The sequence below is a fragment of the Drosophila arizonae genome, chromosome X (genome assembly GCF_054131065.1).
Source record: "Drosophila arizonae isolate 15081-1271.41 chromosome X, UAZ_ARI_1.0, whole genome shotgun sequence".
Lineage (NCBI taxonomy): Eukaryota > Metazoa > Arthropoda > Insecta > Diptera > Drosophilidae > Drosophila > Drosophila arizonae.
This window is the reverse complement of record NC_142927.1, coordinates 34,193,231-34,337,409: the sequence shown is the minus strand read 5'-3', so window position 1 is coordinate 34,337,409 and position 144,179 is coordinate 34,193,231. Positions and strand designations below refer to the sequence as shown.

Genomic DNA, 144,179 nt, shown 5'->3' with positions numbered 1-144,179 from the left:
AAGAGACATCGATAGCTCAGAGGAAAACAAGTAAGAAAGCTCTAGTCGAGACTATTCGACTACGAGATCCCCTGAACCCTTGGAGCAATAGATATTTCAATAATTTCGCGTCTTTCAGCTTACACAAGAAACACGCACACACACACACGCACGTACGCACACACAGGCATACATACACATACACGCATACAGACACAAACGCATACACACACTGACATACACACACACATACACAAACACATACATACACATACACAAACACATACACACACATACACAAACACATACACACACAAGCACCCACGCATAAACACGCATGGGCTGCAGTGTGCGCTTACTATGAGAACTTAATTGTTTAATAACTTTTTTTATGGACGTACGATCTTCATGAAACTTTCAGATTATGATTATAACATGAATATGTATGTAATTGCCAAAGCACAAGTCTCTAGTATTTGAAATACGCTTTTTACAAAAGTGAGGGTGAGGGTGTGAATTTAAGGGTGGGGGTAAATTTTAACAAAAACCGAAATTGTATAAATTGCATATAAGCATACATTAAAAATTTGGAGACTAGCAATAAATGGGTAGAAGATATAATTTTATAACTGGTTTTCGATAAGGTTTTTTATCGATAAAAAATATCGGGATGAGTTATCGATTTTTAATGATAAACTTGATATGCGCGCTGTAACTACGGACATTTAAAAAAAAATTGAAGTCTCTAGCTCTTATATCTTCTCAAATCGACGCGTTCATACATACGGACAGACGGACAGACAGACGGACAGGGCCAAATCAACTCAGCTCGTCGCCCTGATCAAGAATATATATACTTTGTGGAGTCTGCCACGCCTCCTTCTGCCTGTTACATACATTTCAACAAAACCATTATACCCTGATTTCCCATTGAAAATGGGTTCAGGGTATAATGATCCTGCATTTGGATGATCAAGGAAAATTTTATTCATAAACCAGAGAGATAATAGAAAGAAACCGATTTTCTATTCGAAGCTACGTGCAGCGCTCCAAGGAAGCCCGCAATCTGCAAAGCTCATAAACATACAGGTCGCCTTAAGTTGTTGAACAGCCATGAATGCAGGAAAATCGTTCGAAAGGTGCATGTGAATCCCAAAATAACATCTACACAGATTTCTGCTGAAGTTACAAAAGAAATGGGGAACGATATGCACCCGATTACGATACGAAGAGTACTGCACATGGCCAAAGACAAAGTGCGTATGGCTAGACGAAAACCGTGCATCAAAGGTGCTTATAAAAAAAAGCGTTTGGAGTACGCAAAGGAAAATTTTAGCATGCCCTCTGATTATTGAAGTCAAGTCTTCTTCTGTGATGAGTGGAAATTCAATATATTTCGATCGGATGGGCATTAAACTGCTTAGAGAATGCCGAATACTTCGTTTTACAAAATCAAAATTACGGCAAGCCTTAAGCATGGTGGTTGTGGCGCGATGGTCTGGGGTTGCATATCTGCTGCAGGTGTGCCCGAATTGGTATTTGTAGACGGTATAATGGACAAACACTTGCATCTAAATATTTTGAGTGATAACCTTTAAAAAAATTCTGAAAAGCTACATGTGGTAGTTAGCTCGTTCACATTTCAACATGACAATGACCCCAAGCATTCTGCCCATATCGTCAAAATATGGCTACCGCCCATGTGTTACCGCACTCACCACTATCTCCAGACCTAAATAGAATTGAACGCTTGTGGAAAGAATTGGATAGGCGCATCTCAAATCGGGTAATAACAAAACAAGCCGACAAACAAGCTCTTATTGAGGAATGGCAAAAAAAATAGTGAAGACGTCACTCAAAAATATTTTTTTTCGATGCCAAACCTATTATTAGCCATTATTAAAGCTTAAAGGATACATACCCAATGTTAATTATAGTTATTATCAAATTTTTTCATAACATTTTTTATGTTTTTTATTATTTTTTTTTAGTGTGCCAATAATTTTGTTCAGCAAAATCGAGGTTTATTTTTGGTTATTGAATTTTTTTAAAAAGTGCGTTGAAGTTTTTCGCAATATTTTTACTGTATAATTTAATAAATACCCAATTCTATTTAGTAAATTTGTTGTTTCACTAAAAAAACGTTAAAAAACAATTACAAAATTGCTTTAAAATTTAAAAAGCTTGCTGTGCCAATAATTTAGTTCGTCACTGTATATGTTATATACTTTTATACAATTTCGGTTTTTGTTGAAATTTACCCCCGCCCCTATATCCACCCCCTCACTACTAAGTTTGTAAAAGGCGTATATCAAATACTAGAGACTTGTGCTTTAGCAAATGCATGCATATTCATGTTATAATCATAATCTATGAAAATCGTTCATCGACAAGAAAAGTTATTAAAGAATTAAGTTCCCATAGTAAACCACCACTGCACTATAGGAAACAAGTAAGAAAGCTCTAGTCGAGACTGCTCGACTACGAGATCCCCTGAACCCTTGGAGCAATAGATATTTCAATAATTTTTCGCGTCTTTCAGCTTACACAAGAAACACGCACACACACACACACAGGCACGTACGCACACACACGCATACAGACACACATACACACACACACACGCATACATACACAAACGCATACACACACACATACACATACACACACACATACACAAACACATACACACACAAGCACCCACGCATAAACACGCATGGGCTGCAGTGTGCGCTTACTATGAGAATTTAATTGTTTAATAACTTTTTTTATGGACGTACGATCTTCATAAAACTTTCAGATTATGATTATAACATGGATATGCATGTAATTGCCAAAGCACAAGTCTCTAGTATTTGAAATACGCTTTTTACAAAAGTGCGGGTGAGGGGGTGAATTTAAGGGTGGGGGGTAAATTTTAACAAAAACCGAAATTGTATAAATTGCATGTAAGCATACATTAAAAATTTGGAGACTAGCAATAAAGGTGTAGAAGATATAATTTTATAACTGGTTTTCGATAAGGTTTTTTATCGATAAAAAAAGATCGGGATGAGTTATCGAATTTTAATGATAAACTTGATATGCGCGCTGTAATTACGGACATTTAAAAAAAATTTGAAGTCTCTAGCTCTTATATCTTCTGAAATCGACGCGTTTATACATACGGACAGACGGACAGACGGACAGACAGACGGACAGGGCCAAATCAACTCAGCTCGTCACCCTGATCAAGAATATATATACTTTGTGGGGTCTGCCACGCCTCCTTCTCCCTGTTACATACATTTCAACAAAACCATTATACCCTGATTTCCCATTGAAAATGGGTTCAGGGTATAAAAAGCCCAAAATTTTGGCATCAATTCTAAAAATAGAGCTAGGAGGTTGAAATTTTACATACACCTAAGATACATTACTTTAGAATTTCGAATTTTTTTTCTCTACGATTAGACCACGCCTTCTTCCCGCCACCTTGTTACTTATTAATTCAATCATGAGTTCCTTAGACATAATTTTTACTAATATTCAACATAAAGCTTACAGCACATATTTTTAGATAAAAATTATTAAAATAAGTCATAATATAATACAAAAATGTAAAAGTGTATGACAATTCAGCTGTACCCTGTAAAATTCTTTTTTTTAAATGACCAAAAAAAAATTATTTTTTTTCTCACATAACATATTTAGAAAATTAACATCAATAATCCTAATATTGTTTACCTAATTCGATATTCAAATTGTCTAGATCATGTTTATCTTCGTCTTCCTTTTGAATTTCCGGTTTCGCTTATATCGTCCTATCTTTACTGAGGCGCGTTTGACGGACGCTCATGCAGAGCAACCAATCACTTCACTTAAAAATTTAATTATTTTGAAAAGATTTGCCTTTTTTGAAGACAAAGACAACAAGAGTTGATCAGATAAGTCTAATACCCTCTGAAAAACATCCGTAATGTTGTTTAATCTGCTGCTCTTTCGGACATGAAAACTTTTTAAATTTTATGCGTTTTCTTCAAGAATACTAGCAGCTATCCATCAACTGGTATCCAAGGATCAAAACTATATTCACAGTTGGGACATGGGATACGAAGCATAGTTATTCATGTATATTTCAATATTTAAGCACTTAACGCTCTAAATTTTTCCCTATTTATATAAGGCTAAGAAAAGATAGCAAATAGTGTGTTCCTCTTGTCTTGCAATATCAGAAGCAAATTTCATCTGCACTTGAGTGCCAGCTTCTTCATAATTAGCTTCCTTATGGAGAATTTAATTTCGCGAGGACCTCGGCTCTTTTAAGTTTCTCAATATTCTTCCCATGAATGACCTTTTTTGAATTTTTTGGCAAAATTTTTTAATAAAATCAATAAATTTGACAACTTGAGCAGAAATAATGTTTTCCATACTTTCGTTCATATTGTTATTCATTTTCTCAACGACACCAAATTTTGTTTAGCTCTACTTGGCGATTTTTGCTTGACCAAACGTCTACAAATTCCCAGCTTTGAAACTAATATTTTACTAGAAAATTGTTATTTTTTCGAAATGGAGCAAAAAGGAGTAAAAACGGTTAATACCCTCTAATAATAGAGGGTTCACACAATACGTGTACAATTAAACTTCATCACTACTTTCCTCTTTTTGTAACTTATACTCCACGAAACACGAACAATTTTTATTTTTTTTTTATTTTTTAGTTAAAATACACGACATTAAAACATAGAAAAATTAGACAATGAAACTAATATGCTCAAAAATTGAAATTGACAGTTTATAGTATATATTATTAGCAGAGCTTGCAAATGAGAGTTGAGCGTTTTTTCGTTTATTCTCTTTCTCGCATCATAACCAAAAAAAATTGTGCAGACACGTCTCTCTCTGAGCGTCACTCTCTGTTTTCTTTAGCATCTGTTTCGCTCAGACGCAATGCGATGACTCATTCGTGTGACGCTCTCACATGAGTGTCGCGTAAAACTAACACGATTTTCCCTCACACAAAGTAGAGCTGGAAAATCATCGATGTTTGTCGCCATCGATGTTTCCGATGTTTTTTGAAGAAAACATCGATGTTACATCGATGTTTTCGATGTTTGCGCGGAATATTCAAAATTGTTGCTTGGTGTGAAATTGTTTATATTCTTTCAGGATACAGAGCTTAATAAAATTAATAATAAACATTTTTGATTTATTTATAAACTTCATTTATATTCAACTTATCGTCTAATTAATAACAAAAACAGTACTTTCATTTCATTTAAAGCATTTAGGATACATAATACATAATAATTAAGTCTATTTGAGATCCATAAGTTTCATGTTTTTATTAAGGAACAATAATTTATTTACTATACTGGACTTCAAAGAACAGCGGCGATCGGATATAATTTGCCCAGCTTTACTAAAAGTCCGTTCCGACTCGCACGATGACGCCGGAACACACAAAAATTTCCTAGCCATATTTTTCATGGCGTTTGAATCGGTGGGACAGCCCTTAAAATTATTTTTTTTTAATTTTGAATTTTAGTAGTTTATCAACAAATTTCATCTTACCTTCCAATATTCCAGTGGATTGCATTCCTCTGGTGCAATAGAATTTTCCAAATGCTGCCTCAAGATGATTATGGCACTACTCTTTGAGGTCGACACTTTGCTTTGTAGCTTATTCTTCATAAACGAAAACCGTACCGGCTCTGGTGTTGTTGGAGTTGGTTGAGAAATTCGCGTTGCTTTGGACATTTCCAGCGACAGCTCATCTTCAAGGGCTTTTGAAGCCTGTTCAGCATTTGAGACAGACAAAAACCCTTCTTTTTTGAAACGAGGATCTATCATTGTTGCAATTCTCGGTATGGTGCGAGACTCATACGAGAAAAGGCGTGCAGGGAAACGTTCTTTCAAAAACTGTATAGCACTTTTAGCCTCTGGCTGATCCTTAATGTGTGAATGAAAAATATCGATAGTAGCAAGCGAACATCGATGTATTTCAAAAATACAAAAACATCGATGTATCGATAGTACAATCGATGTATTTTCCAGCTCTAACACAAAGCCTCTCAGCAAAAAACACTTTGGACTAACAAACTCAGCAGAAACTGTTTTTGCCTTCGTGTGCATGTAAATACACGCATACATACATACAAAAAGAACGCAGCAATCGCGCGTGATTACCCATACAAACGCAACTTACCGTTACTTTATTTAACTCAAGCAAACGATCAGTGTTTGACTTGAGGAAACGAAAACAGAAACAACTATCTCCCTCAGAGCGCGAGAGAGCTAAGCCAGACGCGACAAAAACAGTTTCTGTCTGAGTTTTTTTGACTGTGTCACTGAAAGACACTTTTTTGCAGACAACGAAAAAGTGTTAACAGTTATTTGCGAGCTATGATTATTAGTAATGTTTTCCATTTTTAAAATATAAAGTTTTCTTTTTATTTACCGCAACAATAAACTTGAAAGTTGCACAAATTTTCCTGCATTTTTTATTGCTTACAGAGTAACTCTGGGTCAGGTGACTTTCATAAATTCATAAACATTTTTACAAATACTTTCTACTTTAATTAATATGTTTATTATTGGAAATTAAAAAAAAATTATTAAATTAACACAAAAAAAATTTCATTTATGCCAAAATTTCGGGTTTAATCTTTCCTATAGTGCACTGCAGCCAATGCGTGTTTAGACGTGCGTGCGTATGCCTGTGCGTCTGCGTGTGTGTGTGAAAGCGCGAATAATTATTATACCATGAACACATTGAAAATGGGAAATCAGGGTATAATGGTTTTGTGAAAAGTATGTAACAGGCAGAAGGAATCATCGCAGACCCCATAAAGTATATATATTCTTGATCAGCACGACGAGCTGAGTCGATTTGGCCCTGTACGTCTGTCTGTCCGTCCGTCCGTCCGTAAGTATGAGTGCGTCAATCTCAGAAGATATAAGAAATTTGGCATGCATACTCGTGTGTACCATAGGCAGTACAAGTTTATTTTATTTTTTCGATAACTCGTCCGATCGAGAATATTGAATATCGAATTATCGAGAATAATCGAAAAATTGATTTTGTTTTTCAGCCTAATTTGAACACTTTTAAGCCTGGACTACTAGATCCCCTGAACCCTTGGAGTAATAGCTATTTCAATAATTTTTCGCGTCTTTCAGCTTACACAACACGCACACACACACACGCACCCACAAGCATACATACATACACACATACACACACACACACACACACACACACACATACACACACAAGCATAAACACGCATGGGCGGCAGTGTGCGCTAACTATGAGAACTTAATTTTTAATAACTTTTTTTGTGGACATACGATCTTCATGAAACTTTCAGATTATGATTATAACATGGATATGCATGTATTTTCTCTAGTATTTGAAATACGCCTTTTACAAATGTTAGGGTGTTAGGGGAGGAATATAGGGGTGGAGGGTAAATTTTAACAAAAACCGAAATTGTATAAATTGCATATAAGCATACATTAAAATAACATTAGAGACTCTAGCATTAAAGGTGTAGAAGATATAATTTTATAACTGGTTTTCGATAAGGTTTTTATCGATAAAAAGATCGGGATGAGTTATTTAATGATAAACTCGATATCCGCGCTGTAATTACGAACATTTTACAAATAATTTGGAGTCTCTAGCTCTTATATCTTCGGAAATCGACGCGTTCAAACATACGGACAGACGGACAGGGTCAAATCAACTCAGCTCGTCGCCCTGATCAAGAATATATATACGGTGGGTATATATATGGGGTTTGCCACGCCTCCTTCTCCCTGTTACATACATTTCAACAAAACCATTATACCCTGATTTCCCATTGAAAATGGGTTCAGGGTATAATTATATGTCTACGCCTATTAGGGACCTGAAGATATAGTGATTTTTTAAATTCTGCTATATTTTGGACACTATTGATGCTAGGGACCTCAATTTTTGTATATATACACGGGCTGACCACCCAAGACCAAAAGGCATCGGCGGATATATGTCCGTCCACAGGGGGCGTGGCAAACCGCAAAAGTTGATATCTCCTAAAGTATAATAGCTAGAAGCATCAAATTTGGATAGTTAAGTTACTAGTAACCTCCTCTATCCATGACCCAAATATAATTTTTGCGCCCTTTAGGGGCGTGGCATATCGAAAAATTCCCTGTAATTTTCACATTTTCTAAGCGTAAGCGTTCAAATTTGACCGTTAGCCTCATTCTATGAACTGACCAAAAATGATGTGTCTACGCCCAGTAGGGGCGTGGTAAATCGGGAAAAACTGAATTTTTTACAGTATTAGAGCGAAACTTAGCTACTAAATTGCTGATGGGATGTGAATGAGTATGTTCAATTGCTTGTGTGCTTATAGAGGGTGTGAGGTGAAAGCATAGGGAGACAGGAACATAGACAGAAAGGAATTTGGAACACATAGTCGGCCCTATTAACGATTTGAAAGCAGCTTTAACTGAAATTAAATTGAATTTAGGTTTGTGTACTTCACTTGTTATTCGATATGTTGTATATATACAGTGCTTAGCATATTTATAACCCACCCGGCACCTTAAACTTTGAACCAATTTTAACATTTTTAAGGTTTTTTAAAAAAAATTTTTACTGTTCTTTATTGACAAAAGCACGTTCAGTAAAATTTATCGAAATTTTTGTTCAATCTATAGAAAACTAAGAAAGAACCGTTAATTTTTGCTGTCTGCTCGCATCTTTGCTTGCATTTTTGGATTTATAGACAGTGTAATGTAGATAATTTTTAAGAAATGCCACTTGGAAATCAATTATCTGATTATGAAAAGGGCCGTATTTTTTCAATTTTTGAGTCAGAAGAGTCTTTTTCGAGTATTTTACGAAACTTGAAAAGAAGTCGACGTGTAATTAGAAATTTTGTGAAAACCCCGAAGAATATGGATTAATAAAACGAACTGGCCGAAAACCGATACTAAGTGCACACGATAAACGCAAAATTATTACCAATGCCAGCAACAGCTCAACCTCTTTGACCTCACATGTGTTTGGATCTGTGTCAGCGATGACTGTTTGGCAAGTAATTAAAAACTCAGGAATCATTAAGAGGTCTAAACTACAGATCTGCATGAATGTATTAATTTTCAGCACCATAGTGCTATACAGTAGCAAAGTGCTCTCAAAAAACTGTACTCATTTTATACTGTACAGTATATTCAACTGTCAAATTTTGTACATTTTACTGTACTCACTTAGAGAAACTGACAGTAATACCCAGTGGCGACGAGCTAAATGAGGTTGATCGAAATAATGCATTAAATACGAGACGTAAAATAATGCATTACCTTTGAGATTTTTTTCAGCGCATTTGTAATGGCCAAAATTAAAACGATTACTAGTACGAAAGAATCGAGCTGTTGTCAACTTCGTTTTTGTATGCTCCTTCTCCTCTAAGCAACCAACGATTTTCGTCTTCGTTTGGTTTCCTTGTCTATGCCTATTCCTTTTGTGCGTATAGTGTTAATGTGTGAAAATTGTATACATTGTGACAAGCCATTTTCAGATTTTATTATGCTGTGTGGACGGAATATTGAAGAAAGGATTTCGCAGTGAGTTCTAAATATAAATATATAGAGCATATGGTATGTATAAATCATCTTAATTTTATCTTTAATAACAAAAAATGAATAATGTTTAATTAACAGGGTTCAGAAAGGTCGGCTGACGAAGCAAAAATTTGACCACAAAACAATAAAACAATAAATTAATATGTAGTTATGTAAATATAGACTGAGTGAATTTACATTTTAAGAATGTACATAAACAAAATTTATCTAATACGACATAATAAATTATAATTATTATCAATTTGAATAAAAAATGCTACATTACTGAATCGTTTCTATATTTCCATTAGTAATCAATTATTTCTGCAATTACATTGCACAGATGTAATCCATATTATATAGTGGAAAAATTGGTTGCGGGTATATTGTGTTTTAATGTACGCACATACTAACCCATAAGCGATTTTGAAATTGAATAATGCGTTTTCTTCAGGCTGCGGAATTTCTGTATATTTAAAAAGTATACGCTTGGGTAATGGAGAACCCGAAGAAACTTCGTCACTTTATTACTTTCTGCATTACAAAATTCAATTATTTCATGCACGCGGTAGAAAACTCCATTTGTTAAGAAAGTTATGGAGCTTGTAATCGGTCTTTTCATGCACACAGGACAGAAGTAATCAGTGAGTATTGTACAAAATAATAGACATTTTCGCAACTGGGTAGTTGTACTCTTTCTAAATGAGTAAAATATCTGTCGCTTATTTACATGTTGTACACCATACATAATTTTCGGTGCAGAAGTCGATGTTCTGAATTGGTGGATAAGCTGCAAGCAACAATTTCCTCAACTTCTTAAGGCCTTTTCCTTTTGCTAAAAACCTAATGAATTATTAACGCTGTAAAATTGCAACCACAGATGATATGGTGAATAAGATAATGTTCTTGCACTCAAATATTGAAATTTTATATAATTTTTTTTTTTTTTTTTAATAAATTTATAATAATGAAATGTATATTCTTGCACATGACATTCGGATTTTTGTATGCCCCCCTTCATTATACCCTGAACCCATTTTCAATGGGGAAGTTTTATGAAGATCGTATGTTCACAAAAAAAGTTATTAAACAATTATGTATAATATTCAAATATCTCGTAATGTCGGCTGCATATACAGTGATGAGCAAAACTGTAACACGAATTCAATGTTGCAACTTCAAGGGTCTGTTTTTGCTTCTACTCTATGGATTTTTAAGATCCTAATTTGATTTGGTTAGTATTATATTTAGCTGTCTTAGCTGAAAATTTAAAATCATTCGGTTGGCTGGAATAATTATAAGAAATAAAAATGTAAAGAAAGTCAAATGTTACAGTTTTGCACTTTTTTTGCATTTTCCAAAAAATATATTTATTAATAATATTTTAATAATGAATTCATGGCCCTTTAGAATTTTGTAGATCATTAATGCCATTTGCCATAATTTTTGTGTACTGTCGCACCATTTCAGGAGGAATCACGCACCAAATATCCTTGTTCCTCTCCCATAACTCTATCATTCCACTTGAAACCACCGATAATTCGTAGGCTGCGATTTCACATGACTCCATATATTTTCAATGAAATTCATGTCTGATGATTGCTCGTGCTGCGTTAATCCATCAATTAAAACCAAGGTTCCAGCATAATCTTTGTTTGTGCTCCCCTAAACCATAAGAGTGCTGCCACCGCGCTTGACAGTTTGCCTTACTGGACTGTTACAGTCAACAGATTAGACTGAAGGATCTCTAAGCCAATGCTAGGATTGTCCATATGACTTGAAACGGTTAATACGGTGAGATGAAAGAATAACAATCATTTTGAGTCATATGGACAATCCTGGCATTGGCATAGACGCCTTAATAGATGCACACATATCTTCCTATTATATTATCACTGTTCAAGCATGAAAAGCATGGCTCTTGTCATTATTTTCGAGCATGATCACCTCTTCTTAACTCTTCACCGTAGACTTAATTGGAAGGCTTACATCAAGTCAGAGACGAGGAAGATGCATTGGCTTATCAGTCACAAATCGTAGCTTAGCACATCGAACAAGATACTGCCATACAAGTCTTTACTAAAGCCCGTATGAGCATATGGCATCAAATTGTAGGGTACAGCGTGTCACTCAACGTAAAAACTCTCCAAAGATTTCAAAATAAGTTTCTACTTAGATTGGTAGCTGTCCTATTCTATGTTCGAACTTCGAAACTCTCTGCTTCATAGAGACCTAAAAACCCCATCAGTCTGCAGACACCCCACCCGGCTGACGTAACAAATGAAAACTATCTTCGCAGGCTAAAAAGACTGCCCCGTATATTATTAATGCCTCGTATATTATACTTGTCCAAATGGACAGATTTTAAACACTAACAAGCAAGAAGCACACAAAAATATGCACGCATTGGCTGCAGTTGTGGCTTACTAAGGGAAATTGTTTAATAACTTTTCAATAACCTTCATGAAATTTTTAGATTATGAATAGATTTACATGTATTTGCCAAAGCAAATATGTGGGTGAGAGGTGAATGTAAGGGTGGGAGTAAATTTTGACAAACATCAAAATTCTGTAAAGTATATATTAATCTACATTTCAAATTTTGCGACTCTAGCTTTAAAGATGTAACAGATATAAATCTATTACTGGTTTTCGATAGTGATTTTAATCGATACCAAAATAACGGGGCAAGTTCTCAATTTTTAAAGCAAACTCGATATGCGCGTGCTATAAACGGGCCCAGGAAAAAGATTTCAAGTCTCTATCTCTTATATCTTCTGAAATCGACGCGTTCATACATACAGACGGATGGACAGAAGGACGGACGGACGGACAGAGCTAAATCGTCTCAGCTCGTCGCCCTGAGCAAAAATATATGTACTTTATGGGGTCTGCCACGCCTCCTTCTGTCTGTTACATACATTTCAACATTTCCCATTTTCAACGGGTTCAGGGTATAAAAATAAATTATTTAGAGTTAATATTTTAAACAAACGGCAAATATAGAGTAATTCAGTTTAGCTCTCTAACGACTACGGTCTGAAAGTTTTATAAAAATATATATAAAACAAGTAAGAAAATTCTAGTCGAGAGTGCTCGACTAGATACTACCCTGAACCCAACAAATAAAAATGCTCATTTAGTATGGCTGAAATTTCAATTTCGATGTATTTAAAAATATAAATCAAATACCAAACTCATTTAATAAAATATAAAAATATTTTGAAACAATTAAAAAAAATTAACATCAGTAGCATCGATCGGGATTCGAACCGCGACCTTTCGATCGAGCGTCATGCAGCTAACACACTAGGCCACCTCACTCCTGCTGGTGGCGCTGGCAAAACTCAAATAGATTCACTGCTGCTGCGCCATCTACCAAAACTAAACGAAACTAACAGCTGATGTGATTCAACGCATGTTTTTGTTGTAGCTGCTGCACGTGCGTTTGTTAATTGGCCAAATATTTGATTATTTTTTATTAATTTTTGACTGAACGGAATTTAATGAAACTTTCAGCATATGATCTACATATTATATTAAATATTTGAGAACTTAAAAAAAAAGGAAAATCATTCACAATTAGCTATAGAGGCATCTGATTTGAACTTGAATGTTTTTACTCGATAAAAACATAACGGGATGATTTATCCAATTTTAAAAGCAAACTCGACGTCCGCGCTGTATATACGGTCATTTTAAAAAAAAATTGAAGTCTCTAGCTCTTATATCTTCGGAAATCGACGCGTTCAAACATACGGACAGACGGACAGACGGACGGACGGACGGACGGACGGACGGACAGACGGACAGACAGACAGACGGACAGGGCCAAATCGACTCAGCTCGTCGCCCTGATCAAGAATATATATACTTTGTGGGGTCTGCCACGCCTCCTTCTGCCTGTTACATACATTTCAACAAAACCATTATACCCTGATTTCCCATTTTCAATGGGTTCAGGGTATAAAAAATGTACCATGCGTATGTGCATGTGCTGTTTCTTGTGTAAGCTGAAAAGAAGCGGAGAATTATTGAAATATCAGTTCCTCGAAGGGATCAGAGGGTCTCGTAGTTGAGCAGTCTCGATTAGAGCTTTCGTATTTGTATATGCTAAGATATAAATAATACGATTAATCAAATTAAACGTTATTTAACTAACCTGCCTTTATTGTTTAGGTGTGTGTTGAAGAAAAATGTCAGGAGGAAGTAGTTTTACTAGCAATTAACTACATGGATCGTTTTTTATCTAAGAAATCTGTGCGAAAAACTCATCTACAAATTTTAGCAGCAGCCTGTTTATTACTTGCTTCAAAACTGCGCGAGCCCAGCTGCCGAGCACTTTCGGCAGAACTACTTGTATTTTACACGGACAACAGCATATGTAAAGATGATCTAATAGTAAGTACTTCACTAATTTAAGATGTGTTAGTTACTAAACTATATTAGCTGTTAGTTTTTATATATGCATTTGCATTTCAAAGTAAGGAATTAAGTTTTGAAAGATAATTGACAATTGCGACTAAAACATGCCATACACACCATATAGATAGAATGCATTTTTTAACAAGTAAGAAAGCTCTAGTCGAGACTGCTCGACTACGAGATCCCCTGAACCCTTGGAGCAATAGCTATTTCAATCATTTTTCTCGTCTTTCTACTTACACAAGAAACACGCACGCACACACACACACACACGCACGCACACACAGGTATACATACACACACACGCATACACACCCACACACATACACACACACATACACATACACATACACCCACACATACACACTCTGCATCCGGAAAGGTGAAAAGCAGACGGCCCACTCAGCAGGCAGCTTCAAGTGCCCATCCCACCGCGAGGCTGCTCATAAAATGAAATGTTAAGGTTCCTTCAGCTTAAATCATTGTGTTGCTGCCCAAGATCTTCTAGAGCAGACCATAAGGGAAAAATGTATAGACGTAGCATTTCTCAGTGAGCCTCACCATGCCAGAGGTCGTATCTTACTGGAGATTTTCGCGACACTAGATGTTGCACTGCTCAATACTGGCCACGAGTTCACCTTCAGTCGGGCTGGATACGGATCTATAATTGACATTACTTTTGTCACTTCATCCCTCTTTCTTGGAGCAACATGGAGCCATTGCGATAGCTATACAGGCAGCGATCATACGGCACTTCTGTTCACAATAGGTGAGCCACCTGCCAGGGCATCAACCTTGTGGAGGGAATCGTACCGGCTGGATACTTTTGATTCCGCGGCTTTTTCAGAGGCCATTCAGTCTCTGGGCACAATTGGTAATGCTGAGGCCAGAGCATGCCAAATGATGGCCCAAATACAGAGTGCCTGCAATAGCAGCATGTTACGCCGCAAGCAGTTCACGCGACAACAAGAGCCTACGTATTGGTGGAATGCACAAATAGGTGACATTCGACGCAAATGCATCCAGGCGAGAAGAAGCTATCAACGGACTCGGGGTAGGTCTACGTTTTTCAAAAACCAATTAGCTTACCAGGCAGCCAGAAGACAGTTGAGGAAGGCCATTCGGGCAAGCGAAAGAGAATGCTTTTTTTAGAGTTGTGCGACTCAGCCGAATATGACCCTTGGGGCAGAGCATATAAGATAGTAGTTAAAAGACTATACGCATGTAAACAGGTGCAGCCGACGGATCGTCTGGAGCTTAAATCGATTGTGGAAACGCTCTTTCCAGAAAGATTAAGCTCCATTCATGCCCCGGAGTCCGAGTCTTCTAATCAGGGCTCAACGAGCACTCAAATTGCTTTAGTTACAGAAGAAATCCTAGTAGCTCTCAGAGGTCTTAGAACCAACACAGCTCCAGGGCCGGACGGGATCCCAAATCGTGCGCTAAAGATAGCCCTCGCCTTGCACCCTAGTACGTTCGCCGAATTATTCAACGAATGCTTACTACAAAAGACGTTCCCTGCAAAATGGAAGACCCAGAACCTGGTATTGCTACCCATGGCTGGCAAACCACCAGACAGATACAGACCGATCTGTCTCTTAGACATCATAGGAAAGGTGTTTGAGAAATTGATCTGCTCTAGACTGCAGACTGCTATTACTAGCGCCGGAGGCCTATCACCAAATCAATTTGGATTCCGGAAGGCCCGGTCAAAAACAGATGCTCTAGAAAAAGTTGTTGGCCTGGCAAATTCCGCCATCCAAGGCATTAGATGGAGGCACGGGACGAAGCAATACTGCATCATCGCGACCCTGGACGTTAAGAACGCCTTCAACACAGCTAGGTGGGATATGATACTGAATGCGCTGTCACAATATAATATCCCTAAATATCTAAAAGAGATAATAAAAAGCTACTTCAGAGGAAGAACACTGGTATACAACACGAGTGAGGGTCCCCAAACTCATACAGTGTCAGCTGGAGTATCCCAAGGCTCAGTGCTGGGGCCTCTCCTATGGAATATCATGTACGACGGCGTACTGCGCTTGGAACTTCCAGCAGGTTCGCACACCATTGACTTTGCTGATGATTTGGCCGTCGTCGCCATAGGCAAGGAACTTAAAGATACAGAGGATATGTGCAGCGAAAGTATCAATCGCATACGAAGCTGGGCTCGAGTTTGCGGCGCACAAGACGGAAGTTGTCCTAGTCAGCAGTCGCAAAAAAGTGGAGACTGCCAATATAAGGATAGGCAGCGTCAGCATTGCGTCAAAGAGGACGATTAAGTATCTTGGCGTCATGTTAGACACAAGATTAACTTTCCGCGAGCACTTAGAATATGTGCATAAAAAGGCAGCTGATTCTTGTAGAGCTCTCTCAAGAATTATGCTTAACACGCGGGGACTTAAACAGCAACGACGTCATTAGCGTCATTAAGTCTGTCATGCTCTATGCTGGTCAAGAGCGATGGCAACGCCGAGCTACAGCCGGGACATTTGCGCGATCTAGAGGCTGAGCGCAATCAGAGTCAGCTGCGCTTTCAGGACTATCTCCGATGATGCGGCGCTTGTCAAAGCCGGCATGGTGCTACTGGAGTACCTGGTCGCCAAAGCCGTGGAGCGGAATTCGCACGCGCCTGTGCGACACAACGCTATCAGGGCGAACAGCATTGCACGATGGCAAAGGAAGTGGAATAGCTCAGCTAAAGGGCGGTGGGCGTACAAGCTCATCCTGGAGCTCGATCCATGGGTTAACCGCAAACACGGCGAGGTAAACTTCTACTTTACGCAGATCCTCTCGGGACATGGATGCTTTCGGAGCTACTTGAAGCGCTTTGGCCACGAGGAATCTGACGAGTGTCCCTGGTGCGAGCGAGGGCATGTGGAAGACGCCAACCACATTCTTTTCGAATGTGGACGGTTCCTGGAGGAGAGGCGTCGTCTGGAAGAGGCAGTGGGCCGCTCCATCAGAGCGGACAACATTGTCAACGCCATGCTGGAATCGGAGGAAGCTTGGGAACTAACAAGCACCTTCGCGGCCACAGTAATGATGGAGCTGCGCAGAGTCGAGCGAATAAGAAGACGAGCTGTACCAGGCTAAGGTAGCGCATAGTGCTTGCGAAGCAATGCTTTACGGCCGTCCCGCAAGCATCGCGCACTATCCGAGCCACCACCACCACCACTTGTAGTATAAGATTGTAAATAAACGAATATAAAAAAAAAAACAAGTAAGAAAGCTCTAGTCGGGCACTCTCGACTACGAGATCCCCTGAACCCTTCGAGCAATAGCTTTTTCAATAATTTTTCGCGTCTTTCTGCTTACACAAGATACACACACGCACACACACACAGGCATACATACACACACACACAAACACATAAACATTTACACACACAAGCATAAACACGCATGGGCTGCAGTGTGCGCTTCCTATGAGAACTTAATTGTTTAATAACTTTTTTTGTGGACATACGATCTTTATGACTTTCAGATTATGATTATAACATAGATATGCATGTATTTGCCAAAGCACAAGTCTCTAGTATTTGAAATACGCTCTTTACAAAAATGATTGTGAGGTGGTGGATATAGAGGTGAGGGGGTAAATTTTAAGAAAATCCGAAATTGCATATAAGTATACATTAAAAATTAGGAGACTCTAGCAATAAAGGTGTAGGAAACATAATTTTATAACTGGTTTTCGATAAGGTTTTTATCGATAAAATAGATCGGTATGAGTTATCGATTTTTAATGATAAACTCGATTACCGCGCTGTAAATACGGACATTAAAAAAATTTCAAGTCTCTAGCTCTTATATCTTCTGAAATCGACGCGTTCATACATACGGGCAGACGGACGGACAGATTTGACGGGTCAAATCGACTCAGCTCGTCACCCTGCTCAAGAATATATATACTTTATGTCTGCCGCGGGTCTGCCACGCCTCCTTCTGCCTGTTACATACATTTCAACAGAACCATTATACCCTGATTTCCCATTGAAACTGGGTTCAGGGTATAAAAAGTAAACATGTATTGTTTAGTACATGAATATTATGTGTGAATGTGTTTATTCTGCCGCGGGTCTGCCACGCCTCCTTCTGCCTGTTACATACATTTCAACAGAACCATTATATCCTGATTTCCCATTGAAACTGGGTTCAGGGTATAAAAAGTAAACATGTATTGTTTAGTGCATGAATATTATGAGTGAATGTGTTTATTCCATGATTTGCAAATAACTGTTGACCGATTTTTCTTTACGCTCTGTTCGCAAACGCAATTGAAACAAGTAAGAAAACTCTAGTCGAGACTGCTCGACTGCAAAATCCCCTGAACCCTTCTAAGAACTGATATTTAAATAATTCTTCGCGTCTTTCTGCTTACACAAGAAGCATACGCACAGACACACATAGGCATAAACACGCAAGGACTGCAGTGTGGGCTTACTATGGGGGCGTGGTATCCAAAATCTGTAAATTAAAAAGTCTTTGTATTCATCAATAAGGGACGACAAAATCAGTGTACATGCATTTATAAACATGATTAGATATAATCTATATATAAAAAAGGGAGTTGTATAAAAGTGTTCCGAGACTTATAACTTGATATGTGCTGGACCAATTTTCATGGTTTGTTGGCTTTGTCTCCGCCACGAGTAGGATAGTAGATCTTAAAAATACTGAAAAAACTTTACGAATACTTGAAAAACGCGGGTTTTCCCTAAAGATTCAAATTTCCATTGATAACAGTGACAGTTTTCGGTCCTGCTCTCATATTATACAATAGTATAGAAGTAAATAAACAAATATAGTCAGTCAGTCTACGGCACAGCCTCAGGCAAACCTGACTATTCATAAAAAAAAAAACACATTTGATAAAAATAATACGCGTGCGTACAGAAGCTAAATATCTCGAAAGTTCAGGTATTTGTTTGTCTCAAACATAAATTTGTGTAAATTATTTATATATATATTTCTCGATTGTTTTATATGGTTTTGTGCGAGGGCATATTCAGTCTTACTATTGATAAAAATGCCGCGTCCTAGAAGATCTAATCTCTCCCGGCGGACCCATAATGCAATTAGGCATCGGAATATCGCGAGTCAATTATCTAACGAAGAACGAGAAATCGCCCGAAAAAGGCGCCGCGTTAGTAACCAGAAAAGAAGGGCCCTAATTCGTTCAAAGAGAGGCAGCCCGTGAAACGGCAATAAGATATGGTTCAAGGATTGATTTGAATCGAGCAGCGTTTCGATATGATTGCACCATTGACTATAGCTTGAATCGTTTAGTTTGCATTGGTCCAATGGACGTTGTTTACCAGCATTGTGGCGCAATAAAATTTGCTGGTGAAACGCCCCTGCCTTTGTTGTAAAGGGACATTACTATTAGTGGTCCCGCCACCAGAGCCATTGCGTTCCCTACTTTTCTAGCGAGGACTCAAAAATACAATGCCTGTTTCCAAATGACTTCATTTGGGGCGGAAATTATTGAAGAACACGGATATAATCCAACAATCGATGAAGTGGCAATCCTAATTGTTGGTGAAAACTTGAAAGCACGTGATATTGTGCTTACACGACGCAATACTGGGCAACTACAAAGAATATATGAAACGCACCGTTCATATGACGCGTTACAATACCCGCTGATGTTTTGGCAAGGAGACGATGGATATCACTCTTATATCAAAATGATTAATCTATTGAATGGTAAGATCAATATCATTGTTTTCATTTTAACAGAAGCCTAAATTAGTTCAGCTAAAAGTTAACACGACATTACTTACTGATTTTGATACAAAAATTTGACAGCTCCGAAATTAAAGAACTTTTAGGGAAAATAACGTATTTTTCAAGTATTCCTAAATTTTGCAGTAGATATATTCTGCTATTCGGGGCGGAGACAAATCCAACAAATCAAAAACCATGAAAATTGGTGCAGCAGATCTCGAATTATAAGTTTTGTAACAAACTCGACTTTGTTTTATATACATATATGGAGACTGTTAGGCGGTACGAAGTTCGCCGGGACAACTAGTAGTATATAAATGTACATATATAGTTTAAATGTATGTACATCTGCGTGAAGTGGATATAGCAGTCCGTAAGACAACCAACCAGCGGCAAGTTTTGGGTTTTACAACTTGCACAGGCAGCATGAGTTGCGCACAGCAATGCTCATGAAATTATGTGTATGCACGCTCGTCGCCAAAACATATTCTTTATGCGCCTCAACGCTTTCATTCGATTTCTAGAAATAATCATAAAAACGCTAACATTTTGTGAGCGTGGCAAACGCTTTTTAGATCTCGGTATACTGTATTAAAATTCAGCTTAATGTGTTTTCAAGAAAGCTCATCCAGTGTGTTTTGTAGCCGTTTAATGAATGAATTCTTAAATCTATTACAATTGTCAAGTACAGTAATTCGTTTGGCTGCGCTGCCAGTGACGCCGGCAGAGCAGCGGTCCGCTTATGTATATATGTATGTTGCCGACACAGCGGCATTCTGCTTATGTATAAATGTATATATCTATAAGTGTAGAAGTGTATGAGTGTATTAATGCATAAATGTATGTGCGTATATATGTGTATATGTAAATATGTGTATATGTAAATATATGAATATGTTTATATATGAATATGTTTATATATATGCCGCCGCAGCGGGTGAGTGAGGATATATCATATTATTGCGACAGAGTCTTGCGCTTGCAAGATCTGCCTACTCAGCAATGTACTCAAAAGGCTTTGCACTCGAATTTTATGTGCATAAATATTGTAACAAAGTGATACAATATATTAATAATACTTTAATGTGTTTAACTGCGTACAGTAATCACTTGATAATACAAAACATGTTACATCCCCCTCCTTAAGAAAAATAACGTAATTACATGGAGTTATTTTCTTAATATTATTATGTATATTTTGAAAAAAAATTTATTATTATTAATTATGTATGTATATTAAAATTTTTTTTTTCTATATATATATATATATATATATATATGATTATGAAATATAAATTTTTAATCTAGCTTATGACCTGTTTCGTTTTTTAGTAAGACATTATCTCCTACCTTTAATTCAAAATTAAGTAATTTCCTATCATAGTATTCTTTGTTTTTCTCCTTATGTTTTTCTAACATTTTTCTAGCGCGTGTATAGGCCTGTTCTAGTCTATATCTAGATTCCTTAGCATAGTCTTTTATATTGTAAAGTGGTTTTATATTATCTACGGTAATAAAGTGTTTTGGTAAGTTTGATGGTTACCAAATACTAGTTCATATAGACAATAGTCATGTGCCATAGTATTAAAACAATATGCGAAGTATTGTATCCATACGTCCCAATCTGTTTTATCAACTTATATATATGATCGTATGAACTCGTTAAGTGTTCTGTGGCTTCGCTCTACGGTACCTACTATCTGGTGATGATGTGCTGTAGAAGTTATGTTTTTGATGTTAAGGTTTTTACATAATTCTTCAATTATTGAATTTTTATATTCTGTTCCCATGTCCGTAATGAACGTCTTCATAGGACCGTACTTCAGAATAAAATCTTCAAATATCGCTTTTGACACTGTTTTTGCCTTTTTATCTTTAATTGGTATTGCTACCAAGTATTTTTTCAAATCGCAGATTAGTGTTACTGCGTATTCATTTCCTTGTTCTGATTTGGGTAAGGGACCGTTCGTATCGACGATTACTCTATCGAAAGCCAGTTGTGGCGTTTCAGTAATGGTTAATAGAGTTTTTGTATGTTTGGTTATTTTTTACTTTTGACATTTTTGGCATTTTCTTATATAGTTTGATATGTCTTTTGACATATTTTTCCAATAATAATGTTTTTTTATTTTTGCTAGTTCTCTAGCTATGCCTGTATGACCTCCTTGTATTGGATCGTCATTATACGTAAACAGTATTGCTTCTTTCTCTTTATTATTATCATTTGATGGTTGGGTCACCGGCTTGAGTAGCGCTACTCTTAAGGATTTCAATATTTTATTGCCCATTAATTTAAAAGATTCTATTGAGATGATCTCAAAGATCTTTTCGCTCGGTGCCACTTTGAGTTGGCTGATATAACGTAAACCGGCTTCTGTTTCAAGCCTTTGAAAGAACTGACCTACGTGTGCATTTCGTGGCAACGTGGCACCGGTCGCAGCGCACTGATATTGTCGCGCTTTATTTTCACTGCTTGAGCCTCAAAAGATCGAGCCGAGTAAATACGAAGTTGTCTGGTCTCTTCAAAACATTATTTTGTCGTTGAAAAGAATTGGACCACCACATGTCTAGTCTATGTGTTCTCTGGTTAGTGTACAAGTACTGAGTATGGTATACACGAGTATGCATGCCAAATTTCAGGTCAGTAGCTCTTATATCAACAGGCAGAATGAGCGGTGGCAGGCCCTATTAAGTGTTTTTGACAAGGGTGATGAGCTGAGTCGATATAGCCATGCCCAGGCGTTAGTCTTTTCGTATGTACGCCGAGATTTCAGAAGATATAAGATTGAGACACATTAATTTTTTTACCATACGCAGTACAAGTTTAACATATTCTTTCGATAACTCGTCTGATTTCTTTTTTATCGACAACAATCGATAAATTTATTTCGTTTTATAAGCGTAATTTGAATACAATTAGACCTAGAGACTTCACATTTACTGTGTATATATGTACATATGTTTTTGTAATTTTCAGATTTTGTAAAGCACATTGCATTCAAGTATAATAGAATTGTGCTTTGACAAATAGGTACGTACCTTTGGTGTGGATTTATTCAACCAATAAGCTCCTATAGTATTGCCCACACAGCAGCCCAGACGTAGTCTCGGCATACTACGCAATTAGCGTGCTTACGTCTGCCATGTGGATGCATGCGTATGTATATATATGTATATGCATGACTGTTTGTATGTGTGATTTGAATGTAAGCTCTTTGCTGGGTTCAACAGTCGAGTAGACTAGAGCATTCTTACTTGTTGTTGGTTAATAAACCACTTATTTGCGTTCTAATTAAAGATTTTAAAATTGTGTTATTTCATTCATTGTCAGAAGTGGGAGCTATACGTCTTGAGCAGTCTAGGCTGGGATTTATCATCCGTGACCCCCTTGGATTTTTTGGAGCTTTTTATCATTAAACTTTCTGTAAGATGTAAAGTTTTTTCTGGCTTAAACATCAACACAGTACGCAACAATGCTCAAACTTTTATATATCTTGCCGCTAAAGGTAAGTATAATAACATAAAAAGTACTATGTTTTTAACTTAATATATTTATTCATCTGTTCGTCTAATAGATCGTGTCAATCTCAGACCCTTAGTATAAAATAGGAATTTTTGAATATTATGCAATGCGTTATCTTGTTGACTTGTTGACCACATCTAATTTTTCAACTCATTAATGTCTGTTTTATTTTTCATCTAATTAGGAACTTGTTTATAAATTAAAAAGAAACTATAACACTATAAATATACGCGTATTATTCAAGTCGCATTCATTGTCAATCTTTCTCTCCGTCCGTATAAACGCAAAGTATTTCCCCTCTCTAATAAAACTAGCTGTTTAGTTTTCTCAAATCAGGGTATAATGGTTTTGTTGAAATGTAAGTAACAAGCAAAGGGAGGCGTGGCAGACCCCACAAAGTATATATATTCTTAATCAGGTCGACGAGCTGAGTCGATTTATCCCTGTGCGTCTGTCTGTCTGTCCGTATATTTGAACGCGCCGATCTCAGAAGATATAAGAGCTAGAGGCTTGAAATTTATTGTAAAAAGTTCGTATATATAGCGCGGATGTCAAAATCATCTTCAAACATCGATTATACATTCCGTTATTTTTTTTATCGATTAAAAATCGTATCGAAAGTCGCCGTGTGTGCCTATATGTGTCTGTGAGTATGAGACACGAAGAAATATCAGTTCCTCAAAGAGCTCGGAGGATCTCCTAGTCGAGCAGTGTCAACTAGAGCTTTCTTACTTGTTACACCTAGACTCATGCAGATTTCCATTCCTTATATATAGTGTACCTTTTGCGGATTTTATAAGACCGCGTTAGGCTATTGATTAGTCTAGGATAAGGTTCCGCGTTCATCTCTTACATATTCTTATCAGAGGCTTAGGTTCATAGTTCATCTGCCTATTTATGGTGTCCTCACCTTATCTTTTTATTTTACACGCTATTCGTTCAATGCATAGCAGGCATATTTACGATCTGTGTATATTTGTATGCTTTTGCCTGTTATCACATCGTCGTAAACACTATTTAATTTTGAGAATAATAATAGTGAAATATGTGAAAATAATAAACATATATTATGCTTCCATTTTAAATGATTATATAATTCGCAGAATATAGATTTTCCAAGTATGCGGCAAGCATAATTGCAGCGTCAAGTATTGTCGCATCAATGAATAACCTCAAATGGCAAATTTGTACGGATGATATCATACAGTTTCCTTTTAACTTTTTGACCGACTCGACAAGTGTAAAACAGGTTTGCCTAATATTAATGTATAAACCTACATATTGTGTTCATTATTTTTTTATATTTTATTGTAGGATCAGCTTCAGCAGTGCATACTGCAAATGAACGTCATATATAAAGAGCAGAGTCATAAGTTTTAACCGTTCTTTCTCGACGATTCTCACCGTAACCAATAAATGGATATTGTAATAGCTTATGAACCAATTCAGTGTCTTCAAAGCATATTATAATCACCTAGAAGCGCGAATCGCAGAAACAACCACAGAAGGATTTGCCATTTGATGAATACCATTTTAAAAATAAAATACAATTAAGTAATCATATGTTAGTGCTTTATTGAGAAAGCTTGGGATTCATTTTGGCTGATATTTTAAAAATGAGAAGCTCAGAAAATGGATTCTTTATTGAACCCTACATAAATTTGGTATGTCAATTATTCCGCGTCACATTTAGAAACCGTAAGTTATTGGCACCGGCTGTCAGTATTTTTGAAACTCCTATTGGCTAATCTGGTGTCTCATAGCTACTTCTTCCCCTCATGACTGCTTTCGTCTTTTCTAATATCATTAAGTAATAGTAGCTTACAATGTCGTCTTATTCAATGGTTCACGTTATCGCCATTCGAGTCTAAGCTTACAGAGGATGTAAGTGCTGGCGATGTTAATTTCTGGCTTATTAAAGAAGATGATTATAAAACTAAAATTAAATTATTTTATTATAAGACGACACTCGTTTGGTGTATTATTTGTACACGTTTAATATCCTAAAAAATAATAATACCATCTGTAATACTGTTAATGCCAGATCCCATTAACAGGAATAGCTCCTTCTGCACCATACTATGCCCTGTAGTACTGGAGGTGGCGATTGATCATAGTTGAACTACCTTCTCCACCAATCCTTACATGGGTATTTGACTGACCCTATGGTAAGCGTACGCCGAACCACCGAGCAACAAAGTACATGCATGAAACGGCAGGAAACATAAACGAAAAACAACGGTACTATCATCACATATATTTTTGGTGTTTTGCGAATAGCACATAGGTGAAGGAAATAAAACAATCTTCACTTCTGTCGCAGTTTCTTTCCTAATTTACAAAAATAATTGGTATGGAAGTACCGTTTCTTTTCGTGTATGCTTTCTGGTCTTCCTCGATGCTCGAAGGCTGCTGCGTTCGCCGGTTGAGCAAATACAAACAACCATTGTAAGTGAAGTTCTGAAGCGGCAACAATCGTAAATATTGCAACAAAATTTAAACAAATTAAAATGAAAACAATATGTATAGTGAAAGGCATTTAAGAATGCTGAAGCAGGAGCAGAAAGCAAAATATATAAACAAATTAAATTGTGCTAAACATTAGAAAACACGCCTGAAAAAAAATGTTGATGGCGTTCAAAGCAAAGCTGCCTTGAAAAACGAGAACACTTTTTATGAAGTATTAATTGGTAGGTATTATTTACTTCATTGCCGATTTAATTACAAAATATTATCTTCACATTTTTCCCCTAGATGCAATCCACTGCAATGGCAGTGGATCACTCGAAGAACAACTGCGAAAGGCCATACAGCTGCAGAAGTGTTTCTTTAAAAACAGTAGCGGGAAAAAAATAAAAAATTACACAGTCTCGCTATGAGCGGCTCTCTTTTATTTGTTTTGAATCGGTTTTGGTCAAGCGCCTCGCATTCAGTGTTGGGAAAAAAGTTCAGTCGGGAAAAAAGCTGATGTTTTTTGCTTTGATTTGATTGATATCACCACTGACCAGAGAACACATAGACTAGACATGTAGAACAAATTTTTCTACAGCAGAAAATGTTAAGTTGGTCGACCATTTTACTTCGTATTTGCTCGGCTCGGTCGCTGGCGGTTCGAGCAGTGAAAATATTGCACGACAAAGTCATTGCGCTGCAAGCGCTCAAACGAAATGGTCCCATTCTTCTATGAAGCACAGCTATGCGCTTTTGTCCTACTCTCTCTCTCTCTCTCTCTCTCTCTCTATCTCTCTCTATGGTCGCTCAAACACCGAACTCAGCAGCGCACAAAAATTGAAATTTGTTGGCGACGATCCCAGCTCTTTCCTTTTGAACGAAGGGTATACCTAAATCATAAAAGCGTTTGTCAGGCTCATGCAAACAAAATGTAGCGTTTCGATGGATATTCGTGGGAAGGGTATGAAAGCGTTGATACGCATAAAGAATATGAATTCGCGACGGGCAATCACACACACACTTGCAGTCTCTGGAAACATGTGTGAGCATTTGTGGCCTGCGTGCGTAACACTTGCTGCCTGAGCAAATATATAATACTTATATTGGTCATTGGTCGGTCTTACAGACTGTCATATCCACTTCATACAGATGTACATATGTACATACATACATATGTATATTATCATACAAATTCATGTTTATAAATGCATATATCGATGAAATACAGTAATTATATATAATTAAAATTAATTTGAACACATTTTCAACCGAAGAGATGATCGTAGATCAGTGCTGTCATAATTTTTCGAGCAAATAGAGCCAGATTGGCAAAAATAAGAAGCTAAAAGAAGCTAAATTCAAGAAAAAATAAGCCAAAATAAAAGCTGGGTTTAAAAAACACTATTTTCTTAATTAAATTCATTTATGATTATTCATTTGTTTTTAATTGTTTGATTCCTTCAACTATAGACAAGGAATCTCCACTTTCAAGAGAAATATTAAAATCAGGAACGTCGAAATCATCACTCCACTCTCAACAGAGACGTATTTAATAACGAGACCTAAAACCATTAACGTAGAAATTATAGATATATGTATATGCATATACATATATACAAATTATAAAGTATTCAATCTTTTAAAGAGAGATCAGGTGTTTAATAAATAATTGTTATTTACCGAGCCGCTTTGTCACTTGATTTGTCCAAAACCAAAATAAATTTAACGCTTCCAATCTTATTTCTAAGATCCTCCAGAAAATGAGGAGCCAACGAATGTTTAATTATACTGTACATTTAATACGGCGTAGTTTAAATCGCTAAACGCTCATGCTGTCGCATAATTTTTTTTTGGCGGAGAGTACCTAGGTTTTTGATGATGATGTGTGATTTGCCACATAGAGGAAATGTGCTGTTGGTTGTTGCTATGGTTTTTGTTGGAGTTTTCCCAAAATCAATTTTTCTTTCTGTGCCCATCCAATTCGTGCACGTTAGTGTTTTTTTGTTGACAAAGAAGACCTGTTGCTCATACCACGAAATGATTTCGATAGATTGTATGATATAAAATCATGTATCGATACTTGTATTCATGATTTTTAGTGTTGAGAAAGATAAAAAGCAAAATAAATCGTGAAAATTAAATAAAGCTAAAATAGAGCTAAATTAATTTTTTTAAAGCCAGAATTCCCGCAACCCGCCGTTTTCAAATTTTTCCCGCATTGGGACTTCAAATAAAGCCAGATTTGACGGGAAAAAAGCTAAAATGACACCCCTGTCGTAGATACTAATAAGTTTATTAAATGCTATGGTAACATTAAGGGGACATAGACATATCATACTAACTCAAGATGTACTCATTATTGCCAAAATTACTGATGTAAGTCATGAAGGCTCATTTGACAGTCACTCTACAATTGAAACCATACAAAATTGACAAACTAGTAAATCGTTAGACAATTATCATCCCATCTCATACATACATACACATACATATGTATACAAATGTATGTGATCACTCAAAGGCCAATCAACGGTAAATTTTGGGCATTACAATTTGCTCAGGCAGCAAGAGTTACGCACACAGGCCACAAATGCTCACACATGTTTCCAGAGACTGCAAGTGTGTGTGTGATTGCCCGTCGCGAATTCATATTCTTTATGCGTATCAACGCTTTCATACCCTTCCCACGAATATCCATCGAAACGCTACATTTTGTTTGCATGAGCCTGACAAACGCTTTTATGATTTAGGTATACCCTTCGTTCAAAAGGAAAGAGCTGGGATCGTCGCCAACAAATTTCAATTTTTGTGCGCTGCTGAGTTCGGTGATTTGAGCGACCATAGAGAGAGAGAGAGAGAGAGAGAGAGTAGGACAAAATCGCATAGATGTGCTTCATATAAGAATGGGACCATTTCGATTGAGCGCTTGCAGCGCAATGACTTTGTCATGCAATATTTTGACTGCTCGAACCGCCAACTTAACATTTTCTGCTGTAGAAAAATTTGTTCCACATGTCTAGTCAATGTGTTTTCTGGTCAGTGTTGATATTTAAATATATTTTCAACAACTTATAATCATGGCATCATTTCTTCAACCACCGCAAGCCGTATCTGTGAAGTTTTATAATATATATGTTTTACCTGATGCTTGAAATTGAGTTAAGCATCACAGTATTGATCTGACGAAAAATGTTACTCACTTGGGCATTGGCAAAGAAAGCAATGCAAAAGTGGCCAAGTTCCTAAATTTCTTATATTCTATCAAACCCTTAGAACACGCTTCTCAACTCAAATCTTTGTACGTTTTGAATAGTTTCCTACTGAATTGGGTGGATTTTCTTATATTGGGGTTCAATACTATCAATGTTCTCCAAAAATATATATGCATGAAAAGGAGTCAACATTTTTCACTATTTGAAAATTTGTCGGCAACTTTAAACACATAAATTCTTGTACTACACGCTATTAATAGAGTTGCATACATTTTTTAATCTTTTCGTTTCATTTACATAATCAAAAAGTTCGATATTGTTGTTCACAATAAGTTGTTCTGAATTAAATATAAATCATATCCTAGTTTAGTTAGTTCCATATTATTACCGCTTGGTTCGTTCATTGAAAATTGAATTACTGAACTATTTGGTTTTAATTTAACTACAATGAAGAAAACTTCATTCTTTATACGAATTATCCATACAAAATACGAAAATTTCTTCAATAAATAAAAAAAAGCGGAAATAAAGCAAATTATTCTTCAAAAAATCCAGAATTCCCGCTACCCGCTGTTTTGGAATTTTTCCCGCAATCGGCTTTTCAAAAAAGCCAGATTTGACGGGAAAAAAGCTGATTTGGCAACACTGGTCAGTGGTAACAGAAAACAATTTATGTAATCGGTATCAGCACGTCAATTTCTTACATCTCTAAAATTTAATACTACACATTTCTTAGATTATGTTTATTTTTTAAATGTTTAAGCAAACTTTTAAGCATTATAAAAAAAAATCCCCATTGTCTGATTTACATGGGGTCATTGACTTAGACACTTACCAAGAAAATGTAGGTAAATACATAATCTATCATCCTTTACAAACATACACATATATATTAATGTACGTACATACATACATACATATATACGCAATTATACTGGAAAGTGTAAGTTAATTTCTATATTTATGTGAACGGTAAAAAATATATTTTATTACTTGGACGCAATCCGTCTTGGTCAAGAACTTTGCAACTAAGTAAATCAATTATATCCCTATTTAAGCTGTGGTTCAGTCGACGGCGTTGGCAGCGGCGTCGCTCATGGCGTTGTTGAACCGTTGTGCAATTCTTAGAAATGCTGGAACTCTGGTTGGCGTGTGCAGGAAGTCCGCTATACGTGGTGTGAGCAGATTTGGCTTGTTGGTCTGATCCGCTTGTTATGTCTTATTTGTATTGCAACAATTCCCATTGGATTTTGTTACAATGTAAAATATTTTAGTTGTCCTCAAACGATCGCTAAAAGAAGGGAATGTCGTTGAACGGTATGTTTTTTGTGGTTCGTCTTGGTGCCTCTGTTACTTTCTTTACTTGGTTGTTCAATAGTAACGTTATTTTTCTCGCCCTCTTTGTGTAGAGTAAGGCAATGACAATGATTATCACGACTATGCAGACCAATATTATAGATGATACTGCATGTGTCATAATCTTTTCAATCTTTGGCTATTGTAGTGCCTACAAAGCATTCGGCGATAGAATTTGGAGTCGTCTGGATCCTTCCGGTGTCATCTGGATTATCGATGATCCGACTCTCAGTGTGCTGCTCTCTAGGTTGTTGAAAGCAGTGTTTGAAAAGCTGACAGTCACAGCAGCAACAGTCGTAAAATTTTGTCTCTGCTGTGCTTCTGCAGCCAACAGTTTTTGCAGTTCTGTTATTGCTTGAACTGTTGCTGCGAGCATTTTCGACAGTCGCAGTCGCAGCAACAGCAAAAACAATTCTTGATCAGCAGCGCAGCGCTTCGGGAATCGACAGCTTCGGCACTTTTGAGAATGCTAAAACTGTTGATGCGTTCACTGGCGACAGTCGCAGTCGCAGCTAGAGCAAAAACTGTCGACTGCCGAACAGCACAGCAGACAGCTTCCACAGTTTTTGCTTTGCTTTGTGCGTCATGAACGAAATGAATGAAAATTAACAACATTTTAATTATTTATTTATAACGGGGTTTAAACAAATTGATTTTCCGTCGGTTGCCTTGAAGCCGTCACAAATTGGGTTTAAAATATTTCGCATATTATCAGAATTTAACACATTGAACGGTATGGAGTCCTCCGTAACGAGCCCAATGTATGACCTTATTAGTTGCTTTTTGTTCATTTCAATTTTAATTTTTTTTTTTTTCGTATAATTTTAGACGACGAACAAATAGAAGAGTTTTCCGACAGTTCCGAAGGAGGAGTCGTTTTCAAATGATGTACATTGACAACATGAGCTTTTAAATTTGAAATTCGATTGGTTTTAAGTTTGCTTTTGCATGTTTTACATGTAGCAAAGTCTCTTCCTCATTGGTATCAAAATACTTCCAAACATCACATTGTTTATTACGCGACATTTTTGCTGTTGCTCACATGCACATTAATACAAGACTACGCCTACGATCTGTTTCACAAAGTATGCCGCAAGTGACTTCGGCAATTACAGTTACAAAAGTTACCAAAACAAAGCAAAGCAAAAACTGTGGAAGCTGTCTGCTGTGCTGTTCGGCAGTCGACAGTTTTTGCTCTAGCTGCGACTGCGACTGTCGCCAGTGAACGCAGCTCGAAGCGCTGCGCTGCTGATCAAAAATTGTTTTTTTTTTTTTGCTTTTGCTGCGACTGCGACTGTCGCCAGTTCACGCATCAATAGCTCTAGCATTCTCAAAAGTGCCGAAGCTGTCGATTCCCGAAGCGCTGCGCTGCTGATCAAGAAATGTTTTTGCTTTTGCTGCGACTGCGACTGTCGAAAATGCTCGTAGCAACAGTTCTAGCAATAACAGAACTGCGAAAACTGTTCGCAGTTTTTTAAACACTGGTTGAAAGTCCGGTTGCCCCATGAAATGGACTCGTTGGTGAAGCGAATGACATGCAATTTAACCGTGTATTTATTGTCGTCTATGTCACCATTCCATTAAAGTTGTTGAGGATCAGATGGCCGTTGGCCAATTCTCCGATGGGTTCCACATGCTCGGCATTACTGAACTCGCACAGCGACTTCTCTCTATTGAGGAGCCCAGGTAAACATTGCTAATATTGAAAATGTTATTTTTAGAACAAATCTTACTGTTGTTATATTTTTTACAGTTTTTTAGAATTCCATACATTACATTTTTGCGAGACAGTACTTCTTTATATTCTATATACAGTACCGAGCAAAAATTAGTGAATGTTTCACAACTTTGACTTTCATCACGCATAAAAATTTAACCATACAAGCAAATTAAGATTTTGTTTTTTATACTTGTTTATTAGCTTGTTCTTAAAGCTAGGTACACACGATGCAAACAATTTGTAGCAAGTTAAAAAAAATAAGCAGCAAAAGTTTGCACAAATGTTCACACCTATGCAAATATTGCATGCAAATTACTTGCTTCAAACAATTTTCGTTTTGCACGCAAACTTTTGCATGGCTATTTCGTGCAATATATTGCATTAATGTCTACACGTGTTTTAATTTTTTGTTTTTGTTTGCACTGCTTGCAAGTGACACTCATTTGCAAGTTCAGTTGAATTGAAAAATTCAAGGAATAACGACGTGTTTATATTATGTCGGCACAAAAATCGAGAGTTGCTGCTGTTGCTATATAAGCAATTTTGATGAAACAAAAAGAAAAAAATGAGATCAAAGTCTGCCAAAAAATAAGTTAGAAATCTCTAGTCGAGACTGCTCGACTACGAGATCCCCTGAACCCTTGGAGCAATAGATATTTCAATAATTTTTCGAGTCTTTCAGCTTACACAAGAAACACGCACACACACACACACGCACGTACGCACACACAGGCATACATACACACACACGCATACAGACACAAACGCATACACACACTCACATACACTCACATACACACACATACACAAACACATACATACACATACACAAACACATACACACACAAGCACCCACGCATAAACACGCATGGGCTGCAGTGTGCGCTTACTATGAGAACTTAATCGCTTAATAACTTTTGTGGACGTACGATCTTCATGTCAGATTATGATTATAACATGAATATGCATGTAATTGCCAAAGCACAAGTCTCTAGTATTTGAAATACGCCTTTTACAAAAGTGATGGTGAGGGGTGAATTTAGATGTGGGGGGTAAGTTTTAACAAAAACCGAAATTGTATAAATTGCATATAAGCATACATTAAATATTTGGAGACTAGCAATAAAGGTGTAGAAGATATAATTTTATAACTGGTTTTCGATAAGATTTTTTATCGATAAAAAAGATCGGGATGAGTTATCGATTTTTAATGATAAAATTGATATGCGCGCTGTAGTTACGGACATTTAAAAAAAAATTTGAAGTCTCTAGCTCTTATATCTTCTGAAATCGACGCGTTCATACATACGGACAGACGGACAGGGCCAAATCAACTCAGCTCGTCGCCCTGATCAAGAATATATATACTTTGTGGGGTCTGCCACGCCTCCTTCTCCCTGTTACATACATTTCAACAAAACCATTATACCCTGATTTCCCATTGAAAATGGGTTCAGGGTATAATGAGGAAAATTTCAGTCGACATTAAAAATAGTGGTGTGTGCCTGACCGAGAAGGGCTTTCCTTCGCGTACTATTGCCAAAAAGCTTGGTATCAGCCGAAATTTGACTCCGAAAACTCAAGTCAAAGGTTGCAACTGTTGTCGGGATCTGGTGCTCGTCTAATGATGTCGAAAATTAAGAAAAACAAGCTGCTAGCACCAAAGGGTGCTTGTCTAGCAATTAATAAAGATGTTAGCAAATGGACTGCTAGAAGAGAAATTCTTGGCTTCGGATATGTATCATTCGTTAAAAAAGAATGTGAAGGCGCGTTTTAAATTTGCAAGGGATCACAAAAACTGGAGCATTGATGATTGGAAACGAGTTGTTTGGTCGGATGAATTAAAATTTAACCGTTTCCAATCATATGGAAAGCAATATTGCTGTTGCAAAGGAAATTGTCAAACATGGCAGCGGCAGCATTATGGTTTGAGGATGTTTCACTTGGTAGAACGTTGATCCTTTACATAGAGTAGAAGGTATAATGCGGATAAAAGGTTATATAGATATTCTTCAAACCCATCTTCCCAAATTCATTGATAAATGTGCGTGTCCCCAAAGAGAAAGGGTTTTCAACAAGATGGCTATCAGAAACATACTGTAAAGATTATTAAGGAATGGGTTGAAAAGCGGAATTTCAAGGTAATGTTCGCTCCATACATATAGAGTCTATATATAGATCCTATCCCGACTTCACTCCTATTGAAAATCTGTGGTTAATAGTAAAAAGACGGCTGGGACAGTATGATGCAGTCCCAACGAGCATAGACAGTTTATGGGAGCGCGTAGAAGCGGAGTGGAGTCGAATTCCGAAAGAAATGATTCAAAGTTTGGCTGAGAGCATGCCAAAAAGAGTCAAAAAACTTGTTGCTAATAAGGGGTTTGCACTAAATATTAAAAATGTTTAGTTGTTTTTTAAGTTTCTAGTAGTTTTTTTAAACGTGCAAAATTGAGTTTATGTGGATTTTTTCCGTTTTAGACTCATTCACGAAGTGAAAGAGTATATTGGTTTTGTGCAATGTTCGTCTTGCTGTCCGTCTGTCCGTATGAACGCAATCTTCTTCGGCGCTATTGAAGCTAGAGACTTCAAATTTGGAACACATACTCGTGTATATCTTCGATTTATAAAGTGTTAAAATTTTCCCGATCCGCCCACTAGGGGCGGGGCAAATCGGGAAATGCATTTTCCGATATACCAGAAATCACGTTTGTTGAAGAGCTATAAAGCTGAAATTTGGTATGTAGGTCCGCGTCGACCACCCAAGATCACGAGCTATGGCGGATATATCTCCGCCCATTGGGGGCGTGCCAAATCGGACAAAACTGTAACTCCTAAAGTTATAAACCTAAAATGCTGAAATTTTGCACGTAAGCTGATGTTTTAATTCTATAAAAATGGGTAAAAATTATATATCTACGCCTACTAGGGGCGTGACAAATCGGACCTAAAGATATAGTGATTTTTCGAATTCGGCTATATTTTGGACACTATTGATGCTAGAGACTGGTAGCCTCTTCTATCGATGCCCATAAAATAATTTTTAAGCCTCTTTAGGGGCGTGTCATATCGAAAAATACCCTGTAATTTTAACATTTTTTTAGCGTAAGAATTCAAATTTTGCATTTAGGTTACCGGTTGCTCGTTCTAAGAACTGGCCAAAAATGAGGAGGAGGAGGAGGAGGATTTATATCACGGAAGGAAACATTTTTATAAAATTAATAAAATATAAAAGAAGCTAAAATAATAAAAATTTGCAATTTACAAAAACTAGTTTTACGCGGGATTTGAACTCGCACCCAACCCAAACAGCATGTTTGTCAAAATAGCTAAAATAAAGATCTCGGCGCTTCAGCCTACAGCACCACCGCGTCGTTTCGATCAAGGGTAGTTAAAACGAAATCACATTATTGTTATGACGCCGCATAGCAAAGAAAAGCCAGTGTAGCGGCTGGAAATTCAAAAACAATGCAAAGACAAATCAATCGCAACGGGATTCTTAGAATATGCTAAGCACGCATTTATGTGTACATACATACACACATACAAATGAGCGCGTTTATAAGGCTGGAATGCTTGATGCTATGCGTGCTTGCATACATATATATATATATGTATGTATGTATTTGCGTATACATATGTATGTATGTATTTGAGGGCTATTTAAGAAGAAACAAATTTAAACTTATAAAATTATTCGACTAAGAAAAAGAAGAGTATTAAGTGCCATTCATTCAAGCTCGCACCTTCCCAATAAAATATCTATTTTATAAAAAACGAAATATGTATGAAAAAAAAAAAATAACACCGAAGAGGTTCGAACTTCCTATTCTAACATTACTTGCGTAGCCTTTAGCACCCGCACCACTGCTTTGCTTGACCATCCAGTTGCTAAAATAGAATAGCTTATTAAGAGAGCGTCATCAGACAAAACTACAGTAACGGCTAGAAAGTCCAGAAATCAATCGAAATTCTAAGAATGTGAGAAAAGGCGCGCTTCTGACTGTACGCATACAATAGACGATGAGTGTGTGCACATGTATAGGAAAATCGCGCTGATCTGCTGCTAGCTTGAAGCCGGTATCAAATATATGGATATAAATATATGTATAATAAAAATCAAAATTGTATAAAATATATATGTATGTAATTTAAATGCAATGATGCGATGATCATAGCAATAGCTATCGATGATTTTCAAATTTTAATGGGATCATGCCTTGTTTTTTGTTGCGCACTAGACTTGAAAATTGCACTATATACTCTGGTTGACAGCGTTTGGGCTGTGAATGAGTATTCTGCAATCGGTATCGCCCGATTGCGGTGTCGCACCCGAATGAGTTTATTACGTTAACCTTTGCCCATTGTATGGCATATTTTATAATGATAACCTCCTTTCTGAGCAGTATAGCTTGGCTCTGTAAACTTTCTGCTATTTCATGTGTGAATCCATCGTTTTTCTCTATATTGTTTGTAAGGGTATTGGTAACTGTAGTTAACTTATTTATTCTTTGTTCTAGCTGTGAATTTATTATTACTTGTTTGTTACTGTTATCTATGACTTTATTAATATGTTCTTCTTTTTGAACGAAGTCATCATGATCTGGGTTGCCTGCTATATACTTCCAAGCTGTGCCTAGAATATTAATAGCCCTGAGGTCCTTTTATTAATGTCATAATCTATGGTGCGTAAAGTCAAGTGAGTTTGGTTAATTTCGTGGTGCAAGGTATGGTATAAGCTGCTAAATTTTAATTCCTTTTCTGTGCTTTCCTTTTCCTTTTCCTATTTGCTCTAAAGCTTCTTTAATTTTGTTTAAAGTAATAATGTGAATAATTCTTGTTGTTGTTTGTATTTTGCCTAGTCCGTCGTAGATCGCTATGGTTTGTGCTTCTGTATGATTCGTTATGTCTATTGGCGAGTATTTATGCGCGAGTGGATGAGAAGAACGTTTGGTTGTTCTAGTGAGACGGAGTTTATTATGCTTCTTAATAGCTAAGTACATGATAGCGTTGCCACTAATATGAGAATTGCCATATCAACACTCTTCCTCAATTCTTATATTTCATTAGGCCGATCAACGCTATACATTTTATATGCTTTACTCTTGACAAATTTTTAGTGAAGACATCGGCAACCATTTCATTTGATGGACAATAAGATAAATCGATTAACTTATTTTCATAACAATTTCGTATGATATTTAGTGTCATTATGTTTGCTTCGTGCGTGATATATAGGATTCTTCACAAGATTTAACGCGCTTACATTATCTTCATAAATTTTTATACAGTTTCTCTTAAAATACTGATTAATTTCGCTTATTAGCTTTCGTAATTAAATCGCCTCCTTTGCAGCATCAGAGAGCGCAGAGACCGATATCTGTTTTTTTCGAGGTCCATGAAAATGCCGAACCTCCCCACATGAAGGCATATCCTGTAAAAGACTTCCTATCAGTTGAGTCTCCAGCCCAATCTGCATCTGCATAGCCTGCTATCTCCTCTCCGGTCTTCTCGTAGACTAACGCTAGATCTGCTGTGGTGTGCAAATACCTCAGAACTTGCTTTGCTGCTGCAAGATGTTCGCTATGTATTCGATTTCCTTTGTGCTAGCTTGCACACCGAATGTAAGATGTTCGGCAGTCCTTCCTTCTAGTTGGATTTCAAGGCCAAAGAAGTTCGTCACTTGACCTTTGTCTATTACCTGAAATTCAGAAGATATAGCCGTTTTAGTAGCTAGCACCTCACCCATGCTTCAACACGCCAGTAACATATCATCCACGTATACTGCAATCGGGTTTATCGTCTGGTCATCTGAGCGTTTGGTATACAGACATGGCTCGCACTCGCATGACCTGTATCCCATTTTGGTTAGAACGGCATCCAACTTAGTGTTCCAACAGTGTTGTACAGCTTTAAGCTTCAACACACATCCAGAATGGTCATAGTAGAGTTCTGGCTATTGTATGTAGATATGCCGTTTAAGTATGCAGTCGAAACATCAAGTTGATGTACATAAAGCTCGTATTCTGCAGCCATAGCCAGGATCATACGGATTGTACTATGGCGCTCTACATTCATCTGCCTATGGACTCGATGGCGAGCAAGCTACTAGGCTGTCGTGCTGTCCGCTACTATGTATGTATGTAATAGTCAATCTAACACTGCATCTGTTCTAAACAAGAATTAATAGCATACTAACTTCAATGTACGCGAGCCGGTTGAGCCGCTGCAACGCAAAAGGGAGGGCGTGATCTTTAAAAATGCTCTTAAATGCTCACATATTCTATGAACTGCCGCTCTTAATTACAATGAAGCGATGATTGCTGAGCCCAACATCCTCCCCCCTTGAAGACTTAGTCTTCAACAGAATCCTTAAGGGGCAGCAAGCACAGCTTATTTGTAGCCCTTCTAATCTCGCCAGCTTCAGTTTCTGCAAATGTTTAGCCATGCAGTGTGACATGTAGACGGAAGACTCTCCTCCCAATCAAGCTTATGCCTCCAGAGTTGTTGCAAGATTTTAGCTTCCGTTATTACTGGGCCTGGAGGGCTTAGAGGCTGAATTCAGGGCTAGATAGGAGAAAAGAAGTTGATCAGATGCTGGAGCCCAAGCAAGGCCAAGTGTCTTTGTAATGTCGCTGCCATCATTGAACCTAATGAGCGATTCCTTGTCGCAGTCTGCTACGCTGTCCAGTACCATGGGATGGCTTGAACACCACTTTCTCAATTAAAACTACCCGCATGCCAAGATTCCAGCTGTCTCTTGCACAACAAGTCTTGCTTCTTCAATTGAATTTCCTCCACTAATCAAATCATCAACATAGAAATCGCGAACCAGTACGTCGGACCCGACTGGGAATGCGTTCCTTTCATCTACGGCAATCTGATGCATGGCACGCACAGACAAGAATGACGCTGGTTTTGTTCCATATGTGACCGTATCAAGCCTGAAAACTTCCAACTCATCATCTGGCGAATTCCTCCATAAAATACATTGCAGATAGCTATCCGGCTCAGGTACCTTCATGCAACGATACATTTTGCAAATATCGCCGGTGAGTGCAACTGGATAAGATCGGAAGCGCAGTAATGTCGACCAATTTCGGCTGAATGTTGGGACCTGACATTAGAATGTCATTCAACGAATGCACAGTTGTGGTAGATGCTGATGCATCAAAGACGACGCGAAGCTTGTTATGCTATCTTCCTTCAGAACGCAACGATAAGGAGGAAAATATCTGCATAGATGTAATGAAATTTAGAAATGCTAAGTATTGAGACTTTATATGCGGCAAACGACTCAATTTCTTCTCCGAATTGAGAAACCGATGACGATGATCTCCGAGAAGCTCGCAACTAAGCTTAACAGGCAGACGTATTGTATATTGACCACTAGCCAATCGATTGTAATGCGCTTCGCAGTCTGAGTCTTCCTTGCCGATCTTTTCAATAGAATCGCTGCAGCGCTCAACTTCCCAAAAGCGACGAACGAGACTGTCCAACTTGATATCAGCACAGGAGTCTGTAATCGGATCCGAAGGCTCCTTTGAAGCTATTAGGACGGAGTTGTGGCTGCGAGCCTCGCCACCTGATACAACCCAACCAAGACGAGTCGTCTGTAACAATGGAAGTCCAGGCATCAACTTGATTTTTCCCACACAGAGCAAATCATAAAACAGGCTAGCTCCGATAAGCAGATCTACTCGTTGCGGCCTATGGAAAGCTGCATCTGCCAGTACAATATTTTTCGATATGCTCCAACTGCTCGTATTTACATTAGAACTGGGCTGCCTGCCAGTTATATTTGTAGCTACCATAGCCGTTGCTAGTTGTATACTCAGAAGCGTGAGCTTGAAGAGTGAGGCAAACGCTGCTTCCATCCATGGCAACATTGGAGTCGCCTACGCCCCGCATACAGATGCAACTGATTTTGTTCGCAAATCTGGCTGTAATGAGATGTAGTTGAGAGCCTGAATCTAAAAGTGCACGAAAAGAATGGGCATTTGTAGATTGTATTTATTATATATAATATATAATTATTTATTATATTATATAATTATACTTTAGGAGATACTTTTGCGTCTTGCCACGCCCTCTGTGGGCGGACATATATCCGACAAAATTGTTGGTGTTAGGTGATCAGCCCGAGTATTATACAAAATTTGAGGTCTCTGGCATCATTAGTGTCCAAAATATAGCTGAATTTAAAAAATCACTATATATTTAGGTCCGATTTGACACGCCCCTAATGGGCGTAGACTTATAATTTTGTCTTTAGACTTTATAGAATCATAACATTAGCTGACGTGCAAAATTTCAGCGCCCTAGCTGCGTGTGTGTGTGTGTGTGTGTGTGTTCTTTTTTTTTTTTTTTTTTTTTTTTATATTCATTTATTGACAAAATTATACAAATTGCAAGTTGCGTGGTGGCTAGGATAGCGCGCGGTGCTTGCGGGACGGCCGTAAAGCATTGCTTCGCAAGCACTATGCGCTACCTTAGCCTGGGACAGCTCGTCTTCTCCATCGCTCGACTCTGCGGAGCTCCATCATCACCGTGGCCGCGAAGGTGCTTGTTAGTTCCCAAGCTTCCTCCGATTCCAGCATGGCGTTGACTAAGTTGTCCGCTCTGATGGAGCGGCCCACTGCCTCTTCCAGACGACGCCTCTCCTCCAGGAACCGTCCACATTCGAAAAGAATGTGGTTGGCGTCTTCCACATGCCCTCGCTCGCACCAGGGGCACTCGTCAGATTCCTCGTGGCCAAAGCGCTTCAAATAGCTCCGAAAGCATCCATGACCCGAGAGGATCTGCGTAAGGTAGAAGTTAACCTCGCCATGTTTGCGGTTAACCCATGGTTCAAGCTCCGGGATGAGCTTGTGCGTCCACCGCCCTTTAGCTGAGCTATTCCACCTTCTTTGCCATCGTGCGATGCTGTTCGCCCTGACAGCGTTGAGTCGCGTAGGCCCGTGCGAATTCCGCTCCACGGCTTCGGCGACCAAATACTCCAGTGGCACCATACCGGCTATGACGAGCGCCGCGTCATCGGAGATAGTCCTGAAAGCGCAGCTGACTCTGATTGCGCTCAGCCTGTAGATCGCGCAAATGCCTCGGCTGTAGCTCGGCGTTGCCATCGCTCTTGCCCATATTGGCGCAGCATAGAGGATGACAGACCTAATGACGCTCATTAGGAGGAGACGTCGTTGCTGTTTAGGTCCCCGCGTGTTAAGCATGATTTTCGAGAGAGCTCTACAAGAATCAGCTGCCTTTTTATGCACATATTCTAAGTGCTCGCGGAAAGTTAATCTTGTGTCTATCATGACACCAAGATATTTTATCGCCCTCTTTGACGCAATGGTGACGCTGCCGATCTTTATATTGGCAGTTTCTACTCTTTTGCGACTGCTGACTAGTACAACTTCGGTCTTGTGTGCCGCAAGCTCGAGCCCAGCTCCTGTCAACCAGCTTCGTATGCGATTGATACTTTCGCTGCACATATCCTCTGTATCTTTTAGCTCCTTTCCTATGGCTACGACAGCTACATCATCAGCAAAGCCAATGGTGTGCGCGCCTGCTGGTAGTTCCAAGCGCAGTACGCCGTCGTACATGATGTTCCATAGGAGAGGCCCCAGCACTGAGCCTTGGGGTACTCCAGCTGACACTGTATGAGTTTGGGGACCCTCACTCGTGTTGTATACCAGTGTTCTTCCTCTGAAGTAGCTCTTTATTATCTCTCTTAGATATTTAGGGATATTATATTGTGACAGCGCATTCAGTATCATATCCCAACTAGCTGTGTTGAAGGCATTCCTTACATCCAGGGTCGCGATGATACAGTATTCCTTCGTCCCGTGCCTCCATCTGGTGCCTTGAATAGCGGAAGTGGCCAGACCAACAACTTTGTTAAGCGCGTCCGTTGTTGACCGGGCCTTCCGGAATCCAAATTGGTTTGGTGACAGGCCTCCGGCGCTTGCAATCGCAGTCTCCAGCCTAGAGCAGATCAGTTTCTCAAACACCTTTCCCATGGTGTCTAAGAGACAGATCGGTCTGTACGAAGATGGCTCATCTGGTGGTTTGCCAGCCTTGGGTAGCAATACTAGATTCTGGGCTTTCCATTTTGCCGGGAACGTCTCTTGGATCAGGCATTCGTTAAATAATTCGGCGAACGTACTTGGGTGCAAGGCGAGGGCTAGCTTTAGCGCACGATTTGGGATCCCGTCCGGCCCTGGAGCTGTGTTGGTTCTAAGACCTCGGAGAACTACTGATATTTCTTCCTCTGTAACTAAAACAATTTCAGTGCTCGTTGAGCCCTGATCAGCAGACTCGGACTCAGGGGCGTGAATGGAGCTTAAACTTTCTGGAAAGAGTGTTTCCACAATCGATTTAAGCTCCAGACGATCCGTAGGCTGCACCTGTCTACCTGCGTATAGTCTTTTAACTACTATCTTATATGCCCTGCCCCAAGGGTCATATTCGGCTGAGTCGCACAACTGTAAAAAACATTCTCTTTTGCTTGCCCGAATGGCCTTCTTCAGCTGTCTTCTAGCTGCCTGGTAAGCTAACTGTTTCTCAAAAAACGTTGACCTACCGCGAGCCCGTTGGTAGCTTCTTCTCGCCTGGATGCATTTGCGACGAATGTCACCTATTTGCGTATTTGCGTGTGTGTGTGTGTGTGTGTGTGTGTGTGTGTGTGTGTGTGTGTGTGTGTGTGTGTGTGTGTGTGTGTGTGTGTGTGCGTGTGTGTGTGTGTGTGTGTGTGTGTGTGTGTGTGTGTGTGTGTGATGATATGTATGATATACACGAGTATGTATGCCAAATTTCAATTTTTTATTTGGGAGATAACTCCCGAAAAAAAGTGTGCAAAACGCTTTACACTACTTGTCCGGTCTATGTGTTCTGTGGTTAGTGCTTGTGCTTACGAATGTACACACATTTTAACTATATGATTACGCACTGAAAGTTTCATTATGATAGTCCCACTATAAGAGAAATTATTCAACTAATAAATTCTCATAATATTGCCCAGACTACAGCGCAGCCCAAGTGCAGTCGCTGCTTACTGTGCTGTTAGCAGAGCGCGTCATTATACGTGCGTGTGGATGCGTGTGTATGCTTGTGTGCATAAAAGAAGTGCAGAATGAGTAGAATATCAGCTTAGAGGGTTCAGAGTATCTTCTAGTCGAGCAGTCTCGAGTAGAGCCTTCGCACTTGTTTATTTAGCGTAATATAAATTATCGAGACTCGATTGTATAATGGCTTGGTTAAAAATATGAACCAGGCTGAAGGAGGCGTAGTAGACCCCACAAAGTAGTCTCGTAGTCGAACAATCTTAAGCTATCTTGACTAGAGCGGTCATACTTGTCTATTTTCAATGGGTTGTAGATTTAATCACTGTTCCTTATAGTGTCACGGACCTCCTAATCGGGTACACCGACTAGAGTTTTCTTACTTTTTTTTTTAACTGACACAATTATTGTTTGCTTATGTCTGAAACCCTAGTTGGTGGACCTGAAGGACATCTCCATAATGAATATACATAAAAATCTATACTTACCGATTGGCTTAAAACCGCGGCATACGTGGCGATGTTACGTGCTTGAAGAGCATCCCGGACTTTTGATTATACGTAATCCATTTACATCCAGAGGACAGCGTTATTGGATAGCTCGAAGCCTTCGTGATTATCCGCTACCACCCAATATAGTGAACTTGGATGCAAAACATTTTCCGTCTAAGACAATAGCTGACTGGTGGGGAGAGTTACATAACTGTACTGACCCAAATGTCACTCACCGTCTTAAGACTGCGATGCGCTGGACCACTTTAGGGTACCATCATAACTGGGATACTAAGATTTACGATACAACGATCCACACTTTGTTCCCAAGTGATTTAGATAGTTTGTCCAAATATTTTGCTCTTGCTCTAGGTTTTCCGAGTTTTATTCCACAAGCCGCAATTATTAATTACTATCCTATTGGAACTTCTTTATCTGGACACACCGATCACTCCGAGATGAATCATGAAGCACCGCTATTCTCATACAGGTATATATGATGTTTTTAATTGTTTTTTATACCCTGAACCCTTTGAAAATGGGAAATCAGGGTATAATGGCTTTGTTGAAATGTATGTAATAGACAGAAGGAGGCGTGGCAGACCCCACAAAGTATATATATTCTTGACGAGCTGAGTTGATTTGGCTCTGTCCGTCTGTCCGTATGTTTAAACGCATCGATTTCAGCAGATATGAGATGTCGAGTTTGCTTTTAAAATTCGATAAATCATCCCGTTTTATTTTTATCGAATAAAAACATTCAAGTTTAAGTCAGTTGCCACTATAGCTAATTGTGAAAGTTTCATTAAATTCCGGTACGTCAAAAATGAATAAAAAATAAAATATTTAGCCAATTAACAAATGCACATGCAGCAGCTACAACAGTTTCGTATACGTGTACACACATACATTCAAACTTCTAGAACATTCTTTACATCACATCAGCTGTTAGCTTGGTTAAATTTTGCTAGATGACGCTGTAGCAGTGAATCTATTTGAGTTTTGCCAGCGTAGTGAGTAGGTGCGTGACGCTCGATCGAGAAGTCGCGGGTTCAAATCACGGGCGGTACAACTAATGTTAGTTTTTTTAATGGTTTCAAAATATTTTTATATTTTATTAAATGAGTATTTCATTTATATTTTCAAATACATCGGAATTGAAATTTTAACCATACTAAATGGGCCTTTTTATTTGGTTTGGTTCAGAGTAGTATCTAGTCGAACACTCTCGACTAGAGTTTTCTTACGTTTTTTTTTTTTTTTTTTTTTTTTTTTAAATTTATTATTTGTTTGGAACTTGTCTTAACATATTTTACGTTAAGACAAGTTGCAAATAAAGGAACGTGAACTGACTAACTATAAATAACCGAATGGTTCAAGCTCCAGTTGATTCAATCTCTACTACTCTACTCTACTATCTATTTCAGTTTCGGCCAAACTGCTATATTTCTAATAGGACACCGTTCACTAGAAGAAGAACCTAGTGCTCTGTATCTCAGGAGTGGAGATGTTTTAGTTATGTCAAAGGAATCCCGACTCTGCTATCATGCCGTTCCGCGCATTTTGAAAGCTTTTGAAGATCCTTGGAACAATTTTTTTTCAAATCCTCGAGAAAAGTTTGGGGACACATTTACTACTTCAATGAATTTAACATTATTCGAACAAGTCAATGACGAATTATTTTGGAAGCCGTTTGACCGTTACGTCAGTGATTGTCGCATAAATATTAATATTCGTCAGGTCTACCATTCAGATTGTTAACATTATTATATAATATGTGCTTGTAGCTATTGATTTTTTTTTTTTTTTTTTTTTTTTGATCTAAAAATAAATAAAAATACTCATGTTACGAAATACCTCGTTTAAACATGCTATTATGGAATTAATGGATAACAGTTAATAAATTTTAAGTTGTATAGTTCTTATTTTTATTTATTTTGTTAATGTCTGTACGTTCGTTTTCGAAAACGATTATTATTTCCATTAAAAATTCGATTAAGAAACTGTTGGCGTGTATTCTTAACAGCTAAGTAAATAATAGCGTTGCCACTAATATTAGAATTTTCAGATCAACAGAAATGAATCGAAGTTAAAATGGGACATTTACGAGCATAACTGTAACACGAAATCAATGTTGTAACATCAAGGATTGTTCATCTGACTCTAACCGGTTAATTTTTGTTTCATCTGACCTATTAGCCGTATAAACAAAAATTTGGTTGGACCCTAGGCTTTAACCGATGTAATAATGCTTCAGGAGCAATATATGAGCATTCTATTGCACAATTGCGTAGAAGCACTAACCAGAAAACACATAGATTAGATATGTAGAACAAACTTTTCTACAGCAGAAAATGTTAAGTTGGTCGACCACTATACTTCGTATTTGCTCGGCTCGGTCGCTGAAGGTTCGAGCAGTGAAAATATTGCACCACAAAGTCAGTACGCTGCATGCGCTCAATTTTTATAGGAAAGCGCAGCTATGCGCTATTTGTCCTACTCTCTCTCGCTCAATCTATCTCCCTCTCTCTATGGTCTCTCAAATCACCGAACTCAGCAGCCCACAAAAATTGAAATTTGTTCGCGACGATCCCATGTCTATTCTTTTGAGTGAGGGATAAAAGCGTTTGTCAGGCTCATGCAAACAATATGTAGCGTTTCGATTGATATTCGTGGAAAGGGTATGAAAGCGTTGATACCCATAATGAAAATGGTTTCGCGACGAGCGTGCACACACACACTTGCAGTCTCTGGAAACATGTGTGAGCATTTGTGGCCTGTGCAAATTGTAAAACCGAAAATTGGTCGTTGGTCAGACTTAGGGACTGTCATATCCACTTCATACATATGTACATATATATTATTATACAAATTCATGTTTATAAATGCATAGATCGATAAAATACTGTAATTATATATAATTAATAATAGGTTACACACATTTTCAACCGAAGAGATGATCGTGGTATACTAATAAGTTTATTAAATGCTATCACTAACCACAGAACACATAGACCGGACAAGTAGTGTAAAGCGTTTTGCACACTTTTTTTCGAGCATTAGTTCCCAGACCACTTCGTATTTGCTCGGCTCCTCACTTTTAGGGTCGGGCTACGAAAATATGGGAACACAAAATCATTTCGCTTCATGCGCTCGGCCAAGATGGTCGACTGTTGAACAAAAGATCCCTCTGTGCTCAATGTTTCCCTTGCTCTCTCTCTCTCTCTCTCAATGCTCTCTGCTCTCTCAAATATATATATGTATGTATGCATGTGAGCACAAGCAGCAGCTCACAAAAATTGAAATTTTTTCGCAGCGAGAACCCATGCCTTCCCTTCTGTGTGAAGAGTATACCGAACTTTTCAAACCGTTTGCCATGCGTTTTCGTTATTATTTGTGGGAAGGGTATGAAAGCGTTGGTGCGCATAATGAAAATGTTTTTGCGACGAGCACGCACACACACACTTACAGTATGCTACATGTACTATGAGCATTTGTATGCCTGTGTGCGAAGAACGACGCCGCTGCCAACGTCGTCGACTGAACCACAGCATAGCTAGGGATAGATTTGATTTAAGTAATTTAGTTGCAAATTTGTTCTTGAATAAAACGGACTGCGTTTAAGCAATAAAATATATTTTTTTACCGTTTAAATAAAGAAAGTACTTAACTGGCGCCCGAGCAGGGACCGGCTTCGCGCGCAATACAGCAAAACGTTTAGTACGTTTAAATAAAAAAATAAATAAAACGAAAAATCGATCGCGTTACAACACAGCAAAATGCCTGTACGAGCGCGACCGAAAATCACCAAATCAACTCACGTCGCGTAACTTCGACGTTCGGTGAAATTCGTTAAAGGTAGTCTGGAACGTGATCGTTCGATTGTCCATCGGTGGACGGTAATCCTGTACGGCCCGCCCACAGGATACTTCAACGGAGTCTGGTCGCAGGATCCCCAGTAGGAACAGCCAAAAAGGATGAAATCCGGATCAGCAGTGAAGACCGCCACATCATCATTATTGTAAGTTAGAAATATAAGAATACGAAACTAACAAAACTAAAACAAAAAAGTGTAATAAAATATAAGAAAAATTTTTGAGAAAAATAAAAGTTAAACAAGATTAAGAAAATTTAAGAAAAATTTTGAGAAAAATAAAGAGAAAAAATAAAATATTAAGAAAACACAAAAAAATAAAAAAGCGTAAAGCGATCAAATTCAAAGTGACTACAATAGTAGTATAAAATAACCCAACTTTGCGATTCCCAAGGGACCCTCCAAAGTAGAAGGGAAAAACCAGCCACTGGTCTTAATATAAAATAAAAATAAAAAATTTAAATAAAAAAAAAAAAAAATTTATAATAAAAATTTATTTATAGAAATTAAGTTGTACTAATGATAATCATAAACTAACACTAACATCAATAAATTCAATCATAAATCCACCTGTAAACATAAAACAATAGATCAAAGCCACAATAAAAGGCACCTAATAACGTATGGCTAACGAGAACAATTTGATTAGGCCCCCAGTGTTAGTCGAACAACCCCAAGTAGGTGCACATATTATCAATAGACAGCAACAACGACATATAGACCGTCAGAACGAACACTTACAGAACAGAGGCATGGCGAATAACGCAGAACAGTTGATTGCAGCCACTGTCGCTCAAATTTTGACAGAACAACTTCCGACGCTAGTGAGACAAATAGTTAACCCCTCCAGGGAATTCAATGACGTGGACGATCAGACCATAAATGACAATCAAAATTTGAACGACCTTAACAGAGTACCAGACATCAGAAGTCTTAGGGAATTTTCTGGCAATAAAACCGAATTTAGCTCATGGAAAAAGAGTGTGGATCGCATACTCTCCATATATGCAAGCCAAGTTGGATCACCAATGTACTATGGCATTTTGCATACCGTGAGAAATAAGATTATAGGCCAAGCCGACGCGGCCCTTGAGTCGTACAATGTAACCCTTAATTGGAATGCCATCTCCAAGTGTCTCACACTGCACTATGCAGATAAAAGAGATATAAATACATTAGAATACGAGATGACTATGTTAATACAGGGCAACAACCAGACAGTAGAACAGTTTTATCAGGTTGTCCAGCTGACTTTAATACTGAACAAGGTAGGATGTATGGAACTCAGTAGAGAGTCAGAACTACTCATGACGAAAATGTACAGAGAAAAAGCATTAGACACTTTCATCAGAGGTTTGAGAGGAGACTTGCCACGTATTCTTAGCATAAAGGAACCAGCAGACCTTCCCTCAGCCCTCCATCTATGCTTAAAATTAGAAAATCAAAACTATAGAACAAACATAGCCTTCAATAAAAGCCATCAAACAGGTCACAAAAGCGTAGCTCGAAACGCAACTCCACCCATGTTACCACCGCGTATGGTTCAATACGCACAAAATCCCCCTCAGATGATGAGAACTGTACCAATTGGTTTCAGATCTCAAGTGCCAATGCAACCTGCATGGCCAAATACCATGAATCAGGGACACCAATACCATAGACAACAATATTACCAAACGCAACCTCATCAGACAAACGTACCGCCCCGACCATTAGTACCTAAACCACAGCCACGCCCCGAACCAATGGACGTTGACAAAAGCAACCAAACACGGATGGTAAATTACATGAACAGGCCAAATTTTGAACCAGGGAAAAGACCCCCACCAATAGCAAATACAACAGATAAAAGACAACGAAATTTTAATATTCAAACGGGAGAGGAATATCCCGACAATGACTACCACAACGCTTACATAACTATGGAAGAATACGGACAGACCATCGAAAGCTACGAACAACAGACCGAACACGAGCAATCACTACAAGAGTACGCACAACAAATAGAACAAGATGACAACGAACAAGAGAGCCCCATTGAACATGATAACATCAATTTTTTAGAATAACTAGCTCTTCGCTTCCTTACATAGAATGTAAGACAAAAAGCGGAGAGATACTTAAAATACTAATAGACACAGGTTCAAACAGAAACTACATACAGCCCAAACTAGTTTCTAACCCGATTCCCAATCAAAAGCCTTTCGAAGCCGTAACAGTCGGCGGAAATATAAAAATAACTCACCATAAAATCGCTAATCTCTTTGACAGACAAGATATCCAAGTAAAATTTTTCCTATTACCTACGTTAAAAGCATTTGACGCAATTCTGGGCAACGACAGCCTTAAAGAACTAGACACTGTAATCCATAGCAGCAAGAATCAATTAATAATTAAAGATACCATATTTATACCCCTTAGACAGAAAAAAATCGAGGCAGTTAACACTGTCATACCACGGACAGATCACATGACTATCGAACAGAAACAAAGATTAAAACAGTTAGTTACGAAATACCCCAATTTATTTGCCACCCCAAACGAAAAATTAACCTACACAACAAACGTAAAAGCAGAAATTCGAACCAAGACAGATTCACCCATATATTCGAAATTTTACAAATTCCCAATGTCTTTAAAAGACGAAGTCCATAAACAAATACGAGAACTTTTAGAGGACGGAATTATTCGCCCATCCCGATCACCCTACAATTCACCCGTTTGGACTGTTCCCAAAAAAAATGGATGCTTCCCAAGAGAAAAAGTATAGAATGGTTATTGATTACAGAAAGCTTAATAAAGAAACAATAGCAGATAAATACCCTACCCCAGAAATTACAGGCTGAGCGCAATCAGAGTCAGCTGCGCTTTCAGGACTATCTCCGATGACGCGGCGCTCGTCATAGCCGGTATGGTGCCACTGGAGTATTTGGTCGCCGAAGCCGTGGAGCGGAATTCGCACGGGCCTACGCGACTCAACGCTGTCAGGGCGAACAGCATCGCACGATGGCAAAGAAGGTGGAATAGCTCAGCTAAAGGGCGGTAGACGCACAAGCTCATCCCGGAGCTTGAACCATGGGTTAACCGCAAACATGGCGAGGTTAAATTCTACCTTACGCAGATCCTCTCGGGTCATGGATGCTTTCGGAACTATTTGAAGCGCTTTGGCCACGAGGAATCTGACGAGTGTCCCTGGTGCGAGCGAGGGCATGTGGAAGACGCCAACCACATTCTTTTCGAATGTGGACGGTTCCTGGAGGAGAGGCGTCGTCTGGAAGAGGCAGTGGGCCGCTCCATCAGAGCGGACAACTTAGTCAACGCCATGCTGGAATCGGAGGAAGCTTGGGAACTAACAAGCACCTTCGCGGCCACGGTGATGATGGAGCTCCGCAGAGTCGAGCGATCGAGAAGACGAGCTGTCCCAGGCTAAGGTAGCGCATAGTGCTTGCGAAGCAATGCTTTACGGCCGTCCCGCAAGCACCGCGCGCTATCCTAGCCACCACGCAACTTGCAATTTGTTATATAATTTTGTCAATAAATGAATATAAAAAAAAAAAAAAAAAAAAAAACCCTACCCCATAAATAAATGAAGTACTAGCACATCTCGGAAATAATAAAATTTATTCAGTGCTGGACCTAAAAAGTGGTTTCCACCAAATTTCATTAAACGAAGCAGATATCGAAAAGATCGCCTTCTCCGTAAATAACGGAAAATACGAGTTTACACGACTCCCTTTCGGTCTGAAAAACGCACCTTCTATTTTTCAAAGAGCACTAGACGACATTCTTCGTGATTATATCGGCAAGATATGCTTCATATACATAGATGATATTATCATATTTAGCAAAGATAATGAAACACATGCAGAAAATCTTGACACAATTTTTCGAACTCTTCAAGAAGCTAACATGAAGTGTCAGTTAGACAAATGCGAGTTCTTTAAAGGCAAAGTAGAATTTCTCGGCTTTGTCATCTCAGATAAAGGCGTCGAGACTAACCCAAACAAAATAGCAACCATAGCCAAGTATCTCTATCCAAAAACACTTAAAGATTTGAGATCTTTCCTTGGACTCTCTAGCTACTATAGAAGGTTCATAAGAGATTTCGTTAAGTTGGCAAAACCACTTTAGCTCTTTTAAGAGGGGAGGATGGACGAGTGTCCAAAAGCCAGTCTTCAAAAAAATTAATTAATCTCAATCAAGAAGCCATTGATTATTTTGATAAAATCAAAAACGCTCTAGTATCCTCAAAATAAACGTCCCATATGTTTCCTTTCAAGAACAATGTCAAAATCTGAAGAAAATTATGCCACTAATGAAAAATAAATGTTGGCGATTATTTGGGCATTAAAAGCTCTTACCTTTACGGTAAGGCAAAGTAAAAATATATACTTACACATTCGCTTAGCAGTTGGAATGGTAACGCTCGAATCAAACGATGGAAAACGTACCTAGAAGAGTTTGATTATGAACTCCTCTATAAACCAAGCAGGGATAACACAGTAGCAGACGCATTGTCAAGAATACCCATAGTAAACCACATAAATTCAGTAACATCCACTCAGCATAGCACAGAAAGTTCAAGTCATAACCTTATACCTAGTATGGAGGTCCCGATAAACGTATTCAAGAATCAAATATTCATAAACAAAGCAAACATAGACGACTATAAATTCCAAATTCCTTTCCCAACTTTCCATAGACACTTAATAACTAGACAAGAGTTCACAGAAAATAACCTAGTTCAGATATTAAAAAAGTATTTAAACCCTTCTGTAATTAACGGAATAATAACGTCTGAAGAAATCATGAACCAAATTCAACAAATATACCCCAAACACTTTAGGAATTATAAAATCAGATTCACCCAGACACAAGTAAAGGACTTGACTAACGAAACAGAACAGGACGAACATATACTAAAAATACACAATAGAGCTCACCGAAACGCAATAGAAAATAAAAAACAAGTAAGAACGTTGCAGTCGGGCGTTACCGACTGCGGAATACTCATTCACATCCCATCAACAATTTAGTAGTTAAGTTTCGTTCTAATACTGTAGAATATACAGGTTTTTCCGATTTGCCACGCCCCAACTGGGCGTAGACACCTCATTTTTGGTCAGTTTTTAGAAAGAGATAACGTTACCCTAACTGCAAAGTTTGAATGCTTACCCTAAAAAAATGTGAAAATTACAGGGTACTTTTCGATATGCCACGCCCCTAAAGAGGCGTAAAAATTATTTTTGGGGAATCGATAGAGGAGGCTACCAGTAACTCAACTATCCAAATTTGAAGCTTCTAGCTATTATACTTTAGGAGATAAAAACTTTTGCGGTTTGCCACGCCCTGGTATATCGGAAAATGCATTTTCCGATTTGCCACGCCCCTAGTGGGCGGATCGGGAAAATTTTAACACTTTATAAATCGGAGATATACACGAGTATGTGTTCCAAATTTCAAGTCTCTAGCTTCAATAGCGCCGAAATAGATTGCGTTCATACGGACAGACGGACAGACGGACGGACGGACAGACGGACAGACGGACGGACAGCAAGACGGACATTGCACAAAACCAATATACTGATTCACTTTCGTGAATGAGTATAACAATTATCAGAAACCCATTACTTCCCTAAAATGAAACAGAAAATAGCGGCATTAGTCAAACAATGTCAAGTTTGTAAAGAAGAAAAGTACGACAGACAACCAAACAACCCTAAATTACATGAAACAACCATACCTCAATATCCTGGACATATAATTCATGTAGACATATACACGACAGGGAAAAATTTAGTTCTGACAGCAGTAGACAAATTTTCGAAACTAGCCCAAGGACGCATCATCAAATCTAGAGCAATAGAGGACATAAAAAAACCACTTCACGACATTTTATTTTATTATGGAGTTCCGAAATTCGTGGTCATAGATAACGAAAAATCTCTGAATTCAGCATCCATAACATTCATGATGCGAGATCAACTAGGGATTGAAATTTATAACACTCCACCTTATAAAAGTACAGTCAACGGCCAAGTCGAACGATTTCACTCTACGCTTTCAGACATCATGAGATGTAACAAAAGAAAACAAGAATATAAAACATTTCAAGAATTAATTGACAAATCAATATATAACTATCAGACGACATTCAACGACTAACAGACGACCACTAGATTTGTTTTTTGGCAGAAACCTAACGACGAACCCAGAACAATACGAAAAATCTAGACAGGACAACATTGACAGACTTAGACAGAAACAAACGATGGACTTACAGAACCACAATAAAAGACGAAATACGTACCTACACACCAGGACAAGAAAAAGACGTCAAGATCAACAATAGACTGGGAACTAAATTGTCTCCCAGATATAAGTAAGAAAGCTCTAGTCGAGACTGCTCGACTACGAGATCCCCTACCCCTATACCTTGGAGTAATAGCTATTTCAATAATTTTTCGCGACTTTCAGCTTACACAAGAAACACGCCCGCACACACACACGCACGCACGCACACACAAGCATACATACATACACACACACACACACACACACACACACACACACATACATACATACACATACACAAACACATACACATACATACACAAACACATACATACACATACACAAACACATACACACACATACACACACAAGCACCCACGCATAAACACGCATGGGCGGCAGTGAGCGCTTACTATGAGAACTTAATCGCTTAATAACTTTTTTTGTGGACGTACGATCTTCATGTCAGATTATGATTATAACATGGATATGCATGTAATTGCCAAAGCACAAGTCTCTAGTATTTGAAATACGCCTTTTACAAAAGTGATGGTGAGGGGTGAATTTAAGGGTGGGGGTAAATTTTAACAAAAACCGAAATTGTATAAATTGCATATAAGCATAGATTAAAAACTCTAGCAATAAAGGTGTAGAAGATATAATTTTATAACTGGTTTTCGATACGGTTTTTTATCGATAAAAAAAGATCGGGATGAGTTATCGATTTTTAATGAAAAACTTGATATGCGCGCTGTAATTACGGACATTTAAAAAAAAATTGAAGTCTCTAGCTCTTATATCTTCTGAAATCGACGCGTTCATACATACGGACAGACGGACAGACAGGCGGACAGGGCCAAATCAACTCAGCTCGTCGCCCAGATCAAGAATATATATACTTTGTGGGGTCTGCCACGCCTCCTTCTCCCTGTTACATACATTTCAACAAAACCATTATACCCTGATTTCCCATTGAAAAGGGGTTCAGGGTATAAAAACGTCCGACATTTATAGACTACTCGTAATAATGGCGATGATGGTACAACCTATCGAACCGAATATGGACATAACGAATCATACGGAAGCACAAACCATAACGATCTACGACGGACTAGGCAAAATGCAAACAACGACAACAAGAATTATTTACATTATCATTTTAGGCAAAATCAAAGAAGCTTTAGAGCAAATAGAATTTCATACCGAAAAATAATTAAAATTTAGCAGTTTACACCACACCTTGCACCACGAAATTAACCAAACTCACTTGACTTTACGCACCATAGATTATGACATTAACAAGAGGACCACAAGGGCCATTAATATTCTAAGCTAACAGCTTCTAACAGCTTGGAAATACGTAGCAGGCAACCCAGATCATTCATTCAGATAGAAGAACATATTAATAAAGTCATAGATAATAGTAACAAACAGTAATAATAAATTCACAGCTAGAACAAAGAATAAATAAGTTAACCACAGTTACCAATACCCTCACAAACAATATAGCAGAAAGTTTACAGAACCAAGTTAGTTGATTAAAGAGGAGGTTATTAATATAAAATATGCCATGCAATGGGCAAAAGTTAACGTAATAAACTCATTTTTATTAAAAAAGGCAGAAATAGATGAAATAGAGAGAATCTTCAAAGCTGGTAGAATGCCTTCATTGTCTGTAGAAGAAATGCTAGAATATTCAGACGTGGCCATATTTCAAAATACTACTACTTTGTTTTATGTAATAAAAATACCTAACGTAGAAGAAACTGATTATGAAAACCTAATTGTGAAACCAGCCGTAAAGCTAGGTACACACGATGCAAACAATTTGCAGCAAGCTGAAAATAATTTGCAGCAAAAGTTTGCACAAATGTTCACACCTATGCAAATATTGCATGCAAATTACTTGCTTCAAACAATTTTCGTTTTCCACGCAAACTTTTGCATGGCTATTTCGTGCAATATATTGCATTAATGTCTACACGTGTTTTCATTTTTTGTTTTTGTTTGCACTGCTTGCAAGTGACACTCATTTGGTAGTTCAGTTGAATTGAAAAATTCAAGGAATAACAACGTGTTATGTCGGCACAGCAATCGAGAGTTGCTGCTGTTGCTATATTAGCAATCTTGATAAAACGTAAAAAAGTGAGATCAAAGCCTGCTAAAAAAAGAAAGTGTTGGGTGAAATAGTGGGTTTCTAAAAGAGATGAAAAAGGAGTGCATCAAAACCTTTTAAAAGAGCTACAATATGGCGATTATTATTATTATTATTAAATTATTATTATTATTAAATTATTACAATTTTCGCATGTCACTCAGTGATTCGAATTTTTGATTAGAAAAAGTACATTTTTTCAGCAATTTCGCGATAAGCATTTTGTTTTTTATAGTTATTTTTAAAGTCTGCTGACGAAACATCCCATAAAACTCCAAAATTCTCGTATAAATTAATTAATTCAATCGTTTTCTCGCGATCCCACATTTTGCACTGCTTGCTGCAATATTGCGGCTGAAAGCAAACAGCACATGCAAACAAGCAAGCAACTGACGCAACCAAGTTAACGGCAAAATTCTGTGTTCAGACGACAAGCAAAAAAAGGTGCCGCAAACAGTTATTGCAAATTTTTTGTTTGCAGCAAAATGTTTGCACTCGTGTTCAAACGTGAAAATTTTGATTACAGCAATCAACTTGCTGCAAATTGTTTGCATCGTGTGTAACTAGCTTAAGAAATAATGTTATCATAAATATAGAGTATAAAGAAATATTGTCCCGCAAAAATTTAATGTTTGGAATTATTAAAAACTGTAAAAAATATAATAACATTAATATAATAACATTAAATATATAAATATAATAACATTAAATATAATAACATACCATTGTCAACATTAGCAATAGTACATGTTTGCCTAGATAGATGTAGTCGACGACTAGCGCCGAGCATGTGGAACCCATCGAAGAGGTGGCCAACGGTCTTCTGATCCTCAACAACTTTAATGGAATGGTGACATCGACGACAACAAGTACATGGTTAAATGGCACCTATGTCATTCGCTTTACCAACGAGTCCATTTCAATTGGCAACCGGACTTTCAACAACCTAGAAAGCAGCACACTGAGAGTCGGTTCCTCGATAATCCAGATGACACCAGAAGAATCGAGACGACTCCAAATTCTATCACTGAAGGCTTTGCAGACTTTACATATCAACAATAGCCAAAGACTAGAAAACCTGCACATGCAGTATCATCCATAATATTGGGCTGCATAGTCGTGATAATCATTGTCATTGCCTTCCTCTACACAATGAGGGCGGAAAAATAACGTTACTATTGGATAATAGCCAAGTAAAGAAAGTAACAGAGGCACCAAGACGAACCATAGAAAACATACAGTTCAACGACATTCCCTTCTTTTAATGATCGCTTGAGGACAAGCTCAAATCAAAGGGGGAAGAGTTAACAACAAATATATTCTTCAAGTTAACAACAAAAAATATTCTACATTGCAACAAAACCCAATGGGAATTGTTGCAACGCAAATAAAACGTACCAAACTGATCAGACCCATAAGCCAAAACTGCTGACACAATGTCTAGCGGACTTCCTGCACACGCCAACCAGAGCCTCCAGCAATTCTAAGAAGAATTGCACAACGGTTCAACAACACCACGAGCGACGCCGCTGCCAACGTCGTCGACTGAACCACAGCTCAGCTAGGGATAGAATTGATTTAAGTAATTTAGTTGCAAAATTGTTCTTGAATAAAACGAACTGCTTTTAAGCAATAAAATATCTTCTTTTCCATCCAAATAAAGAAAGAACTTAACTTGCATACATGTGCCGGTACATTTGACCCCTTTTTAAAAAGATGAATACGTAAACAGGTCAAATTGACCCTTTTTATTAAAATTGCATCCGTATACTGACTTTTTAGGTCAGCAGGTCTGTGTTTTCCTTATAAGAGGTCTCTTTGAAAATTGGAAATATGTTTTAAGCTATACTGTTTCGGCTAATGGAATTAAATACGCCGATCTTAAGTCTAAAGTTGAGGCCAATATTGGACTGTCACAGGCATTGGGGCTTAAGGTCAAAGCCATTGCTTGTGATCAGGGTTCCAATAATTGGGCCGTTTTGGATAGATGGGGAATAGGCATCAACAACCCTAGTTTTTCTATTAACGAGAAGGAAATATTTGCGATATTCGATGCACAACATCTTGTTAAATCGCTAAGAAATATTCTTTTAAGACATAATATTTCAACACCTCAGGGCACAATTTCATGGAATATAATTTGAAAATTATATGAAATTGAAACTAAAAATTTGACGCGCCCATGCCCGAAATTGACTCCAAAACATGTCAGTCCAAATTGTTTTGAGAAAATGAAAGTCAAATTTTTCACACAAGTTTTTAGCCACAGTGTAGCTGCTGTGATACGCACTGTTGTAGATTCAGGCGGGTTTGCTGATTGTAAAGATAGTGCTCTTGCAACAGCAATCTTCATTGATAAAATTAATAACCTTTTTGATTGTTTAAACACTCATGTAATATTTGATAGTAATCCTTACAGTTGCGCCCTTAGGAAAAACAATAATGTATATTGTATTGATGGGATGATTATTACAATCTCATCTATAATTGCTTTAGCGGAAAATATTTGGAACGACAGCAGTGATATTTTCTTTGTTGCCACATTCAAATTGAACCAAAACCCTTTAGAAAATTTATTTTATTTAATTAGAAGTCGGGGAACAACTAATACAAACCCAACAGTTTTTGAATTTAATACTATTATATCTAAAATGCTCTCAATGAAAATTTTGACATCTACTTCTATTTCTGGAAATTGTATTCCTCATGTTAGCTAATATAATAAAGGATAGCGGATCTAATCTATCAGTATTTCATGAGCAGTGTGCCACGAATTCATCTGTAGAACAAGAACCTTTAGATCCAGATGTTGAGGTTGAATTGTCATTAGATGCAACCATTGCAAATATTCAGAATGTTTTTAATGAAAATGCTTTACGATATTTTGCTGGGTATCTTCTCTACAAATTATTACAAAAAACTGATTGCGAAATTTGTTCTAATCTCTTAAAGTCATCGGATGAAATGCAGTGTTCTTCTGAGTATTTAATACTAAAAATTTCCATTGCATAAACCAATACCTTAAGTTGAAAGCCCCTTTTGACAATTTTTATAACTTAATAAAACTTCATTTTGAATCATTTAGGAAAATTTTCGACAAGAAGCCATTCATAGCAAAACATAAAGAAAAAATTGTTTTGCACTGCATGCACGCTACAGCTAAGTCTCATAATAAATGGTTTTCCCCTACCCACCCTTGCTTTAACCATCGAAAATTCTTGCTTAATCAATTTGTGTTAATTTTAACCAGAAAAAATTGTAAATGGTTAACAGATAGCATAGTTAGTAAAACTAGTAATCTAAGTAAACCCAAATTAACAAGTAAGAAAATTCTAGTCGAGAGTGCTCGACTAGATACTACCCTGAACCCAACAAATAAAAATGCTCATTTAGTATGGCTGAAATTTCAATTTCGATGTATTTAAAAATATAAATAAAATACCAAACTCATTTTATAAAATATAAAAATATTTTGAAACAATTAAAAAAATTAACATCAGTTGCATCGATCGGGACTCGAACCGCGACTCCTCGATCGAGCGTCATGCAGCTAACACACTAGGCCACCTCACTTCTGCTGGTGGCGCTGGCAAAACTCAAATAGATTCACTGCTGCAGCGCCATCTACCAAAACTAAACGAAACTAACTGCTGATGTGATTCTAAGAATCTGCTAGAATAACCAAACTATTAAAAACGCACATAAAGTATAGTTAAAATTTCAATTTCGGTGTATTTAAAAATATAAATTAAATAGAAAACTCATTTATGAAAATATAAAAATATTTTGAAACAATTAAAAAAAAATTAACATCAGTTGCATCGATCGGGATTTGAACCGAGACTTCTCGATCGAGCGTCATGCAGCTAACACACTAGGCCACCTCACTTCTGCTGGTGGCGCTGGCAAAACTCAAATAGATTCACTGCTGCAGCGCCATCTACCAAAACTAAACGAAACTAACAGCTGATGTGATTCAACGCATGTTTTTGTTGTAGCTGCTGCACGTGCGTTTGTTAATTGGCCAAATATTTGATTATTTTTTATTAATTTTTGACTGAAGGGAATTCAATGAAACTTTCAGCATATGATCTACATATTATATTGAATATTTGAGAAATTAAAAAAAAATAAAAATCATTCACAATTAGCTATAGTGGCATCTGATTTGAACCTGAATGTTTTTACTCGATAAAAACATAACGGGATGATTTATCGAATTTTAAAAGCAAACTCGACGTCCGCGCTGTATATACGGTCATTTTAAAAAAAATTCAAGTCTCTAGCTCTTATATCTTCGGAAATCGACGCGTTCAAACATACGGACAGACAGACAGACGGACAGGGCCAAATCGACTCAGCTCGTCGCCCTGATCAAGAATATATATACTTTGTGGGGTCTGCCACGCCTCCTTCTGCCTGTTACATACATTTCAACAAAACCATTATACCCTGATTTCCCATTGAAAATGGGTTCAGGGTATAAAAATGATTCGACAATAATACATTTAAATAAATAAATATAAAACATAAACATATAATACATATTGTTATTTATTTATTATTAACGGTTACGCCATCTAATGGATGCCTCTTTTTAAAAAGGGTCAGTTTGGGTTGTATACGGATGCAATATTAATAAAAAGGGTCAATTTGACCTGTTTACGTATTCATCATTTTAAAAAGGGGTCAAATGTACCTGCACATGTATGCACAAGTGCATGGGTTCGAAAATCGCATCCCATTTTGCCCACTGGGATTAAACAGGTACTACATTTAAAAAAAAACATTCATTCTGATAGGCAAGGCAAATCCACGATCATTGGCATAAAATAAGGTACTTAAATATAAGCGCGCCCCTCAACTCGAATCTAAAATAGTTCACACCATTTTAAGTTGAGGTAGGCACACGCCAATGTTCATCTTCCATGCATACAAACAAAAACCTACGCACACGCACATGTAAAGGCACATAGGCATACAAATGCTTCTACAAGTGATATCCCATAATTGTGAGCATCGCATCCTATGCGCACACACAATCAAATGTATATATGTACATACATACATACATAAGTATGTGAGCACTTCACAAGATCGACCAAATGCAAATGCTGGGCTCTAAAATTGCTACAGGCAGCCAGAGCTTTACACACAGGCATACAAATGCTCATAGTACATATAGCAAGGGACAGTGTGTGTGTGCATGCTCGACACGAAAAAATGTTCATTATCCGCACCAACGCTTTCATACCCTTCCCACAAATAATAACGAAAACGCAAATATTTTGTAGGAGCTTGGCAAACGGTTTGAAAAGTTAGGTATACTCTTCACACAGAAGGGACGAAACGGGAGTCTAATGCGACGAAATTTCAATTTTCGTGAGCTGCTGCTTGTGCTCACATGCATACATACATATAAGTTAAGTTCTTTCTTTATTTAAACCGTAAAAAAAGATGTTTTTATATTTTACTGCTTAAATACAGTCCGTTTTATTCAAGAACAAATTTGCAACTAAATTACTTAAATCAATTCTATCCCTAGCTGAGCTGTGGTTCAGTCGACGACGTTGGCAGCGGCGTCGCTCGTGGTGTTGTTGAACCGTTGTGCAATTCTTCTTAGAATTGCTGGAACTCTGGTTGGCGTGTGCAGGAAGTCCGCTAGACATTGTGTCAGCAGTTTTGGCTTATTGGTCTGATCAGCTTGTTACGTTTTATTTGTGTTGCAACAATTCCCATTGGGTTTTGTTGCAATGTAGAATATTTTTGTTTTTAACTTGAAGAATATATTTGTTGTTAACTCTTCCCCCTTTGATTTGAGCTTGTCCTCAAGCGATCATTAAAAGAAGGGAATGTCGTTGAACTGTATGTTTTCTATGGTTCGTCTTGGTGCCTCTGTTACTTTCTGTACCTGGCTATTGTCCAATAGTAACCTAATTTTTTTCGCCCTCTTTGTGTAGAGGAAGGCAATGACAATGATTATCACGACTATGCAGACCAATATTATGGATGATATTGCATGTGTCGTAAGTTTTAGGTGTTCTAGTCTTTGGGTATTGTTGATGTGTAATGCCTGCAAAGCCTTTAGTGATAGAATTTGGAGTCGTCTCGATTCTTCTGGTGTCATCTGGATTATCGAGGAGCCGACTCTCAGTGTGCTGCTCTCTAGGTTGTTGAAAGTCCGGTTGCCAATTGAAATGGACTCGTTGGTAAAGCGAATGACATAGGTGCCGTTTAACCATGTACTTGTTGTCGCCGATGTCACCATTCCATCAAAGTTGTTGAGGATCAGAAGACCGTTGGCCACTTCTTCGATGGGTTCCACATGTTCGGCGTTACTGAACTCACACAGCGACTTTTCTCCATTGAGGAGCCTAGGCAAACATGTACTATTGCTAATGTTGACAATGTTATTTTTTGAACAAATCTTAATGTTATTATATTTCAAACATTACATTTTTGCGAGACAATATTTCTTTATACTCTATATTTATGATAACGTTATTTCTTACGACTGGTTTCACAATTAGGTTTTCATAATCAGTTTCTTCTACGTTAGTTATTTTTATTACATTAAACAAAGTAGTAGTATTGTGAAATATGGCCACGTCTGAATATTCTAGCATTTCTTCTACAGACAATGAAGGCATTCTACCAGCTTTGAAGATTCTCTCTATTTCATCTATTTCTGCCTTTTTCAGTAAAAATGAGTTTATTACGTTAACTTTTGCCCATTGTATGGCATATTTTATATTAATAACCTCCTCTTTGATCAATCTAACTTGGTTCTGTAAACTTTCCGCTATATCATGTGTGAATCTATCGTCTTTCCGTATATTGTTTGTAAGGGTATTGGTAACTGTGGTCAACTTATTTAATCTTTGTTCTAACTGTGAGTTTATTATTACTTGTTTGTTATTGTTATCTATGACTTTATTAATATGTTCTTCTATCTGCACGAAGTCATCATGATCTGGGTTGCCTGCTATGTATTTCCAAGCTGTGCCTAGAATATTAATGGCCCTTGTGGTCCTCTTGTTAATGTCATAATCTATAGTGCGTAAAGTCAAGTGAGTTTGGTTAATTTCGTGGTGCAAGGTGTGGTATAAACTGCTAAATTTTAAATTTTTTTCTGTATGAAATTCTATCTGCTCTAAAGCTTCTTTAATTTTGCCTAAGTTAATAATGTGAATAATTCTTGTTGTCGTTGTTTGTATTTTGCCTAATCCGTCGTAGATCGTTATGGTTTGTGCTTCCGTATGATTCGTTATGTCCATATTCGGTTCGATAGGTTGTACCATCATCGCCATTATTACGAGTAGTCTATAAATGTCAAACGTTTTTTATATTACTTTTATGTATGACTCTATTTGTTGAGGTTAGTACTGTTGTGTTTCTGTCCTCTTTTACTGTTTCTTTTTATATCTGGGAGACAATTTAGTTCCTAGTCTGTTGTTGATCTTGACGTATATTTCTTGTCCTGGTGTGTAGGTACGTATTTCGTTGCGTCTTTTATTGTGGTTCTGTAAGTCCATCGTTTGTTTCTGTCTAAGTCTGTCAATGTTGTCTTGTCTAGATTTTTCATATTGTTCTGGGTTCGTCGTTAGGTTTCTGCCAAAAAACAAATCTAGTGGTCGTCTGTTAGTCGTTGAATGAATGGTGTAGTTATAGTCGTATATTGATTTGTCAATTAATTCTTGGAAGGTTTTATATTCTTGTTTTCTTTTGTTACATCTCATGATGTCTGAAAGCGTAGAGTGAAATCGTTCGACTTGGCCGTTGACTGTACTTTTATAAGGTGGAGTGTTATAAATTTCAATCCCTAGTTGATCTCGCATCATGAATGTTATGGATGCTGAATTCAGAGATTTTTCGTTATCTATGACCACGAATTTCGGAACTCCATAATAAAATAAAATGTCGTGAAGTGGTTTTTTTATGTCCTCTATTGCTCTAGATTTGATGATGCGTCCTTGGGCTAGTTTCGAAAATTTATCTATTGCTGTCAGGACTAAGTTTTTGCCTGTCGTGTATATGTCTACATGAATTATATGTCCAGGATATTGAGGTATGGGTGTTTCATGTAATTTAGGGTTGTTTGGTTGTCTGTCGTACTTTTTTTCTTTACAAACTTGACATTGTTTGACTAATGCCGCTATTTTCTGTTTCATTTTAGGGAAGTAATGGGTTTCTGATAATTGTTTTTTATTTTCTATTGCGTTTCGGTGAGCTCTATTGTGTATTTTTAGTATATGTTCGTCCTGTTCTGTTTCGTTAGTCAAGTCCTTTACTTGTGTCTGGGTGAATCTGATTTTATAATTCCTAAAGTGTTTGGGGTATATTTGTTGAATTTGGTTCATGATTTCTTCAGACGTTATTATTCCGTTAATTACAGAAGGGTTTAAATACTTTTTTAATATCTGAACTAGGTTATTTTCTGTGAACTCTTGTCTAGTTATTAAGTGTCTATGGAAAGTTGGGAAAGGAATTTGGAATTTATAGTCGTCTATGTTTGCTTTGTTTATGAATATTTGATTCTTAAATACGTTTATCGGGACCTCCATACTAGGTATAAGGTTATGACTTGAACTTTCTGTGCTATGCTGAGTGGATGTTACTGAATTTATGTGGTTTACTATTCTTGACAATGCGTCTGCTACTGTGTTATCCCTGCCTGGTTTATAGAGGAGTTCATAATCAAACTCTTCTAGGTACGTTTTCCATCGTTTGATTCGAGCGTTGCCATTCCAACTGCTAAGCGAATGTGTAAGTGGTTGATGGTCTGTGTATATTTTTACTTTTGCCTTACCGTAAAGGTAATTTTTGAGGGCTTTTAGTGCCCAAATAATCGCCAACATTTCTTTTTCATTAGTGGCATAATTTTCTTCAGATTTTGACAATGTTCTTGAAAGGAAGCATATGGGTCGTTTATTCTGAGATAAGACTGCTCCAATTGCATAATTGGATGCGTCTGTTGTTAATTGAAATTCCTTATTAAAGTCTGGGTATTGTAAAATGACTTCATTGGATATTAGAGCGTTTTTGATTTTATCAAAGGAATCAATGGCTTCTTGATTGAGATTAATTAGTTTTTTTGAAGACTGGCTTTTGGACACTCGTCCATCCTCCCCTCTTAAAAGAGAGCTAAGTGGTTTTACCAACTTAGCGAAATCTCTTATGAACCTTCTATAGTAGCTATAGAGTCCGAGGAAAGATCTCAAATCTTTGAGTGTTTTTGGATAGGGATACTTGGCTATGGTTGCTATTTTGTCTGGGTTAGTCTCGACGCCTTTATCTGAGATGACAAAGCCGAGAAATTCTACTTTGTCTTTAAAGAACTCGCATTTGTCTAACTGACATTTCATGTTAGCTTCTTGAAGAGTTCGAAAAATTGTGTCAAGATTTTCTGCATGTGTTTCATTATCTTTGCTAAATATGATAATGTCGTCTATGTATACGAAGCATATCTTGCCGATATGATCACGAAGAATGTCATCTAACGCCCTTTGAAAAATAGAAGGTGCGTTTTTCAGACCGAAAGGGAGTCGTGTAAACTCGTATTTTCCGTTGTTTACGGAGAAGGCGGTCTTTTCAATATCTGCTTCTTTTAATGGAATTTGGTGGAAGCCACTTTTTAAGTCAAGCACTGAAAAAATTTTATTATTCCCAAGTTGTGCTAGTACTTCGTTTATTTCTGGAATAGGGTACTTGTCTGCTATTGTTTCTTTATTAAGCTTTCTGTAATCAATAACCATTCTATACTTTTTCTCTTGGGAAGCATCCATTTTCTTGGGAACAATCCACACAGGTGAATTGTAGGGTGATCGGGATGGGCGAATAATTCCGTCCTCTAAAAGTTCTCGTATTTGTTTATGGACTTCGTCTTTTAAAGACATTGGGAATTGGTAAAATTTAGAATATATGGGTGAATCTGTTTTGGTTCGAATTTCTGCTTTTACATTGGTTGTGTAGGTTAATTTTTCGTTTGGGGTGGCAAATAAATTGGGGTATTTCGTAACTAACTGTTTTAATCTTTGTTTCTGTTCGATAGTCATGTGATCTGTCCGTGGTATGACAGTGTTAACTGCCTCGATTTTTTTCTGTCTAAGGGGTATAAATATGGTATCTTTAATTATTAATTGATTCTTGCTGCTATGGATTACAGTGTCTAGTTCTTTAAGGCTGTCGTTGCCCAGAATTGCGTCAAATGCTTTTAACGTAGGTAATAGGAAAAATTTTACTTGGATATCTTGTCTGTCAAAGAGATTAGCGATTTTATGGTGAGTTATTTTTATATTTCCGCCGACTGTTACGGCTTCGAAAGGCTTTTGATTGGGAATCGGGTTAGAAACTAGTTTGGGCTGTATGTAGTTTCTGTTTGAACCTGTGTCTATTAGTATTTTAAGTATCTCTCCGCTTTTTGTCTTACATTCTATGTAAGGAAGCGAAGAGCTAGTTATTCTAAAAAATTGATGTTATCATGTTCAATGGGGCTCTCTTGTTCGTTGTCATCTTGTTCTATTTGTTGTGCGTACTCTTGTAGTGATTGCTCGTGTTCGGTCTGTTGTTCGTAGCTTTCGATGGTCTGTCCGTATTCTTCCATAGTTATGTAAGCGTTGTGGTAGTCATTGTCGGGATATTCCTCTCCCGTTTGAATATTAAAATTTCGTTGTCTTTTATCTGTTGTATTTGCTATTGGTGGGGGTCTTTTCCCTGGTTCAAAATTTGGCCTGTTCATGTAATTTACCATCCGTGTTTGGATTGCTTTTGTCAACGTCCATTGGTTCGGGGCGTGGCTGTGGTTTAGGTGCTAATGGTCGGGGCGGTACGTTTGTCTGATGAGGTTGCGTTTGGTAATATTGTTGTCTATGGTATTGGTGTCCCTGATTCATGGTATTTGGCCATGCAGGTTGCATTGGCACTTGAGATCTGAAACCAATTGGTACAGTTCTCATCATCTGAGGGGGATTTTGTGCGTATTGAACCATACGCGGTGGTAACATGGGTGGAGTTGCGTTTCGAGCTACGCTTTTGTGACCTGTTTGATGGCTTTTATTGAAGGCTATGTTTGTTCTATAGTTTTGATTTTCTAATTTTAAGCATAGATGGAGGGCTGAGGGAAGGTCTGCTGGTTCCTTTATGCTAAGAATACGTGGCAAGTCTCCTCTCAAACCTCTGATGAAAGTGTCTAATGCTTTTTCTCTGTACATTTTCGTCATGAGTAGTTCTGACTCTCTACTGAGTTCCATACATCCTACCTTGTTCAGTATTAAAGTCAGCTGGACAACCTGATAAAACTGTTCTACTGTCTGGTTGTTGCCCTGTATTAACATAGTCATCTCGTATTCTAATGTATTTATATCTCTCTTATCTGCATAGTGCAGTGTGAGACACTTGGAGATGGCATTCCAATTAAGGGGTACATTATACGATTCGAAGGCCGCGTCGGCTTGGCCGATGATCTTATTTCTCACTGTATGCAAAATGCCATAGTACATTGGTGATCCAACTTGGCTTGCATATATGGAGAGTATGCGATCCACACTCTTTTTCCATGAGCTAAATTCGATCTTATTGCCGGAAAATTCCCTAAGACTTTTGACAATGTCTGGTACTCTGTTAAGGTCGTTCAAATTTTGATTGTCATTTATGGTCTGATCGTCCACGTCATTGAATTCCCTGGAGGGGTTAACTATTTGTCTCACTAGCGTCGGAAGTTGTTCTGTCAAAATTTGAGCGACAGTGGCTGCAATCAACTGTTCTGCGTTATTCGCCATGCCTCTGTTCTGTAAGTGTTCGTTCTGACGGTCTATATGTCGTTGTTGCTGTCTATTGATAATATGTGCACCTACTTGGGGTTGTTCGACTAACACTGGGGGCCTAATCAAATTGTTCTCGTTAGCCATACGTTATTAGGTGCCTTTTATTGTGGCTTTGATCTATTGTTTTATATTTACAGGTGGATTTATGATTGAATTTATTGATGTTAGTGTTAGTTTATGATTATCATTAGTACAACTTAATTTCTATAAATAAATTTTTATTATAAAATTTTTTTTTTTTTTTTTATTTAAATTTTTTTTTTTTATTTTATATTAAGACCAGTGGCTGGTTTTTCCCTTCTACTTTGGAGGGTCCCTTGGGAATCGCAAAGTTGGGTTATTTTATACTACTATTGTAGTCACTTTGAATTTGATCGCTTTACGCTTTTTTATTTTTTTGTGTTTTCTTAATATTTTATTTTTTCTCTTTATTTTTCTCAAAATTTTTCTTAAATTTTCTTAATCTTGTTTAACTTTTATTTTTCTCAAAAATTTTTCTTATATTTTATTACACTTTTTTGTTTTAGTTTTGTTAGTTTCGTATTCTTATATTTCTAACTTACAATAATGATGATGTGGCGGTCTTCACTGCTGATCCGGATTTCATCCTTTTTGGCTGTTCCTACTGGGGATCCTGCGACCAGACTCCGTTGAAGTATCCTGTGGGCGGGCCGTACAGGATTACCGTCCACCGATGGGCAATCGAACTATTACGTTCCAGACTACCTTTCACGAATTTCACTAAACGTCGAAGTTACGCGACGTGAGTTGCTTTAGTGATTTTCGGTCGCGCTCGTACAGGCGTTTTGCTGTGTTGTAACGCGATCGAATATTCGTTTTATTTAAACCGACTCTGCTTTTAACTTGCAGTATCACGCACGTACTAGACGTTTTGCCGTATTGCGCGCGAAGCCGGTCCCTGCTCGGGCGCCAGTTAAGTTCTTTCTTTATTTAAACGGTAAAAAAAGATGTTTTTATATTTTACTGCTTAAATGCAGTCCGTTTTATTCAAGAACAAATTTGCAACTAAATTACTTAAATCAATTCTATCCCTAGCTGAGCTGTGGTTCAGTCGACGACGTTGGCAGCGGCGTCGCTCGTGGTGTTGTTGAACCGTTGTGCAATTCTTCTTAGAATTGCTGGAGCTCTGGTTGGCGTGTGCAGGAAGTCCGCTAGACATTGTGTCAGCAGTTTTGGCTTATTGGTCTGATCAGCTTGTTACGTTTTATTTGTGTTGCAACAATTCCCATTGGGTTTTGTTGCAATGTAGAATATTTTTGTTTTTAACTTGAAGAATATATTTGTTGTTAACTTATACACATTCGAGAGAGCAGAGAGCATCGTGAGAGAGAGAGAGAGAGAGAAAGCAAGGGAAAAATTGAGCATAGAGGGATCTTTTGTTCAATATTTGGCCATCTCGGTCGAGCGCATGAAGCGAAATGATTGTGCGTTCGTATTTTTTCGTAGCTCGAACTTAAAAGTAAGGAGCCGAGCGAGTCCAAAGCTGTGTGGGGTGTTAAAGCCTCAAAAAAAGAGTGTCTAGTCTATGTGTTCTCTGGTTAGTGCTAAAATGCAAGCGAACTTATAACAAAATTGGATTCGATACTTTTTAAATGTAAATGATTTAAATGTACTGAGTTTTGTGTAGAATTAATACTACAACTGAAGAATAGGTAAACTTTCTAATATGTTATGCAAAATTCATTTCTTATCAGTTAATCAGAATATGGGAAATCAGGGTATAATTTTGGATACCACGCCCCCTTCGCCACCGTTTTGTAAACTTGTGCTTTGGAATGTACACACATTTTAACTATATGATCACGTTTTGAAAGTTTCATTAAGATTGTATGTCTACAAAAGATATGGATTACGCCGACATGGCAAATGTTGCTATGAGTATAGCGCTCCACTCAACTACCTTAAAAAGGCAAATTATAAAAGCGACAATGGTGGAAATGACGAGTTGGTGTCCATAGATGAAATATTATCAGAATTAAATTAATAAAGTTGACTTTTTATGAAAAAACAGCACTGTTTTCTTATTTGCTACTTTTTCAGCTATTTTAGAAGACAGTTGGCTACTTCTAGCTACTTTCAGCCCTTGGTTTTGCTACTTTTACTGAAAAAGTTTCGGCAACACTGCATGTCGCATGCATGCACATACATATAAACATACACAAACATTAGTGCTGCAAAACCATCGATGGACCGTCCATTGATTTTGTTTGAGTCCGATGGACTAAAATATCGATAGTATCGATGGTTCCATCGAAAATAGCCACTAACCAGAGAACACATAGACTAGACAACTAGTGGAAAGCTTTTTGCACGCTTTTTTTGAGGCTTTAGCACCCCAGACAGCTTTGGACTCGCTCGGCTCCTTACTTTTAGGTTCGAGCTACGAAAAAATACGAACGCACAATCATTTCGCTTCATGCGCTCGACCGAGATGGTCAACTTTTGAACAAAAGATCCCTCTATGCTCAATGTTTCCCTTGCTCTCTCTCTCTCTCGATGCTCTCTGCTCTCTCGAATGTGTATATGTATGTATACATGTGAGGCTCACATTGTGAGCACAAGCAGCAGCTCACGAAAATTGAAATTTCTTCGCAGCAAGAACCCATGCCTTCCCTTATGTGTGAAGAGTATACCGAACTTTTCAAACCGTTTGCCATGTGTTTTCGTTATTATTTGTGGGAAGGGTATAAAAGGGTTGGTGCGCATAATGAAAATGTTTTCGCGACGAGCATGCACACACACACTGTCCCTTGCTACATGTACTATGAGCATTTGTATGCCTGTGTGCAAAGCCCTTGCTGGCTATAGCAATTTGAAATCCTAGCATTTGCATTTGGTCGATCTTGTGAAGTGCTCACACTTACATAAATATGTTTGATTGTGTGTACGCAGGGGCCGCGATGCTCACAAATGATGGGGTAATCATTGTAGAAGCAGTTCAGTGCCTTTATATGTATGTGCGTGTGTGTATGTTTATAAGTGAATGCATGCGACATGAGCATTGACGTGTGCCTACGACAACTTTGAATTGTGTGAACGATTTTGGGTTTTAATTGAAGAGGCGCGCTTACATTTAAGTAGATGATTAACTAAAGTAACAAGTGCACTTCCTATTACTTTTAAAGGTATTTTTTAATTGCATGATTTTTATGACATCTAACAGATGCACTCTTTAAAATGGGTCCATTTAGCCAGTATATGTATGTATGTACATACATATGCTTCTTATTAAAAAGGTAAATTTCACCTGTATATGTGCAGGTACAAGGGATCGACAATCGCATTCCAATTTGGCCACAGGGATTGATCAGGTACTACATTTTTAGCCAAAATCATTCTGATAGGCAAACCCACGACCATTGAAATAAAATCATCTATTTAAATGTAAGCGCGCCTCTTCAATTCAAACCCAAAATCGTTCACACAATTCAAAATTGTCGCAGGCACACGTCAATGCTCATGTCGCATGCATACACTTATAAACATACACACACGCACATACATATAAAGGCACTGAACTGCTTCTACAATGATTACCCCATCATTTGTGAGCATCGCGGCCCCTGCGTACACACAATCAAACATATTTATGTAAGTGTGAGCACTTCACAAGATCGACCAAATGCAAATGCTAGGATTTCAAATTGCTATAGCCAGCAAGGGCTTTGCACACAGGCATACAAATGCTCATAGTACATGTAGCAAGGGAGAGTGTATGCGTGCACGCTCGTCGCGAAAGCATTTTCATTATGAGCACCAACGCTTTCATACCCTTCCCACAAATAATAACGAAAACGCAAATATTTTGTAGGAGCTTGGCAAACGGTTTAAAAAGTTAGGTATACTCTTCACACAGAAGGGAAGAAACGGGAGTCTAACGCGACGAAATTTCAATCTTCGTGAGCTGCTGCTTGTGCTCACATGCATACATACATATACACATTCGAGAGAGCAGAGAGCATCGTGAGAGAGAGAGAGCAAGGGAAACATTGAGCATAGAGGGATCTTTTGTTCAATATTTGACCATCTCGGTCGAGCGCATGAAGCGAAATTATTGTGCGTTCGTATTTTTTCGTAGCTCGAACTTAAAAGTAAGTAGGCGAGCGAATCCAAAGCTGTCTGGGGTGTTAAAGCCTCAAAAAAAGCATGCAAAAAGCTTTCCACTAGTTGTCTAGTCTATGTGTTCTCTGGTTAGTGTATGTACATAAGTACATTTATATACATATTATTATTGCTAATAATGTTTATAAATGTGTTTATATCCGTAAATAATTATATATAATTAAAATTATTTTATACACATTTTCAACCGAAAAAATTATCGTAACACAACTACTATATTTATTAAATGCTTTGCAATTTATGAAATACACATGTCATGTTATACTCAAGCTTTACTCATTATTGTCAAAAATTTCTAATTAGGTCATAATGGCCCATTTGATAGTCACCCTACAATTCAAATCATAAAAAATTTACAAACTATTAAATCCAGAGACAATTAGCTTGCCAAATTTTGGGCTTTACAATTTGCACAGGCTGTGGTGCACAGAAAGAATACATTTTCGCGACGAGCATGCACACACACATTTACATTCTTGCTACGTGTATGTGCTTTTGTGTGCATGCGTCGCGAAACTCAATTCTTTCTCAGTATTTTCGTCAATCATCAGTTACAGTCCCGTTTTACATGCATGTATGAGCCTTTATGTGTTAGTATGGAAAACTATTCTTGCTGCCTGTGGAATATTGTAAGTATGGGTGTTCATAATGGGTACATGTCATAACGCCCAGTGTCATAAGGCCCATGAGCGCTAAGACACACATTATTGCGACATAAAGCCCACGGGCGCAATGACACTTTTAAATGTGACATAAAGCACGCCGGACTTTATTTCACTTTTTTATGGGCGTTATGACACGATTAAAGGGCTTTAAAAAATAAGAAAACAAAACAATTACATTTTTAAAATCTTTTTTTGAACAATTTTAATGTGATTCTCAACTATTTGTCTACAATATGGGCAGAGCAATAAAGAGTTAGCAGTTCGATTTTGTAAATTTGTGTGGCACTCCAAACATATCTTGAAGTGATGGCAAGGCAGAAGTACCACATCTCTCGGTTTGTCCACACAAATTATGCATTTTAATACATCAGTCATTTGACTGAAGTGCAAATTGCTATCAATATCCTCCTTTTCATTTTCGAAGCTGGTGTCCCGCTTAATTAGTTCGAGCTTTTTATTAAATCTTGAGGAGACGAATGATTATGGCTGCACTCGAGACTCAGTTGAGTGCAAACGCCAGCATTGGACAAGCTCGCGGTCACATTACAATCTTTAATACATATAACAAATATACCGCGAACTATTCTTCGAAGTACTTTTAATTTTAAATAATTGTTGCTGGCTTGGTAGAAGCAATAACTTTGAATTTTTTCGAAAGCCAGCAACAAAATTATATTCATATTCCATATTAAGTGCACTTTGCCTAAAGATTAAGGACAAACTGATGACAATTATTCTTTGCAAGTTTTTAGAAATTTCGGGCGTTATGACCCTCTTCAATTGTGTCGTAGCGCCCTCGGGCGCTATTTCGCTTTTGGAGTGGGCGCTAGTTCACATTTAAAAGTGTCATTGCGCCCGTGGGCTTTATGTCGCAAAAATGTGTGTCTTAGCGCCCATGGGCCTTATGACACTGGGCGTTATGACATGTACCCGTTCATAATACGTGAACATTGGTTTGTGCCTGCCACGGGCTTTTAATTGTGCGACCGATTTCGAATTAAATCTGCAGAAGGGAGTGTTAAACGACCTTTTTTTTATCACTTAGTGTGTTTTTTATTGCTAAGAATCGTGCCAAAATTATTAAAGTTTTTTTTTTTTTTTTTTTTAACTATGGCTGATACAAGTGTTATAAAAAAATCAACTGATGGTGTCAAAAAATGTTCACGGAGAAATGGCGGGAAATGCATAATTGAAGAAGTGCAATGAAGGGAAATGGATTCGTCGCTAAGAAACTTTAATTTTTGTACGCAACTGGCTTGAGCGGACAAACATACTATGTACATATAAATCAGAGCTTGCAAATGAGAGTTGAGCGTTTTTTCGTTTATTCTCTTTCTCGCATCATAACCAAAAAAAATTGTGCAGACACGTCTCACTCTGAGCGTCACTCTCTGTTTTCTTTAGAATCTGTTTCGCTCAGACGCAAGGCGATGACTCATTCGTGTGACGCTCTCACATGAGTGTCGCGTAAAACTAACACGATTTTCCCTCACACAAAGCCTCTCAGCAAAAAACACTTTGACTAACAAACTCAGCAGAAAATGTTTTTGCCTTCGTGTGCATGTAAATACACGCATACATACATACAAAAAGAACGCAGCAATCGCGCGTGATTACCCATACAAACACAGCTTACCGTTACTTCATTTAAGTTTGACTTGAGGAAACGAAAACAGAAACAACTATCTCCCTCAGAGCGCGAGAGAGCTAAGCCAGACGCGACAAAAACAGTTTCTGTCTGAGTTTGTTAGTCAAAGTGTTTTTTGCTGAGAGGCTTTGTGTGAGGGAAAATCGTGTTAGTTTTACGCGAGTTTGACTGTGCCACTGAAAGACACTTTTTTGCAGACAACGAAAAAGTGTTATCAGTTATTTGCGAGCTATGATATAAATTTACATTTATAAATTTATTTTCCAATGTTATTGAATTATCTTTGTTTTTATTATTGATTTGTTTATTGTTTATTTATTGTTAATACATATACATATATTGCATTTTATGTTTTATATTTATTAAATTTATGAAATAATATTAAACAAATTCCTATTTAAAACAATTGTTTTTATGAATTGATGACTTCGGTAGGCAAGCACACGATCATCGATACAAATTAAAAGGTACTTGAATAGAAACGCGATTCTGCAATGCGAACCCTAAATTGGTCAACCAATTCTAAGTTGAGGTAGGCACACGCCAATGTTCATGTCCCCTGCATACACATATGCACATACACACACGTACATGTAAAAGCCCACAGGTATACAAATGCTTCTACAAGTGCTATTCTATAATTGTGAGCATCGCATCCCATGTGAACACACACGCAATCAAATGATACATGTACAAGACCGACCGAATGCAAATGCTGAGCTTTAAAATTGCTACAAGCAGCAAGAGTTACGCACGCAGGCGACAAATGCTCACACATGTTTCCAGATACTGCAAGTGTGTGTGTGATTGCCCGTCGCGAATTCATATTCTTTATGCGTATCAACGCTTTCCTACCCTTCCAACGAATAACCATCGAAACGCTTATATATTGTTTGCATGAGCGTGACAAACGCTTTCATGATTTAGGTATACCCTTCGTTCAAAAGGAAAGAGCTGGGATCGTCGCCAACAAATTTCAATTTTTGTGCGCTGCTGAGTTCGGTGATTTGAGCGACCATAGAGAGAGAGAGAGAGAGAGAGAGAGAGTAGGACAAAATCGCATAGATGTGCTTCATATAAGAATGGGACCATTTCGATTGAGCGCTTGCAGCGCAATGACTTTGTCATGCAATATTTTGACTGCTCGAACCGCCAACTTAACATTTTCTGCTGTAGAAAAATTTGTTCTACATGTCTAGTCAATGTGTTCTCTGGTCAGTGTTGATATTTAAATATATTTTTAACAACTTATAATCATGGCATCATTTCTTCAACCACCGCAAGCCATATCTGTGAAGTTTTATAATATATGTTTTACCTGATGCTTGAAATTGAGTTAAGCATCACAGTATTGATCTGACGAAAAATGTTACTCACTTGGGCATTGGCAAAGAAAGCAATGCAAAAGTGGCCCAGTTCCTAAATTTCTTATATTCTATCAAACCCTTAGAACACGCTTCTCAACTCAAATCTTTGTACGTTTTGAATAGTTTCATACTGAATTGGGTGGATTTTCTTATATTGGGGTTCAATACTATCAATGTTCTCCAAAAATATATATGCATGAAAAGGCATCAACATTTTTCACTATTTGAAAATTTGTCGGCAACTTTAAACACATAAATTCTTGTACTACACGCTATTAAAAGAGTTGCATACATTTTTTAATCTTTTCGTTTCATTTACATAGAATCAAAAAGTTCGATATTGTTGTTCACAATAAGTTATTCTGAATTAAATATAAATCATATCCTAGTTTAGTTAGTTCCATATTATTACCGCTTGGTTCGTTCATTGAAAATTGAATTACTGAACTATTTGGTTTTAATTTAACTACAATGAAGAAAACTTCATTCTTCATACGAATTATCCATACAAAATACGAAAATTTCTTCAATAAATAAAAAAAAGCGGAAATAAATACCCTCTGTTTTGGAATTTTTCCCGCAATCGGCTTTTCAAAAAAGCCAGATTTGACGGGAAAAATCTGATTTGGCAACACTGGTTCTACATGTCTAGTCTATGTGTTCTCTGGTTAGTGGCAAAAACGAGCTAATGAGAAACAAGTAAGAAAGCTCCAGTCGAGACTGCTCGACTAGGAGATACCCTGAACCCTCCAAGCTGATATTCTAATCATTCTGCACTTCTTTTATGCACACATACATACACATGCTTCCACACGCACGCTCTGCTAACTGCGCAGTAAGCAGCGACTGCGCTTGGGCTGCGCTGCAGTGTGGGCAATATTATGAGAATTTATTTGTTGAATAACTTCTTTTGTAGACATACGATCTTAATGAAACGTTTAGGGCGTAATCATATGGTGAATATGTGTGTACATTCCAAAGCCCAAGTCTCTAGTACTTGAAATGCGTCTTTTACAATTTGGGGGTGAAGGGGGCGTGGTATCCAAAATCTGTAAATTACAAAATCTTTGTACCGATTAACTTTAACTCCAGGTCTAAAAATGTTCAAATTAGGCCAAAAAAACAAAATCAATTTTTCGATTATTCTCGATAAAAAAGTTATCGGACGATTTATCGAAAAAATAAAGCAAACTCGTACTGCGTATGGTACACACGAGTATGCATGCCAAATTTCAGCTCTCTAGCTCTTGTAACTTCTGAGATCGACGCACTCATACGGACGGACGGACGGACAGACGGACAGGGCTATTTCGACTCAGCTCGTCACGCTGACCAAGAATATATATACTTTGTGGGGTCTGCCACGCCTCCTTCTGCCCGTTACATACTTTTTCACAAAACCATTATACCCTGATTTCCCATTTTCAATGGGTTCAGGGTATAAAAACAAGCGAGTGAACCAACGAGCTAGCAATAACCAGAGACCATGACACGTAGTGTAAAGCGTTTTTCATACATTTTTTTAACTCGGCTCAGTTGTAGAAGCATTTGTGTGCCTATGTGCTTGAATATGTGCATGTATGTATGTGCATGTGTGTATGCATGGGACTTCAGCATTGGCGTGTGCTAACCTCAGCTAAGATTGAGCACTGACCAGAGAACACATAGACTAGACATGTAGTACAAAGTTTTTCAACACCGAAAAATCTGACTCATAGGGCCTATCAATTTCGTATTTGCTCGGCTCTTCACTTTTTAGGTTCGGGCTACGAAAATATGCGAAGGTACAATCATTCCGCTTCATGCGCTCGACCGAGATGGTGAAATGTTGAATAAAAGATGCCTCTATGCTCAATTTTTGTTCTTGCTCTCTCGCTCTCTCTGCTCTCTGCTCTCTCAATATGTATATGTATGTATGCATGTGAGCACAAGCAGCAGCTCACGAAAATTGAAATTTCTTCGCGTTAGACTGCCGTTTCTTCCCTTACGTGAAGTGTATTCCGAACTCTTCAAGCCGTTTGCCATGCGTTTTCGTTATTATTTGTGGGAAGGGTATGAAAGCGTTGGTGCGCATAATGAAAATGTTTTCGCGATTAGCATGCATACACACTCTCGCTTGCTACATGTACTATGAGCATTTGTATGCCTGTGTGCGAAGCTCTTGCCGCCTGTAGCAATTTTACAGCCCAGCATTTGCATTTGGTCGATCTTGTGAAGTCCTCACATACATATGTATGTATGTATGTATATACATTTGACTGTGTGTACGCATGGGATGTGCTGTTCACAATTATGGGATATCACTTGTAGAAGCATTTGTATGCCTATGTGCCTTTACATGTGCGTGTGTGTATATCTTTGTTTGTATGCTTGGGAGATGAACATTGGCGTGTGCCTACCTCAACTTTTAATGGTGTGAACGATTTTGGGTTTTAATTGAAGATGCGCGCTTATATTTAAATAGCGGACTAACTAAAGTGACAGGTGCACTTCCCATTACTTTTGATACGTTTTTTTACTTGCGTGCACCTGTATATGTACATATGTACATATATGAACGGGTGCAGGGGATCGAAAATTTATTGAATTATAAATTTATTGAATTATCTTGTTAATTTTATTAAATTATCCTTGTTTTTATTGATTTCTTTATATTAAATTTAATGTTTTCTATTTTTATATTTATTAAATTAGTGATATAATATTACCCAGATTCCTATTTAAAACAATTGTTTTTATGAATTGTTAATAGAAAATAAAAGGTACTTAAATATAAGCGCGCATCTTCAATTAAAACCCAAAATCGTTCACACCATTAAAAGTTGAGGTAGGCACACGCCAATGTTCATCTCCCAAGCATACAAACAAAGATATACACACACGCACATGTAAAGGCACATAGGCATACAAATGCTTCTACAAGTGATATCCCATAATTGTGAACAGCACATCCCATGCGTACACACAGTCAAATGTATATACATACATACATACATATGTATGTGAGGACTTCACAAGATCGACCAAATGCAAATGCTGGGCTGTAAAATTGCTACAGGCGGCAAGAGCTTCGCACACAGGCATACAAATGCTCATAGTACATGTAGCAAGCGAGAGTGTGTATGCATGCTAATCGCGAAAACATTTTCATTATGCGCACCAACGCTTTCATACCCTTCCCACAAATAATAACGAAAACGCATGGCAAACGGCTTGAAGAGTTCGGAATACACTTCACGTAAGGGAAGAAACGGCAGTCTAACGCGAAGAAATTTCAATTTTCGTGAGCTGCTGCTTGTGCTCACATGCATACATACATATACATATTGAGAGAGCAGAGAGAGCGAGAGAGCAAGAACAAAAATTGAGCATAGAGGCATCTTTTATTCAACATTTCACCATCTCGGTCGAGCGCATGAAGCGGAATGATTGTACCTTCGCATATTTTCGTAGCCCGAACCTAAAAAGTGAAGAGCCGAGCAAATACGAAATTGATAGGCCCTATGAGTCAGATTTTTCGGTGTTGAAAAACTTTGTACTACATGTCTAGTCTATGTGTTCTCTGGTCAGAGGATTGAGTGAACGATTTTGGGCTCGAATTTCAGAATCCCGTTTATAGTTAAGTAGCTGCTTTTATTTAAATGATCGTGGGCGCTATCAGAATGAATTTTTACAAAAATTTAGTACTTGATTTAGCCCAGTGTGCAAATTGAAATGCGATTTTCGATCCCTTGCACGAGATCTCAGAAGATATGAGGCCTAAGTACTTGAAATTTTGCATATGTACTCGATAACTCATCCGATTGACGTTTATCGAGAATAATGGATAAGCTGATTTCGTCTTTTCAGCGTAATTTTAAAACTATTAGATCTGTAGACTATACTTGGGTAAAAGCAGCTCATTGAGGTGAACCGGCTCACTCGCTCTTTTTTGTGAAGTGAAAAAAAAAAACTGTCAAAATACGTTACATTTAAACTTAAAAAAAATGACACATTTAAAATTTGTTTCTTAAAACTAACAGAACAAACTTAATAAAGTATATATTTTTTAGCTCCCTTCAATGGGAATATAACACAATTATGAGATAAAATATAACAGAAAATAATAGAAATACAAAAATAACAAAATTATGAGATAAACTATAACAGACAATTAAAACAACAAAATACGCATTCGAGATCCATTCATTGGGAAGTATGAGAGGTTATATATATTATAAAAAAGGAATCGATTAGGTATACGGTTTGTGAATTAAAAAAATACTTACTCAAAATTTACATGTTGTTATGCAACAACATCAGGCTTTCGACGTTCTTCGGTTTCAGTAAAGACATTCTTTTTCGCACTGTTTCACCTGCGCTCACAGGGCACAGATGTAGTGACTATGCAGAGCCGTTTTAACATATATGCGTATAGTAATGGGTACTGCGATTTTCGCTGGTTCCACCATATTAAGGGGTCGTCTTTTCAATGAATGTATTCCTCGGCATTTTGACAATTGCCTGTCAATCTGCGAAGATTTGTTCGCCGGAATGGGCTTGAGGACAAACGAAGTGATTTTTTGTTATTTTTTCCAGAACAACTGAGCCTTCTACGATTTGTCGTATACCGGTCTCAAGAGCTGCTGGATGCTTGGTTTTTAAATGTCTATTCAAATTGCCTTGTGACTTGCAGCTTAAGACACTTTTGCAAATCTTGCATTTAGCCTGTTGCGTTCCCATGTCCTCAAAATGAGTCCAAATTTCGCTGTGCATTCTAATTACCGACATTGAAAGTTTGATGAAATACACGATTCGCGGGAAAAAACGTTAACTTTGTGATTGAGAAGAACGCAAAATGAGCGAGTGAGCAAAAATGTCAACCAAAATGAGCTACTGAGCCAAAATGAGCCATATAGAAGGAACTGGCTCACTGGCTCAGTTCAGTGAGCCATTCATTTTAGCTCACTCACTCTGAGCTACCCAAGTCTACTGTAGACTTCAGATGCGAAGAATATGTAACTTACAGATGTTGATATCACGTCCCCTCCGCCCACCAATTTGAGACTTGCGCTTTGGAATACACTTAATTTTTGTATAATCTTAATTTTTGTATAATCAGAGCGTCTAATTGCCTTGCATTTAATTGAGATATAGATTAACTTTGATTGTATGAAAATTGAGGACATACCATTTTTATTGTTGCTGAGCTTTGAAAATTTTTTAATGGGGAAATTATTATGGGAAAGTGATAATAAAAAAAACGAACGCTTTATTCGCCGCCTGCTGATAAAATTTGCAAAATCAGTTAAACAGTTATTTTTATTAATTTTTTGTAAAGTCTATACAATGATTTTGAACTTTCTATCTATGTATCTTATGAATAATGTAATGCAAAGCCACGCCTTATAGTTTACCTATTTAGGAGAATAAGTCATTTTCGTTGTGGCCATTTGAAAATATGTTTGAAAACGTTAGATTACATTTAATAAATTAGATTATATGTATTTGCAAAGTTATTAAGCATAACATATATGTTAAGAATCTGCTACGTCTTTAGGTGGAAAATTAAATCACTTTATTTCAGTTAATAGCAATGTTTGCTTTATAATTTTTTTTTTTTTTTTTTTTTTTTTTTTAAATATACATTACCGGCATGCATGAAATTTCATCTGGAAAGAGAAAGCGCACGATTGGATGGGTATACTCTGATGCCGCCAAATGATATATTATAGTTTACAGCTAGTTAATTAATTAATTACTATCATAATTTATAGTACTAATAACTAGTGCGTTTGCATCTGTGTATATGTACATTTGAGTATATTGATGTCAAGTTAATGAGTAACTTTAATTTCATATAATACAAATATTACAAATATATTAAGCAACATATGCAAATTTTAAAATCAAATTTAAACTAATATAAGCCTAAAATATTTTTTTTATATGCGAGTACGTATGTGCAATTTGTTGTTATGGGTAGACGTTAATGGGAAGCAACTTGTTGCGATAACGAAAAGGGCTCGTAGTTAGAAAATAAAGAGAAGAAGAAATGTACCTTCCTCTTATACCTCTTGCTGTGTAGTAGATAAAATTTGTAACTTGTTTTATTGAACAAGTTGTATCCGTAACAATAAAATTAAGTTAATAAATATTCAATTTCACTTTTCATATTACAAAACCGTTGCGCTCATTATCTTCATATTCTCAGGCTAGGGGTGAAAGAGGTACGGCAAATAAATACAAACTATTATTAAAATTGGGTATTTGAAATTACTTTTATAATTTTCTAGGTTATCATCGACTTGGCATTACTGGTGACGCGGGTGGTATACCTATCAGGTTTCCTGGTACATTACTGTGGCTTACATTTGTACCAGACGAACTGACCGCTATACCCATACTATTCTCAGTATCTTTTTTGGATGTAGTGGATGAATGTATTAAAGGATCGCTTATCATATGTTGTACTGATAAATTTAAAGTAGATGGTTGCGTCCCTTTTCCAATTCCAATTGTAGTCAATTGTGTTTGAGGATTTTGCGAAGACGGTGGGACACTTGATGAAGCAATAACATTTACACCCGCTGGCTGCATTCGAAGATGTGTAGCAGAAGGACCTAAATGACCTACCGACGGTGGCGGTATGGGGCTCGGCTCCTTACCTCGCAGATGAGCTGCCGATTGGGCTGCGTACATACTTAGGGCTTTCTGACGCTCTTCTGCTTCATGGCGAAAAGCTGCTTCCATTATGGGATTGTATCGCAGAATAGGTGCATAGGGATCCCGATATGGATCAATACCCCACGGGGTCGGTCCAGGTGGACCAAAATGTGTAAGTGGTCCACTGATACCCATTGAAGGTGGTATCATATTACGGGAAATATGTGATGTTGGTGGTGGTAATCCATGTCGACCCGCTACTAAGAAGTTGGCATGGTGATGTGCTGCAGTCACTGCTGCATTTGGTTGAACAGACACCAACGATGAAGGATGATATCGTGGATCTCCGACGTTCGCAGCTGCTGATGCACGCATAAGCAGGGCGTCTTGCTCCTCTTTCGATCGGGAATGCTCTTCTTTAATTCGTATTTCTGTATTCAGGTCACCAATAATTCGGTGAGGTGACCGATCTCGAGGTGTGGATGAAGATGAAGCAACTATTGCTTGTTTGTTGCTTTCATTAATGCGTTGTTGCTGTAGCATACGTTCACGTTCAACTTCTCGACGTTCTATTTCACGTCGCTCGCGCTCTTTGCGTTCACGTTCCCGTTCGCGTTCTCTTTCACGCTCCTGTTGTTCACGCTTTAGTTTGTCCTCTTTATCTTTACGCTCACGCTCTTCACGCTCCCTTCTTTGACGATCGCGCTCGCGCTGCTCTCGTTCACGTATCTCCCGCTCTCGATCTCGTTCTTCGGCTTCACGACGTGCATTATCAATAAGATCTGATTTTATAGGCCAAACAGTAGGTCCAGCGGTAGCTGCAGGATGATATGGCATTGAGCGTGGTACTGAACCAGTTCTGAAATAATATTTTAATTATGAAGTTTATATAATCAATATTAATAGTAATTTAATAAATAAATAAATATATATATGTTATATATACATATATTTATATAGAAGCAAAAATACTGAAAAATGCAGAACAATGACTCAAAAAACACGTCTAGTTTGGTCAAAATGTGGACAATATGACAAGGATTCAAGTGCCTGAAGTGCCCAGAGTATTCTTCAGACATTAATATCATTGAAAATATAAGGAGTCATGTGAAATCGCAGCCTGCGAATTATGGGTGGCTCCAAGTGGAATGATAGAGCTATGCGAGAGTAACAAGGACATTTGGTGCGCGATTCCTCCTGAAATGGTGCGACAGTATACAAAAATTATGATGATTTAATGACTAAAAGTCAAAAGCACTATGCATTAATTATTAAATAATTATTAATAAAAATATTTGCTGAAAAATGACCGGAGTGCAAAACTGTAACATTTGACTTTCATTACAGTTTTATTTTTTATAATTATTCCAGCCAACCGAATGATCTCAAATTTTCAGTTAAGACAGCTAAATATCATACTAACAAAAAAACTGACTAAAATAATAGGTACACTTTACTTTGGTAAGCTGTATTTCATTTCTTGATTTTCAAATCATTCGAAATGTTTTGGTATTCTATTTTTGGATTAATATCCTGTATATCCTCTTTTATTTTCAAAAAATGTTTCTAATTAAAGCTTTGGAGGCCTCATTCGTAATCTTCCTCCATGTTTCTTGGACACAGTCCCCTATTTGGAGTTTGTTCTCACACTTTTTCTTTACAATCTGATTTTTCAATTGACTACACACGATATCGATTGGATTCGGATCAGAAGAATGACTGGACCACACGAGAGTGTCCACTTTACTAACCTCAAACCAAGTTTTTACTAATTTAGACGAGGTTCTCGAGCCGCTATCTTGTTGACAAACCCAGCGCAGGGGCATGTTTTCCTCATATTATATTTTCGAGAATATTCCTATAGTCTGTTACTCTCATAACGTCAGATATTGGGAAAATCAGACGATACAGAAGCAGCCCCACACCATAATATTTCCATCGCCATGTTTCACTATTTTTTTGTGTAGCGAGGATCAAATTCTTTAGGGAGTCTTACATGCCTGGTATAGTCATTTCTATAAAGGAAAATTTTGGTTTCGTCGTTAAATAGAAAATTAAGCCACTTTTTTTACTTTCAGATCCTTCCCAGGTGATGTGGTCTTTAGCAACCATTTTTTCGATACGACCTGGTAGTTTAGCCATATGTTGTCATCTCCTAATTGAAGAAGCATTCAAAATATTATCCCTTACGGACGCAATGACCTTTGAAGTTGTGAAAGGGTCGGAAACGTTGCAACCCTGATAATGCGTCGGTCCAGTTCTAATGTGGTTTTCGATGAACTTCCACGTGTTCCCTTTTTATTGTGCACCTTTAAAGCATTTTGCACAACGTTAAGAGATTCATCAGTTTCGCAATTTCACGCAAAGATTTGCCACTCCTTCTAAGGTTTTTAGCAATCCCGCGTTCCTCACTCGAACAATTAATATTTTGACCCATCTACATAAAATATTGATCATTTTTTTTTTACTTTAAACATCTGTAGGAAGGTTATTTATTATTTTAAAACAATCAAAGAAGAAATGGAGTGTACCCATTATTTTCAGCAGGCCCTTTTCAATGGATTGTGACTACTATGAAGAGGGAAATACAATTTTTTTGGCACATATCATATTGCCAGATTGCTTACTTAAAGTCGTCATCCTGTTTTTTTTTTTTTTTTTTTTTTTTTTTTTTTTTTTTTAAATATCAAAAATGAATTAGTTATGACAAATCTTCAAAATTATTTTGGTGTACTTATTATTTCCATCATGAGTGTATATATACTGAGTTTAATTATGCGCGCGTCTATCGTTATTCTGTAGCATACACCGTCCAAAGAATCAAAAAGATCGCGTCATTCATGCAAACTGAACAGCTAAAATACCTACATCCCAATGAAAAAACCGTTATTGTCAGTAAAAAACAAATAAGAAAGCTTTTTTTTTTATTATTAATAAACATCTTAACTAAAGTAAAAAGTATTTTTTTTTTTTTTTTAGCTGTCCCTACTATATAACGTAAGGGTTGAAAGTCAGCTGACCTAAAGTTGCTCTGTATGAAAAAAAGCGCAAGTTTTATGCTGCGCTAAATAAAAAGAAAAACTATGACTTTAAATTTGGAAAACATTACTGATAATATGTACTATAAATTGTCAATTCCATTTTTTGAGTACATTTGTTTCATTGTCTAACTATAACCTGAACCTATTGAGAATGGGAAATCAGTATATAATGGTTTTGTTAAAAGTAGGTAACAGGCGTAACAGAAGGAGGTGTTGCAAACATCATAAAGTATACATATGTCAAAGCATGAAAAAACAGTTTCCCTTAGCACAGCGAGTTTCGGTGGCCGTCTACTTCTCAAACGATTCTGAATCCTTTTTCTCACTAATTTCTTGTGCCTACCACCGAACCACACTCGACGACAGCTACATACGCTGTCGTCCCGCTACAACGGGACTTTTCCGGCCTACAAAACACCGGCCACGATACGTCCAGTCGCGAAACACACAAAATAGCAAAACCATACGCATTCACATGCTGCACTCTAAATACTCTTACCAACTTTACTATGTATGCTGCGCTCGTGTGAGACCAAATCAATCACCATACCCTGTCATAGTACTCGTATTATTTGTTCACACGCACAAGTACGAAGGCATGCAAAAAACGAAATAGGCAAGTAGGTAGAAAGCACAATATATTAATTCTACTTGCGCTGAGTCGAATTTAGCTATAGAAATGAAATTGTTTTTCCCTAGGTCCGTGTATACCACGCACATATCGAGTTTTCCTTTAAAAATAAAAAGCTAGAGTCTCCAAATTTTAAATGTAGATTTATATGTACTTTATAGAATTTCGATTTTTGTCCAAATTTAGTGTAACCAGTATACCAGTTAATGGGCATTCAAATTATCTGATCCACTTTTGTTGTCTTTGTTTGTTTGTCTTTGTCTTCACAAAACATAAAACCAGAGCTTGCAAATGAGAGTTGAGCGTTTTTTCGTTTATTCTCTTTCTCGTATCATAACCAAAAAAAATTGTGCAGACACGTCTCTCTCTGAGCGTCACTCTCTGTTTTCTTTAGCATCTGTTTCGCTCAGACGCAATGCGATGACTCATTCGTGTGACGCTCTCACATGAGTGTCGCGTAAAACTAACACGATTTTCCCTCACACAAAGCCTCTCAGCAAAAAACACTTTGACTAACAAACTCAGCAGAAAATGTTTTTGCCTTCGTGTGCATGTAAATACACGCATACATACATACAAAAAGAACGCAGCAATCGCGATCAGTGTTTGACTTGAGGAAACGAAAACAGAAACAACTATCTCCCTCAGAGCGCGAGAGAGCTAAGCCAGACGCGACAAAAACAGTTTCTGTCTGAGTTTTTTTGACTGTGTCACTGAAAGACACTTTTTTTATCATCATATAATACAAAATTGTAAAAGTGTATGACAATCCAGATGATACCCTGTAAAATTAAAAAAAAAAATAAAATAAAAATAAAATTACCAACACAACACATCATGTTTATATATCAATATTATATATCAATAAGCGAAACCGAAAATTTAAAAGGAAGACGAAGATAAACATGATGAGTTGTGTTGGTAATTTTAATTTTTTTTTAATTTTACAGGGTATAAACTGGATTGTCATACACTTTTACAGTTTTGTATTATATGATGACTTACTTTTATAATTTTTATCTAAAAATATGTGCTGTAAGCTTTATGTTAAATAGTAGTTAAAATTATGTCTAAGCATTAGACTCTAAGGCACTCATGATTGAATTAATAAGTACCAAAGAGGCAGGGTGAGGGCGTGGTCGAATCGTTAAATAAAAATCCGGAATTCTAATTTAGACTGCCTTAAGTGTACGAAAAGTTTTAACCTCCTAGCTTTACTATTAGAGTTTGTGCAAAAATATCGGTCTTTTTTCCTATATTGCAAGGGAATAGGAAAAATGGTAGGGCTGTCGAAATATCAATATATCGATATTTATATTTATATCGGGATATTTTTGTTGACCAAATATCTAATATATATTTTTCGATTTTTTGATATATCTGAGTTGGTCACTCTCGTGATAAATGAACCAACGCAAAATAAAACAAGTAAGAAGGCTCCAATCGAGACTGATCGACTAGGAGATACCCTGAACCCTCTAAGCTGATATTCTAATCATTCTACACTTCTTTTATGCACACATACATACACATGCATCCACACGCACGTATAAGCATGCGCTCTGCTAACTGCGTAGTAAGCAGCGACTGCGCTTGGGCTGCGCTGCAGTGTGGGCAATATTATGAGAATTTATTTATTGAATAATTTCTTTTGTACGATCCTAATGAAACTTTCTGAGCGTAATTATATGGTGAGTATGTGTGTACATTCCAAAGCACAAGTCTCTAGTACTTGAAATGCGTTTTTTACAAATTGGGGGAGAAGGGGGCGTGGTATCCAAAATCTGTAAATTACAAATTGGTCTAGGTATCAATATCTTACTACAGCACTTGCAAGCTTCAATTTTTGACATCGCGCATGCACGCATAGGACTATAACATCGTGTTTAAAAATGCTAATCCGCATTTCTATAACCTGTCTGAAAACCGGCATTAGATTTCCCAGCATTATAATACTTCAATTCAGACCGCCCGATCCCTGAAGTCCTGGATTCAGGGCCAAAAAAATTGATCTCATGGAGTGGCCACCATACTCACTCGACCTTAATATCATTGGAAACGTCTAGGGATGGTTGGTCAGGAAAGTATATGAGTCCGGAAAGCATTATAGTACAAAGACAGAGTTAATCGAAGGTACTGAACACGCTTGGTCAACCATATCCTTTAATAATATTGAACAACTTTATAATTCCATTCCTAATCGAATTTTTGAAAACGGCACTACGCACTAAAATAATAATAGCTTAAAATACAGGTGTTATTTTTGGTCATTAGCTTAAATAAATTGAATTTATCACAGGGGGCGCTAATCTGATGACCAAATTTTTGTTACATATGTTTTGTACATTTTACAAAAAAAATAATTAAAAATGATTCCCTATTGATACAGTAGCCATTGTTTTTTTTTTTTTTATTTTAAAGACTAATAGATGTAGTATAATACAAAAAAAATTTAAAGATGAAGCTGTGATGGTTTAGCTTTTATTCAGCTTTGAGATTGAGTGTAAAGGGAGGCGCTAACCTGATGACGCGCAGTGTATTAGATACTTTTAAGATATCTGCTATACTTATATTTGTGGCGTGCTCTTTTGCCAATTCTTTTATATCACTGCTATACAAAATCAGCAGTCTGATTAAATTTGCTTTAGCTAATTTAACTCTAAGAAGTAAATTCTCCAGATTTGTGATAATCATTCTGTTTCTTGACATAAGAATTTCGAATAAATAATTTGGGTCTGAATCATCTGTTTTGTGAATAGCGTTTATAATTCGCGTATTTTCGTTAATTTTATTTTGAAATTTTGAGTTTATGTCTACCAGTCAGTAGCGTCTGTCGAAACTTAATTTGTTCCCAGTCGTCGAATTCTGGTGTGCCTGCAATTACCTGTGTGAGCCCCAGAAGGTTTATACTCCGCGCCTGTCTATGATGCACTCTAATGGTGGCTAATAAGTCTTCGATATGTTCAAGTTCTGTCATAAGTAATTTTGGTAAGTGGTAAGTACGTAAGTTGTAGTATGGCCGTGTATTGACTTTACGTGAAGTGGTTTATCTACTGGCATGAAATATGATAGCCCTGAGAGTGGCTTGATATAGTTGGTAAATCGGCTGGCTGAGCCCGGAAAGCAGCCCATCTGAGAGTTTTCTTTAAACCGGAGATAAAGGTATGAAGTGCTTCACCTCTGAAGCTTTCATTTAATACAGCAGCGTACGTATCCGCATACGTAAAGTCAAGCCTAGCGATAATCGCTTTATAATTCAGTACTGCATTGAATGAAGCAAGAACTGCATCTGCGTTGCTTCTTATTTTGTTGCGAATGATACCGACCGTCTGGAAATGTTTCACGCTGCCTACGTGGTTTTCGAATAGCTCATAAGCTGCACTAGCGGCTTGTCGCCCAGAAACGTAATTTTCTGGCTTCCCGTCAAATTCGGGGAGCGATTTAACCATGTTTAGAGTCATGTCACATTGTACCCCTGGTACGACTTTTACTTTCTCATAAACCTCTACTTCAGGTGTTGTTACACTGAGAACTTCTCATTGATTAAGATAAGAATTTGTTCAAGTAAGGCTTCCCGCTGCGCGTCTCTCCGATCGATAGCCTCATTTACCACCTCGTCAAATAATACTCTCTGTTGTTCGTTCATTTTCCTTGACTGTCTAGTTTTCGAGTAAGAGCTTATTAATTTTTCTTCGGATTCACTAGGTAATCTGGATCTGTAGATTGGCATTAAAACAGATAAAGATTAATGATTCGTTACACTAAATTTCTTTTAGAAGGCAAAACTTTTATCACAAAATCTGGAGGAACAAACTTTTTCTTTTTATACCCTGAACGCATTTTCAATGGGAAATCAGGGTATAATGGTTTTGTTGAAATGTATGTAATAGGGAGAAGGAGGTGTGGCAGACCCCACAAAGTATACATTTATTCTTGATCAGGGCGACGAGCTGAGTTGATTTGGCCCTGTCCGTCTGTCCGTATGTATGAACGCGTCGATTTCAGAAGATATAAGAGCTAGAGATTTCAATTTTTATTTAAATGTTCGTAATTACAGCGCGGATATCGAGTTTATCATTAAAAATCGATAACTTATCCCGATCTTTTTTATCGATAAAAAACCTTATCAAAGGCCAGTTATACGCCTCCTTCTGCCTGTTACATACATTTCAACAAAACCATTATACTCTGATTGTATAAATTGTAAATGGGTTCAGGGTATAAAAATACACATTTTCTTCGTTTTCCAAAATTTTGGTTCAGTACGATTTTATAAAGGAAAAAGGATTTGTTGCAGATATGCAACAAATGCGCTTAAGCCAAAAAAAAAAAAAAAAAAATTACTGATAGTTCTCTGGGTATTTAGAAAAACTTAATTTTTAATTTAGATATACTTAAACATTATTAAATTTTTAATTAAAGGTAAGTTAAAAAAAAAAAATGTTTCTCTTGTTGAAAGAAAAGGCCACTTAACATTTCCCGCACATTACTTGTGAGAGTCCTGTACACTTTGGGTACTTGCACCTTATTCTTTTTTCACCTCAGAAAGGCCAATGTCGGACTTTTATCCTGCCGTACCATTCGATTTGGCACGCGTAGAGTTGGACCTCTTTGTTTGTTTTTGCTGTAATTCGTTTTCGAGCATAGAACTTCTTTATCCCCTTATTGATTTGGTATCAATTTTTATCAGCACATCTGCAATATTTATCCGAAAGTCGGCAGATCCTTAGAGCTTAGTGCTTGATACATTTGCCTTATTTGCCGTTTCACAAAAGCCAAGCATTACTGACTGTCAAGTCGAGTAGATGGTAAAAAATGCGAACCTGCCAGCGTCTACTTCGTAGTACAATTTTATATCTTCCGTTCATGCTGTCAATCAGATCAACACCTCCCATCTAGCTATTGTATTGTGCTACTGCAAAGGGTCGGTCAATCTCTACGTATTCGTTTTTGGCTTTGTTGAATCGACATGCTTTGTCCTTGGGAAGTATTCCAGCATATTGCGTTGTCTCTATAGCAGAGATCTTTTTTGGTTAATATTGCTATTTGAAGCAATGGTTACATGAACGTCAGCACATTCATCTTGGTCATCAATGTTTTCCTCCTCCGTACCATGGAAATCTTCTCTGTTTTCTCTCTGTCACTTTCCTCATTGGCAGAAAAATCTAAATCGTCCTCGCTCTCCAAGCTAATAAAAATCTTGTGATTTCCGAAGGTGTCATCCCTTTGTGGACATTATTCCTGGCCTCAAAGAGGAACAAAAAGCACATCAGACAATCCAAAACAAATTCCGGTGACTCATAGCAACACACAATTACACAATACCGATATTCAAGAGTTACTCACAATGCACAACAATAAATCCAACAAGTAAGAAGGCTCCAGTCGAGACTGCTCGACTAGGAGATACCCTGAACCCTCCAAGCTAATATTCTTATGATTCTGGACTTCTTTTATGCACACATACATACACATGCACTTATAAGCACGCGCTCTGCTGACTGCGCAGTTAGCAGCGGCTGCGCTTGGGCTGCGCTGCAATGTGAACAATATTCCAAAAAATTTTTGGAAATTGGGGGCGAAGGGGGCGTGGTATCCAAAATCTGTAAATTGCAAAATCTTTGTATCCATTAACATTATATACAACGCAAATTTGAAGTCTCCAGGTGTAAAAGTGTTCAAATTAGGCTTGAAAAACAATGTCGATTTTTCGATTATTCTCGATAAAAAAGTTATCGCATGAGTTATCGAAAAAATAAGATTAACTTGTACTGCCTATGGTATACACGAGTACGCATGCCAAATTTCAGCTCTCTAGCTCTTAGACGGACGGACAGACGGACAGGGATATATCGACTCAGCTCGTCATCCTGATTAAGAATATATGTATATACTTTATGGGGTCTGCCACGCCTCCTTCTGCCTGTTACATACTTTTCACAAAACCATTATACCCTGATTTCCCATTTTCAATGGGTTCAGGGTATAAAAACTTGTTGACAAACTCATTATGAATATATTTACCTTTGTTAACAAGTAGTTGTTCGCAAATTAAAAATTTTCTTCATTAGAAACATTTGCAAATATAAAATTTGGACACCATATACACAATTCACAAAATTGGCGGGAAATTTAAATGTGTATTACAAGACATCTAGAATAGTATAACCAACCTCAAAAATTGAAAAAACGAATATTTCTGACGACAAAAAAAAATTCTCATACCACTTTTTTTATACCCGTTGCGAAATAACTCCATTTAAACGGTATGTTGCAGATATGCAACAAGGCCATATAAAGGGTTAAATATATAAATATTTTGAAACAATTAAAAAAATTAACATCAGCTGCGCCGCTCGTGATTCGAATCCCCGACTTCTCCATCGAGCGCCACGCCGCTACTCACTACGTTGTAAAAGGCGTATTTCACATACTAGAGACTTGTGCTTTGGCACATGTTAGGACTATGATCTACAAGTTTTATAGAGATAGTCCATCGACAAGAAAAGTTATTAAATAATTAAGTTCCCATAGTAAGCCCACACTGCAATCCATGCGTGTTTATTCAGTCATGACTATGTATGCCTGTGTGCGAAAGACGCGAATATTTGAAATATCAATACTTAGAAGGGTTCAGGGGATTTCGTAGTCGAGCAGTCTCGACTAGAGCTCTCTCGTTCTTTAATAACTTTTCTTGTGAATGTACTTTCTTCATAAAACAAAATCAATCAAGAATATATATACCTTATGGGGTACGCCAAGCCCATTCTTCTTGTTACATACTTTTAACAAAACCATCTCATTGAAAATGGGTTCAGGGTTTAAAAAGACTATAGGTCAAATGTACTTTTATCAAAGCCTTCATATTTTTACGCACTTAATAATTTTAAAGATATGCATGTACATGTGCAGAAGTAAGATATATAGTATACATTAAAAATTGATAAATGTATGTTTTATATTTTATCCATAGTGATTTCTTCTTTCAAAAAATAATTTTAATGTTATCAACATAAATATTTTTCACCTCATCTTTGATCAGTGAGCAACCGATTGTAGCGGTTCTTCTACAGATTCGCTAGCGCTCAGACGTTTTGATTTGGGTTATTCCATTCCGGTTAAACTTCATGTAGCAAAGACTTTTCGTGTATATATTGGTAGTATGAGAGGGCTGCGCTCATTAAACATAACGCACCTGAATGTGTCCATGTGTTTGTGGATGTAAAAATCTGATACTTTTCTTCGAGTAGGAGGCTTTTGTTCATTGATATTTTTGCTCATAATGTTTTTGTTGTCGCTACTTTCACATTATTATCTTCTTCTTCTATTGGTACTTATGTTTCCTCTCATGTAGAGGCTTCCCCTAGAGCAGGTTACTGTTGAAAATGTATTTGAATTTAGCATTAACATAAGCTGACATGTAATCTGCTAACTCCATACAAAAAGTGTAACTGACATTCCACAGAGTTTATACTTTACTCTAAGTCTTAAAACTCTTAAACCTTTAACCGAACCATAGCGTCTTTACTCTCTCACTAGCATTACATTGCCAATATTAACCCAGCACATCTAAGATTGGTTATGGGCTCAGAGTAACCGCTATTCAGTTTCTTTGTTGCTGAGTGATCAACAGTTAATATCGTGCGCGAATTAACCATCCATGCAAAAAACATGTCGTACCAAATTGAAAAGCTTGAAAGTAACTACGGCGCGTAGCATATGGCCATGGAAAGTGTATTAGAAATGGTCGACTTATGGGAAGTTGCCTGTCAAAAATATGAGGAACACGATGATGCAGCAGCCGCAAAATTGTACAAGGATGATAAGAAGGCAAGAGCATATGGGCATTTTTCCTGAAAGGTCAACCGCAGCCAAAACATTCAAAGTTAATGAAAGCATGTTCTGCTAACATATTTTTTGATAACTAATCCATCAAATTTAACTATAATAAGCCCATTTTACATTTTATCATAATACATCTCGAAATATTTATAACTAATCCATCAAATTTAACTAATATAAGCCCATTTTACATTTTATCATAATACATCTCGAAATATTGAGACCCAAAACCGAATAAGTGCAAAAGTTCTGTTTTGAGCTGAACGAATACACTTTACTATGTTGGTGTTTAGTTTCGTATTGAATCTTTATTCTGCTGGGCCCGGGTTTTTATACCCAGACTCATATATAATTTCAACCATTAAATCTAGTGCTTCTATTGCTGAGTGTGTAAGGCTCAGCATTGGTCTATTACATATTATTAACTTATCGCGTAGTTTGTAAGACTCCGCATTGGTTTATTAGCTATTATTATTTTATTGCTGAGTTTGTAATGCTCAGCGCTCGCCTCTTAAGTATTCTAATCGCTAAGGGTCAGGGTCATAATTTATGCCCAGTTTGACAGCTCACACTTGAAACATATGTTATTTATTTTATGCTAGCTGTCGAGTGCATGGCGCGTACGTTCCCCTACTTATCATATTTTTATGTTCATGCATGTTCATGAACATGAGCATTTCTATTACACATTTTGTTCTTATTATTGAGACACTATGCACTGAAATATGATACTTCGAATTTTCTATATTTTATTATAATTAATAAATTGAATATATTAAAAATCATTTCTAATGCTTTTATTCATGTAAAATTACTAAAAAATTAAAAAAAAAAGTATGGTGGAAAAAATGTCTCATTTGACACGTCCCCTTCGACCCTGATTAAAACTAAAAAAACCTACTCAATATTTTTGAATCAAATAAAAAACATTGTAAAGATATGCCAATTTTTAAAAATTTAAAATTATTCGTAATAAATTGTCACTTAAGGTTTCGCTAAAATCTCAGATTGAACTGTTTATTTGCCTAAAGTCAGATTTAGCACCAACTATAGAGCTAATCAAGAGGTAAAGGATTCACTATTCGTCAAAATAAAAAAATGTTATGGCATTCGTTTTTTTAAACTCAAAAACGTACGAATGTCACATTCGCCACTAGAGAATTGCCCATATATAACTCTAAACATGAAGCCTTTTCAGCTAATGCTTATTAAAAAGTGCACAAAAGCCGAAGAGATTTGGCAATTTGCCGATTCAGAAAAAGCGAGCGTATCAGAAGTTGATTCATTAAACATGCAGCAATTCATTTGTTGGAATAATTAAATATAACTCTAAACGACGAGTTAAAGGTATTTATGCTATTTTACCTAAAGCATGGGAAAGCTTCATTATAAGCAAAACCTACGCGCGTTGAGCTGTCGAAATATGATTCTGTAAAAATCAAAAATCAGAGTAAGTCTATACTCACACACAACAAAATCGAAAGAACAGCATTGACAGTGGCCACGCCCAATTTTGCCCACAAATTTTCTATAACGTTTAGGTATGACCATTGGGCTAGTGGATTGACCACATTTGGACAGCTCCAGATCAACCAGGACTGGACAATACCCGGTTTATGTTTTTGGTCATTTTCCTGATTCAATCGAAATTGCCCTTCTAGACCCAGTTTTTCGGCATTTTGGAGCAAATTTTCCTTTAAAAAGGATAGGTACATGTTATTGTTCATATTACCATCAATGAAAACTGAGTTTCCAACTCCCGAGCCCAACTTGCAGGCCCAACCATGCAACAGCCACTGCCATAGTTCTTATTTGGTTTTAGGTGATGATCTTGGATCTTGGACCGATGAATATCAGATCAATCGGTGGCAATATGTTTAACATTTATTGACGCTTACTCGCGCAAAATATTTGTCTTTAAATTGAATGCGAAAAACCAAGTTTTTGGAAAATGCAAGATGCTTAAAAGGTTTGCGGAATCCCAAACAGGCTTTAAGCAGCGATAATGGCACAAAATATGTCAACAAGGAGTTTACAGATTTTTGTAATGTGAATACACCACAGCAAAACAGCGTTTCAGAGCGTGCCAACCGGACCATAGTATAAATGGCAAACAGTCTACTTACACATGCAAAGCTTGGTGTGTTTTGTGGGCAGAGGCTGTTACTGCTATGTATTTGCGTAACAGATGCGTTGAATGCAGGCACACCCTTCTAAATGTGCAATAATCGGAAGTCTTCTGTAAAGTGTTCGGATGTCGCGGGTTTCCTCTGGACAAGGCTAAGACAATTCCAGGCAACATGAAAGGAGTATAAATATGTACTCAAAAACCGCAAAGTCTGTACGATACGGAGAATTGGATAGTTATTGAAAGGATTCGGCAAATGCAAAAGCGATGCATACAAACGGTAAACGGAAGAAGAAACATTTAGCTATATTGCCGTCTACGTCGACGACTTAATCATCGCGTGTCCAAACAAAGAAGACATAGCAATGATTAATTAGTTTGCATCGAAGTTTAAGATACACGATGGAGGCCCTATAGGCAATTTCCTAGGTATGGAAATTTAGAAGGACGGTGAACTAGGTTCAATTTCGCTATACAAGAAATCACCCATCCAAAGATTGTTGGAAACATACGGCATAAGCAAATGTCGGCAAGTCAGCACACCACTTGATCCAGGCTTTCAAGTTGAATGCAGTGACGATAAATGCAAAAGGTAAATTAAACCCAATATCAGTGGCTACGCGTTCTTCCTAGCTGGCAGTGTATTCGTCAACAAAATAGAGTGTCGTTTCGTTAGGCAGCACAGAAGCACTGCGTTAAAGATAGCTGCAAAGGAAGCAGTTTACTTGCAAAGATTTTTTAATGAGATCGGTTGGTCAACAGATGTAAAGCCAATAATGAATCGCGGTGACTATATAAGCTCCTACCAAAATCCAGTGCATCATAAACACACTGCTTGTGAAAATATAGAATCTAAAGATTCAATACAAACTGTAACGTAGCTAATATTCTGACCATATTTATACACAAGTCCAAGCATAACTCTTTTGTTAAATTACTTGGTTTTTCCTAGAAAAATATTTGTTAAATGAAAAAAGGATTATTTGTAAAAATGTAATTGAATCTATCATTAACATAAGCAGTCATATAATCTGGCAACCCCATACAAAGAGTGTAAAGGGGGCTATCCACAGACGAATTTTTTACACGAGCATGTTGTGTTCGTCAAGTATTCGAATGTGGATAGGAGTGTTCGTACGAAAATTTTGTTCGCCGTTTCTGTTGGCATAAAAATAGAAATGTTTCTATCTTATGGATGTTCGTGCAAACATGTTCGACAATGGATTCGAGTGCTCGCACGAACATCATTTTTAGCAATATTTCTTACAGTCAGATTAGGCCAAAATGAATCGAAAATTTCTTGATTGTTTTCAAAATGAGCCGGCTTTATGAAAAAATAAAAGCGAAAACTATCAAAATAAAAAGTTGCGCAACAAATCATGGGACAAATTATAATTAAAATATAAAGTTGCCGAAGAAAACGCCACAGTTAATGTGGTCAAAGCCAAAAAAAATTGTCTGGACGCTGCATACAGGCGGGAACTGGAAAAAATAAAAAGAGGCGCAAAGTCTTTTGTTTTAAATAAACATTCATTGCTATTAATCACGATTTTGTTTTCTTCCGCTGGCATGTTCACAGTCCGAGATTTGTTTTAAAATGATGTTCGCGAACATGTTCGTGAAAATGTTCGCATAGTTAGTAGGCAAACTCGGCAAACATGTTCGTGTAACAAATCCGTCTGTGGATAGCCCCATTAACTCACATTTCACACAGTTTATACTTTACTCTCTATTAAACCTTTAATCGAACCACGGTGTCTTTACTCTCGCTGGCGTTGCATCGCCAATATTAACCCAGCACATCCAACAGTTGACAGGCCAACAGGCCTTGATATTCTTCCAGTTGTGAATTATGCTGAAGAACCACTAGAAGACCGTTGGTAACTTCTTGAGACCTTCATTGATGAAAACATTAATTGCTTTGATGCTTCCGGTCTCCTATCCCATTGATTTTATTTCCTTCTATAACCTGCTCAATGTTGTCACAAATCTTCCATCGTCGATCGTGCTGTGCATCTACTCACAACTTCAGTTAACAGTTTCGCACTTTATTTAACACTTGTTACAAACATTATGCATTCAAGGGTCAGTCGCTATAACCGTATAAGTTTGCTCCTAAAAGTTTGTCTGGGGATCAGAGTTTTCGTCGCTATAACCATACCGATAAGTGGAGTCGTTATAATCGGATTCTACTGTAATTCTTCTGGCTCGAAGAAACATGACAGTTTAGTATGGATTTTTATTCTCTGAGCTTAGGTATATATACCTAGACTCATGTTTAAATTTTTTATTTTTTATACCCTGAACCGATTGAAAATATGAAATCAGGGTATAATGGTTTTGTTGAAATGTATGTAACAGGCACAAGGAGGCGTGGCAGACCCCACAAAGTTCTTGATCAGGGCGACGAGCTGAGTCGATTTGATCCTGTCCGTCTGTCTGTCCGTTCGTCCGTCCGTATGTATGTATGAACCCGTCAATTTCAGAAGATATAAGAGCTAGAGACTTCAATTTTTTTTAATGTCCGTAGTTACAGCGCGGATATCGAGTTTATCACAAAAAATCGATAACTCATCCCGTTATTTTTTTTCGATAAAAAACCTTATCGAAAAGCAGTTATAAAATTATATCTCCTGTATCTTTAAAGAGTCTCCAAATTTTTAATGTATACTTATATGCATTTTATACAATTTCGGTTTTTGCTTGTGCTCGTGTGTGAAAAATTATTGAAAGAGCTATTGCTCGAAGGGTTCAGGGGATCTCGTAGTCGAGCAGTCTCGACTAGAGCTTTCTTACTTGTTTTTTAACTAGTGTATATTGCTATGTTTGTAAGGTTCAGCATTGGTATAATAATAATTCTTGTCCTATCGCTGAGTTTGTAAGACTCAGCGTTCCCCTCTTACATATTCTTATCGCTAGGATTATAAGTGTTACGCTTCATTCGATAATTTATAGACTTCATACATGCTTCAAATACCGATTTCTATCGCTCTAACTGTTCGTATGAAAATGTATGCAACATAAGGAAGCGAGTCAGCCACCGTAAAGATCAGAGCGATGAGCTTGCGGCGTGTCATCCATATTTGAATGAACTGAATGCACTAAAGAGTGAAAATGCCTGCATAACTATACATTTCTTGTGCATTACACCAAGCAAAATTTCACATAAAAAACGACATCTACGAAACTCGAGACTAAATATAGAAAACTAAATATTTTTGTTTCGGTCAATATTCCAAGCAGTAATGTTCTACGGTGCGACAGTCCGGTCAGATATAGCCAAAAGCCTGAAGCTTATTTTTAATCTTCCACGGCATTATTCCACAAGACTCGCAGTACAAGTTTATCATATTTTTTCGATGATAATCGAAAAATTTATTTTGTTTTTTCAACCTAATTTAAACACTTTTAAACCTGGAGACTTTAGATTTACTGTGTATATACTATATACAGTTATGGGATACAAAGATTTTGTAATTTTCAGATTTTGGATACCATGCCCCCTTCGCCACCAATTTGTACTAGAGACTAATGCTTTAGAATGTACACACATTTCAACCATATGAACCCTCTGAAAGTTTTGTTCTGTTTTTTTTTTTTTTTATTTATTGGCGTGACAAACCAGAGAATAGACTACGATCTGCCGGAAATCATGTTAGTTGAAGCATTTCAGAAATGCTTTGTCGCTTTGGCTCTCTTCTTGCTTCGCTTGTACCCTGACATGTTTTAAGCGATTACATGTACATGTAGAGCTTTCTCGCATATTGTCGCTCAATATTATCGCATCGCTTATCGCGGCTACTCTGACATCAGCCTTAGAATTGACTAAATATTAAGTGACTGCGTCGACTATGGAATACGTTGCGATTACGTCTAATTTTGCTATATTTTGAGCTCTATTAGTGCTAGGGACTCCAAATTTTGAATATGTACTATATTACGATAAATCTACGCTCATTGGGGCGTGGTAAATCGGGAATTCTACGGAATTACAGCTAGAAACTCGAAATTTACCAACTGTTAGCACCCACTATTGATTTGCACAAATATACTTAATATATATACAAAATGGGGGGACGTGGCAAATGGACCGTATTATGCCGGACTGCAACGTTAATACTTATTCGAATATTTAAGAAAACAAGCCTTAACATATTAAATTAGTATGAAGAAGAAGTCGGGAGTTTTGAAGAACATATTGTATTTTTAGATTTGATCATTGACGAGAAATAATACCAGTTTTTCTCTTCTACATTGTTTTTCTCTTGCTCTAATTTAAGTATTTTCTTAAACGACGCACAAATTTTGTGATTATACATCTTAAGTCTTATTCAACTGAATTATACATAAAAATCAGTTCACTGTACTATCAAAAGTATAGTAGGTATTGCCTATCCCTGCGTCATTAAACTTACAAGCTTAAAACTTACTTAGCTTATTAAAAGCCTTAAGCTTATACACAAAATAACGTACATATATGGACATACATGAACAACTATTCGATATGTTCATTATGTTCACGGTTTAGGAACCCATTAAAAATGGGAATTTAGATATAATGGTTTTGTGAAATGTATTTATCAGGCAGATATATACATTTCACAATTTAATTTAAAATTTAATTTAAAAAAATTAAGAAGGCTCTAGTCGAGACTGCTCGACTAGGAGATACCCTAAACCCTCTGCACTTTTATGCACACATACATACACGTGCATCCAGACGCACGTATAAGCCAGCGCTCTGCTAACTGCGCAGTAAGCAGCGACTGCGCTTGGGCTGCGCTGCATTGTGGGCAATATTATGAGAATTTATTTGTTGAATAATTTCTTTTGTAGACATACGATCTTAATAAAACTTTCAGAGGGTAATCATATAGTTAATATATGCGTAGATTCCAAGGCTTTAGTACTTGAAATGCGTTTTTTACGGATTGGGGGAGAAGCGGGCGTGGTATCCAAAATCTGTAAATTACAAAATCTTTGTATCGATTAACTTCATATACAACGCAAATTTGAAGACTCCAGGTCTAACATTGTTTAAATTAGGCTAAAAAAAACAAAATCAATTGTTCGATTATTCTCGATAAAAAAGTTATCGGACGATTTATCGAAAAAAATAAAGCAAACTCGTACTGCGTATGGTACTCACGAGTATGCATGCCAAGTTTCGGCTCTCTAGCTCTTATAACTTCTGAGATCGACGTACTCATACGGACGGACAGACGAACAGGGCTATGTACCCTGAACCCATTTTCAATGGGAAATCAGGGTATAGTGGTTATGTTAAATGTATGTAACAGGCAGGAGGCGTGGCAGACCCCACAAAGTATATATATTCTTGATCAGGGCGACGAGCTGAATCGATTTAGCTCTGTCCGTCTGAACGCGTCGATCTCAGAAGATATAAGAGCTAGAGACTTGAAATTTTTTTTCCTAGGTCCGTGCATATCGAGTTTTACTTTAAATATCGATAAATTGCCCCGTTATTTTGTTATCGATTAAAAACATTATCGAAAACCAGTATAATATTTATATCTCCTACATCTTTAAAGCTAACTTTCATATATGTTTACTTTTTATGTATGCTTATATGCAATTTATACAATTTCGGGTATTGTCAAAATTTACCCCCCCACCCCTAATTCACCCCCTCATCATCACATTTGTAAAAGGCGTATTTCAAATATTAGGGACTTGTGCTTTAGCAAATACATGCATATCTATATTATTATCATAATCTGGAAGTTTCATGAAGATCGTATGTTCACAAGAAAAGTTATTAAACAATTAAGTTCTCATAGCAAGCACACACTGCAGACCATGCATGCTTACGCGTGGGTGTTTGTGTGTGTGTGTGTGTGTGTGTGTGTATGCGTGTGTGTGCGTGTGTCTTGTGTAAGCAGAAAGACGCGAAAAATGATTGAAATATCTATTGTTCGAAGGGTTCAGGGGATCTCGTAATCGAGCAGTCTCGACTACAGCTTTCTTACTTGTTTTTTTATACTCTGAACCCATTGAAATTAGGAAATCAGGGTATAATGGTTTTGTTGAAATGTATGTAACAGGCAGAAGAATATATATACAGACCCCACAAAGTATATATATTCTTGATCAGGGCGACAAGCTGAGTTGATTTGGCCCTGTCCGTCTGTCTGTCCGTCCGTCGAGTTTGCATTTAAAATTCGATAAATCATCCCGTTATGTTTTTATCGAATAAAAACATTCAAGTTCAAGTCAGATGCCACTACAGCTAATTGTGAATGATTTTTCATTTTTTTAAATTTCTCAAATATTCATATTCATATTCAGATCATATGCTGCAAGTTTCATTAAATTCCATTCTGTCAAAAATTAATTAATAATCATCAAATATTTGGCCAATTAACAAACGCACGTGGAGCAGCTACAACAGCATCGTATACGTGTGCACACATACATTCAAACTTCTTGTGGAACATTCTTTGAGTCATAGCCGCTGTTAGTTTGGTTTAGTTTTGGTAGATGGCGCTGCAGCAGTGAATCTATTTCAGTTTTGCCAAAACGGCTTCCGAAAGTGAGGTGACGTAGTGTGTTAGCGGCATAACGCTCGGTCCGCGGTTCGAAACCCGATCGGTGCAACTTATGTTAATTTTTTTAATTGGTTCAAAATATTTTTATATTTTATTAAGTGAGTTTTGTATTTCATTTATATTTTTAAATACATCGAAATTGAAATTTTAGCCATAGTAAATGGGCATTTATATTAGTTGGGTTCAGGGTAGTATCTAGTTGAGCACTCTCGACTAGAGTTTTCTTACTTGTTTTTTTTTTTTTTACATTTTAATGTATTTAATGTGGTCCATCACCCCATCAAATATGTCGAAATTTCCGACACCAGCAGCAGTCATACAGCCCCATACTTTAAAGCCACCACCGCCATGCCTTACTGTCTTGAGTGTGTGTTTTGGTTGGAGTGCATCTCCGGTTCTTTTCACGCGCGAAGTAAAATTAGTCTATAGGTAAATATTTGCCCGGCATATTTAATTAATATCTGTCCACTTAACGATTCAATTTTGCAAAATTTTATGCATGTATGCCCGAGCACGCAAATAAATACATTGGAAAACAAACGTTATAATTTACGTTTTCTCTCTGCACCTAAACTTCTAGGAAAGTACGGCGTACGAAGACTTTATAGGACTTTATAGAAAACGCGTCCTTTTTGATAAATAAATAAGATAAGGAAATTGTATCCAAACTTTGTTTAGTTACCGACTATACATATGTCTTATTCAAAAAAGTTGCAGTTGTACGAAGACAATATTGGTACACTGTATATATTCTTGATCAGGTCGACGAGCTGCGTCAATAGAGCCGAGATCTCAGAAGAAATAAGGCTAGAGAAATTTTGCATGCGTATACCGTACACAGTACGAGTTTATGATATTTTTTCGACAAATTGTCCGATTTATGTTTTATCGAGAATAATCGATAGATAGATTTGGAATTTTAAGTTAGGTTATGTTTTTAATAGTATTAGTCCTCAGGAGTTTATATTTACTGTGTATATACATTTGATGAATACACAGATTTTATAATTTATAAATTTTGGATACCTACCACATATTAGAGAATTTTCCTATCGTTAATAAAGGATTTTAGTATAGGCTGATCAACTAAGATATGCCCTGAAGCCTACGATGGGCTGAAATCAAAATCATTCTATATCCGTATGAAAGCCGAGATCTTTAAATCCACAAAAATTAGAGTCTCGAAATTGAAAATGTATACCTGTTTATGTAATTTGAGCTCGTATTGTAATTTTTAGATTTTTGGTAATACGCCCTCATTACCCCAAATTTAATAACAAAAAACTTTCAAATACTATAAATTTGTTCTTTGGCAAATTGGTTTTATGACATTCTCGTAGGTAGATAGATAGGTAGATTCTGAAAGCCCATCTTAACGATGATTTCTTTAACAAAGAATTGCCATAAAAAAATATATCGAAGAGCAGTCGCTGCGCAGAAGAAATACTTGATTGAGCTGTGTTGATGAAGCCATGCCAATCTGTACGAACATGTTGATCTCAGAGCCAATATGAGGTAGGGACTTGAAATTTGTTGTAGGTCGGACAATATACTGCTATAGCATACTCAAATCGCCTTTTTTTTTTTAAATTAGTTATTGCTTTTATAGTTTGAAAACAATTTTTAAAAAATAATTATTGCTTATTATCTCGTATTTTTTAATAGAGACGATTGAATCGAATTTTCGATGCAAATGTAGTAAACTTTGTACTTTAGTATGTATCTTAGTAAAATTGTATGATAGAGCACCTTGTAATTCAAAATTTTCACGCAAAAAATAGTAAAATAAACTTACCGCCATGTATCCAAATGTCCACTCAATGAAATATCTCGTCCAAAATGTGATAGGCCGGCAAATCCAAATGATCCTACATATCGACTAAATTGAGAAACAGCTGTACCTGTCAAGTTTTTATAAATAAAAGCATGGCTAAATTAATTGTTTCAGTAAAATCTTACCGATATGACTAGGTGGTGCTCCAATAAAACTTGCAGCTAGTGGTGAAGCTTCAAATGGGGATCTGGCAAACGCCGCAACAGACGTAAGTTCAGACGACCGATGTAAGAGGTGTGGCGATGCTGAATTCAGGGTCACTGACGGCAATGGTTTCATATTGACTGAAGCTGCAGATCCACTTGCCACAACCACGGCTCCGCTGGTGGGTAAAGCAGCGCTGTTGTTTCCAGATAAGCCGACGGCCGTGGTGCTGATCATACTATTTGTGTTATTAGGTACACTAGAAGTTCCTGAGTTACCAATGCTACAATTGTTGCCAAGAGTAGAACCTCCGGCTAGCATGGGCTTTTCTGAATTCTGCTTATTTTGGTGATAGTAAATTTCCCACGCAATGCGGACGTGCATAGCGTTCCAACGTCCTGTTTTCTAATTACGGAAATAGATAAGCCTATTAGCTAAACGTTGATATTTTTATTTTATGCAAATTTTTAAATGTTAGCTACTGATAAAGCGGATGGTTGGCGACAGGTAAAGTGGCAGCAAGCTTGAAAATATTATGCCAAATTGAATAACTGTACTTCAGATTGTGGGAAAAAACTCAGTAAAAACGATCAAAGTTACAACTATATTCATTATTAGCTATTGTATTACTCGATAAAAAAATCCTGCTGACTAATTTGTTTTATAAACAATTCAAGTATACCATATATATATATATGCAAGTGAAAATTAAAAAACCGAACATCCAATAAATAATCCTGCTACTCAGATTGATGCTTTCTGCAACAATTTTTATACCATGAACCCATTGAAAGTGGGAAAGAAGAGTATAATGGTTTTGTGAAAAGTATACAACAGGCAGTATACATATTCTTGAACAGGGCGACGATCTAAGTCGATACAGCCCTGTCCGTCTGTCCGCCTGAACGCCTAGATCTCAGGAGCTATGAGAGCTAGAGACTTGAATGCATACTTGTGTATACCATACGCAGTGCGAGGTTATCATATTTTTTCGATAACTCATCCAATTTTTATTTAAAAGAATAATCAATAAATTGATTTTGTTTTTTCAGCTTTATTTGAACACTATTTGACCTGAGGACTTCAGATTTACCTTTGATAACATTGACATTTGATAAATTCAAACATTTTGTAATTTACAGATTTTAGATACGACGCCCCTTTTGTAAAAAAACGTGTTTCAAGTACTAGAGACTACTGCTTTGGAATGTACACATATTATAACCATATGATCACGTTCTGAAAGTTTCATGAAGATAGTCCTTTTACAAAAATTATTCAAGAAGTAAATTCTCATAATATTGCCCACACTGCAGCGCAGCCCACGCGCAGTCGCTGCTCATTACGCAGTTAGCAGAGCACGGGCGGGTTGGGATGCACTTGTATGTATGTGTGCATAAAAGAAATGTAGAATGATTAGAATATCAGCTTGGATGGTTCAGGGTAATATCTAGTCGAACAGTCTCGACTAAAGCCTTCTTACTTGTTCGTTCTGAGCATGAAATTGAGTATATTATACCCTGAACTCCTTGAAAATGGGAAATCAAGGTTTGAACACGTCGCTCCCAGATGAAATTTGAGCTAGAAACATGAAATTTTCCTTTGATAAGTACCAGAGAACTGCAACAATTCACCGGTAATTAAGGTGCACCGGGTAAATGTTGAGTGATTTTGACACCCGGATGTTTTCAACCACCGCACAAATGCGTACAATCGCTAGTTAGTAGTTTTTTTTGCATATGCCGGCGATTGAGCGTCGAAAGAAGGTTGGGTGAAAAGAGATACACAAAAATTTAGACATACAACGTGTGTGTGTGTTGCCGATGTTAAAGTTACTTTTGTGCACTCCTTCGGTTGAGTTGTTTTTTACGTACTTGCTGCTGGAAATGTGGGCACAATAGGAACAAATAGAAAACAAAAAACAATATTTAAATCAAAAATAACTTTTTTACATTCATTTAATATATTAAATAAACATAATGCTTCAGCGCATTAATTTAATTATCAAACTAAATATATTAAAGTTTGACATAAGAGAAATAAAAACACGATTTATTTTATTTTCAATTTAGGAAGCTAAAAAGAAGCTAGTGCAAAATCAAAACAACCGTTACTTTAACACACACACCATGGTGCCTGTAAACCACTTAAGTGACATATGTACATGTGATTTGTCTACTTCTATTTATTGCCCATTGCTCTCTTCACACTTTCGCTTTTTCTCTTACGTTGACGAAAAATACTTGGGTGACAAGCAAAAAGAAAACGGTACATTGTTGTGAGGGACAGCCAGATATTGCCTGCATGAGTGAGTGTTTATGATTTGCTGAGCCAGTAATGAGTGACACCGGCACACAAATTTTATTGAGTGTGTGTAAGGTGGCAAAAATTGACACACTTGCAGTTATAAGTACGTATATACAACCCGCTTATCGAGTATGTTTTCAAAACTTTTAATTGATATGAATTAAAAACCTTATAGAAAAGGAGATATTATTTATCTCCAACCTCTTCAAAGCTAGTCTCCAAATTTTAAACATAGATTCTTGTTTATTTGATAGAGTTTTCATCTTCGTTATGACCCAGCCCCCTTCACTCCCTCCTCAAACATGCAAAAAATTTATTTCTTAAACTACTATGCATATAAATATGCAAGATTCACGGTTGATCGCTTTTACTTGACTAAATTAATATATGTATATTAAATGTATACATCATTTAAATATCTTTCGTGTTTGTGTGCTTACCTTTGGTGCAAATGAAGTTAAATGATTAGGTGGCACAAATGGCGTTGGGCCACCCAAGCCATTGTGCAAAACCCCTGTTGGATTATATCCCGTATAACCAGGGGGAATTCCAATGCTTGCACGATAGAACTGTTGGTCGACTGCAGCAATTTTAGGTATATCCTTAAATAACGGTGGAGGAAAAATTTGTGTTGGATTCGGCGGCGTAACCGGCATTACAGTAGATGAGGAGGACATTGGAGCTGTAGATAAAAGTTGTGGATGTTGATGCAGGTGCGTATGCTGATGTTGATGATGCAAATCTTGACGCAAATACGTTGAAGACGACGATGGAGATGGCTGGGATAAGCCAGAACGATCTAAAAATCGACTGTCAAGCTCACGGCGCAATAAGTCAGCCTGATCGTCTATTTAAAGGAAATATAAAATGATAGAATATCACGATTATTTTAATATGCAATAGATTACTATGTTAGACATTCATACTTTTACTTGGTTGGAAGAGAGATTCTGCAGAAAATGGATGTGGTGTAGACGCAACAGCTGTGGAGACAGTTGGTACAGTCGATTGTGTATTACCCACTGTGTTGATAGAAGGTGTCGTGGTTGTTACTGTAGCCATTGCTGCAATAACGGCAGTTGTATAAGACACCAAAGGTATATGGGAAACAGTGCAGTTGATACTACTTCCAACTGAAATGTTCGCAGAAGAAGATGAATGTAATGGTGCTTGGGGGGCAGCAAAAAATGTGGTCTGAAAGTTTGCTATTGGAGCATGTCCACTGCTCGCAGTTGAATGAGCCGCATGAGGTGAAGTAGCATTTCCAGCAACTCGACCTAGTGCTCCTATGACACCTGAGCTTAAAGGAGAGGGAAGTGGTCGAACATTGCCACTAGTAACAGTTGGAATGGATGGCGTACAAGTCATTGCTGTTGGCTGCATAGCTGATTGGCTGAAATTATATTATATATTATGTATCACATAATTTAATACGAAATATCATACCTTAACCAGAGCCCTGTCTTTGTGGTATAGGAGGATATGCCATGACCCGTAACAGGAAGAGCTGAATGTGAAGTTGGTAACGTGGTCGCTGCTAGCGTGGTTGATGAAACAGACACGGCACTGTAGGGTGCCGACGGTACTAAGCCGGAAAATGGTGTACCTATTGCAGTACCTGGTGGTCCACTTGAAACCGACACAGTATTGCTTGGACGCACAGTTGTACTGTTGAGAGTATAAAAAAATTGAAGATATTATAACTAAATATTTTCTTATAAATTAATATATAATATACGCACTTAAATATATATATGGTAAGACAAAAACAAGTAAGGCTCTAGTCGAGACTACTAGACTAGGAGACCTGTTACATACATTTCACTTGACTCAGCTCGTCACTCTATGGGGTCTGCGATGATTCCTTCTGCCTGTTACACACTTTTCAGAAAGCCATTATACCCACTTCCCATTTTCAATGGATTCAGGGTATACAAAATTTATCTACAAGAAAATTTGCGTAACAATTAAGTGTCAATGAGTGCGTGTGATTATGCTGTGTATGGATCAGAGAAGTATGGGATGATTGTCTCAGGGTATCTCTTTCATTTATCTTGTATACCCTGAACCCATTGAAAATGGAAAATCAGGGTATAATGGCTTTCTGAAAAGTGTGTAACAGGCAGAAGGAATCATCGCAGACCCCATAGAGTGACGAGCTGAGTCAAGCCCTGTCCGTTTGTCCGTCCGTATGAACGCCTAGATCTCAGAAGTTTTAAGAGCTAGAGAGAAATTTTGCCCGTAGACTCGTGTATACCATACGCAGTACGAGTTTATCATATTTTTTGTTAACTCATTCGATATTTTTTATCGAGGATAACCGATAAATAGACTTTTTTCAGCCTAATTTTAACAATTTTACATTACATTTCATGAATACAAAGATTTTGCAATTTACAGATTTTGGATACCATGTCTCCTTCGCCGGAGATTTGTAATTAAAGTATTTCAAATACTAGAGACTTGCTCTTCGAAATATACATACATTTGAGCATTATGATCACGAGCACGTGCTTATGCGTGCATGTGGATGCATGTGTATGTACGTGCGCATAAAAGAAATGGAGAATGTTTAGAGTGTCAGCTTGGAGGGTCTGGGTATCTCTTAACCGAGCAGTCCCGACTAGTATCTTCTCACTTCTTTTTACATTGTTTGTCATTCTATGTATATTTTACTTCGTTGAGTTTTTACATGCAAAAATTGTGTTTCTCCCGGAATTACCGTAGTCTAAAAACTGTAAATTCATATATAAACAATTTTATTGGGAAAGTTTTTATTGTTCTTAGTGGGCAAAACTTTTTGTTACTTTTTGCGCCATGAAAATTATTATTAAAGCCCCAAAAGGCAGAAAAAAGTATTTTAGATCGCAACACACTATTGATTATGAAAATGATTTTATATAGTTTTGTATAATTTTTAAGCTGAAGTATAAGTATTGGATGGGGCTCAGGGGATTCCTAGTAGTTTATTTTACTCTTTTATGTATGTATACATATTTAATATTATTTTGTTCTTTGCTTTTTCTACTGTAGATACTGGGCAAAAATGTATGAAATGATTTTAAAATTAAGAATTGCGGATACGGGACTAAGGTCATGAGTTCCTAATTTTATATATGATTAAAAATATGTAAAGAAGCCAATACAATTTAAATGTTGATTAGACATTCTATCGAAACAGTTAGTCAAGTATGTATATAAATATACATATTTATAATATAGCAAAAATATGAATACCTGTAACTTGTTTCGCGATCTCTACTGTCAATTTTAGGCGAAAGTATTTTTTGAATCACAGACGATGGCGCAACAGAGGTGTTTATTGAAGGCGATGGCGTCGCTGTTATTAAACTTTGTACAGTAAGGACTGTTGTATTACTTGTACTAATCGTTGAAGTGGTAGTACAACGCAAAAGTGACTGTTGAGTTGTCGATGTTGAATGCGCGAACTGTGGATATGAGTTTATTACTTGAGGAACATGGGATTGATATCCAGTTTGAGGAAGAATTGGTGCACAAGGTTGCGTCTGCGAAGTAACAACTGTAATTCCTGCGGAAGTGGACAATTGTGTTGTTGAAATTGGTGGTCCCGGGGCTGAAGTATTAAATGCAGCTGGTAAGAGATGTGACTGTGTCGAATGTAACGAAGGTACGGTCGTTGTTGTTATAGGAATGGTCCCTAATACCTGCGTTGTACTATTATTGCTAATCATATAGCCTAGTGGTGTTATAGGTCGCAATCCTGCAATGTTAGCACTTTGCTGATTCAGTGTAGATGCACTTGTTACTGGCATTTTTAAAGATGTCATTGGCTGCGTCTCCCGACAGCTGCGATTATCCGAGCGTTGAGATAAAGATGAGGTATTAGAATTTCCCATTGATATCACTGATGGAAGGTATTGTCCATGAGTTATGTTATTATAGGGTGTATATAAAGTTGAATAATTAGGGAAAGGAGAGCGGTATGGCGTTGCTTGAATTAACATGGGCAACCCTGCACTCGAGTGAGACATCAGTGGGGCTGCCCCATGAAACACCAATGAAGAGCCCGCTGCCCCTACTGAACTAGTTCCTGTACTAACAGATGTTTTCGTTATGGTAGAGGCCGCCACTACAGCTGAACCAACTACCGTATTAGATGGAATGGGCAACACCTTATTTCCTGAATGAGGAGAAACATTCAGTAGACTTTTTCCAGCAGCTGATGAACTGACAGATGAGTGAGTACAGACGAATCCATTAGCGACTGAAGAAGAAGATGTTGACAAAGAAACATTTACATTCTTGTGCGGCTCTACAGCACCAGCGGTTGTTCTCCCATCAATAATTAGCTGTTGATGATCATTTGGGTTATAGTTTGCTGATAGAACTACATTAGACGTTCGCTCCGCAAATGATCCATGTAATGATGCTATAGTAACGGGAGTTAAAGGGGGACCCAAAGAAATTGTGTCCATTCCATGTGATGTTACAATTTTTTTTGTGCTTAAAGTTGTTCCTTTTGTAGTTGTGCATGGATTTAGTTCAGGCCCACAATGTGCAGACTCCGAAGCAAGGTACGATTCGCAACCAGAAATGCTTGCGCTTGTTACCTAAGTGATATCCAAAAAAATTTAAAACAGAACTCATATATTACAAAGGTAACTTCACTTACTGGTGTAGAGCACGTGACAGAAGGATGTTTTATGGTATGTGGTACATTATCTGTTCCCGTATTTAAATGTTGGTTATCTCCATTAGGTGTTGCAGGCTTCGACGTTAAAAGTGTTGTTGATATCAAACTCACAGTTTGAATGTTTGTAGATTCGGCTGCCATCTCAATCTCGTTGACCGTTGTACGAGATTCATTTGCTCCTGTACCAGGTAAAGTGGTTAACGGAGGACTTGCATCTGGCATTGATAAACCCGTTAAAGTATCGATGTCGCACACATTTACAGTTAAACATCCTGTTCGACTAGTCTGTAGTGGTATACAATTCGTTAAATTAAGTAATTGTTCAGAAGAGTGCATTAAAAACCAAATCAGTCAGTTTTAGAAATCTGTTCAATTAACATATTTGACAATATCTGATAACATTAAAAAATAGTATTTAAAAAAACGAAAGCAATAAGTTTAAAAATGAAAACTTACAGCTACCTTATTCTACATATTTATATACTATACACACTAATCTTTTTAAGGCAACATGCTATTTAGCTCCCTAGCATCAATAGTATTAAAAGCTATATCTATAGACGCCACCATTTTTTGCCATGTCAATTTTGCTGTATAGCGACTACATATTTTTGTACCCTGAACCCATTGACGGGACTACGCATGGGAAATTGAGGTATAATTGTATTGTTATAGGTATGTAGATGGCAGAAACAGGCGTGGCAGACCGTATAAGATATTTATATTCTTGATCAGAGCAACGAGCAGAGTCGATTTAGCTATGTCCGTATGTCCGTATGTGTGAACGCGTCGATATCAGAAGATATAAGAGCTATTTTTTAAATGTCCGTATACAGTTTGGCAAGAAAGTGTTTACACACAGGGAAAAAATTTGAATTTTTTACTTTGAAGCGAAATAAAAGCAGTAAGAATATGCATATTAAATTTTTTTAAAATGAAAATAGGTATATTAGACTATAAACTATATTAGTAAGTAAAAAAAATTACAATATGTTTCCATTAACACAAGAAAATAACAAAAAACAAAAGAAGTAACAAAAATCAGCGGACAAGAAAGTGTTTACACAACTAAAACAATTAATTCATTATAGTGTTTTAACTACTTTTTAGTTAAAACTAATACTTTTTTTTGGCCACCGTTGGCATCTATGACTGCTCCCAAGCGTCTATTCATCGATTGGACCAAGTTTCTTACATATTCCACTGGGATATTTTGCCATTCCTCCAAAACAATGGTTTTCAGCTCAGTTTTATTCTTTGGATAGCGCGCCTATAGTGTATTCTCCAAAAATCGATAAACCATCCCGTCATATTGTTATCAATTGAAAACCTTATCGAAAGTCAGAAAATTATATCTCTTACATCTTTAAAACTAGTTTACAAATTCAGATGAATTTTATACAATTTCGTTTTTTCTTATTTCTTGGATAGCTCATTGTGAATGATTTGAAATTTTCTTTCAAATGTCAAATATTCAATAGAATATGTAGATCATATGCTGAAAGGTTAATTAAATTCCCTTAACTCAATTGACGATAATAAATTAACCAAATATCTGGTCAATTAAAAAACGCGTGTGTGCGTGTGCACATACATTCTAACTTATTCTGGCATATTCTTACAATCGCATTGCGATTTATGTGTTAAAATTCAGAGTCGTTAGTTTCGTTTAGATTTGCTAGATGGCGCTGCAGCAATGAACGTATTTCAGTTTTGCTAGGTCGTTTTGCAACAGTCCAGTGTCGTTCGTACTAAAGGCGAGTCGCACCGCATTAAGGCGTGACGTCTTGGTTCGAGTCTTAGAGCAAAGTCGAAAACGATTTATTTTGTAAATCATATTTATTATACCTTGAACCCATTGAAAATGGTAAATCAGGGTATAATGGTTTTGTGAAAAGTATGTAACAGGCAGAAGGAATCATTCAGCCTGAATTGAACACTTTTAGACCTAGATACTTCGGATTTATTGTATATATACATTTGATGAATACAAAGATTTCGTAAATTACAGATCTTGGATATCACGCCCCCTTTGTAAAAAAAAGACGTGTTTCAAGTACTAGAGACTTCTGCTTTGGCATGGACATATACTTTAACCATATAATCACGTTCTGAAAGTTTCATGAAGATAGTCCTACTACAAAAATTATTCAAGAAGTAAACTCTCATAATATTGCCCACACTGCAGCGCATCCCAAGCGCAGTCGCTGCTTACTACGCAGTTAGCAGAACGCGGGCCTATGCGAGGATGGGGATGCATTTGTATGTGTGTATATACAGTGGCGAGCACGTATGGATACATGTTGGCCAAGTCGACTTTGAAATGCCTGTAAAAACATAAAAAATTCATGGATCTGTCTGAAATATTGGAATTAGATTCATTTGATACATTGAAATAAAATGGTAAAATCATTTGTCTAGGCTTTTAATTCTAAACTCAAGTTTTTCAGATGGATACATAAAAACAAATATATATCCACTTTTGCTCGTTTTAAAATATTTACTATTTTTATATTTTATTTTATATTTTGTCCAAAGATCTTTAGCTTTAATCACACTAGCAATGCGCAATTTCGCTCAACTTCGCCTGGATCCGACACTAAAACCGCTTTATCCTAGTTGGTGGTGTATCTTACATTGAGAGCCTTTTATTAACCAATGTCCCTAAATTTTTAATGGGGTTCAAGTCTGTACTTTGAGTAGGCCACTCCATTATGAAAAAATTTTGATAATCGAATTAATTCTTGACGATTTTCGCTTTGTACTGGGGGTCATTGTCCTACTGAAACACGACTTCTTTCTCGGGAGACGCGCTATTATCCATAAAATCTGGAAGGTAAGCCTTCATAATATTCAGACAGTCTTCTTAATCATAAGTCCATCGATCTCAACCAACGGGTAGATGTTCCACCATGAGAAACAGCCTCATACCATCAGGCACACGCCACTATGCTTCTTGACATAATGATAATTCAGCTTTCTTTGTTACCGAGCTCCAAGATCAGCACCTAAAAACCAACTATGAGCTATGGCGGTGGCAGTTGCATGGTTGAGCCTGTAAGTCAGGTACGGGAGGATAGGTACATATTATCCTTTTTGAAGCAGAATTCGCTCCAAAATGCCGATAACCTGGGACTAGAATGGCGATCCCGATTTTATCAGGCTGATGACCAAAACCATAAACCGGGTATTGTCCAGTCCTGGTTGATCTGGGGCTGTCAAAATGTGGTCAATCCACTAGCCCAATGGTATTACCTAAACGTTATAAAAAATTGTGGGCAAAATTGGGCGTGGCCATTCGAAAAAGGTAAATACCCAATCAAAATTACCTCAAAACGGCCCTATTGGAGGAATGGCCAAAAATCTCCAGAGAAGTCACCCGAAAATTTTTAAACTCGATGGAATCACGCTTAAAAGAGTTGATTAAACAATGAAGAGGTAAAAAAAAATCCTAATTTAATAATTTTTGGGCAATAAAGTCATTGAAAGTGAAGTGCACGAAATAAGCTGTGACATGGGAAAGGGCAGTTATTTTAGTTTTCTTAAGTTTTTAATATTATTAACTATAATAGAAAAATAGGGAAGTGCGTTAATACATAATGAATAAACAATAAATACGACTTCATTTAAATTATTTGGATATCTTTACTGGTTTAGCGGGAATTCGGTTTCAAAGTTTTACTATGCTGCTGCACGAAATAAGGCGTGAGCCACTGTATGTACAAGCTGAATAATATTTTTGTTTATTAATTTTCTTTGTAGATATCCTAGCAACTCTACAGCATATGCTCATCAAATCAGAAATAGTTTTTAAAGTATATAATGTTCCCGACTGCAACTAGTAAACGCGCGTCATGCCATTTGTTTTGGCATGAATTCTAGGAAAACGGTGTTCGAATTAACAATGTACACTGCGCGTCATCAGGTTAGCGCCCCTTACACTCATATTGTTTTTTCTCTTTACCTATTGCACGCAACTTCTTAGTTTTTGTTTTATTTTATTATCATCAAATGAGATGTCTCTCATAACAAAAAATAAAAAAAAGCGCAGGAGAAAACCCTGTATGTTTTATTTTCTATTCTTATTTATTTTCGCAAAGAATGCACGCACTTATTTTGCGTCATCAGATTAGCGCCACCAAACTCAATTGTAGTTATCTTGCTTATATTGGCAATTACACTCACCAAATTTCTCGTGAAGCTCAAAGTACTCAATATATTTATAGTATGGGTAAAGAAACAGTTTTATCTTTGGTTAAAAAATCAGAGATTGAGGCATACTTTGAATCTGGACTATGCTACCATGAAATTGCTGAAAAGACAGGAAAAAACAGAAAACAAATTTGCAATTTTCTTTAAAATAAGGAAAACTATGGAAAAACTAGATAGACGGCAAAATTCAAGTGATTTCACAAGCGAATAGAAGATCATTAGTTCGGGAAGCTTCGAATTCCCATGAGAAAAATTGAGATTGGAAAGAACTGATGGCTATAGTTATTATTTCTATCACCTACTCATAGAAAAACTTTATTTGGATCGGTTGTCAAGCCGTGGCGGCGGGGGGGTGGTGTGGCATTGGTGTAGGTAGCAATATCTTACTACAGCACTTGCAAGCTTCAATTTTTGACATCGCGCATGAACGCATAGGACTATAACACGGTGTTTAAAGCTGCTGTTACGCATTTTTATAACCTGTCTGAAAACCTGCAGTAGATTTTTCAGCATGATAATGCTCCAATTAAGACCGCCCGATCCCTAAAGTCCTTTGCCAAAAAAAGTTGATCTCATGGAGTGGCCACCATATTCATCCGACCTTAATATCATTAAAACTTCTGTTGATGGTTGGTCAAGAAAGTATATGAGTCCGGAAAGCATTATAATACAAAGGCAGAATTAATCGAAGGTATTGAACACGTTTGGACAACCATATCCTTGAATTATATTGAACAACTTTCCTAATCGAATTTTTCACGTAATTTCAAACAAAGGCGACACTACGCATTACTAATATTACTTAAAAATAATAATAGCTTAATATACAGGTGTTATTTTTGGTCATCAATTTAAATAAATTGAATTTATCACAGGGGGCGCTAATCTGATGACCAAATTTTTGTTACATTTTTTTTGTACATGTTACGAAAAAATTTATTTAAAAATATTCCCTATTGTTATAGTAGCCATTTTTTTATTTTTATTTTAAAGAGAAATATATGTTTTGCAATATAAAAAAAATTTAAAGATGGAGCTCTGATGATTTAGATTTTATTTAACATTGAGGTTGAGTGTAAAGGAGGGCGCTAACCTGATGACGCGCAGTGTATGTATGACTGACAGCGAAGCTAAGCCGAAAACGGGTTGAGTGAAAAAGTGCGCTCGTATAAGACTCAAGGCAAAATATTCAGCGGAGCAAAAAAGAATTGAAGGGGTGGAGAGCACGAGTTGATAATTTCGCAAACAGCCTCAAAAATAATCATACACAGAACAGATTAAATTTTCCTGCACAATTGCTTGTGTGCACATAGAGGGAGTGGTCATAGGGAGACAGAAAGAGTGAGGGAGAGGGTAACGCAAAATTAGCGCATAGCATATTGAAATGTTATCATGTATGTTTGAGCACTCGCAGCGCACTGAGTTTGTCAAGCCAATCAAATACGAAATAGAAAATGCATTCAAAAACTCGAATGTTGCCTATACGCTTTGGCATCCTTTTCATTCCGTTTTATGGCTTCATTTATTCTCGCTCATTTTATTGAAGGTCGTAAGCTATGACGCCTTGAGCTCACTCCAATACAAATTCGTTGTGTTAATTAATATGTCTGATCAGTTCAGAGTGACAATAAAAGATATTGTTTCAATCTATCTAAGGAAGCAGTTTATTGTTACCAAAGTGATATTTAAATGAGTATTCAGGACAAGGAATTTAATATGTGTATGTACCTTTAATGTAAATATTTTAGGATAAATATTTTACACTGTATAAGTAAATGAAGTTTTAATTTCATTTCGTTCTCTAAAAACATATATCGAAATATAAATTTTAAACATATTGAACCCATTGAAAATGGAATATCTGGATATGATGGCCTCGTAAAAAGTATGTATCAGGCAGAAGGAGGCGTGGCAGACCCCATAAAGTATATATATTCTTGATTAGGGCGGCGAGCTGAGTCAACATAGCCCTGTCCGTCCGTCCCTCTGTTCGCCTTTGTGAACGGCGAGATCTCATGTATACTCGTATATGCCATACACAGTACGAGTTTATCATATTTTTTCAATAACTTATCCTATTTCTGTTTCATCGAGAAAAATCAAAAAATGGATTTTGTTTTTACAGCCTAATTTGAAAAATTTAAGTCTTGAAAATTTTAGATTTAATGTATACATACATTTGATGAATACGAAGATATTGTAATTTACAGATTTAGGATATTACGCCCCCAATTTCTAAAAACGTACTGCAAGTAATAGAGACTTGTGCTTTGGAAAATATATAAATATGAGAATTATGATCATGTTCAGAAAGTTTCATGAAGATAGGATGAAGAAATCATCGCAGACACCATAAAGTATATATATTCTTGATCAGGTCCATATGAGCGCCAAGATCTCTTAAGATATTAGAGCTAGAACTGAAATTTTGCATGCATAGTCGTGTATACCATACCACTAACCAGAGAACACATAGAAGAGACACACAAAGTAAAGCTTTTTGCACTTTTTTCGAACATTGCGACCTACACAGCTTCGCATTCTTCTAAGAAAATATACGAAAGCACAATCCTTTCGCTTCATGTGCTCGACTGAGATGGTTAATCGAGATGGAGATGATTTTTTTTGCTGCTCTCTCTCTCTCTGCGCTCTGCTCTCTAAAATATGCATGCATGTAAGCATGTTGATACTGGTTAGATTTAATCATTAACGAGAAATAATAACCATCTTAACCATCTCCATACTATGTTTGTTTCTCGCTCTAATTTATGTACTTTATCTTGACGTGCCAGAAATGATACAATTTCGCGAACATACATTTTGAATATTATTCAACTGAAATATCATTTTCAGATATATAGATAGATATTACCTATCCGTCTGTTTGTCATTAAGCTCACGAGTTAGCGATTGCATATTAAAAGCCTTTAGATTATATACGGTCACTTGAGGCTTGACTTTTTATACACTGAATCCAATGAAAATGGGAAATCAGGATATAATGGTTTTGTTAAAAGAATGTAACAGGCAGAAAGAGGCGTGGCAGACCCCATAAAGTATATATATTCTTGATCAGTCGATTCGATTTAGTTCTCTCGTCTGTCCGTCTGTCCGTATTTATAAACGCGTCGATCACAGAAGATATAAGAGCTAGAAATTTTGGAAATTTTGTCTCCAACAATCGATAACTACTCTCAATATTTTGTTATCGATTAAAATCCTTATCAAAATTATATCTCCTAAGCATAGGCTATGATTGGCTAAAAATTGAAAATAAGTGCTGGAATAGCAATCTAGATTATAACAGCTAACTGTTTATGTTTAGAAATTAACATTTTTTCTTTTTTTTTGCTGAAATGCACAATTTTTTATATTCTTTCTACTCAGTATTACCAAGCTGATATTCTAGATATTCAAGATAATTACAAAAAACTAAGAGGTTCGCACGCTATCAAAAATCTAAGTCGCTTTTTAAATGAACAGTTGAACCTCAGATTTTAGCGAAACCTTAAGAGTCAATTTTGTACAACTAATTTCAAATTATTAGGATTGGGCACACCTTAATAATGTTCTTTATTTGATTTAAAAAATTTTTTTATTTGATTCCAAATTGTTTTTTTGTTAATATCTAATTATGAATAAGTACGAATTTCTTAAAAAGTGCCATGTATTTAAAAAAAATATGTACATCATTTGGTGAAAGTTTCATTAAATCCCGTTCAGTAAATAGACGTTAACGAATTAACAAAATCTTTGGCTAATTCGCGAACACACGTGCAGCAGCCTCAAAAGTTTTCACATACGTTTCATTTTTGCTACTATGTCTTCGAACAGGGGACTGGTGGTATTGTTAATGGCAAGGTGCATCGCCAAGAGAGGAAGTTCTTGAAGTCAAATATTTTTATACTCATTCACGAAAGTGAATTAGTATATTGGTTTTGTACAATGTGCGTCTTGTCCGACCGCCTGTCCGTATGAACGCAACTTTTTTTCGGCGCTATTGAAGCAAGAGACTTAAAATTTGGAACACATATATACATACTCGTGTATATTTCCGATTTATACTGTCAAAATTTTCCTGATCCGCCCTCTAGAGGCGTGGCAAATCGGAAAATGCATTTTCCGATATACCAGAAATCATCGTAAATGAAGAGCTAGAAAGCTGAAACTTGGAATGTAGCTACGCATTGACCACTTAAGATCACGAGCTATGGCGGATATACCTATATACTGTATCTTCCAGAGTTTTAAAGCTTTAACGATGCCCCAAAATAATTTTTACGCCTCTTTAGTAGTACCCATTAGTACCCTGTATTTTCACATTACGTACGCTCGTTTTAAAAACTGACCAAAAATGAGGTGTCTAAATTGGGAAAAATCGCTTTTGCTACAGTATTAGAGCTAAACTCAGCTGCTATATTGCTGATGGGATGTGAATGAGTATTCCGCAGTCGGTAAAGCCCGACTGCAACGTTCTTACTTTTATTTTTACTAAATAAACAGATATGAAATGACTCTCAAGCTATTAAATGAAACGCTTGAAAAATGGGCAACGCTAACGCAATTTTCTTATGCACTATTTACATGTTGTGTTCAAAAATTGCAATTGCGGCTCAAAAGTGCTTTATTTATTTAGCTTTTTCTACTTTAGCGATTTATATGCAACTATACTCCTACATGTAACAGTAGTCGAATGGTTGGAGATAGTGCATATGTCGTATGTTATGCGTTGAGCTCCAATCCCGCGGCCGTTTTAATCAGGGTATAATGGTTTTGTTAAAAGTATGTAACAGGCAGAAGGAGGCGTGGCAGACCCTACAAAGTATATATATTCTTGATCAGGGCGACGAGCAAAGCCGATTTAGCCCTGACCGTCTGTCTGTCCGTCCGTCCGTCCGTATGTATGAACGCGTCGATCTCAGAATATATAAGAGCTAGAGACTTGAAATTTTTTTTTCCTAGGTCTGTGTATATCACGCGCATATCGAGTTTTTCTCTCTATATCGATATCTACTTCCAATATTTTATTATCGATTAAAAACCTTATCGAAAGCTAGTTATTTAATTATATCTCCTACACCCTTAGAGCTAGAGCTTCCAAATTTTAAATGTAGAATTATATGTATTTTATATAATTTCGATTTTTGTTGTAATTTACCCTCCACCCCTATATCCACCCCCTCACCATCACCTTTGTAAAGGGCGTATTTCAAGTACTAGAGACGTGTGCTTTGGAATGTACATACATTTTCACCATATGACTACACCCTGAAAGTTTCATTAAGATTGTACGTCTAGAAATTAAATTATTCAACAAATAAATTCTTATAATGTTGCCTACACTACAGCGCAGCCCATGCGCAGTCGCTTCTAATACATGCGTGTGTATGTATGTGTGTCGAAAAGAAGTGCAGACTGATTAGAATATCAGATTAGAGGGTTCAGGGTATTTCCTAGTCGAGCAGTCTCGACTAGAGTCTTCTTACTTGTTTTAATTTCGACTAGGAGATTCTAATCATTCAGCATTTCTTTTATGCACACATACATACACATACATCCGCAGGAACGCATAAGACGCGCTCTGATAACTGCGCAGTAAGCAGCGACTGCCTCAAAAATAATCATACACAGAACAGATTCCAATTTTCCTGCACAATTGCTTGTGTGCACATAGAGGAAGTGATCATAGGGAGACAGAAAGAGTGAGGGAGAGGGTAACGCAAAATTAGCGCATAGCATATTGAAATGTGATCATGTATGTTTGAGCACTCGCAGCGCACTGAGTTTGTCAAGCTAAGCAAATACGAAATAGAAAATGCATGCAAAAACTCGAGTGTCGCCTATACGCTTTGGCATCCTTTTCATTCCGTTTTATGGCTTCATTTATTCTCGCTCATTTTATTGAAGGCCGTAAGCTATGACGCTTTGAGCTCACTCCAATACAAATTCGTTGTGTTAATTAATATGTCTGATCAGTTCAGAGTGATAATAAAAGATATTGTTTCAATCTATCTAAGGAAGCAGTTTATAGTTACCAAAGTGATATTTAAATGAGTATTCAGGACAAGGAATTTAATATGTGTATGTACCTTTAATGTAAATATTTTAGTATAAATATTTTACACTGTATAAGTAAATGAAGTTTTAATTTCATTTCGTTCTCTAAAAACATATATCGAAATATAAATTTTAAACATATTGAACCCATTGAAAATGGAATATCTGGATATGATGGCCTCGTAAAAAGTATGTAACAGGCAGGAGGCGTGGCAGACCCCATAAAGTATATATATTCTTGATTAGGGCGGCGAGCTGAGTCAATATAGCCATGTCCGTCCGTCCCTCTGTTCGCCTGTGTGAACGGCGAGATCTCATGTATACTCGTATATGCCATACACAGTACGAGTTTATCATATTTTTTCAATAACTTATCCTATTTCTGTTTCATCGAGAATAATCAAAAAATGGATTTTGTTTTTACAGCCTAATTTGAAAAATTTAAGTCTTGGAAATTTTAGATTTAATGTATACATACATTTGATGAATACGAAGATATTGTAATTTACAGATTTTGGATACTACGCCCCCAATTTCTAAAAACGTACTGCAAGTAATAGAGACTTGTGCTTCGGGAAATATATAAATTTGAGCATTATGATCATGTTCAGAAAGTTTCATGAAGATAGGATGAAGAAATCATCGCAGACACCATAAAGTATATATATTCTTGATCAGGTCCATATGAGCGCCAAGATCTCTTAAGATATTAGAGCTAGAACTGAAATTTTGCATGCATAGTCGTGTATACCATACCACTAACCAGAGAACACATAGAAGAGACACACAAAGTAAAGCTTTTTGCACTTTTTTCGAACATTGCGACCCACACAGCTTCGCATTCTTCTAAGAAAATATACGAAAGCACAATCCTTTCGCTTCATGTGCTCGACTGAAATGGTTAATCGTGATGGAGATGAACAAAAGATGCCTCTATGCTCAATTTTTTATGTTGCTCTCTCTCTCTCTCTCTCACTCTCTGCTTTCTAAAATATGTATATGTATGTATGCATGTAAGCATGTTGATACTGGTTAGATTTAATCATTGACGAGAAATAATACCAGAGCCTGTGAAAATATGTATACAATTAACCATCTTCATACTATGTTTGTTTCTCGCTTTAATTTATGTACTTTATCTTGACGTGCCAGAAATGATACAATTTCGCGAATACACATTTTGAATATTATTCGACTGAAATATCACAAAAATCACTAAACTGTATTATAAAAAGTGTAGTAGATATTACCTATCCGTCTGTTTGTCATTAAGCTCACGAGTTAGCGATTGCATATTAAAAGCCTTTAGATTATATACGGTCACTTGAGGCTTGACTTTTTATACACTGAATCCAATGAAAATGGGAAATCAGGATATAATGGTTTTGTTAAAAGAATGTAACAGGCAGAAAGAGGCGTGGCAGACCCCATAAAGTATATATATTCTTGATCAGTCGATTCGATTTAGTTCTCTCGTCTGTCCGTCTGTCCGTATGTATAAACGCGTCGATCACAGAAGATATGAGCTAGAAATTTTGGAAATTTTGTCTCCAACAATCGATAACTACTCTCATTATTTTGTTATCCATTAAAATTCTTATCAAAATTATATCTAGATTATAACAGCTAACTGTTTATGTTTAGAAATTAACATTTTTTCTTTTTTTTTTTGCTGAAATGCACAATTTTTTATATTCTTTCTACTCAGTATTACTGCATATTTTTATTTCTAAATAAGAATGTGTTTGTTTGTGTATTCATTAATAATATGTTAGATCTAGCCTGAAATAATCTAAGCTGGTAGGACTAGCTGATAGGAAAAATGAAACAAAAGTTTGAACGGTGCTTTATCGTTCCTACGCTCGTTGATTCTTATTATGCAAGCTTTGGTTTTTTTTTTCGATATGTGCTCTTAGTTAGCTAGTTTCATTCGTACGCGAAGCTTGGACTTACTCTATTTAAAAACAAGTAAAAAGGCCCTAGTCGAGACTGCTCGACTAGGAGATACCCTGAACCCTCCAAGCTGATATTCTAGATATTCAAGATAATTACAAAAAACTAAGAGGTTCGCACGCTACCAAAAATCTAAGTCGCTTTTTAAATGAACAGTTGAACCTCAGATTTTAGCGAAACCTTAAGAGTCAATTTTTTACAACTAATTTCAAATTATTAGGATTGGGCACACCTTAATAATGTTCTTTATTTGATTTAAAAAATTTTTTTATTTGATTCCAAATTGTTTTTTTGTTAATATCTAATTATGAATAAGTTCGAATTTCTTAAAAAGTGCCATGTATTTAAAAAAAATATGTACATCATTTGTTGAAAGTTTCATTAAATCCCGTTCAGTAAATAGACGTTAACGAATTAACAAAATCTTTGGCTAATTCGCGAACACACGTGCAGCAGCCTCAAAAGTTTTCACATACGTTTCATTTTTGCTACTATGTCTTCGAACAGGGGACTGGTGGTATTGTTAATGGCGAGGTGCATCGCCAAGAGAGGAAGCTCTTGGGTTCGCATTCGATTACATTCCATAAATTCATTAAATTGAAGTGAAATATTTTTATACTCATTCACGAAAGTGAATTAGTATATTGGTTTTGTACAATGGGCGTCTTGTCCGACCGCCTGTCCGTATGAACGCAACTTTTTTTCCGGGCTATTGAAGCTAGAGACTTGAAATTTGGAACACATATATACATATATACTCGTGTATATTTCCGATTTATAGTGTTAAAATTTTCCTGATCCGCCCTCTAGAGGCGTGGCAAATCGGAAAATACATTTTCCGATATACCAGAAATCATACTAGTTGAAGACCTAGAAAGCTGAAACTTGGAATGTAGCTACGCATTGACCACTTAAGATCACGAGCTATGGCGGATATATCTACGCCCATTGGGGGCGTGGCAAATCGGATGAAACTGTATCTTCCAGTGTTTTAAAGCTATAACGATGCCCCAAAATAATTTTTACGCCTCTTTAGTAGTACCCTTTAGTACCCTGTATTTTCACATATTTTGAGCGTAACCATTCAAATTTTGCAGTTAGGGTACCGTACGCTCGTTTTAAAAACTGACCAAAAATGAGGTGTCTAAATTGGGAAAAATCGCGTTTGCTACAGTATTAGAGCTAAACTTAGCTGATATAGTGCTGATGGGATGTGAATGAGTATTCCGCTGTCAGTAACGCCCGACTGCAACGTTCTTATTAGCAATTTATATGCAACTACATTCCTATATCTAACAGTAATCAAATGGTTGGAGATAGTGCATATGCGTTGAGCTCCAATCCCGCGGCCGTTTTAATTTTTTTAATTTTCTTCTTATGTCTCTAGTAACTTCATCATTATGGAATTTATTATTTTTGTATTAGCAAACACATGCATGTGTATATATGCACTAGAGAGCCAGAAAAACGGTGTGTGAGTTGGTAATACATAGAAGGTAAGCCGAAAACGGTTGGAGCGAAACAGTGCTCTTGTGTGTGAGCGTGCTTGTCCTCAAAACATATTCTTAATGTGCATCAACGCTTTCACAGCCTTCCCAAAAGTTTATGAAAACGCAAACATTTTCCATGAACATGGCAAACCCTTCATTCAGAAGCGCCCGCATCGCTTTGATATTATCGTGCCTTGGCCCTTGCTCGGGCCACAAGCGACCGAGCCGAGCAAATACGAAGTAGAAAATGCAAGATTCTAATCATTCAGCATTTCTTTTATGCATCCATCCGCAAGAACGCATAAGCACGCGCTCTGATAACGGCGCTTGGGCTACGCTGCAGTGTGGGCAATACTAGCAACTATCTTCATAAAACTTTCAGTATATAATCAAAATGTTCAAATGTTCAATTAAGCTGAAAAAAAAAATCAACTTTTCTCGATAAGTTATCGAAAAAAATATGATAAACTTGTACTGCCGTATGGTATACAGGAGTATGCATGCCATTCAAGTAATTAGCTCTTATAACTTCTGAGATCTTGGCGCTCATACGCACGGACGGACAGAGCTCTATCGACTCAGATTGTCGCCTTGATCAAGAATATATATACTTTATGGGGTCTGCGATGATTCCTTTTGCCTGTTACATAATTTTCACAAAATCATTATACCCTGATTTCCCATTTTCAATGGGTTCAGAGTATAAATAAAATATTTAACCATTTAATTCCCATAGTAAGTTCTTACTGCAAACCTGCGTGCTTATACGTGCGGATGTATAATTGTGAATGGATGTACGTATATGTGGTTATGTTTTTTCTTGTGTATGCAGAAAAGAAGCGAAAAATTATTGAAATATCAGTTCGTCGAAGAGTTCAGGGGATCCCGTACTTGGTTGTATGTAAATTTTAACATTTCGAATGTTTTGAGGTTCACATTTAACAAAATATTGTAATGCTTTCTTAAACTTTGTTAAATTTAACGAAAGCGGTTCGAAACACGAGCTTTATTCGTAGTTAGTTGATGGAAATTCTATTTAAGAGATATATTTAATTGTTTCCTAACCTCATAATTTAACCTGAGAGACATTGTAACATTTTTGTTCAACTTCCGCTCGAACTATATATTTAGTCTGCAAAATTTAACAGTTTGTTGGTTATCACTTACCTTATTTCCGCCTATAGCTTTATCACACTGAAACAAACATGTATATATATATATATGTATAAAATAATAATACATTTTCGCTTAGAGTAAATACATACGATATTAGTTTCTTTTTTGCTGATAGTGCAGTGATTTGAAACCTGACCAGAAAATACGGTAAAAGTAATAAAATCATATATGTATATTAAATTGTTAGACTACTTACATCAGTAAAACTACCGTTTGGATCAGTATCCTTGTTAAGTAAAATACTAGCTGCTAAGACCTTTGCTGTTTCAATTGCATAGTCTTCAATTTCTAACTTTAAGCCTTCTGCGACAGTTTCTGCATTGGCATCAGTTTCGCTACTTTCTACATTTTTCAGCTTCTGTTCAAAAGGAACATGTTAGAACATTTTTAATCTTTTGCTGGATTGATAACTTACGATAGCTTTTGAGCAGGATGATAACATAGTGCTTAGACGATTGTTCATAGGGGAGGCATCAGTTGATTTTGTGTCCTTCATGTTAATGTATTCTGCTACATCACTTTTTGGTTGGCTATCATTGTTTATGGTATCTTGTGAAGTACCCCCGGAACTATTTTCATTTCTATTGTCACTTAGCTCTATGTGCGGTACGACTGCGCCAGTAGATAACTTTTCAATGTGCTCCTCCAGAATGCAGCTAACAGTGACAGTATTAACGGTTCCTGCGACAGGCGTATTGCTTATGTTCATTACAGAGTTATTTGATTGGATTACATGGTTCAAGTGTTGACTACTACTAATTTGATTTTCCTTGCTGGCAAGCTTTTCTTGTTGCTGTCCATATGGATCTCCTACCCACTTTACAGCTTCGGTATCGGGTATACTTGACATTGGCATATTGTAGATCCTATTGCTATTGTTATTTGTTGAATTATTGTTAGTGCTGATGGTGTTAGCCGTAGCCACAATTGTACCTCCACTACCACTACCAACATTAACACTGCGATGTTGGTGGTGATTAGATTCTTTTAAATTATTGTTGCTTGCGCTTGATAAATTGGAAGAATTTGTGGTACGCAATGGGTGAGGCTGGCCAGTATCAATAATCTTTGGCATTTTCATTTCCTCTATGCTATATGTGCACGTAAGTTCCTCTAAAGCCGAAAGTCGCTTTTCCTTACGCTTTTGTCCCAGCTTAATGGCAAACTATTTACAAATATTAATATTAGAAAAATTTTAAAAATGATAAAAAAAAAATCAGCAAACAGTATATATTTCTTACCTCTAGATCTTCATACGTTTTGAACTCTAATATGGCAAATCCGTCAATAATCTCCTCCTCTAGGACAGGAGACCTAGGCAGTTTGCGACGAACTGGAGGTGGCGGTCTTGGTGGAGGCTTATCACGTGGAAGAAGTAATGTTGATGACGACGATGTTGAAAGAAGATCTTCGTCTAGTGATTCACCTTCGCTATCACTTGGAGTGGCCATCAGACCAGAATTGCATTCAGGAGAATGTGGTGGATTCAATAGCAATGATGCAATGCTGTCCGTAGGTGGTAGCAAATTGTTGCTACCGTTACTACTGCTAGTAAAGTTGCCATTGGAGTTATTGCTATCTTCTCCCATACTACCAGCACTATTGAGGTGATATAACATGCTATTGCCAGGACCCAATGAGCTGCTGCTACCTATCAATATGGTAGGCGCAGTTACAGAACCAATCATACCAGTATTGCTACTGCCAGTAGCAGCGTTTATCCCAAGGCCAACACCCACACCTACAGATCCCCCAATCAAAGTGCCACTTAACGCACTTAAACCGCATCGATTATCGCGCTCTGCCTGCAGGCGCTGGGCTCGTTCACGCCGACGTTTCTGTTGGCGTTGCTGTTTTGTGATTAGACTCAGTTGCTGACAACTATTGGAGTTGCTGCTATTGGCGTGGCCGTTTGCAGTTGCTAATAAAGCAGTTTGAACAGGAGTAGACGCTACTGTTGAAGCTGACGATGTTGTCGAGTGGTCTATTGTAGTAGTAATTACTGTTGTGGTTGCCGCTGCTACAACTGATAATTCAGTGTCTGAGTCAAAATCACTTGCACATGGTGCAGGTGCTAGTTGTGCTGGTCCTGTCTGGCCTGAAGAACTATGGGGTGGTGGTGTTGAAGTTGCCCTTATCCCTGCGCTTGAAAAAGAAGCCGGAGCAGGTAGCAAACAGCTCAATAAAGCAGCATCTGAGGACGATTCTGTGACATTTAAATTAGATTTCGGTGGAGGTAGGCTTAAGCCCACAGATGATGTGTTTGATATTCCTATCGTTGCGAGTGCTGAAGTATTGGGAATGTCAACTGGCGTTGGAACAATACTTAGTGGGCTCGCTTCATTTTGCCTTTTATTTTTATTGACACTCACGTCAGCAGAGAGTACAGGAAGAATTTCTTGAACTGATCCTCGTTGTGTTAAAAGATCCACAGACTCCTGTAGCACGTTGCCTTCCGCAAGCGAATTTATTACTGGTTTAGCAGTTTGGTTTGTAGTAGTTACATCCATGTCCAATACGTAGTTTTCGCTGTTTTTTTCTAATTTTTGGTAGGATTGTCACTTCTGCTGCACTATTAACTTTCGATTAAACTTGAACTCTTGCGAGTACAATCAAATTTGTAATAATTCAAAATGAAATCCACGAGGGTGTCCAACGCTGTCATCATATCATGGAATAAATACGCGCTTTCTGTTGCACGGCGAATTTTATTATTTTTATTATTATTTTTGCGATTTATAAGGAAAACAATGGTTTTGTTTTATTTTTTATAAGGAAATTCACATTTAGTTTATCCCATTTTCAACACTCGAACCACAAGAGCTGACCGTTTTTTTCTTTAGACAAATATAAAATAATAATAATAATAATAATATATATATATATATATATATATATATATATATATATATATATATATATATATATATATATATATATATATATATATATATATATATAAACAACATATGAAAATATATTTATCGAATTATCAACCTATTCCTTTTTTGCATTGGATCACAACATAACTGATTACAATTCACCTACACATTCGATTTGTTAAAAACCAAAATTGTGTATTTTGTTACCCTAAATGAAAATTTTGGTGTCCACACATATCCATAACATAAACTTCACTCATTTCCTTTAAACGTGTTTTCTCATTTTTCACGAGTTGTCTGACTCACATATTTGGGACTACAGGATGTTTTATTATTATTTTTTTTTTTTCGTTTTAATTGTAATTCCTTATTCTCTGCTGTCGGTTACAAAAGTGCTCGCGCGCAGCTTGCCTCGTATGTACATATGTATATGAAAGATGTTGTATACAATGAATCTGTAGCAATAGCTATCTCGCTTGCACTTGTCTTTATGCACTTAATATTGCGTGTTTCCTACGCGTTGAGTACGCAGCAACAGTGCCGCACACATCGGTACATATAACATACTATTTGTTAAATGTTTGAATTTTACAAAATCTTTTATTAAGGCATTAGCCATACTCTTTATTGCATCTGTCACTTTACTAGCTTAAAATGTATTCACTCTTATGTATTTTAAACACTGCATTACAACCATTTGATAATTCTAAAACTTTCTGCCAAAAAATCGAACAAGAAATCAGTGAAGTAATATTATCGATTTCGGTATTTATTTTTACACGATTAATCGTATTCTACTATCTTGTAATCGAAAATAGTAATACGGCAACATAACAGCAATTTTGAACAAACGAATATGATATTTTAACGTGAGAGCAATTATTTACTTAATTAGGTACATACACTGCAGTGTACGCATGTGCGATTTTCCGTGATAGGCGGCATAAAGTCCAAAAATTTATGGTGAAATATTAAGAAAATTTTTTTATTCCTCAGTCTTCAACACTCCAATTATTTTTATACCCTGAACCCATTGAAAATGGGAAATCAGGGTATAATGGTTTTGTGAAAAAGTATGTAACGGGCAGAAGGAGGCGTGGCAGACCCCACAAAGTATATACATATATTCTTGATCAGCGCGACGAGCTGAGTCGATATAGCTCTGTGTATGCATGCGACATGAGCATTGACGTGTGCCTACGACAACTTTGAATTGTGTGAACGATTTTGGGTTTTAATTGAAGAGGCGCGCTTACATTTAAGTAGATGATTTTGTTTCAATGGTCGTGGGTTTGCCTATCAGAATGATATTTGCTTAAAATGTAGTACCTGATCAATCCCTGTGGCCAAATTGGAATGCGATTTTCGATACCTTGTACCTGCACATATACAGGTGAAATTTACCTTTTTAATAAGAAGCATGTGTATGTACATACATACATATACTGGCTGGCTGGTCATAAAAATCATGCAATTAAAAAATACCTATAAAAGTAATAGGAAGTGCACTTGTTATTTTAGTTAGTCAGCTGCTTAAATAAAAGCGCCTCTTCCGGTCAAACCCAAAATCGTTCACACAATTCAAAGTTGTCGTAGGCACACGTCAATGCTCATGTCGCATGCATACACATACATATAAACATACACACACGCACATACATATAAAGGCACTAAAATGCTTCTACAATGATTACCCCATCCTTTGTGAGCATCGCAGCCCCTGCGTACACACAATCAAACATATTTCTGTAAGTGTGAGCACTTCAAAAGATCGACCAAATTCAAATGCTAGGATTTCAAATTGCTACAGCCAGCAAGGGCTTTGCACACAGGCATACAAATGCTCATAGTACATGTAGCATACTGCGTCGCGAAAACATTTTCATTATGCGCACCAACGCTTTCATACTCTTCCGACAAATAATAACGAAAACGCATGGCAAACGGCTTAAAGAGTTCGGAATACCCTTCACACAGAAGGGAAGGCATGGGTTCTTGCTGCGAAAAAATTTCAATTTTCGTGAGCTGCTGCTTGTGCTCACAATGTGAGCCTCACATGCATACATACATATACACATTTGAGAGAGCAGAGAGCATCGAGAGAGAGAGAGAGAGCAAGGGAAACATTGAGCATAGAGGGATATTTTGTTCAACATTTGACCATCTCGGTCGAGCGCATGAAGCGAAATGATTGTGCTTTCGTATATTTTAGTAACTCAAACCTAAAAGTGAGGAGCCGAGCGAATACGAAGTTGTCTGGGGTGTTAACGCTCGAAAAAAGTGTGCAAAACGCTTTACACTACGTGTCCGGTCTATATGTTCTCTGGTTAGTGGTACGAGTTTCCTTTATTTTTTCGATAAATCGTCTGATAACTTTTTTATCGAGAATAATCGAAAAATTGATTTTGTTTTTTTAGCCTAATTTGAATATTTTTAGACCTGGAGTCTTCAAATTTGCGTTGTATATAAAGTTAATCGATACAAAGATTTTGTAATTTACAGATTTTGAATACCACGCCCCCTTTTCCCCCAATTTGTAAAAAACGCATTTCAAATACTAGAGACTTGTCCTTTGGAATGTACACACATATTTACCATATAATTACACTCTGAAAGTTTTATTAAGATCGTATGTCTACAAAAGAAATTATTCGGCAAATCAATTCTCAAATTATTGCCCACACTGCAGTGCAGCTCAAGCGCAGTCGCTGCTTACTGCGCAGTTAGAAAAGCGCAGGCTTATGCGTGCGTGTGGATGCATGTGTATGTATGTGTGCATAAAAGAAGTGCAGAATGATTAGAATATCAGCTTAGAGGGTTCAGGGTATCTCCTAGTCGAGCAGTCTCGACTGGAGCGTTTTTACTTGTTTTTTGTGAAATTTGGGGGTCAATTCTTTGTAGGAACTCAAAGTCAGCTGATCTGTTGAAGCTTCTATGTATAAAAATTGGCTCGACAGATTTTTTGCTGTTGCAAGTGCTCAAATTATTATTGTTTTCATTTAAAATAAAAAAATAAAAAATTAAAACAAAGCTCAAGGTATTTGTAATCTGTAGCTAACATTATATAAGTTAAGCGCTGCCACACTAGAGTACTAGTGATTGGGGACGCTGTGTTGGGTTCTTGTGAATATACAGTGGCTCACAGCTTATTTGACCCAACGTAAAATAAAAACTTCATCTGGTCATTAGTTTTTACCCAATACAAATTTTTGAAATTCATTTGATTTATGTTTTTTACTGTAGATTCGGGTAAATTAACGAACTCTGCAATTTTTCGCCGCAAAATTCCATTTTAAAAGTGGTGTAGCACCAATTCCCGCTGCTGTATTGTTGTGCGCTTTCCCATTTTTGCAAACACGTGTTTCCTTAACAAAATCTCACTTTGAATGGTAAAAATACTTCAGCTTCACATTGCGAATTCAATAATCAAACCAAAAACTGAAATAGTACCTTTAATTTCCATTTCTTAAAAAAGTGTGGGTCAAATAAGCTGTGACATTGATTTTATGACTTTTTTTAGTTTTTGTTATTTTCTTACTGTATTTTTTTTAAATATCAATAAAAAAGTTATGCTTTCTATTAATTTAATATTGAAATAACAATTGCACGTTTGACTTCTTCACTTTTTCATTTGTATTGGGTAAAAAGTAATGAACAGATTAAATTTTTATTTTACGTTGGGTCAAATAAGCTGTGAGCCACTGTATAACAACTTTGTGTTCAATGAAATAATATATTTTATATAATTTGGAACAATAGGTATAATATATTTTATATAATTTGGAACAATAGGTCTAAACTCTCTCTAGTCCGAATATAAACTGAACTAAATCTGTTCTACTCGTTAGGTTCTCCCCTTGAATGTCTGACTGGACTCTCCAGCCTCCTTAGATTGTCGATAGTCTTAACTCTTCCCCATCTAAATATCTGCGTCCCGCAGATCAGGGTGCATATGTCCATTAAAATGATATTTATCTAATATAAATTGTCCAATATAATGATATTCATCCAATATAAATTGTCCAATATAATGATATTCATCCAATATAAATTGTCCAATATAATGATATTTATCCAATATAAATTGCCCAATATAATGATATTTATCCAATATAAATTTATTATCCATAGTCGTTAGTTCCAGAATCCATAAATTAGCATAAAGAGGGCCATCGATATCCACCTTCAAGTTAATTCAAAGCATTCATAGTTCCATACATTTAGTATTCATTTGTGGTTATGACAATACATCCACCATTGTAAGCGCATTTATTTCATTCCCTCTGGAATCTCGGAAATCCCTATTACCATGAATGATCGAAACTAGGAAGGATATACCACGTGTAAACTGCTGTGGATGCTATGGGTATTAAGGAAGTCAAGGAAGTTAAAAGAGGATTATTACAATATAATTAAATGTGCATTTTCCCTTTTTTTCTATTTTCTTAAGTGTGATTTATGAAGAATTTTTCCAGTTTTTGTTTTGATTGTCACATTTCGGTTCTCCTTTACTTCGTCTTTTGTCCTTAGTCTTAATTTAATTATTTCTTTTATATTATTTAATTGAATTACTAATTGTATTGAATTACGTGTGTTATGTGTATTACTACGTGTGTTATCGCGTCGTCTGTTATAGAATTACTTAAATTACAATTACTAGTTGTATTATCTTTTGTTACCGAACCGGCAAACAGTTTTTATTATTTTATATGGCTTGGGAAGCCCTCAGGATCCTTTTTGGTGTAAGACCTACTTAGGTGAGGGTGGTTCCACAATCATCTGGTTTCTCTCTTACTTTCGTTTCATTTATTTATTTATTTTACTTTTTATACCCTCAACCCATTTTCAATGGGAAATCAGGGTATAATGGTTTTGTTGAAATGTATGTAACAGGCAGAAGGAGGCGTGGCAGACCCCACAAAGTATATATATTCTTGATCAGGGCGACGAGCTGAGTTGATTTGGCCTTGTCCGTCTGTCTGTCCGGCTGTCCGTCTGTCCGTCCGTCCGTCTGTCCGTCTGTCCGTATGTATGAACGCGTCGAACTCGTCGTACGGACATTTAAAAAAAATTGAAGTCTTCTGAAACTTCAATTTTTTTTTAAACGTCCGTAATTACAGCGCGCATATCAAGTTTATCATTAAAAATCGATAACTCATCCCGATCTTTTTTTATCGATAAAAAACCAGTTATAAAATTATATCTTCTACACCTTTATTGCTAGAGTCCAAATTTTTAATGTATGCTTATATGCAATTTATACAATTCGGTTTTTGTTAAAATTTACCACCCTTAAATTCACCCCCTTACCCTCACTCTTGTAAAAAGCGTATTTCAAATACTAGAGACTTGTGCTTTGGCAATTACATGCATATTCATGTTATAATCATAGTCTGAAAGTTTCATGAAGAAAAAAAGTTATTAAGCAATTAAGTTCTCATAGTAAGCGCTCACTGCCGCCCATGCGTGTTTATGCTTGTGTGTGTATATGTATGTAAATGTTTGTGTATGTGTGTGTGTGTGTGTGTATGTGTGTGTATGTATGTGTGTGTATGTATGTGTGTGTATGTACGCCTGTATGTGCGTGCGTGCGTGCGTGTGTGTGTGTGTGTGTATGTGTGTGTATGTATGTGTGTGTATGTATGTGTGTGTATGTATGTGTGTGTATGTACGCCTGTGTGTGCGTGCGTGTGTGTGTGTGTGTGTGTGTGTGTGTGTGTGTGTGTGTGTGTGTGTGTGCGTGTTTCTTGTGTAAGCTGAAAGACGCGAAAAATTATTGAAATAGCTATTACTCCAAGGATTTAGGGGATCTCGTAGTCGAGTAGTCTCGACTAGAGCTTTCTTACTTGTTTCTTTTATATATTTTTTCCAGACTTATTCTTTTCCGAAAGGGAAGCCCAAAGTATTCCTCTTTGGTTCTAAGACCTACTAGGGTAAGGGTTATTCCACGATCGAATAGAAGGTCTCTGCAATTCATGTTTTTATTTTTGCATATTTATGCTTTGCTTGTTGATTAGAGATTTCCAGACAACCGCCTTTTAATTTTGTTATATAGTTAGTGCTTTAACTGAACTTTGACCACTAGGTTTCTTTTAATTTATACGGAAACCCATCATTCAACACAGGTGGAAATTGTGACGTTTATTTTTTATGACATTTGTCTTACGGCAAGGATTTGAACCTCGATACGAGAATCAATCTCGTACCACCATTATGCCTGCGAATTTCTTGTATTTTCGTTTTAAGAGTCGTCTCGGTACGGATTTGAACCTAGGTATTACCAATGACGAGCTGAGTTGATTTGGCCCTGTCCGTCTGTCTGTCCGTATGTATGAACGCGTCGATTTCAGAAGATATAAGAGCTAGACTTCAAATTTTTTTTTAAATGTCCGTAATTACAGCGCGCATATCAAGTTTATCATTAAAAATCGATAGCTCATCCCGATCTTTTTTTATCGATAAAAAACCGTATCGAAAACTAGTTATAAAATTATATCTTCTACACCTTTATTGCTAGAGTCTCCAAATTTTTAATGTATGCTTACATGCAATTTATACAATTTCGGTTTTTGTTAAAATTAACCCCCCACCTCTAAATTCAACCCCTCACCCTCACTTTTGTAAAAAGCGTATTTCAAATACTAGAGACTTGTGCTTTGGCAATTACATGCATATCCATGTTATAATCATAATCTGAAAGTTTCATGAAGATCGTACGTCCATAAACAATTATTAAAGTTATTAAACAATTAAGTTCTCATAGTAAGCGCACACTGCAGCCCATGCGCATTTATGCGTGTGTGTATGTGTTTGTGTATGTGTGTATTTGTGTGCTTACGTGCCTGTGTGTGTGTGTGTGTTTCTTGTGTAAGCTGAAAGACGTGAAAAATTATTGAAATATCTATTGCTCCAAGGGTTCAGGGGATCTCGTAGTCGAGCAGTCTCGACTAGAGCTTTCTTAATTGTTTAATAAGTTATTTTTATAGAATTATTGACATGTCACCATTTCCCTTTATTTCCGTGAACAATGTGGGTCTCTGCTCGGGCGCCAGTTAAGCGCTCCCACACTAGAGTACTAGTGGTTGGGGACGCTGTGTTGGGTTCTTGTGAATATAAAACAACTTTGTGTTCAATGAAATAATATATTTTATATAATTTGGAACAATAGGTATAATATATTTTATATAATTTGGAACAATAGGTCTAACTCTCTCTAGTCCGAATATAAACTGAACTAAATCTGTTCTACTCGTTAGGTTCTCCCCTCGAATGTCTGACTGGACTCTCCAGCCTCCTTAGATTGTCGATAGTCTTAACTTATATGCATACATTTTTGTGTGTTTTTTATTGTCCAGGGCTATTGCTGATTGTATTTTTAGCAAAAAAATCTAACAATTTTAATTGTGTTCCGTGGAGTATTACTTATAAAGTGCATATCAAAACATGGAACTAATAATGGCAAGATACTAAGCAATATGTCTAGTTTATGGTATTAAATAGCCTTTTTGCTCGTTTTTGCTCCTTTTGAAAAAAAAAAAATTCACTTAAAGTTCCCTCTGCGCTCACTTACACGCTTCTTTATATTTGGAACAACCACAACCACAGCCGAATGAATAACCTTTCCCATATATTACCATATATTATTAAAATAAACTGAAATTTGCGTATATCTAATAAGGGGTGTAAGGTGGCATTTTCTTGCCCACCTTACATGTTTATAGCCTAAGTAGATGTTGAAAGGAAATGGATTTTTGTTGTAGCTTTTGATTTTGTAGCTAGTAAGGTTATATTTTGAAGTGTATTATTAGAATAAGAGTTTGTTTGGAAGGGTGGATTTCGATATAGATTTTGGTTTTGTAGTTAGTAAGGTTACATTTTGAAGTCATTTATATGTTGATAGTAGTTAGTTGTTATTAGAATAAGCGTTAGTTCGTAAGGTAGCACTAGGTAGTTGATAATTAGATGTAAGTGCCGTAGCGATTAGCCTTAAAAATAAGCAAAATTCAAATAGTTGAGCGCGCGCGCGCGATCAGCAGTGCAACCCGGCGGCTCGAAAGCTCGTCGTGGTGAGCTGCATTGCTGGTCGCGTGGTGAAAGCTGCAGAGGCGAGAGGAAAAGGTCGAAAACTGCGCATCAGAGTTAGTTAGTTTCGAGCAGGAAAGCAGGAAGACTATTTAGCGAATATAGAGGACGTAAGGCATAAATAAAGTAAGAATATGTATAATTGGAGGAATTTGCGTGTTTCATTCAGATCTGGTTTGTCAACTAATCTCCCAGTTTACTAATCATAACCACCGTAACACTACTAACTGGTAGTTTGAACGAGGTCACGACCCGTTCGCCAGAAGGTTAAAACTCTGGCAGTAAAACCGCGTGGTCTTGAGCGAACGCCGGCGGCAACGCTGGCCGTTCCTCGATCCGCGGTCTACCAATCGTAGTAACCCCACTAACATTCCACAACACGCCTTCGCAGCCCCGACCCCCGCAATCTGGAGTGCGCTTGATCGCGCCACTCGACTGCGGCCGCCCTCCCGCGTGGGCGTGGGCGTGGTCGGCAAGCTCAGGTCACGTGGTCGCCTAACCTATACAACTCCCCCCCCCCCCCTCCCATTTCTCTAACTCGATACGTCCCGTAGCATTCTGTTAATAACATAACCCAGTTCTCCTACTGGTTCGCGGTACTTAGCGCCCGCTGGGGACTTCGTCTCGCGACTATTTGTCACTTGTCTATCCTGGCATACATACATATATTCAATACACTTTATACGAGCGACACAGCTCTCATCCTCCAATAAAAATTAGGAAATTACACCCCGGTCTTTTTACTTATCGGCGACGCCACCACTCCAACAGTATGTATATACATGAGTAAATGTAAGGATTAGCGGGGAGAGAACAAAAAGTGAAATAGTGAAGTGTATATATGTATGTGCGCATAGACGAGTGCGCATATGCATGTGTGACAATTAGTTAAGAGGCGGTGAGCGGCGGAGTGGATATATGTATGTGCGTGGGTGCATGCGTTCGTACATATGTATATACATGCGCGGCGCTCAGTTAAGAGAGAGTGAACAGTGAAGGGTACTATGCGCACATAGGCAAGGGTACATATGTGTATATGTATGTGGGAGAACAAATTGAGAGAGAGAGAGCGATCGGTCAAGCACATGTGTGTGACTATGCGCATATGACACTGCGCGATTTTTTTGTATGCTTGCACATGCGGGTGCGTGTATGTGTGTAATTATGCGCATATGACACTAGGCGATTTTTGCTGATGCGCATGTGACACTAAGCGATTTTGCTAATGCACATGTGACACTAGGTGATTTTTCTGATGCGCATATGACACGAGGCGATTTTGATCGTGGGAGTGGACAATAGACCGAGACCAGTAAAAATGAAATGAAATGAATGGAAATAAATAAAATAAAATCAAATAAAATAAAATAAAATAAAATAAAATAAAATAAATAAAATAAAATAAAATAAAATAAATAAAATAAAATAAAATGAAATAAAATAAAATGAAATGAAATGAAATGAAATGAAATGAAATGAAATGAAATGAAATGAAATGAAATGAAATGAAATGAAATAAAAACGCACTGGAACGGAGCGAAGCGGAACATAGCAAGTTTAAGTAGGATAAAGCGAAGCGAAGTAAAAGCAAAGAAGATAAAGCGAAGCCAAGTCAAGTGAAGATGAAGTGAGGCGATATGAGATAAAGTGAAGAGAAAATGCAGCAAGGAGAACTGAAGCGGAGTGAAGCAGAATAAAAGCGGAGTAATAAAGATAAGGGTAAAGGGGAATAAAATCAATAAAGAAGTCAAATTGAAAGAGAAAAAAAGGAAATAAAACAAAGTAAAATAATCTAAACTAGGTTAAGTAAGAACAAAGAAAAGAAAATAGATTAAGAAAGAACAAAGAAAAGAAATAAAACAAAATAGATTAAGAAAGAACAAAGAAAAGAAATAAAGCAAAGTAGATTAAGGAAAATAAAGAAAACGAAATAAAACAAAATAGATTTAAAAAAAAGATTAAAAAAAGGAATAAAACAAAAGAAAAAGAAATAGGTTAAGGCGAATAAAGAAAGTAAAGCAAAACTAGAATAAGTGTAGAAAGGCAAGGAAGAGGATAAAGGAATAAAATAAGATAGATTAGGACGGCGAAAGCAAACAATACATTTTAGAGAGGTTGCGGCACGCATGTTTCATATCGACGCTAAATCTAAAGAGCGGGTACTGGCAGATCCCGATGGCGACGGATAGTAGGGAATATACAGCGTTCACTGTGCCAGGCAGAGGACTGTTCCAATGGCGAGTGATGCCGTTCGATTTGCATTCGGCGGGGGCGACATTCCAGAGGGCACTGGATACAGTCATCGGGCCCGACATGGAGCCTCACGCGTTTGCATATCTAGATGACATAGTGGTCATCGGAGCGACAAAGGAGCAGCATGTGGCCAACCTGAAGGAAGTTTTCCGGCGGTTGCGAGCGGCCAATCTGAGACTCAACAGAAAGAAATGCAGTTTCTTTCGGGAAATGTTGGCGTACCTTGGCCACGTGATAAGCGGAGAGGGGATTTGCACGGATCCCGCGAAGGTTGAGGCGATCCGGAGCCTCCCATCACCTTCGTGTCTAAAGGAGTTGCGGCAATGCCTAGGAATGGCATCGAAGTATAGACGGTTCGTGCCAGACTTCGCATCGCTAGTACAACCGATGACGAAGCTCCTGAAGAAAGGTCAGAAGTGGATCTGGAGCGAGGAACAGGAGGAGGCGTTGCAGAAACTCAAGGAGAGTTTGACGACCGCGCCTATTCTGGCCTGTCCCGACTTCTCGGCCAAGTTCGTGCTGCAGACCGACGCCAGCGACTACGGCCTCGGTGCAGTGCTGACGCAAGAAGTTGAGGGGCAGGAGCGAGTAATAGCATATGCCAGTCGGAAGTTATTGAAGGCGGAGCTAAACTACTCGGCCTCGGAAAAGGAGTGCCTCGCGATCGTCTGGGCGATCCGAAAGATGCGATGTTACCTGGAGGGCTACCGGTTCGACGTCGTCACGGATCACCTAGCGCTGAAATGGCTCAACTCTATAGAAAGTCCCACGGGCAGGATCGCTCGTTGGGCGCTAGAGTTGCAGCAATTCCAGTTCGACGTACGCTATCGCCGTGGGAAATTGAATGTGGTGGCCGACAGCCCGACAGCCCATAGACAGTTGCAAGCAGGCCGTGGAAGAAAATCCCCCTTGCGGGTGGATAAAAAGGATGCGTGAAAGGATCGTAAAGGAGCCTGAGAAGTTCCAGGATTACGTGGAAGAGAACGGGCAGTTGTACCGGAATTTAGGCCATAGGATAGACGAGGAGGACTTTATCCCATGGAAGCTCTGTGCTCCAAGCAGTTTGAGGGGCAGAGTGATGAGGGAGTGTCACGACGCTCCCACGGCCGGACATCAAGGAGTGAGGAAAACGGCAGTACGACTTGCGCAAAGGTACTATTGGCCGGGCATGTTCCGAGATGCCGCCAAGTACGTGAGGTGTTGCGAAACGTGCCAGAGATTTAAATGCGTGCAACAAAAGCCGGCCGGGCATATGCTCACCAGGCAGGTGGCGGAGCCAATGGCGGTCTTGTGCGCAGACTTCGTGGGACCGTTGCCTCGTTTCAAGCGTGGGAACACAATGTTGTTGTTGTTCCACGACGCTTTCGCTAAATGGGTGGAGCTGGTGCCATTGAGGAGAGCTACCACCGCTCTGCTGCAACTAGCGTTCCGGGAACGTATACTCAGCAGATTTGGAGTACCCAAGACATTCGTTTGTGACAACGGCGTACAATTTGCAAGTAGGAGTTTCAAGGCGTTCATGGAATCCTTGGGGGTGACACTCCAGTACACAGCGCCTTATTTGCCGCAGGAGAACCCGACGGAGAGAACGAATCGCACGGTGAAGGCAATGATAGCTCAGTATATCGAAGGCCATCAGAGCTCATGGGACAAGCTGCTGCCGGAGATAACGCTGGCCGTCAATTCGAGCGTGGCCGACTCCACGGGCTTCACTCCAGCATTTCTGATGTTTGGGCGGGAGCCACGCCTACCCGCCGCTTTGTACGATGAAGTCACTCCCGGTTCGGCAACTAGAGAGACCCAGCCCGAGGCCAAAGAAATTAAAATAAGAGAGGTTTTCGACATAGTGCGCAGTAACTTGCAGCGAGCATCAAAAGATCAAGGCAGACACTATAACTTAAGACGGCGTGACTGGAGGCCAACGTTGGGTTCGGCAGTTCTGTTGCGACAACATCGACTGTCGAACGCGGCGGAAGGATTCGCGGCGAAACTGGCGCCCAAATTCGACGGCCCTTACAAGGTCGTTAAGTTCTTATCCCCCAACGTAGTGCGCATAACGAAGGAAGGCGAACGCAAGAGAAGGGTGGCCAACATTGCACAGTTGAATCCATTTCATCAATGAGATGAGGAAATTGACACGATCCCGGTAACCGAGACCGGGGAAACGGAGAACGAGGAGCGAACTCCGCTGTCCTCGACAATAACGACAAAAGGCTTTGATAGGTCTATACGTCTCGCAAACCACTAACTTCCCCATAGAGACCCCCTATTAATGCTAACACTAACGCAGTAGTTAGAGTGCCGTTTCGGTCATTAACACGAATAAAAACAGAAGACTAAAAATAAGCTCCGAACTTACAGGGAGACCAATAGATGGAGGAGGTCATCGAGATTAGTAGCGATGATGAGGGCTCGGTCCGAGTCGAGGACATCAGCAGCGACAGCACCGAGCCGTTCTCCCGGGAAGAGGCGCAGAGGCGAAAAAGGGACCCGAGGCTCGGTAGGGAGTATTACCGCCGCCAAGAGGCGCGATGGGCCAGTTCGGGTCGAAGACGCGAGCTCCGAGGAGGATGGCACCACAAACCCCATTCCCCGACGCCGAACTAGCGTCGACGCCGAGGAAGAGTGACAGCCGGAATCCGTCAGGATCACGCTACGATATACGCCGGGTACGGTCGAAAACCGACGTCTATCGCGTGCGTCTCCGTCCGGCACAGAGCGCCCGACGGGCCGCGGGCAAGAAGCCGAGCGTAGGCGTCGCCGGCGACGACGGCGTCCGACGAGGACGATCGGCGTCCGAACGAAAATCGGATCCCCGCACCCCCACCCGTCAAGGGAGAACGACAGACGGTGCCGAAGTTCCGTCCACGCATCGGCAGCGCCGGGAGAGGAGCGCGTCCAGGAGCGGCCGAGAGCGCAGCGAGTGCCGAGATGAGTCGACGGAAACTCGATCTAGTGAGGAAAGGCGCCTGTTGGCAGACATGGCCGAGCTGCTAGACGGGTGGGAGGTGAATCTCGAGGAGGTACTCGGCGAAGAGGACGCGGAATCGAGGAGGATGTTGCCATTGATCCCCGTCGGCTGGAGAATACACCCTGCCGGCACCGAGTGCAGAGGTGATCCAACTGCTGAGGCGGGAAGTGGAGACGAGAAGACGGCGGCACAGGAGGACCCGCTTCCGGGTCGCGGCGGGACTGTCAATTCGTCGGGAGGCGTGGTAATTTCCCTGTCGAAGTAAGGGGGGGGGGTGTAAGGTGGCATTTTCTTGCCCACCTTACATGTTTATAGCCTAAGTAGACGTTGAAAGGAAATGGATTTTTGTTGTAGCTTTTGATTTTGTAGCTAGTAAGGTTATATTTTGAAGCGTATTATTAGAATAAGAGCTAGTTTGTAAGGGTGGATTTCGATATAGATTTTGGTTTTGTAGTTAGTAAGGTTACATTTTGAAGTCATTTATATGTTGATAGTAGTTAGTTGTTATTAGAATAAGCGTTAGTTCGTAAGGTAGCACTAGGTAGTTGATAATTAGATGTAAGTGCCGTAGCGATTAGCCTTAAAAATAAGCAAAATTCAAATAGTTGAGCGCGCGCGCGCGATCGCGTGGTGAAAGCTGCAGAGGCGAGAGGAAAAGGTCGAAAACTGCGCATCAGAGTTAGTTAGTTTCGAGCTCCCGAAGCGAGCGGACGCGACAGCGAGAAGGGAAAGCAGGAAGACTATTTAGCGAATATAGAGGACGTAAGGCATAAATAAAGTAAGAATATGTATAATTGGAGGAATTTGCGTGTTTCATTCAGATCTGGTTTGTCAACTAATCTCCCAGTTTACTAATCATAACCACCGTAACACTACTAACTGGTAGTTTGAACGAGGTCACGACCCGTTCGCCAAAAGGTTAAAACTCTGGCAGTAAAACCGCGTGGTCTTGAGCGAACGCCGGCGGCAACGCTGGCCGTTCCTCGATCCGCGGTCTACCAATCGTAGTAACCCCACTAACAATCCACAACACGCCTTCGCAGCCCCAACCCCCGCAATCTGGAGTGCGCTTGATCGCGCCACTCGACTGCGGCCGCCCTCCCGCGTGGGCGTGGGCGTGGTCGGCGAGCTCAGGCCACGTGGTCGCCTAACCTATACAACTCCCCCCCCCCCCCCTCTCCCATTTCTCTAACTCGATACGTCCCGTATCAACTTACAAATTTCTTGTGAGTTATGGCCCTGGGCAGACTGAGACTCTGACCCCGGCTGGAAAATAATGTAACCTTACAGGGGCGTAAAAAGGTGTGGCACAATTTAAGAGAAAAAATCCGAAGTTCAAGAAAAACATTATTGATACAATAAAAAAAAATAGGCTTCTAGCTTTATTTTTAGACTTTATGCCGCTAAAATCGATATATCGCCCATAGTGCAGTGGCTTCAAAAGCCCAGGCAGAAAATGGGAAAATTAAAAAAAAACGTACTTTATGATAACTTAGCTACATATTTAGAGTTGTCAGAAGCTCTAGAGAAGCTGGAAAGAGTTTTAATTGAAGAGGCGCGCTTATGTTTAAATAGCTTACTAACTAAAGTGACAAGTGAACTTCCTAATATTCTGTGGCACTGTGGCCGGCGAGTAACTCATACAAATATGTATATGTATATGGTATAGTGACTGGCGGGCAACTCGCGCTTCTCTTTAAGCACCTGATTTCATTTCAATGATTGTGGGTTTGCCTATCAGAATGCATTTTTATAGAAATGTAATACCT

The 144,179-nt window shown here is 37.5% G+C and overlaps 3 protein-coding genes and 2 long non-coding RNA genes across 28 annotated transcripts in view; 3 read left to right on the top strand and 2 right to left on the bottom strand.

The window, feature by feature from the left end:
- CycD (cyclin D) overlaps window positions 1–24,827 on the top strand; it is a 50,134-nt gene extending 25,307 nt beyond the window's left edge. For 6 of the 8 annotated variants that reach the window (XM_089474964.1, XM_089474963.1, XM_089474959.1 and 3 more), the window contains 4 exons: window positions 13,762–13,983; window positions 23,075–23,249; window positions 24,370–24,515; window positions 24,581–24,827. In XM_089474964.1, the coding sequence (XP_089331090.1) occupies window positions 13,762–13,983; window positions 23,075–23,249; window positions 24,370–24,515; window positions 24,581–24,646 (609 nt within the window). In that variant the 3' untranslated portion in view covers window positions 24,647–24,827. Of the gene's footprint in view, window positions 1–13,761; window positions 13,984–14,252; window positions 14,394–23,074; window positions 23,250–24,369; window positions 24,516–24,580 lie in introns of those variants that run through there. The other 2 variants (XM_089474966.1, XM_089474965.1) reach the window with 2 other exon arrangements.
- Window positions 24,828–29,592: 4,765 nt separating this feature from the next.
- Window positions 29,593–45,471, top strand: AlkB (alpha-ketoglutarate-dependent dioxygenase AlkB). Of its 4 annotated transcripts, none has more exons than XM_089474967.1 (3): window positions 29,593–29,872; window positions 43,493–44,040; window positions 44,978–45,471. In XM_089474967.1, the coding sequence occupies exons 1-3, from the start codon at window positions 29,684–29,686 to the stop codon at window positions 45,309–45,311; spliced, it is 1,071 nt and encodes a 356-aa protein (XP_089331093.1). In that variant the 5' UTR covers window positions 29,593–29,683; the 3' UTR covers window positions 45,312–45,471. The 4 variants fall into 4 exon arrangements, with proteins under 4 accessions (XP_089331093.1, XP_089331094.1, XP_089331095.1 ...); XM_089474968.1 differs by having other exon boundaries at window positions 29,594–29,773; XM_089474969.1 differs by having other exon boundaries at window positions 29,594–29,777.
- Window positions 34,452–80,513, bottom strand: LOC149268247 (uncharacterized). The gene is made up of 2 exons (XR_016271173.1): window positions 79,787–80,513; window positions 34,452–39,975 (listed from the first exon to the last, which is right to left on the bottom strand). It is a non-coding gene; the product is annotated as an uncharacterized LOC149268247 (long non-coding RNA).
- Window positions 80,514–80,801: 288 nt separating this feature from the next.
- Window positions 80,802–129,909, bottom strand: tay (tay bridge kinase). 14 transcript variants are annotated; one of them, XM_089474952.1, is made up of 14 exons: window positions 129,799–129,909; window positions 127,464–128,913; window positions 126,638–127,387; window positions 126,419–126,580; window positions 126,312–126,353; window positions 126,214–126,240; window positions 111,314–111,619; window positions 109,897–111,251; window positions 108,106–108,327; window positions 107,586–108,052; window positions 107,100–107,506; window positions 104,334–104,757; window positions 104,170–104,275; window positions 80,802–83,022 (listed from the first exon to the last, which is right to left on the bottom strand). In XM_089474952.1, exons 2-14 carry the CDS (start codon window positions 128,730–128,732, stop codon window positions 81,798–81,800), a joined length of 6,762 nt encoding a protein of 2,253 aa, XP_089331078.1. In that variant the 5' UTR covers window positions 128,733–128,913; window positions 129,799–129,909; the 3' UTR covers window positions 80,802–81,797. The 14 variants fall into 14 exon arrangements, with proteins under 14 accessions (XP_089331078.1, XP_089331071.1, XP_089331069.1 ...); XM_089474945.1 differs by having other exon boundaries at window positions 127,464–129,059; window positions 129,799–129,889; XM_089474943.1 differs by having other exon boundaries at window positions 127,464–129,059; window positions 129,726–129,871.
- Window positions 111,615–114,929, top strand: LOC149268246 (uncharacterized). The gene is made up of 3 exons (XR_016271176.1): window positions 111,615–113,231; window positions 113,346–114,170; window positions 114,237–114,929. It is a non-coding gene; the product is annotated as an uncharacterized LOC149268246 (long non-coding RNA).
- Window positions 129,910–144,179: the final 14,270 nt, after the last annotated feature.

Excerpts from the sequence above, each read along its gene's own strand:
- AlkB (XM_089474967.1), top strand. The coding sequence starts at position 29,684 with ATGTTTAAGCAAACTTTTAAGCATTATAAAAAAAAATCCCCATTGTCT. Across the intron at positions 29,873-43,492 it reads ACGCAATTATACTGGAAAGT|TTGGTGGACCTGAAGGACAT; the intron begins GTAAGTTAATTT and ends CTGAAACCCTAG. Across the intron at positions 44,041-44,977 it reads GCACCGCTATTCTCATACAG|TTTCGGCCAAACTGCTATAT; the intron begins GTATATATGATG and ends TATCTATTTCAG.
- tay (XM_089474952.1), bottom strand. The coding sequence starts at position 128,732 with ATGGATGTAACTACTACAAACCAAACTGCTAAACCAGTAATAAATTCG. Across the intron at positions 126,581-126,637 it reads CATCCTGCTCAAAAGCTATC|AAGCTGAAAAATGTAGAAAG; the intron begins GTAAGTTATCAA and ends CCTTTTGAACAG. Across the intron at positions 126,241-126,311 it reads GCAAAAAAGAAACTAATATC|TGTGATAAAGCTATAGGCGG; the intron begins GTATGTATTTAC and ends TGTTTGTTTCAG.